The sequence below is a fragment of the Ovis canadensis genome, chromosome 17 (genome assembly GCF_042477335.2).
Source record: "Ovis canadensis isolate MfBH-ARS-UI-01 breed Bighorn chromosome 17, ARS-UI_OviCan_v2, whole genome shotgun sequence".
Taxonomy (NCBI): Eukaryota; Metazoa; Chordata; class Mammalia; order Artiodactyla; family Bovidae; genus Ovis; species Ovis canadensis.
Window position 1 is genome coordinate 54,436,813 of NC_091261.1, and position 101,209 is coordinate 54,538,021.

Genomic DNA, 101,209 nt, shown 5'->3' on the forward strand with positions numbered 1-101,209 from the left:
ACAGAAAGAGAATGAAAGATCAGGAAAGCTGAGACTGAGAAGAAATTGTTATGAAAAAGATAATTTTTTAATGGAGAAATAATTTTTCTAGGCATATTCCATATAAATCAACCAACAAATTCAATATCTAAAATAATGTTTCCAAGATTGGGAATAAAATAAATAGGAGTACTTTTTTACGCAAAGCTTAGAACTTAAGTAGAAAAAAATTAATAAAGATATGCAAAGAGGAAACAAAGAATGACATGCTATAAAGACCATAAGAATAATTTACATGGTTCAGATTACAAATCCTATCGCAGTTCATAAATATGGTGAGATCAAAATTCACTGGGATAGACAAGAATGACTTTGGAGGCATTGCAATATGACTTGAGCATTGAAAATGTGACACAGTGCTTCCTCATGCTGTGACTGTCCCAGGCTGAATTCATGTATCAGGGGAGTCAGTAATTCCAGAAATAGAGGACTTAAGAAATTTTATTTTTGCCTTCCTTACATCCATTCCCTTTCTTCTGATAATTTATCTCAATTTCTCTTTAGGAGACAAGGTTTCTCCTGTGCTTGATCTATGTGGTTTCAGTGGAGCTCCAGACAATGAAGTATTGGTTTTATACAATAAGCCAAGGTTATGAAAGCAGTGTCAGGTTTCCTCTGCTACTTCATGAGGAAAGCTTGACTGAAAATGAGGCCAACCGGAAAGAATGGAGAAAGGGAGAAAGTAGTGTAATGGTGATTGAAGTTTTGAGTCAAGTCATTCCTGAAGCCTACTGCCTGTTCCTTTCAGTTATTATAGAAAAGCTATACATTTATTTTATAATTTACACATTTATACATTATACAATACATGTTATATATATATTTATGATATCTTCCCAGGTGATGAGGGGGAAAGTACATTTATATACATTACACATACATTTATATATTATATATATACATTTATATATGAGAGCTAATACATTTTCTCTATTAGTTTAAGCTAATCTGAGCTATATTTCTGGCATTTGCATCCAAACGAATCTTAAATAAAAATTTAAATGCATTAATTAAGCATGGTTTTTCTGTTCTCACAGAGACAGCAGTGAGTGGTGGCTTGAACCAGAATCTTAGTTCCCTGCCCAAGAAATGAACCTGGGGTAGCTGGGGTGAAAACCAGGAATTCTAACCACCAGAGACTAGAAGCTAGATTTGAAGCTTCTCTGGCTCTTGTCCCTGTTAAAAACAAGTGTTTCAGGGAGACAAAAACTTGAAAACAGGCACAAAGTTTGTTATTAGGGACACAGCATAATATGTGAGAGAGCACACAGAGAAGCATTTTATTTATTTAAGACAAAAACAGGGCAGAAATATGCACCCAGAGAAGAGGGTGGGCATCCTCCTTAACAAGGAGTGTGCCAGACAGGTGATCGCTTATCCAAGGGTAGTTCTGGGTCTTTGTTTTTCTCTGGCCAATTATCTCACTTCCTTCTCCCCATCTGACCTGGACCAGGGCTTTCCCCAATATACATGTGCATCTTTTAGCCTACTATGGGATAGCACCCCCTTCCTTTTTGACCCCAGAGGAGCCTTTCTGCGCAAGCGCGGTCAGGGCAGGTCTCCTTGATCTCAAAAGTGATAGACGTGGTCGTCTTATCTATTTACTTCAGCAGAGTTCGGCTCCTACCTTAAACGGTTTCCTTTTTAGTGTCAAGGAAAACAAAACTCCAATTTACTCAGCTTGACAAATTCCAGCTGCTCAGCCCTGTAGCCCATCTACCTTCTACTTCATTTCCAGCATCAATTCCCATGCCAATTAAAACAAACAAACGACAGCAAAAGCCTAAGCTAAATCGCTGGAAAATACAGAAACAATTAGGTATGCATGTATTCATTGTTGTAGCTTTACTTCCTTTTTGCATGCAGTTGCCCCAATCACTATCCCTAATCTTCTATGAACAGAATGGTTATCTCTGTGTTGTAGTCTATCATACCTTACACACTCTAATGTCCTCCTTAGTTTCCTCTTTGCTATACACTGTCATTAATTATTCTTACAGCTGTCTATTTCTGTCACACACTTTCCCAAGACTTCCTGCCATTTCATTATAAACCAATATCAATCCTAGACCCTCTTCCCTAAAAACAGTTCTGCACTGTTTTAAGGCAGTAGCAGTTTTAGATCATAACAAAAGTTTCAGAATTATGAATAAGGGGAATTAATTCAATTCCCCTTAGAATTAGACTAAGGTCTAATATGGTAAGATCTCAAAAGACAGTAGTATTAGGGATTATTCATTTAAATTTACTTAAATGACATGACAATTCAAATGGGAGAACAGCCTAAGAAAGATCTTAAGTGCTGTTTCCTTCCATCAGAGAACAGGGCATAGAGCATGTTAGGGATTTGTTAAGAATACAATTTGCTTGGGAATTTTATGAGATCATAATAGCAACTGATCATATAAGCATCTGAATGCAGCGTTCCAAAGAATAGCAAGAAGAGATAAGAAAGCCTTCTTCAGCAATCAATGCAAAAAAAAAAGAGGAAAAGAACAGAATGGGGAAGACTAGAGATCTCTTCAAGAAAATTAGAGATACCAAGGGAACATTTCATGCAAAGATGGGCTCGATAAAGGACAGGAATGGTATGGACCTAACAGAAGCAGAAGATATTAAGAAGAGGTGGCAAGAATATACAGAAGAACTTTACAAAAAAGATCTTCAGGACCCGGATAATCACGATGGTGTGATCACTCATCTAGAGCCAGACATCCTGGAATGTGAAGTTAAGGTGGGCCTTAGAAAGCATCACTACAAACAAAGCTAGTGGAGGTGATGGAATTCCAGTTGAGCTATTTTAAATCCTGAAAGATGATGCTGTGAAAGTGCTGCACTCAATATGCCAGCAAATTTGGAAAATTCAGCAGTGGCCACAAGACTGGAAAAGGTCAAAGAAAGGGAATGCCAAAGAATGCTCAAACGCCTGGCGTGCTGCGACTCATGGGGTCGCAAAAAGTCGGACACGACTGAGCGACTGAACTGAAGTGAATAGCGACTGAGCAGTTCTGGGTTCAGATAGAAAGGGAAGATTAAATTGGAGGTAAGTGGAATAAAAGAAAGAGCTCAGGATTTGGATTTCTAGTGATGTAGACTTTTACAGTACGTTGCATTTTCACTTCAACTCAGTTCAAAGTATTTTCTAATTTTCCTGTGATTTTTTGAGTTAGCAATTACTTGAAACTGTTTTTTAATTTCCAAAAACTTGGGGACTTCCTACATTTTTCTAGGGTTTATTTCTAATTTAGTTCTACCATTGTCAGAAAATATACTTTTTATGGGTGCAGTCCTTTCAAATGTATTGAGATTTATTTTGTGGTCCAACATAGGACCTATCTTGGAGAATGCCCCATGTGCATGTAAAATTTATATATATTTAATATCTTTAGTTACAGTGTTCTATATATGTCAGTTACTTTGACTGGATTCACAGGATTATTTCACTTTTTTTCTGTCCTTGCTAATTTTGGATAATTTTGTTTCTCTTTAGTACTTCCTCTGCTTTGCCTTTTTTAGGTTTACCTTGTTTGGGTTTTTTTAAATATTTATTTATTTAGGCTGCTCTGGGTTTTCACTGTTGTGTGGGGCTTTCTCTTGTTGTGGTTCACAGGTTTCTCATTACAGTAGCTTCTCTTGTTGCAGAGCACGGGCTGTAGGTGCCTGGGCTTCAGTAGTTTCCCCAAATGGTGGCAGTCTAGTTCTGGCGCCTGGGCTTAGTTGCCCCGAGGCATGTGGGATCTTCCTGAAACCAGGGATCTAACCCATCTCCCCTGCATTGCAAGGCAGTCTTAACTACTGGACCACTAGGGAAGCCCTAGGCTTACTTTGTTCTTTAGCTTTTTAAGAATTCAATTCTTACTGTTTTGTTTTCACTGTTATAACTACTATAATTACTTATGCTATGCTATGCTTAGTCGCTCAGTCGTGTCCAGCTCTTTGCTATCCTATGGACCATAATCTACCAGACTTCTCTGGCCATGGGATTCTCTAGGCAAGAACACTGGAGTGGATTGCCATTTCCTACTCCATATAATTACTTAAGATTATGAAATTTCCTGTCATCATTGCTCTTAGTTTCTCCCACAAATTAATGCATAGTGTTGTCTACAGTTTTGTATTTCCCTATTTCACTTGCTGTCAGTTGAAGATAAGACTTTTTTAAAACAATTTTTTTCCAGACAGAAAGACCTTTTTAAATTATGATTTTAATTTATAGTTAAATATTGCCTACCATATCAGTAAACAAAGGATGTTGCAGCCTTCAAGCCATCACATTACAGCCACCTGTGAGCCTGGAGGAGGTCTCAGGATGAGAAAACACAGAATACTGGCCCCAGATAGCTGAGGTGCATATTAAAGGAATGGTTTCAGTGAGCTCAGACTCTTGTATCTTCCCATAGATAGGAAAGCAGTAAATCCCTTAACTTGAGCTATCTAGTTTTCTTTAATCAATAATCTTTTGATGTTCCAACGACTAGATCTTTGTTGCAAAAACTCCTACCTATCCTGACTTCCCCCTTGCCTCTTCAGAGCAGTCCCCTCTCAGAGTTATCTGAGCTGCTGTGTCCCAGGCTTAAGTCCTCAGTTTTGTCCACAGAATAAAACAGAACACTCAACTTTCAGGTTGTGCATTTTTTTCCAGTTGACTATTGCTTGCTCTGTCTTGGACAACCGCACGTTTGTGTGTACTGATGTCCTTCTACTTCTCATCTACTATACTTTCTCCTCTATAAAGTTGGTAACTATTATCTCGTGCACTGATATTTAGTACAGCTTTATACCTGTGCACTGCGCCTCATAGTCTCACACGGTGTTGTTCTCTGCTGTGACTTCCTCTACGAACTCTACCTGGTTTGGCCTCAAGACCCAACACCGGCCACTGCCCAGACGTTGGCTCTTCTCTGAGCAGCGGAGGAAATGACCGATACCGACTTTCTTAGAGCCCGCCCGCCTTTCCCATGAGGCCTCGCCCGTCTATCGAGGCCCTCTTCCTCCACAGAGGATTCTGGGAGATGTAGTTTTCTGCCTGCCGCTGTTCGTCACGTGACGTACTTCCGCCTGCGCCGCCCTGCGGCGTAAAGGAGTACGCGCCTAACAGGCTGTATCCCGCAGGGTTTCTGTGCTCAGGGGCGGGGCGGGGGCGTTCTGTTTCAGAGACTGAGGAGCTAGCTGAGACGAGAAGTTACCCTGGCCCAGAACATCCTGTGCAAACCAGGATCTTGACCAACTGAACCCCCACGGTCGATCCCGGCGTAGAGGCAGCCAGCCCGGCCTCGGTCCCTCCCGCATCAGGGCTGCGGAGCGGTACAAACTCGTTGTCCAAGTTCCCTCTGCCCGGGCCAGGAGGCCGCTTCCCTAAGAGGGACTCAGCCCCGGAGGGGCAGGTGCCTGGTGCTCGCGGACCCCCTCTTGGTGGGCAGGGTGGGACCAGCAGGGATATCCTCAGAGTTCGGTTCTCTCCTCCGCACCCTGCACGAAACAGCCTGGGATGGCCACCAGGTTCCCGACAGCTTCGTGTTCGGTAAGTAGGGACTTTCTCACTTAAGAAAGCTGACTCGGCCGTGAGGGCGGACCTCTTTATCCCTTCACGGTCACACCAGGGCCTGAACTCACCTATTCCCCGCCATCCCCCTGAGTCTCCAGAAACGTTCCTTGTCTTCTGGCACTTGGTGTCCGGTGCCCTGTCCGTGGGCAGTTACTCTGCTTTGTTGTCTACAGCGGACCCTGAATTCCGAGGGCAGTGAGGGCCCTTGTGAAGGAAATGATCCTCTATCGTTTCAGGTTTTCCACAAACAAGTATAGAGTTGTTTTCGCGTCCAGATTTTCAGGGCATCAGCAGGGAAATTATCTCCTTTTTGTTCACTAGCTTGTTCAGATGCTTGTATACTGAGCACCCTCGTGAGCTGGATCCAGAGATTGATGCTGGCAGTGCAAAGAAATCACGTACGTTTCTTGTTTTAGAGGAGCTGTGGTCTGGCGCACAGAGTCGTTGGGCAGGATGGCGGGGAAGGAGTTTAAGGATTCAAAGCGGGAAGGAGCAGTGTTGTGAGAGGAGAGAGCCAGTGGACCCTCGGGACCGTGCAGGTGGTTCGAGAACTGAACCAGAGGGAGACTTAACAGCGAATGCTGAACTCCTGAGCTGTTGGTACACCGGTGATGTGTCCGGTCTTGAGAACACTGTTGGAAGAAGTATCCAGGGACAGAGTGTATGTAGCTTTTTTTTTTTTTTCTTTCCTTCTTTTAAGATTTACTTATCTTTTCCTGTGGCTGGGGGAGGTGGTGGCGGGGGTAGGTCTTCCTTGCTGCTCCGGCTTTCTCTAGTTGCAGAGTCTGGGCTTCTCATTGCGGTGACTTCTCTTGTGCACAGGCTCTGGGGCAAGCGGGCTTTAGTAGTTGCAACATGAGGGCTTAGTAGTTATGGTCCCTGGTCTCTAGAGCAGGAGCTCACTAGTTGAGGTGCAAGGGATTACTTGCTCCGAGGCATGTGGGATCTTCCTGGACCAGGGGTCAAACCCATGTCCACTACAGTGGCAGGTGGGTTCTTTACCACTAGACCTCAGAGTGTAGCTTTGTAGGTATTAAATATGTGGTGCCTACAGTTGAGTCTGTAATTCAGGTGGGAGTTTTCCACTAACATACCAATAAAGACACCTATGTTAGTGCCTTTAACTATAGGAATTATAGTTATAGGAGTAGAGCCCCCAAAAGGACCAAATAGAGGCCTCAGGACAATGACAAGGGCTGCATTAAAGAGGGGCTGGGGTGCAGGAGAGGTGAGAGAACATTTGGAGAGTGGTTTTTCCCCTACAAACTTGAGAAAAGAGAACTTCTTAGAAGCTTGAAAGTATTTCATAAAGCCAAAAGGTGCTTCTTGGATTTCAGAATTTATAGGTCTAAAGCACTTTTTTCCAGAGCAAACAGAATGCTGGGTGTGCTACAGATATTCACCTCCTAAGAGGTAAAGGGATTGCATTAGGCTGAGGACAGCAGGATGTAAAGAAGAGACTAGTAATAGTATAGATGTTGTTCAGTCACTCAGTCATGTCTGGCTCTTTGCAGCTCCATGAATTACAGCACACCAAGCTTCTCTGTCCTTCACTATCTCCCAGAGTTTGCTCAAATTCATGTCCATGGAGTCCGTGATGCCATCCAACCATCTCATCCTCTGTCACCCCCTTCTCCTACCCTCAGTCTTTCCCAGAATCAGGGTCTTTTCCAGTGAGTCGGCTTTTCACATCAGGTGGCCAAAGTATTGGAGCTTCAGCTTCCGCATCAGTCTTTCCAGTGAATGTGCAGGGTTGATTTCCTTTAGGAGTGTAGCTGGCACTAATGGTAAAGAACTTGAGTGCCAGTGCAAGAAACAAAAGAGGTGCAGGTTCGATCCCTGGGTCTGGAAGATCCCCTGGAAAAGGAAATGGCAACCCTCTCCCGTATTCTTGGCTTGGAAAATCCATGACAGGAGCCTGGTGGGCCAGAGTCCACGGGGTCAAAATGAGTCAGACATGACTGAAGCGACGTAGCACGTGGACAGCAGGATGTAAAGAAGCAATTAGTAATAGTATAGTAATAGTATTTTTTTTAGGGTTTTGGTGTCAAGGGGAAAGGATTTCATTAAGGTGGCCTGAGGGATACAATTAACCTCAAAAATCAATGAACTTTTTGTCTTTAAACAATAATTATACAGAAAGTACAATGAGAGAATGTATTTCCGATAGCAATTAAGAAATATAAAATAAATGAACATTATAAGTGTACTGCTGCTGCTGCTGCTGCTAAGTCACTTCAGTCATGTCTGACTCTGTGCGACCCCATAGACAGCAGCCCACCAGACTCCACCGTCCTTGGGATTCTCCAGGCAAGAACACTGGAGTGGGTTGCCATTTCCTTCTCCAATGCATGAAAGTGAAAAGTGAAAGTGAAGTCGCTCGGTCGTGTCCGACTCCTAGCGACCCCATGGACTGCTGCCTACCAGGCTCCTCCGTCCATGGGATTTGCCAGGCAAGAGTACTGGAGCGGGTTGCCATTGCCTTCTCGGTTATAAGTGTACAGGACCTATTAATAAAGAAGACTTTACAACTTTTGAATAACACTAATAGACACCACTCTTGGCCTAGGCACTTTGTGTGTGTGACGTCATTAAAGTCTCAGGGCCCTGTGAGACAAGTATGTCCCCAATGTACAGCTGAGGAAACTGGGGAGGCGGCCCACAGTTCCAAACTAGTAAGGGAAACAAGGAGACGAGGATGGCAGAGCTAAGATTCAGACCCAAGCAGAATGTCTTCAGAGTCTGTGCTCTTATTGCCCTTAGGACCTAAGAGACTTTGACAAATGTAAACTGTATTTCCTTATTTTTGAGTGCATGTTTGCTAACAAACATTAATTGACTATTATGCCAGGTAATTTTCTAGGGTGTGTGAACAAGATTAACAGGGCCCATAACCCCATGGAGGGTGTGGGAGATGGTAAAACATATCACAGGAACATCATGAGCAAAACTGTGGGTGTTTGTGCACATGAGAGTGGCTGGGGGGCTACTTGTCTTGGGGCAGCATTTAAGCAGAATCTGAATGACAACTTGATGATCATGGGCAGATGAAGGCACAGAACATGACACATTCCAGGCTTTGGAGGCAGCTAATTTGGTGGCCTTGCCATGGAACCAGCAGATGCATTGTGAAGTGGAAAGAAGGCATATGGCCAAATAGGGAGCATGTGAGAGCAGGGCTAGCTTGTGAAGGGCCCTTTAAGTATGCGAACGATCATCTGGAGAGCCCAAGGAGTTTATTGTATTTTATGTTTTATTTTTAAATTATTTCAAAACTAGAGAAGTAGCAAAAATAGAATAAAATAACCTCCTCTATTTGTATTAAAAAAAAAAAAAAAACCATCCTTCACCCAGATTGCCCCATTGTTATTTTGCCAAGTTAGCTCTGTTATTCTTTCTTTACTTGTGTATGTGTGTGTGTATGTGAATTGGTATAAAAAGAACCACAGAGACTGAAGTTCAATGTTACTTTCTACCAGAGCCTGTTTCCCCTTTGCTTTGTTGTGCAGATGGGGAGTGACTGATCATTCCATCTAAACAGGCAGCAAGCTGGTTTGGGACTGGATTGCTGCTTTAGTTAAACTTGGATCACCTTGTTTTCAAGGGGTGTGCTGATCGCAGGCTCCTTGCTTTGTGTCCTTGGTGCCTTGAAACCATGGGAGAATCAGTCTGCCTTTCCTGCCCAGTTCCTGCACTGACCACACTCAGCAAACACTCGGTGGGAAGAGCCTGCTGTCCAGGGTGAGCACCGAAGGCTCTACTGGTTTCTCTTTCTCTTGGTGTCATCCTCTGTCTCAGCTGAGCCCACCTTGCCTGTTCTCAGGCTGGACAAATGCCCTCAGCGAAGTAAACAGCCAAAGCACTCTTAGCTTATCTGGGAAGAGCTCTCCCCTCTTTGGAATTTGGCTCATTTAGTTCTCCTTCATTCCATGGGTCTCGATGTTCATGGATTGTGATTTACCATTAATTTTCCAGTTGTAGCAGCTGTAGTCCAAATGTATGATTTTATTTGTCGTGAATGAGTATTAGAAAATACCATTAGATGAAATAAAATGTAATATCTTTGCATTTTGATAACACATTGAAATTATAAATTAATTTGTTGAGAATATATTTATACTATATTGAATCTATATATCATAAATGTTACTCAATTACTCAGGTCCTTCGGTTTCTTTTTTAAAAAAATATGAATATATTTGAAATGTAGTTGATACATGATATTATGGTATTTTCAGATTTACTACATAGTGATTTGACATTTGCATACATTATGAAATGATCTCTACCCCAAGTCTAGTAATCTGACCCCATACAATATTATTAACCATATTCCTTATGCTGAATCCCCGTGGCTAATTTGTTCCATAACTAGAGATTTGTACCTCTTAATCCCCTTCACCCGTTTCACCATCCTTCCACCTCTGGTGACCAGCTTTTTGGTATCTGTATTTATGTGTCTATTTTTGTTCTGTTTATTTGTTCATTTAATCTTTTAGATTCCACATGTAAAGTCATATGGTATTTGTATTTCTGTCTGATTTATTTCACTTAGCATAATACCCTCTAGTTCTATCCATGTTGTTACAGATGGCAAGATTGTGAGTTTTCTTTTAATGGATGAGTAATATTCTAGTGTGTGTGTGTGTGTGTGTGTGTGTGTGTGTGTTGTATGTTTATCCATTCATCTGTCAGTAGACACATTGCTTCCTGTATCTGGGCTATTGTGTTTTCTTTTTTTATTTTTTAATTGAAGGATAATTGCTTTACGGAATTTTGTTTTTTGCTGTCAAACCTCAACATGAGTCAAACCCCTCCCTCTTGAACCGCCCTCCCATTTCCCTCCCCATCCCACTGTTCTAGGTTGATACAGAGCCACTGTTTGAGTTTCCTGAGACATATAGCAAATTCCTGTTGGCTATCTATTTTATATATGGTGATGTAAGTTTCCATGTTACTCTCTCCATACACACCCTCTCCTTCCCTTTCCCCATGTCCATAAGTCTGTTTTCTATGTATGTTTCTCCATTGCTGCCCTGCAAATAAACTCTTCAGTACCATCTTTCTAGATTCCATATTAGTATATGATATTTATCTTTCTCTTTCTGACTTACTTCACTCTGTATAATAGGCTGTACATTCCTCCACCTCATTAGAACTAATTCAAATGCATTCCTTTTTATGGCCAAGTAATATTCCATTGTGTATTTGTACCACAACTTCATCCATTCATCTTTCGATGGACATCTAAGTTGCTTCCATGTTCTAGCTATTATAAATAGTGCTGCAATGAACAATGGGATACAAGTATCCTTTTTAATTTTGGTTTCCTCAGGGTATATGCCTAGGAGTGGGATTGCTGGGTCATATGGTGGTTTTATTCCTAGTTTTCTGAGAAATCTCCATACCATCTTCCATAATGGCTGTATCAATTTACATTACCACCAACAGTGCAGAAGGGTTCCCTTTACCCCACACCCTCTCCAGCATTTGTTGTTTGTAGACTTTTTAACGAGGGCCATTCTGACCAGAGTGAGGTGATATCTCATTGTAGTTTTGATTTGCATTTCTCTGATAATGAGTGATGTTGAGCATCTTTTCATGTGTTTGTTAAGCATCTGTATATCTTTTTTGGAGAAATGTCTGTTTTCCCTACTTTTTGACTGAGTTTGTTTTTCTGGCATTGAGTTGTATGAGCTGCTTATGTATTTTGGAAATTAATCCTTTGTCAGTTGTTTCATTTGTTATTATTGTCTCTCATTCTGAGGGTTGCCTTTTCACCTTGCTTAGAGTTTCCTTTGCTGTGCAAAAGCTTTTAAGTTTAATCAGGTCCCACTTGTTTACTTTTGTTTTTATTTCCATTACTCTAAGAGGCAGGTCATAGAAGATCTTGCCTTGATTTATGTCATCAAGTGTTCTGCCTATGTTTTCCTCTAAGAGTTTTATATTTTCTGGTCTTACATTTAGGTCTTTAATCCATTTTTGAGTTTATCTTTGTGTATGGTGTTAGGAAGTATTCTAATTTCATTTTTTTACATGTAGCTGTCCAGTTTTCCCAGCACCATTTATTGAAGAGGCTGTCTTTGCCCCATTGTATATTCTTGCCTCCTTTGTCAAATATAAGGTACCCATAGGTGCATGGGTTTATTTCTGGGCTTTCTATCTTGTTCCATTGGTCTGTATTTCTGTTTTTGTGCCAGTACCATACTGTCTTAATGACTGTACCTTTGTAGTATAATGTGGAGTCAGGAAGCTTGATTCCTCCACCTCCATTCTTCTTTCTCAAGACTGCTTTGACTATTCAGGGTCTTTTGTATTTCCATATGAATTGTGACATTTTTATTCTAGTTCTGTGAAAAATACCGTTGTTGATTTGAGAGAAACCTCATTGAATCTGTAGGTTGCATTTGGTAGTATGGTCATTTTCACAATATTGATTCTTCCTACCCAGAATATATCTCCATCTGTTTTCTGTTCATGTCATCTTTGATTTCTTTCATTAGTGTCTTATAATTTTCTGTGTACGGTTCTTTTGTCTCCTTAGGTAAGTTTATTCTTAGATATTTAATTCTTTTTGTTGCAATGGTGAATGGGATTGAGTCCTTAATTTCTCTTTCTGATTTTTCATTGTTAGTATATAGGAATGCAAGTGATTTCTGTGTGTTGATTTTGTATCCTGCAACTTTGCTAAGTTCACTGATTAGCTCTAATAATTTTCTGATAGTCTCTTTCAGGTTTTCTATGTACAGTATCATGTCATCTGCAAACAGTGAAAGCTTTACTTCTTTTCCAATCTGGATTCCTTTTTTTTCTTTTTCTTCTTTGACTGCTGTAGCTAGGACTTCCAAAACTATGTTAAATAATAGCAGTGAAAGTGGACACCCCTGTCTTGCTCCTGATCTTAGGGTGAATGCTTTCAGTTTTTCACCATTGAAAATAATGGTTGCTGTGAGCTTATCATATTTGGACTTTACTATGTTGAGGTAGGTTCTTTCTATGCCCATTTTTTGAAGAGTTTTAATCATCAATGGGTGCTGAATTTTGTCAAAGGCTTTTTTTTACATCTATTGAGATTATTGTATGGTTTTTATCCTTCAGTTTGTTAATATGGTGTATCACATTGATTGGTTTGCATGTATTGAAGAATCCTTGCATCCCTGGAATAAACCCAGCTTGATCATGGTGTGTGAGCTTTTTAATGTGTTGTTGGATTCTGTTTGCCAAAATTTTGTTGAGGATTTTTCATCTGTGTTCATCAGTGATATTGGCCTGTAGTTTTCTTTTTTTGTGTTGTCTTTGGTTTTGGTATCAGGGTGATGGCCTTGTTGAATGAGTTTGGAAGTGTTCCTTCCTCTGCAATTTTTTCCAAGAGTTTTAGAAGGATTGGCATTAGCTCTACTCTAAATGTTTAATAGAATTCTCCTGTGAAGCCATCTGGTCCTGGGCTTTTGTTTTTGGGGAGGTTTTTTATTACAGTTTCAATTTCAGTGCTTGTAATTGAGTTGTTCATAATTTCTGTTTCTTCCTGGTTCAGTCTTGGAAGATTGGACATTTCTAAGAATCTGTCCATTTCTTCCAGGTTATCCATTTTATTGCCATATAGTTGTTCATAATAGTCTCTTATAATCCTTTGTATTTTTCCATTGTCTATTTTAACCTCTCCTTTTTCATTTCTAATTTTGTTGATTTGATTCTTCTCTCTTTTTTTCTTGATGAGTCTGGCTAAGGGTTTGTCAATTTTGTTTATCTTCTCAAAGAACCAGCTTTTAGTTATATTAATCTTTACTATTGTTTCTTTCATTTCTTTTTCGTTTATTTCTGCTTGGATCTTAATGATTTCTTTCCTTCTACTAATTTTGGTGGGTTTTTTGTTCTTTTTTCAGTTGTTTTAGATATAAAGTTAGCTTGTCTATTCGATGTTTTTCTTGTTTCTTAAGGTCAGATTGTATTGCTATAAACTTCCTTCTTAGAACTGCTTTTGCTGCATCCCGTAGGTTTTGAGTTGTCACGTTTTCATTGTCATTTGTTTCTAGGAATTTTTTTATTTGCTCTTTGATTTCTTCAGTAACCTGTTCATTACTTAGAAACATATTGTTTAATCTCCATGTGCCTGTGTTTTTTACAGTTTTTTCCTTGTAATGGATATCTAGTCTCATAGCGTTGTGGCCAGAAAAGATGCTTGATATGATTTCAATTTTCTTAAATTTACTGAGGTTTGATTTGTGACCCAAGATGTGGTCTATCCTGGAGAATGTTCCATGTGCATTTGAAAAGAAGGTGTATTCTTCTGCATTTGGATAGAACATCCTGAAGATAATGAGATCCATCTCATCTAATGTATCATTTTAAGACTTGTGTTTCCTTATTGATTTTCTGTTTTGATGATCTGTCCATTGGTGTGAGTGGGGTGGTAAAGTCTCCTACTATTATTGTGTTACTGTCAATTTCTCCTTTTATGTCTGTTAGTGTTTGTCTTATGTATTGAGGTGCTCCTATGTTGGGTGCAAACATATTTACAATTGTTATGTCTTCCTCTTGGATTGATCCCTTGATTATTATATAGTGACCTTCCTTATCTCTTGCAATCTTCTTCATTTTAAGGTCTACTTTGTCTGATATGAGGATTGCTACTCCAACTTTATTTTGCTTCCCATTTGCATGGAATATATTTTTCCATCCTCTCACTTTAAGTCTATATGTGTTTTGAGGTCTGAAGTGGGTTTCTTGTAGGCAGCATATATATATATATATATGTTTCGTTTTTGTATCCATTCAGCCAGTTTGTGTCTTTTGGTTGGAGCATTTAATCCATTCATGTTTAAAGTAATTACTGATGTATATGTTCCTACTGCCATTTTCTAATTGTTTGGGGTTGATTTTGTAGATCTTTTTTCTTCTGTTGTATTTCTTGACTGTATAAGTCCATTCTATTAACTTTTGCTTGTCTGAAAAGCTTTTGATTTCTCCATCAATTTTGAATGAGATACTGCCAGGTAGAGTAATCTTGGTTGTAAATATTTCCCTTTCAGTACTTTAAATATATCCTGCCATTCCCTTCTGGCCTTCAGAGTTTCTGCTGATATGTCAGCTGTTAAATGTATGGGGTTTCCTTTCTATGTTACTTGTTGCTTTTCCCTTGCTGCTTTTAATATTCTTTTTGTGTGTTTAATCTGTGTTAGTTTGATTAGTATGTGTCTTGGCTTGTTTCTCTTTGGGTTTATTCTGTATGGGACTCTTTTCACCTCTTGAATTTGATTGACTATTTCCTTTTCCATTTTGGAGAAATTTTCAACTATAAATTTTTCAGAAAATTTCTCACACACTTTCTTTTTCTCTTCTTCTGGGAGCCCTATAATTCGAATGTTGGTGTGTTTGATATTGTCCCAGAGATCTCTGAGAATATCTTCATCTCTTTTCATTCTTTTTACTTTATTCTGCTCTTCAGAAGTTATTTCCACCATTTTATCTTCCAGCTCACTGATTCATTCTTCTGCTTCAGATATTCTGCTATTGATTCCTTCTACAGTGTTTTTAATTTCAGTAATTGTGTTGTTTTTTCTCTATGTTTATTCTTGCATTCTTCTAGGTCTTTGTTAATTGTTTCTTAAATTTTCTCAATTCTGTTTTCAAGGGTTTTGATAATCTTTACTATCATTATTCCAAATTCTTTTTCAGGTAGTTTTCTTATTTCCTCTTCATTTATTTGGACTTCCATGTTTCTAGTTTGTTCCCTTATTTGTGTAGTGTTTCTCTGCCTTTTCATTGTTTTTTGTTTTTAACTTATTGTGTTTGAGGTCTCATTTTTCCAGGCTTCAGGGTTGGATTCTTTCTTCCTTTTGGTTTCTTCCCTCCTAAGGTTGTTCCAGTGGTTTGTGTAAGCTTTGCGTAGAGTGAGATTTGTGCAGAAGACGAGTGAGGTGGTACTCCTGTCTGCTGATGATTGGGTTTGTATTTTTGTCTTGTTTGTTCAGATGAGGCATCCTGCACGGGGTGCTTCTGGTGTTTGGGTGATGCCAGGTCTTATATTCAAGTGGTTTCCTTTGTGTGAGTCCTCACTATTTGATACTCCCTAGAGTTAGGAGTTCTCTGGTAGTCTAGGATCTTGGAGTCAGTGCTCCCACTTCAATGGCTTAGGGTTTGATCTCTGACCAAGAATGAAGATTCCACAGGTGGTTTGTTATGGCATTAAGTGAGATTAAAACAAATACCCAAAAACAAGAAACCAAAGATGAACCCCAGACAAATGGCAGTTACAAAATCAGGCAAATAATAATTAAAATAATGGAATATAAAACGCACCTATACACCCATAAGCACAATCAAAACAGTCCAACAAAACTAAAGTACAGTAGATTGACCTAGTGAACAAAGGAAACCAAAAATGATATCTACCAGTTAAGAACAAAACTAACTAAACCACAAACTGGAAAATGAAACTAACGCAAGGTGCAAGTGGGATATAAAGCAATGAAACCAAAACTAACAAATATGAAAAGAGGAAAGAAAAGAAAGAATAGATATGTAAAGTTAAACAGAGGTAGATAAAGAAGATTTATATACATTAAAGATTAGTTGCAAGAGGAAAAGAACAACAGGGAAAGCAAACAGTGAGTAAATGTAGAAAAAAATAATAATAGGCTTAATCTTTTTTAATTAAAACTAAAAAAAAGAGAGAAAAAAGAAAGAATAAAAGGAAAACTCCACAGAACTGCAAAAGGCTAGCATAGAGGTAGAGTTTTATAACAAGAATAAAAAATGTGATTGAAAAAAAAATCTCAAAAGCTTAATTAGATTTCATAGTGCTAATAAAATTGGCAGCTACAACAGAGGGAAAAGAGAAAGAAAAAATCCAAAAGGAACTACCAAACAAGTAAGAATATAAGAATAGTAAATATTTTTCTTGAGTCAGTGTTGTCAGCATTCTTTCCCTTCCTGGGAGTCACAGTCCACCTCGCCCCACTAGGGTGCCTTCCAACACTGCGCTGGTTTCTGGACCTGATGTGGGGGGCAGCTCAGACTCTAATCTGGTCCTACTCCTCTGTGTTATTGTCTCCAATGTCCACAACTATCAGAACTAGTGTGTTTTCTTTTGTGGGAGCTCTCAATGTCCTTTTATATATTCCATAGATACAGAGTCTGCCTAGCTGATCATGTGGATTTGATCTGCAGCTGGTACAGCTGGTGGGAAGGTTTTGGTTCCTCTTCCTTAGCCACACTGCTCCTGGGTTTCAATTGTGGTTTTATTTCCACCTCTGCATGGGGGTTGTCCACTGGGCTTTGCTCCTGAGTCTGCCCTGGAGGACTTGGGTCTGCCCCAGTGAGGGCCAGGTGTGGAAGTAGTGCAGCTGCTTGAGTCACAGGGGTTCTGTAAGCATCAGGTACTCAGGGGGGTTGGCAGCTAGGGCAGAGGGAAATAATAGTGCTGTAGAAAGGGACTGCAACCAGTATTGGCCAATACATTCCATTATTCTTGCCTGGAGAACCTCACTGACAGAGAAGCCTGGCAGGCCACAGTCCACAGGGTCGTAAATAGTTGGACATGGCCGAAGCAACCTCACGTGCATAGACGCAAGACTTCTTTGCCTGTGGCAGCTCTGCCCCAGTGAGGGTTGAATGTAAAGGTGGTGCAGCTGCTTGGGTAGTGGGTACCCTGGTGGTGCCAAGTGTGCAGGGACACGGACTGCCTCAGCCACAGGAGTTATTGGCCCTATCAGAGTCTTTTTCAAGACCTTGATAGCTGGTGATCAGAAGGCCTTTTAGCTAGTCTCTCACCATAGCTCCACCTGTTCAGGCATTTACAGGGCTCCCTTGCCTGGGGTCCTTCTCTGTTGTTGGGCACATCAGGCACATAGATGGGTCCCCCTGGCTGGGGTCCTACTCTGTAGTTTGGCACATCAGTCACTTAAAGGAGCACCCTGGGTGGGGTCCTACTCTGTAGTTCAGTGTGTCAGGCGCTTGATGGGTTCAGCTGCCAATGCTATCATGTAGGGAGAGAGAGGCTATGGTGATGGCTCCACCCCCTACACATGATTCAGCAGTATCGCCTTGCTTCCATGGCTGCCTGGCTTTCCTCCACAGGCATTTCCCACCACAATTTCCTCCCTCACATCCCCTCAGTCCACCTCTCTGCAGTCAACAGCAGCCCTCGCCCTTGGATTGCTCCACAATCCTATGCACCAGCTCCCAGCCACTGTGCCTTCACCTGTGTCCCTGTCCAGGGTACATATGGCTGTGGCAAGGACTGTCTGATTCTCATTCCATTGAAGCTGCCACAGATCAGCTATTTCACTCTTCAGCCTTAAATGTTTCTCCTCTGACCCAGACAGTTGCCCCAATGTGGAGATCGGACCCCTGCTTCAGTTCCCCGACCCTCTGAGGGCAGGTCCAGTCCTAATAATACACCTGTTTCTCCCCCTAGTTCCTTCATCCTACGAAGTTTTGTGTGGTTCTCTCTATTCTTTTCCAGTGGTCAGGTACTGTCTGCTCTCAGCTGGTGTTCTGCAAGCACTTCTGTGTCTGACAGTGTATTCCTGATGTATCTGTGGAAAGAGATGTACTCCACATCTACCTACTTCTCCACCATCTTGTTCCCTATTGTGTTTTCTTTTCCTCTACATTTATGTATTTTATCACATGTATTTTTGGTTATGTTTTTCTCTATTTTAAGTTTTATTCCTGAATACTTTATGTCAATTTGTGTTGTGGTTTTTCTTATTACATTTTCAAGTTGGTTGCTGTTGATGTATCAAATAGCCATTGCATGTTGATTTTGTTAAAAAATTGCTGCCCTGTTGATATGTCTTATTGATTTTCATGTTATGCCAGCTGTTTCTCTTAGGTTTTTTAGTCAGAAAATCAGATGTTTTTAGACAATGAGAGTAGTTTTTCCTCCTTGCTTAGTGTTTATTGCTGGTATTTTGTTTTGTCCCCACTGTACCAGGTCTTCTTGGACAGCACTGACTAGTAGAGTTGATATGAAAATTTCAACTTGTTTCTGAAGAACAATTTCAAATTGTCCCTGATTTTAGAGGGAACACTTCTAATGTTTCACACGAAGTATGATATTTTTTATAGGCTTAGGGAAATTACTTTTACCTGTAACGAATTGAATTCTGATTTTTGAAGGTGTTAAATTTAATCATAGTACTTTGTTTCTCTATTGAGATTATTGTTCTCCGTTAATGTACTAATGTTACTTATTTCTATGTTACAGTTTTGTTTTTTTTTTAAAGTTTGGAGTGTCCTTTAATTTTTTGGAATAATTTCTTTCATAGACTATTGTTTATGCACGTATAGGATTCATTTTAATGTTTTTATCTAAATATTTGTTAGTATTTTTATCTAGGTTTTTAAAAAAATATTCATTTTACTTGACTGCACTGGCGCTCAGACAGTGTCATGTGTGGGAACTGTTCTCTGAAGCCCTGCACCACGGGGATCTAGTTTCCTGAACAGGAGTTGAACCAAGGCCCCCTGCATTGGGAGTGCAATCTTAACTACTAGATCACCAGGGAAGTCCCCGTTAGGTTTTGGGGGTTTATTTTAGGATTTATTTATTCATTTATTTTTGGCTATGCTAGGTCTTCATTGCCACTCTTGGGCTTTCTCTAGTTGTTGTAATTGGGGGCTATTTTCTAGTTGCAGTGCTTGGGCTTCTCCCTGAGGTGGCTTCTCTTGTTGCAGAGCACAGGCTCTAGAGTGTGGGTTTGGTAGTTGTGGCTCATGGGCTTAGTTGCTCTATGGCATGTCAGTCTTCCCAGACCAGGGATTGAACTTGGGTCTACTGCATTGGCAGGCAGAGTCTTAACCACTGGACGCCTAAGGAAGCCCTAGGTATTTTTAACAAATGAAATTGTGCACGTTGGGCTGTCTTGCCTTCTCTGTGAGATTATACAAATTTGTATAATGAGTTTACCATCATTTCCTGGCTCTACATCTAATGGGAGAAATTTTCTGTTTCTTGGATATTGATAAAACTTACTTTTATAGATAGTGTGGGGCTATTTACTTTATGGAGAGGGTATACTTCTGATTACTATTTCAGTGTATGTTATGATCATGGACTAATCAGTGTGGTCTTCCTAATTCTTTCTGGGAAATTTTTGGCTACTTTCATTTTCCTAGGAAAGTTTCTGTCTCTTCTAAGTTTTTGTATTTATTGGAACAAATTTATAAATACAGTCAATTCTGCTGTCATGTTTGCTTTAAAAATGTAAATTTGTTTCAATATGTTAGGGAATGCTGTGAGCTTTCTGATTTCAGGCAAGCCTCTTTTCACCATTTTATAATAAACTACAGTGCTTCTTACACAAAATCAGGTCTTTTATAAGGTACAGTGCCATATTCGTGGTGGTATTTATTTCTTAACCATTAAACATGTATAAAACTCTACTATTTTTATTAAGATTTTTTATTGACTTTTTTTCATATGTGGTGATAAAGGTGTTACACCCCAGCCCTGTTCTTCCCATAAGCCTGAGACTTTTCATAGTGGTGATTTTTTTTTTTTTTTGTAAATACATATCACATTATAGCAGAACTGCCTTTGTATAGTGATCGCTTACAAATTTTAAAATCGCTTCTATATCCTAGAGTAATACACACAGTCTTGGTCATAATAGTTTTCTTTTCCTTACTTCTTGATTATGCTTGTCCAATTAAAAAATTTTAGTAGTTCTTTTGTATTTTATTTTTGTTCTTCTCAAGCTTAAAATAGTAAAAGGCTTAAAATAGAGCTCCTGGTTGACTGCTTCCCCCACCCCTGTCCCAGCCCCAGCATAGACGTTTGTTTCCCTCTACAAGACTAAAACCTTCTTGAGGCCAGAATGGGTTTCACTCATCCTGAAATCTTCAGAACCCAAAAGGTTATGTGGTACATGGAGGCTCAATTATTAGTAGTATTTTTAATTCCCTCTCAAAAGAAGTGGTGGCCTGGGCATAGGAGGCAGACTGTGGAGGATAGTCTCCTTTCCTGGGTCCTCTACATCTTTCTCATGTCTCCAACTGTAATTGCAGCCTATTGAGTAATGTGTGTGTTGTTACAGGGGTTGTTGTCATTCACCGATATATCTATGGAGTTCAGCTGGGAAGAGTGGCAGCTGCTTGATTCTGTGCAGAAACACCTGTACCGGGATGTGACTCTGGAAAACTATAGTAACCTGGTGTCTGTAGGTAAGTACAGCTTCATGAGCCTGTACAAGCCCAGATCATGAGTCATAAGTCACCATTGCCTTTTCTTTTGTTAATCTACCCTGAAGCCTCTGGAGGTCACATGTTCTTAGCCCCTACTGAACCCTCAGCTCCTCACTGTCATCTTCCCCAAGTGCAAACAAGCTGCTTTCTTTCCTCCCTCCTGACCTCTTAGTTCTCAGCAGTCTGACTACATTCTCTGTGACTTTCCCTTAACAGGGTATCATGGTACCAAACCTGATTTAATCTTCAAGTTGGAGCAAGGAGAAGAGCCATGGATCATAAACTTGGAAGTTTCCCATCAGAGCTGTCCAGGTGGGTGAGCAGATACCATGAAGATGGGAGATGGGGAGTAAACTGTGCTGGCATTCAGGCAGTGTCATGTGTGGGAACTGTTCTCTAACCCCTTGTACCACTGGAGCAGCTCGGGATGAGCCCAAGAGTCCTCAGGTGAGGGCTGTCACTTTCCTCCCATGACTCCAAGAGGCTGGTGAGCTGTTCTCTGCACACTGCTCAAAGGTTGCTTTCTAGGTTAGTTTCCTTCCCTCGAGCACATTCCTAACTGTGGTCATAGGCCTTATTTTCCCTTTTGCCTCTGCAGTTAATTCCCTCAACTTTACCTGCAGTCTTTTCCTTCTCTCCTCTTGACCATCTTAGGAGGTTTCATTGCTTCCTTCACTCTTCTCACACTAGTCATTTGGAAATCACAACTCTTACCTTCTTGGGAACTTTTCTTTCTCTTTTTTTGCCACACCTCATGGCTTGCAGGATCTTAGTTCCTCGACCAGGGATAGAACCCATACCCCCTGCAGTGGAAACATGGAGTCTTAAGCACCAGACACTGGGGAAGTCCCTTGGGCACTTTTCTGAAAAGAATTCTGAAACCTAGCCTTAAGTGGTTTTTATCACCTTATGTTTATTTCCCTGACTCCTCTTTCTCTTCCCTTTCAAGTTGTCCAAGTTTGGACTTCTCCTCTGTATTGTAACTCTGGAAGGACTTACCATCTTGAAAACTGAAACTTTTTCCTCCCAGTGTTGTAACAGCAGAGCTGCCAATCCCCTCCTCTCTTCTTCCTGCAATCTGGTTCCAGCTTTATATACTTCAGGACAGAGCTCTTGATCTCCCACTCTGCATTCTCAGTGGCAGAAATTGGAAGGCACTTCTGAAATTGCTTTTCCTCTTCAGTTTTCCCACCATTTTCTTCTTTGGGGAAGAAAATGTTTAGCAAGCAGTCCTGAGGAAACAGGACAGCTTCTGAAGTCCCCAGTACAGCAGTTATGTCCTAGGGTGACTAGGCTTGTGTCTGATGGGTGCTGTCAAGACCTTGCCCTGCTGTTGCTGCTTTCCTTTAACCTTACCTTTCTGTCACTCTCATCATCACAGTGTTCAGGCTTCACAGATGGACTTTCCCATTCTCTCTACATCTCTTGTCCAGTCTTAAATGTGACCTTCTCCAGGGCTCTTTTGGCATCCCTTTTAATTTGCACATGTGCCCTAGAAGACCTCATCCTTCATGTCATTCAATACCTTGTATGTGCTGTTGATGCCTGCTTTTTACTGAGCACTGAACTTAGGTGTAACTGCCTACCTGCTTCTCTGTCTGAATATTTAATGAAGATCTCCAGTATAATAAGATCCAAAACAAAGTCCTCTGTCTTTCTCCAAACATGTCTCTCTCCCAGTGATTTCAGTCTCAAAGAGCAGTACCTCCTGCTTGTCAAGTCTCATATCTAGGAGTTTCTCTTGCTTCTGTCTAAAATGTTTTTGCCTTAATTTTCTTATGGCTCAATCCCTGTTTTAATATCTCGTTGTACCATCCTAAACGTTATACCTAGTTATTACGTGCCCTGTTAATTCACCATTTTAGTAAACTTCTGAAATGATAAAATTGGCATAAATAGTTGGCAATTACTTTATTAGTAAGTGCAGGCTAAATTTTTTTAACTTGTATTTAAAAAACAATTCTCATCACTGCTAATCAGCTACCCATTTCTGTAGAGGGATTTATTGTGGTTTATTTCACTTACCTTTGCCCCCACACTTGGTTATATGGTGTGTGTGTGCACTTGGCCATTATTTCTTTTCAACCAGTGTCAGAGGCCTGGACCAGAAGAAAAAAACTCATTAAATAGCAGTTCTAAAGCACTTTAATTCTATATCAGGTTTATTTATGATTTTTAAATTACAGTGTTTTTTTTTTTTTTTTCTTAGACGGTTGGGAAGAATGGCACCAGAAAAATCATGATGAATTTGAAAGTGTTCAGAGAAGCCATGCTTGTAATGCATTTGGAAAACTTCATCTGAGCAAAACCCACATTTCTTCAAGACAAAGACTCCTTAAATATAAAACACATGGAAAAAGTTTGACACAAAACTTAGCTTCAGCCACAAGCTGTCTAAGAAAGAATACTGATCAATTTCATGGGTATAAAGAATCATGTTTTATTAAGCATCAAAGAACTCATAGTATAGAAAAAAACTGTGTATGTAATGAATGTGGGAAAGCTTTTCGTTGTAAATCACAGCTCATTGTACATCTCAGAATTCATACAGGAGAGAGACCATATGAGTGCACTAAATGTGAAAGAGCCTTTAGTGCCAAGTCAAACCTCAATGCTCATCAGAGAGTCCACACAGGAGAAAAGCCCTACTCCTGTATCGACTGTGGGAAAGTCTTCTCTTTCAGGTCACAACTCATTGTCCACCAGGAAATTCACACAGGAGGGAAACCTTATGGTTGCAGTGAATGTGGGAAAGCCTACAGCTGGAAATCACAACTGATATTACACCAGAGAAGCCATACAGGAGTGAAACCATATGAATGCAGTGAATGTGGGAAAGCCTTTAGTTTGAAGTCACCATTCGTTGTGCACCAGAGAACTCATACGGGAGTGAAACCCCATAAATGCAGTGAATGTGGGAAAGCCTTTAGGAGTAAGTCATACCTCCTTGTTCACATTAGGATGCACACAGGAGAAAAACCCTATCAATGCAGTGACTGTGGCAAAGCCTTCAATATGAAGACACAACTTGTTGTGCATCAGGGAATTCATACAGGAAATAATCCTTACCAATGCAGTGAATGTGGGAAAGCCTTTGGCAGGAAGGAACAGCTCACTGCACATCTGAGAGCTCATGCAGGAGAGAAACCTTACGGATGCAGTGAGTGTGGGAAGGCTTTCAGCAGCAAATCATACCTCGTTATACACAGGCGAACACACACAGGAGAGAGACCCTATGAATGTAGTTTCTGTGAGAGAGCCTTTTGTGGGAAGTCACAGCTAATTATACATCAAAGAACTCACTCAACAGAGAAGCCCTATGAATGCAGCGAATGTGAAAAAGCCTATCCCCGGAAGGCATCACTTCAGATACACCAGAAAACTCATTCAGGAGAAAAACCATTTAAATGCAGTGAGTGTGGGAAAGCATTTACTCAGAAGTCATCTCTCAGTGAACACCAAAGAGTTCATACAGGAGAGAAACCATGGAAATGCTCTGAGTGTGGGAAATCCTTCTGTTGGAATTCAGGGCTTCGTATACATCGAAAAACTCACAAGTGAGAAATCAGAATAGATTTGGATATACTCACAGAAGTTGATCCTCAAGAGAATACAGATGATGATAGAAGCAGGATATATAAGCAGGAATACCTAAAAATACATTCTAATAAAATTAGTCGTGGGGGAGGGACCAATCATATTTGGAATGAACATGCAAAAGCTTTCAGAAATAAGTCATGCAAATCTTTATACACAGGAGAATGATTGAAGGAGTAAAGAGCAGTAATGGTATCATATACAGTAGCATAATTATGAAGATTTAATTTGGGGAATGCATATTAAGTCCATATGAATTTAATAAATCAGGAAAGCACTTTTCCATAGAAGATGTGTTACAAGGGGAGTCATGTTCCAGATTTGATGCTGTTTTGGAGTGAAGAAAATCCTTCTTGGTGGAGGATGAAGTAGTTTTGTTTTGTTTTTTAGTATGTAACTAATAGGAAAATAGCAAAGAACATATTCTGAAGGTTCAGGGGCATGGAGTGTGACTTTCCTGAGTAATACTACATAGCATTTTTTAAAATTTTGGTATTTTATTTTTAAATGTAACTTGTTATATTTGATAATTTGTGGAATAACGTTCTCCAATATTCTTTATATTAAATGCTAAGTATCAGTATTGTCTCTTTATTTCTTAGCAATATAACTAAAATAATGTGAATTTTAATAAATGAAAGGATTTTATCTTAATCCAAATGATTTTACTTATTCAACAAGTGGGCCTGTCCATTATTACAGGGCTGCTTTCCAAGAGCACTCATGGTAGTGAAGATTGATTATATTTAGCAATTCAGTGTCTGCTTCCTATTGATTGATAAGACTAGCTTAGAATTCTCTGGAGAAATACTCCTCCTATGTTGTGCACATCCTTGTGGTGTATCTCTCAGGGTGTCCTTCCCACCAGCCATAGGTGAGCATTCTGCCACGGTTGAGTCATGGTAACCTCTTCCAGAAGTTTGATTCTCTAATTCAGTCTCACATGAACCAGAAGGGAAATATCAGAATTCATTCTTGTCCCACAGTTTTACTAAGACCATCAATTAGTTCCTGCTATTTCAATTTCTCAGGATAACTTTGGATATTCTGAACCTAGTTTTCTGGTGTTCTGTGTGCTTCCTCATATTTGCAATAAAAACATTATTTTCTGCTAATGTTAAGAAGAATGAGTTCTATTTCTTGTAACTGAAAGGCTTTAATTGGTAAATAGTTTCACTGGAATAAACTGTTAGTAAACTGTTAGAGAAAAGTGGGGTGTGTGGTTTAGGTTTATTCCTAAGACAAGAATAAAATCTTTCAGATTCCTACTTATATTCCAAAGTGGATATTTTTAGCTCATAGTAGGAAATAGTGTTGTTGCTTATGTACACCAAGAACCTTGTGGACTCTGTTGGTAAGATTCTGGCAACACTCAGGAGCTATTGTCCTAGAAAACTTTTAAATTTATGTGGATATCTAGGACATCAGATGAAATGGCTAATTCTGGTTCCATCAGCTCTTAAACATAAGGCCAGACTTGATGGCCTGAATCTCATCTCAAGGCAGAGTGTTGTCAGCAGCTCTCTGATATTGTGGTAATAATTGCTTACTCAAGAGTTGTAGGGTTGAGATGATGGAAATCAAAGACACAGTTGCTGAAATACAGAGTCATCTACCTTAAGTGTGCACCAATCCCTTATGTAAAAATGTTAGAAAAAGTGTCTCTTGATAATTAATCATTTGAGTAGAGGATTCTGTGAAGAATCTGAGGACTCAACCTAGCAAACTCATGATACACTTTGTATGCTTGTCACTCGGGGATGCAGCCTAGAAGTTTGCAAACTGCAGTCCACGGGCCAAATACAGATGGTTGATACTTTTATGGATGGCAAGCTAAGAAGCTTTTACATTTTTAAATGGTTTAAAATTTTTCCAAACTATGAAATGACAAAATTATTTAATTAAAATTTCAGTGTCCATCAATCGAGTTTCATTGGAACACAGCCAGCCATAATCTGGCTGTAGATTGCTTATACACTACAGTGGTAGAGTTGAGTGGTTGTGGCAGATACAGTATTGCCCCCAAAACCTGCTAACTCCTAATGTAGAGGCCCTTCCTTCCCTGAAAAAGTGGACCATTCCTTGGAGGAGGAAGCTTATTCTTTCAGTACCCCATGTTTCAGTTACCAGCTGTGTCCAAATGTACTCTTTTTATAAGGACACTGATCATATTGACTTAGATCTCATTGTATAGATCTAATTTTAATTTAATTATCTCTGTAGAGGCCCTGTCTCTAATCCACATTCTGAGATACTGGGTTTAGGAATTCAATGTATTTTTGACAGGATGCAATTCAATCCATAGCAGTCGGCCCTCCTGCCCCTCAACCCCACCAAATTCATGTCTTTCTCACATGCAAAGTACATTCACCCCTGCCCAACATTTCCTCCCCACCCAAATGTTAATCCACTCCAGCGTCAACTCTAAATCCAGTATCTTATCCAAATCAGATATGGGTGAGATTTGGGATATGATTCATCCTGGGGCAATATTCCTCTCCATTTGTGAACCTATGAAACCAAAAGAGTTATTTGCTACCAAAATACAATAATCAGATAGGCATGGGATAGACATTTCCATTTCAAAAGGAAGAAATTGTCAGGGTAAGGGGTGTTATGATCCCAGAGAAGCCCCAAAACTAGCAGGGTAAATTCCATTAGATGTTAAGGTTTGAGAATAATCGCCTGTGGCTAAATGCTCTGTTCTCTAAGCCCAGTAGGATGGTGGCCCTGCATCTTCAATTCTGAATAGTGGGGCAGCTCTCTGGAATTGAAAAGGAGGCTTCACCCTCAGTCTGTGTCCACAGCTAGATAGCTCTGTCAACCTGTTTCCTGCCTATAGAATCTCAGAAGTTTCACAAAGTTCCTTCATTTTAATTTTTCTCTGTTCTCTTGAGTCCAAGTTGGTAGCATTTCTGCCGAAATGATTGATTGGATTCATAAGCCACATACCCATAATCCCTTGAGCAAACAGTGTCTGGCCACATGCTTGGTGTTCTCTCCAGAGTTTGCTTTCTTGCTTTTTGCAATATGAGTAAGCTGAGAGTCTTCCAAACCTTTGCAGTCTAGTTCCTTTATGCTTAACAATGCAGTCTCAGTTTATCTCTGTCCTCCCATGTTTTACCATCACCATCAAGGAAAAGTTAAGTCATGCCTTCAACACCTAGCTTAGAAATCTCTGCAGCTAAATATCCCAATTCATCACTCACAAGTTCTGTCCTCTGGTAAACACTGAGACACATGTCAGTCAAGTTATCTGCCACTTTTCTCCAATTTCCAATAACATGTCCTTCATTTTTATCTGATATCTCACCAGTAGTACCTTAACATTCTCGTATTTCTACCAATAACTCCCTCAAAGCAATCTGGGCTTTTTCTATCAAGTACCTCAAAACTCTTCCATCAGTTGCCAATTCCAAAGCCGCTTCCAAAATTTTACGTATTTGTAAAGCAACACCCTATTTTCCAGCCAAAATCTTTATACATTTGCTAGTCTGCTGTAACAAGGTACTGCAAAACAAGTGGTTTAAGCAACAAAAATTTATTTTTCATATATTTCATAGTTCTTGGGGCCAGAAATCTGAAGTCAAGGTGCCAACAGAGTTGGCAGATTCTGAGGGAAGAATCTGCTCCAGGCCTCTCTTTGACTTCTGGATATTGATCTTCTCCGTTTGTCTCTCCACATCACTTTCTTCTATGTATGTCTAATTTGTGTTCAAATTTTTTCTTTTTATAAGGATACCAATCATATTAGAGAAGGAAATGACAACCCACTCCAGTTCCTGCCTGGAAAATTCCATGAACAGAGGAGCCTGGTGAGCTACAGCCCACGGGGTTACAAAGAGCTGGACACAATTAAACACACACATACATGCACCAGTTTTATTGGTTTAGGGCCCACCCTAATGACCATTTGAACTTGATTATCCCTATAAAGACCCTGTCTCTAAGGTCACATTCTGAGGTGGGGGGTGAAGACTCCAACATATCTCTTGTGGTGAAAACAACTGACCCCATAACACTTGACAAGGAAACAGGCAGCTTGAACAACACTCTAAACCAACTGGACCTAACAGACATGTGAACCACTCTGCTCCACTGCAGCAGAATGCATACTCTCCAAGTACTGTGAAACATTGTGCAGCACAGATCACACATTAGGCCACAGAACAAGCCCCAAAGGACATCACAAACAGCTCTAAGGCTTTGGTCAAAACTGGGACCAAATAATAACAGGTTACAATTCAAAAGAATAAAATAAAAATTCATATATCTGTACTGATATATAATTGTATGTGTATAAACAACTAGGACAGAGAAGGCAATGGCACCCCACTCCAGTACTCTTGCCTGGAAAATCCCATGGATGGAGGAGCCTGGTGGGCTGCAGTCCATGGGGTCGCTACAAGTCAGACACAACTGAACAACTTCACTTTCACTTTTCACTTTCATGCATTGGAGAAGGAAATGGCAACCCACTCCAGTGTTCTTGCCAGGAGAATCCCAGGGACGGGGGAGCCTGGTGGGCTGCCCTTTATGGGGTCGCACAGAGTTGGACACAACTGAAGCAACTTAGCAGTAGCAGCAGCAGCAAACAACTAGGGAAGAAGGGAAAACTTTTTTTAAAAGTTGACTATCAATAAATACAAAAGGAAATGACAGATTAGAAACTCACAGCTTGGTAGCCAGCACAGTGATTCTTTAAGGCAACAGTCATCCATGAATGCTAAAACTAGGTGACAGTTTCATTAGTTTCAGAACATCTTTCCACAAAATGCTTACTGCTTATAGTTGGAAAACAAGAAATCTGGCATTTACCACCTTAATTATACAAAGCTAATATTGCAGCTATTGGTACAATCAAACATCAGGGAACTGGTTGCTCTGATTCTCAGAGGAGGGCAAAACATCATTTATACAGTATTCCAGCCCAAAATGCATAACTGAATCGAAATTATGAGGCAGTATCTACCAAACACCAAGTCTGGGCCATTGACCATGACAATGACATGCAGTTTTTAAAATATTGAGGATGTAAAAGACAGAGACTGAAAGGCTGCTCCAGTTTAAACACTTAAAGGGACAGGGTGCTGCACACTGAACCCACATTGTTTCTTGGACATTTTCTGGGCAATTGATGGAATCTGGATAAGTTTTGTATGCTAAATAATAGTACTGTGCTTGCATTAATTTCCTCAATTTTATAATTTAACTGTCATTAGATAATAGAACGACCTTGTTGGAGAAACTCACTGAAGCTTTGGGGAGTGTAGAGGACTCACACCTGCAACTCATGCTCATACCTTTCAAGAAAAATATGTTCTTTTATAGAGAAAGCAGATGTGGTCAAATGTAAGTGTTGTATAAATATAGATAAAAGGTATTTAGGAATTCTTCACAATTTTTTAAATTCTGTGTTTTCGTAGTATTTATTCAACTTTTTAATAGCATGAAATTATTTGTAAATGATACAGTTAGGAAGAGGAAAATGAATTTAGCAAGGTCTTTGGATGTCACATCAGATTATCCACGTCAATTCTATTAATACTTCTACACACCACAAAATTTTCACAAAATAGGATTTAATACACTGAATTCATTTTCAAAAGTATCAAAATACAAAATAAGTTTTGTAGTGTTGGAACTGCGCTGTATCTTAACTGTAGTCATTAATACATAAACATTTCCTTCAGGGGATTTTCCCAACTCAGAGATCAAACCTGCCTCTCCTGCATCTTGCAGGTGGGTTCTTTTATCACTCATGCCACCTGTGAAACCCTGCATAAACACACAGGTGATAAAATAGAACTTAACACACACACAAATGAGTGTTAAGTAAAACGGGAAAACAGTTAAATCTTGTGGATTGTATCACTGTCAACACTCTGGCTGTGATATTATACTATAGTTTTGCAAAATGTTAACATTGGGGTAAACTTAGCCTCCTAGGCCTTCCCCAAGTTCCAAAGAACAAATTTAGTCAGAGAAGTAAGAAAATGCAGAATGAAAGGAAAACAGTCAAGCAAGACAAAATAATAATAGTTTAGCTGCTAAAGTCAAAGACCTTTAGTTCCTCCCCAGGGGCTTCCCTTGTAGCTCAGACAGTAAAGAATCTGCCTGCAATGCTGGAGACCCAGGTTCGATCCCTGGGTCAGGAAGATACCTTGGAGGAGGAAATGGCAAGACACTCCAGTACTCTTGCCTAGAGAATTCCATGGACAGAGGAGCCCAGCAGGCTACAGCCCATGGGGTCACCAAGAGTCAGAAACGACTGAGCGACTACACTTTCTTTCTTTCTTTCAGGGGCTGTAGATAATGTTCTGAGCTATATCCTTTGAAATGTTTTGCAGATACTGAAACCTGCAGCAGATGGAAAAATTTTAAGTATATGCTGAACACCAGCATGTAGGCCCCAGAGAGATTGGAACCAGAAGATTGATGACGTTGACCCCTGATTACCTCACCACCAACCAATCAGAAGAATGTCCACAGGCTGATCACACACGTTGTAATCCCTCTCCTTCACCCTATCTTTTAAAACTTTCCCTGAAAGCCATCAAGCAATAGCCAACCATGCACCTTGCTTGGTCCCACATTGGGCACCTGCGGTAAACACTGCACTTACCTTCACCACAACCTACTGTCAGTAGCTTGGTGTTGCTGGGTGGGGGCAAGTGGACCCAAGTTTGGTTCAATAACATAATGACCTCTAATGGTAGAGCTGAGAGTTTTCTTGGGACAGTGTTACTGTGCTACCTGCCTTATTCTCATGCTACTTCTCTGGTGGCTCAGACAGCAAAGAATGCTGGGTTCGATCCCTGGGTCAGGAAGATCCCCTGGAGAAGGGAATGGCTACCTGATCCAGTATTCTTGCCTGAAGAATTCCACAGAAGAGCTTGGCAGGCTACAGTCCATGGGGTCACAAAGAGTCAGACACAACTGAACGACTAAATACTTTCACTTTTCATAATAATATGAGAGAGGAGAGAGGAACTGAACAACGAACCACTCCATGAGGAATTATCAGTGGCTTAGTACAGTCTTTTATTCCAAGAAAGCATTCTCAAAGCAAGAAAGGTCCTCAGGGACCGAAAGATCCTTAGGGAAGATTTCAGGAAAATCTCAGAGGGTACCTCATGTACCCCTTCAGAGGGGAAAAAAAGGATCTTACAAGAAAGCCTCTGTGAAACTTCTCATAAAAAAACAAACCTTCCATGACAAAGAAAGGGATAATGAAGCCTTATCCCTAAGACAAAGTCTTATCCCTAAAAAAATATTTTGATATATGCATGCCTGCTCAGTCACTCAGTCATATCTGACTCTTTCGTGACCCAGTGGACTGTAGCCCACAAGTTTCCTCTGGAATTTCCCAGGCAAGAATACTGAAATGGGTTGTAATTTCCTTGTCCAGGGGAATCTTCTCAACCCAGGCATCCAACCTGTGTCTCCTGCATTGGCAGGTGGATTCTTTTCCAGTGAGCCACCTGGGAAGCCCTACAATTAGCCATACTTATGTAATTTTGTCCTGTATTTTTCTTTCTACTCAAACAAGTTCCAATTTCACCATTTTTCTTTATTAGACTCTCGTTTTATCCCTTTAGTTAGCATGCCTCCAACTGCAAGTAATGAAAATCCCATGGACAGAAGAATCTGGTGGGCTACAGTCCATGGGGTAGCAAAGAGTCAGACATGACTTAGAGACTAAACAACAATGACTAATTGTAGGGTTCCCAGCAAGAAGAGGAACAAGTGAAAGCTAATTGTAAACAGAAAGATAGTATAAATATATACATATGCACCACAAAGTTTTAAAAAACAGCCATACTGGGGCTTCCCTGGTGACTCAGTGGTAAAAAATCAGCCTGCCAATGCAGGAGACACATGTTTGATCCCTGGTCTGGGAAGCTTTCACATGCTGTGGAGGAACTAAGCCCTAGTGACACAACTATTGAGCCTGTGTCCTAGAGCCCAGGAGCCACATTTAATGAAGCCCCCAGACCCTAGAGCCCATGCTCTGCAGCAAGAGAAGCCACGGCAATGAGAAACATGTGCACCGCAACTAGAGAGTAGTCCCCATTCACCACAACTAGAGAAAAGCCCACACAACAACGAAGACCCAGCAGAGCCAAAACAATAACTAACTAAATAAAAGTTTTAAAATGAAAATTAAATAAAAACTCCCATATTACCTTGAACTGAAAAAGACAAAAGCTGGACAAAATAAAAAAGAGATCTCTGGGCTCTCAATCACTTTTGGACAGGAAGGAGGCTGAAAAAGATACTCAATGGCAAACATGGATCACATTTTATGAATAAGGAAGGATGACTCAGCAGAATCAAGATCTAAGGTGCTGCTAAGAGGTATGGAGAACTGTACGTGAGCAGTGAACTGGTAACATATACCTAGCATGATTTGGAATTTCTATGGATCAGTGGCTGCTCTGTCGCCAGCAACTGCTGTAGGAGGACTCCTGTTGTCCCCAGTTTGGAACAGTAGTGTCCAACTATTGCATTACATGTGTGTAAGATGAAGATAACAGGTAGTTTGATTGAGAGAAATAGCACGTAAGAGCTATATCCAAGGGGGAAGTCCTGAAGAGCCTCACCCCAAGCAGGGCCTGATTTCTAGCATGAGATTGATCAATCTGATGCCACAATGTAATGAGACATTTGGGGTCTTGGAACAGAAGATAGTGATAGTTTGCAGATATTAAGTGTCAAACCCAGAGGACTATGGTAATTGTGTATTCCTAAGATGACTACAAGAGCACCTCTTACACGGCACCCTCTTTCAGTGTGAAAATGTGATTTTGTCACATTTTCCATGGGGAGGAGAGGTCTGTGTCCCTGCCTCTTGAATCCAGATGGGCTAGTGAATTGTTCATAGACAGCAGATTGCAGCAGAAATGAAGCTGTGAGACTTCCAAGCCCAGGTCATAAAAGGAGATGCAGTTCCCACCTTGTTCACAGAAGCTCTTCCTGATGAAGAATTTCAGCTGCCAGGTAAGCAGTCCAACTGCCCTGAGGCTGCTGTGCTATGAAGAGGTGCAAACAGCTCACACAAAGAGATGAACTAAAGAGGCCTGAGACTACTGGAAGAGTGAGAGATGCCTACACCACCCCAAGTGTTACAGCACCTGCTGTTCTAGCTCCAGCTATCGACTGATTGCAATCACATGAAAGATCCCAAGACAAAAATTGCCTAGCTGAGGTTATCTTGAATTTCTGACCCAGGAAAGTGTGAGATATAATAAGCCACTAAATTGTGACGTGATCTATTATGCAGAAGAGTAACTGGACCAGTTTGAATCAGACATGGTAAAACTGATGCCAGTTTGGGAAAGGAGCATGACAAGGCTGTATATTGTCACCATGCTTGTTTAACTTAGAGGCAGAGCACTCACTGGAGAAGGAAATGGCAACCCAAACCAGTATTCTTGCCTGGAAAATCCCATGGACAGAGGAGTCTGGTAGGCTATAGTTCATGAGGTCACAAAGAGTTGGACACAACTGAGCAACTGAGCACACACACATGCAGAGTACATCATGCAAAATGCTGGGCTGAATGAATCACAAGCTGGAATCAAGATTGCTGGAAGAAATGTAGACAGCCTCAGATGTGCAGATGATACCACTCTAATGGCAGAGAGTGAAGAGAAACTTAAGAGCCTCTTGGTAAAAAAGGTGGCTTGAAACTCAACATTCAAAAAACTAAGATCATGGCATCCAGTCCCATCACTTCATAGCAAATAGATGGAGAAAAAGTGGAAGCAGTGACAGATTTTATTTTCTTGGGCTGCAAAATCAGTGTGGATGGTGACAGGTGCCATGAAATTAAAAGATGTTTGCTCCTTGGAAGGAAAGATATGAGAAACCTAGACAGCATATTGAAAAGCAAATACATCACTTTCCTGACAAAGGTTCATTAGTCAAAGCTATGGTTTTCCCAGTCGTCATGTACAAATGTGAGAGTTGGACCATAAAGAAGGCTGAACACTGAAGAATTGATGCTTTCTAACTGTGGCACTAGAGAAGGCGCCTGAGAGTCCCTTGAGCTTCAATAAGATCAAACCAGTCAATCCTAAAGGAAATCAACCCTGAATATTCATTGGAAGGACTGATGCTGAGTCTGAAGCTCCAATACTTTGGCCACCTGATGTGAAGAGCCAATTCACTTGGGAAAAAAGCTCTAATGATGGGAAAGATTTAAGAGGGTGGCAGAGGATGACATGTTTGCATGGCATCACTGACTCAATGGACATGAATTTGAGCAAGCTGCAGGAGATACTGGAGGACAGAGGAGCCTGGTATGCTGCAATCCATGGGGTCACAAAGAGTTGGACATAATGACTGAACAACTGGACCAACACACAAAAGGACAATATTGTTCAACTTTATAACTAAATAACATTCAAGATAATTTAATATTGAAGTTTATTAATGTATTCATCATATTAATGCAGCAATAGGTTGTTATAAAAATACATATTTGTTTACCTATATAGCTAAAGAAAAATATTCAATATATTCCAGCCATTCTTCAGGATCAAGTCCTTAACAAATTCAAAATGGAAAGTAACTTCCTTTTAAGGTGATAAAGGATATCTGCAACCTTCTACTGAAATTATACTGAATTCATTTATTAGTTCGAATAGTTTTCTCTTCAGAACAGCATGGTAGGGGGTACTTCTCTGGCTGTCCAGTGATTAAGACTCTGTTGCTCCCAATGCAAGGGGCACAGGTAAGATCCCACATGCCGCATAGTATAGCCAAAATAGAAAAAACAGCATGGGGGAGTGGGAGGATAGAAATAGGTGATGGTAATTAAGAGGTACAAACTTTAAGTTACAAGATAAATCAGTTATGGGTATGAAATATACAGTGTGTAGTATATTATTAATAATTATGTAATATCCCATATGGCAGCAGTAGCCAAAATTTCTGGCATCAGGAACTGGTTTCATGGAAGAACAATTTTTCCTGACAGGGCTGTGGGGGTGGGGAATGACTTTGAGATGATTCAAGTGTACATTTATTGTATTAATGATAATCTGTGTTTGCAACTGCTTCCCAGCACTAACATCACTGCCTCAGCTTCACTTCAAATCATCTTTTGCAAGTGAAGTTCATAGTAGGGTTCGAGCTCCTATGAGAATCTAACGCTGCCATTGATTTGATAGGAGATGGAGCTAAGGCAGTAATTCAAACAATGGGGAGCAGCTGTAACTACAGATGAAGTTTTGCTCATTTGCTGACGCTCACCACCTGCTGTGTAGCCCAGTTCCTAATAGACCGCAAGCTGACACTGGTTTGTGATCCACGGGATGGGGACCCCTCTTGTAAGGTAACAACAGACAGCAACTATACCTAACATGGTGATCATTTTGAAACGTATAAAAATATTGAATTGAGATAGGCTGGCACCTGGGAGGATTTGCAAATGGACAAACATCTCCTTGAACAATGGAAAACAAAGAAACTATAAAGGACTAAAAAATAACTGTACGCATGTGCAACTGGGAAAAATTATGAATAATAAGACATATAAAGGCCAAAAATAACTGCTAGTTCTGATGTGCAGTGAGCAAAAGAAGGATACTGTGCATGATCCCTGAACAAAGTGGGTGGGTAGACCACCCTAAGCCACCCCTTTGGCCCAACCCACTGATCCACCCCTACCTTCACCCCATTTAAGGGACCAGCTTACCCTATCTCAGAAAGCAAGCAAGGGCACTTGTTTCTTGTTCTGCAGTGTGAGTCCCGATAAAGCCTCCTCTGAATTCCTTATCTGGCCACTTACCAATTTCTATCCATTAAAGAGTCCAAGGACCCAAGTTGGTAACATTATGTTGTGTAACAGGAAGTAACTTGCAATTATAAGACAAACAAGTACTAGGAATGTGTTGAGGTCCTTTAATGGACCGGAACGTTGTGGTCCGGAGTCTACCATAAGAAAGTAAGAGAGAGAGAGAAAGAGGCTGATATTCCTTGGTTTACGCAGAAAGCCAATAAAGCCTTTGACACAAGGCTTGCACCGCTACACGTAGGCACCAGGCGCCCTCTCGAGGAGGTGAAGGCACAGTGCACCTTCACCAGAGTGTCTTAGAAGCCGGGGCAAGAAACTGAGCTCAGTGAGTTTCTGTGCTCCAGAGAATTAGCCTGAGAGAGAGAAAGAAAGAAAGACACAGGGACCCAAGCTCTGATGGAGCAAAGGTGTTTATTTCAACATAGTGTGGGTATTTATACTGTCTTCAGTTCAGTTCAGTCACTCAGTCGTGTCCGACTCTTTGCAACCCCATGAATCACACAGCACACCAGGCCTCCTTGTCCATCACCAACTCCTGGAGTTCACTCAGACTCACGTCCATCAAGTCAGTGATGCCATCCAGCCATCTCATCCTCTGTCATCCCCTTCTCCTCTTGCCCCCAATCCCTCCCAGCATCAAAGTCTTTTCCAATGAGTCAACTCTTTGAATGAGGTGGCCAAAGGACTGGAGTTTCAGCTTTAGCATCATTCCTTCCAAAGAAATCCCAGGGCTGATCTCCTTCAGAATGGACTGGTTGGATCTCCTTGCAGTCCAAGGAACTCTCAAGAGTCTTCTCCAACACCCCAGTTCAAAAGCATCAATGCTTCGGCGCTCAGCCTTCTTCACAGTCCAACTCTCACATCCATACATGACCACAGGAAAAACCATAGCCTTGACTAGATGGACCTTAGTCAGCAAAGTAATGTCTCTGCTTTTGAATATGCTATCTAGGTCGTAACTTTTCTTCCAAGGAGTAAGCGTCTTTTAATTTCATGGCTGCAGTCACCATCTGCAGTGATTTTGGAGCCCCCCAAAATAAAGTCTGACACTGTTTCCACTGTTTCCCCATCTATTTCCCATGAAGTGATAAGGTAACTATTTTCAGCAAAAATAAAAATCAGAAATCCAAACTTACAAATTATCATAAGGCAATCCATATCAAAGACAGAGGGTTGTAAATAATCACTTTTACCATATGGTTCATAAAAAGGAAGAGGGTCATAAATAGTTACTTATCACCGTATGGAAAAACTAACGAAGGAAATGCATGCATTCTTCATTCCCTGGGAGTAGTTTGCTACTCCACTTAATTCCTGAATATTCAAGAATTAATAAGGGAAGGAGGATTCATGACAGATCCAAAACAGCATATAGGAAGCTTCCTGTTAAATGCTTCCTGACGGGGATGTAACGTACAACATAATAAATATAATCAACACTGCTGTATGTTATATATAAAAGTTTTTAAGAGAGTAAATCTAAGAATTCTCATCACAATAAAAAATATTTTGTTTCTTTAAATTTGTATCTATATGAGGTGATGATCACTAAACTTGTCATAATCATTCTATGATGTATTTAAATCAAATCATTATGCTATACATCCTAACTGTGTATTGTGAAGAAGTGAAAGTATTAGTTGCTCAGTTGTGTCTGACTCTTTGTGATCCCATGGACTATAGCCCACCAGGCTCCTCTGTCCATGGAATTCTCCGGACAAGATTACTGAAGTGGGTTGCCATTCTCATCTCCAGGAGACCATTCCGACCCAGAGATGGGTTCAAAACCTCATCTCCTGCATTGCAGGCAGATTCTTTACCCTCTGAGCCACCAGGAAAGCCCAAATGTATATTGTGCTGTATGTCAATTATATATCAATACAACTGGAGAAAAAAAGGAGACTAAGACAAGGATATGCACAGATGGAGGACTATGTGAGGACATGGGAAGAAGACAGCCACCTGCAAGCCAAGCAGAGACCTTAGAAGAAACCAAAGCTACAAAATCATGATATCCTGTCTCCAGAATTGTGACAGAATAAATTTCTGATGTTTATCCCAAAATATCTGTGATATTTTGTTATGGCAGCTCTAGCAGCCAAACTGGAGATGAGGAAATTGGCTTCCCATGTGGAAACAAAATGAAACTGGAACAGTATCTCATACTCTGTGCACACATACAACTCCAGACAGAATACAAGTTAAATATGAAAGCAAAACACTGAAACTATTAAAAGATAATACATGGAAATCCTTTATGATATCAGAATGGAGAAAGATTTCTTAACAAAACACATAAGTAAACCACAAATGAAACGATAAAGGAAAAGCTAGATAAATTTTATGTCAAAAATAAAGCCTATGGGATCAACAATTTATAAACAAAGTAAAGCATATATTGACAGAAAAAATTAAAACATATATTGCATATTGAGGATTAGTAAACAATATACATTCAGCTCCATGAACAGATAACACAATTGAAAAATGGCAAAGATAATTGACAACTTATGGAATAAAAGCCCCAAGTGGTGTAAAAATGTGTATACTTCAGCAGTGATTGTTGACGCATATCCTTGTAAAATAGGGAAGAACAAATCTGACTCCATATTTGATCTGTTTCTTTTACTTTAATCTTTGTATTCTATTGCTTTTGCTACAATAGTGTTGCCTATAGTCTAAAATTTACGGGAAAACCCGTTCTCAAGTCTCTGACCTTTAAAGGTATAACACTTTTCTATTCACACAGAGATAAGAAGTTGCAGAAGAATAACATTTCTCTTATTGGAGGTTTAAATGAACATTTGACCAGACCTACATGAACAGCTCTGAGAACAAAGGATTCCAACACTAAGAAGTATGCAAAAACCAACCACTCCCCTTCTCCTTTCATTATAAAAGAAGCCTGAATTCTAACTCAGGTCAGATGGTTCTTATAAAATTCAATATTCAAAAAACTAAGATCATGGAATCTGGTACCATCACTTCATGGCAAATAGAAGGGGGAAAAGTAGAACCAGTAACAGACTTTATTTTCTTGGACTCCAAATTCACTGTGATGGTGACTGCAGCCATGAAATTAAAAGATACTTGCTCCTTTGAAGGAACACTATGACAAACCTAGACAGCATATTAAAAAGCAAAGACATCACTTTGCTGACAAAGGTCTGTTAGTCAAAGCTAGGGTTTTCCCAGTAGTCATGTAAAGATGTGAGAGTTGGGCCATGACTCTTTGGTTGAACACTGGAGAACTGATGCTTTCAACTTGTGCTGCTGGAGAAGACTCTTGAGAGTCCCTTGAACTGCAAGGAGATCAAACCAGTCAATCCTAAAGGAAATGAACCCTGAATATTCATTGGAAGGACTGATGCTGAATCTGAAGCTCCAATAATTTGGTTACCTGATAAGAAGAGCTGACTCACTGGAAAAACAAAAACAAAACTGATGCTGGGAAAGATTGAAGGCAAAAGGAGAAGAGGACGGCACAGAATGAGATGGTTAGATAGCATCACCAACTCAATGGACATGAGTTTGAGCAAATCCCGGGAGATAGTGAAGGACAGGGAAGCCTGGTGTGCTTTACAGTCCATGGGGGTCACAGAGTCAGACATTATTTAGCCACTGAACAACAACAACAAGATGGTTCTTTGGGACACTAGTTCACCATCTTCTCTGTCTGCTGACCTTCCAAATAAAGTCACTATTCATTGCCCCAGCAACTCACCTCTGGATTTATTGCCCTGTCATGCAGCTGCCAGCATGAACTTGGACTCACTTGTGTTCTGCATTTTAAGTATGTTTAGTTTTTCCGTGAATAAAATAATTAAATTATAGTGATTTAATTATTTTTCCAGGAAAGGGGTGCTTTGTTTTGGCCATGCCACTCAGGCTTGTGGGATCTTGGTTAGTTCCCCCACCAGGTATCAAACCCGAGCTCCCTGCAGTGGAAGCAAGGAGTTCTAATCACTGGAGCACCTGGAAATTATCAGTATTAGCCTGGTTAAAAAAAATCTGAATCCTGAGTATGGATCCCTTGTTTCTAACTCCTAATGATATTCCACCTTTAAGCAGCATAGTGGTTTAATAGTTGAAATGGATATTTTTTCAATCAGGCTAAATTAGGAAACAACTTTTTAAATTTATATTTTAAAACCTATAATGTATTCTTTCAGTTAAACATTTTTTTCATCTCATCGAGGTAATATCAGTTTTTCCCTTTAACTTATTTACTTATGTTAATATATACCCTGATTACCCTTATAGTTTTAGAATAGAATCCACTTGGTTTCTAGTCTATGAAAATATTTCTATTTCTACAAAATATTATCAAAATATCCTACAAAAAATTATCTGTTGATAACTTCCCAGTATTTTTGCATGGGCAGCAATAATCAAGTTCTGTCTGTGCTTCCTTTTAAATCATAGTTTGTCCATTTTGGTACCTTTATGCTATTAAATAAATAGAAACTTTTCCTTCTTCTAATTCCTCTAAAACAATTTAAATATAAGAGTTTTCTGATCACTGGATGTTTGAAAGAATTCATTGGAAACACAATGATGGATACTTTTCGGCAAAGATTCCGTGATACTGTCTTCATTTTTATTCACGTCCAGGTTTTCTCGTTTCTCGGATCAAATCTGACACATCTGCTCCTTGAGAACCATAAAGAATTTAGAATTTATTAATACAGAGTGGATTCTCAATCCCTTAAGGGTCGGTGGCTCTGCACTTTCTTCATCCTACCTTTCACTCTCTTTTAAAAAAAATATAGTGACTTAATTATAACCTACCCCACTGCACTTGAGTTATAGATTAACTGCGGTTTTTTTGTACTTTACTATCTGTTTTCCATAAATGTGTTAGAATTATTTTTCTGTTTTCTCCAAGACCGACCCGCGTTCCAACGACGCCTGACGCTGCGTGTCCCAGGGCCTCCTGGGAAGTGTAGTTCGGCAGGGCCTTTCCCGGGCGCACGCGCAACCCTGTGCAGCCGGCTTGGCCCCTCTCTTTGTCTTTCGCTACCACGCGAGAGGCCACTGTGCGAGTGTCCGCGTGCTCGTGCGCGCTGTTCCCCGGCTAGGCTCCAGGCCGTCGGGAATCCCGCGGATCTGCCCGGGTCGCGCAAAGCCCGGGGGCGGGGCGGTCACTTGGGTCCCGGTACCCGTCCGGCGCGTCCGTGGTCCGAGGCGTTTTTTGCAGGTTCCGGGGCTGGATCCCTGTGGAGCGGGCGGCGGGGGCTGAGAGGGCTCGCGGGGGCCGGGTTGGGGGTCGTGCCAGGGCTGCAAGTGGGCATCCGCATTTCGGCCTGGGTCTCAGTGGCTGGGTTGCGGTGGGCACCGGTGGGTTCTAGCGGTGGGGGGAGGCCCTTCCTCCGCTGCGGCCAGTGCTCAGAGCGCCTTGACGTTTCCTTCCAGACCGGCTCGTACAGGTGGTGTCTCCCACGCGCGTGCCCGGCCACGCGCGACCTTAGGGACACACGGCCAGTCGTAGGGGCACCCTGGGAGTGTACGCGGGGCGACCCGATTATTCGCCTCCATCCCGGCTCCACCCAGCTTGCCTCTGCTTTTATCAGTAGGATTTTTTCCGAGGCGTCTCTACTAACAAAAAAGCCAAACAACTTTGACAGTTGCTAATGAGCTGAGGACAGCGTTGGCCTCAAGCCTTGTTTCTGACTTTGACCCACAACTGCCACTTGAATCAGTCAACTCACAATTTCTGAGTCTCAGGCTTTTCATCTGAAACCGAGGGAGTGGCAAGAAATGACCTTTTCTTCCCTAGCTTGGAAGCTTTTTGCAGTCATTAAAACACATTATTTTATTGGTTACTTATCGATTCATTACTGTTTGTTTCAGCCACATGGTGCTGGACTGAAACTACTTTGCTTGCCTGTTTTCTTGGGTTAAGGATTTTAAAATATGTTCACTGTCGTCAGTTTAGAGTGTATTGATAAACAGGTTCAAATGAAAATCATTCATGATCCAATCAACAGGAAATAGTCACTGCTACGCTAACATTTTGTACATCTTTTAGTCAATAAATGTGTGTATATTGTTAACAACCTAATTTGTTCCCTTTAAGAAAAAAAAAAAACAAATTGGAAATATGCTACATATCCTGCTTAAAGCCCTTACAATCTATCACAAATATGTTAAGTTGAAATATTTTGTCCCAAGTGGGGAGTTTGACCTTTCTGGGGGAGTTCTTTCAACTTGCCCCTGAGATCTTTTCTTTCTCTTCTTTTTCTCCTTAGTCTGCCTTGCTGCCATCGTCTCTGGACAGGGGACTGTATCGTGCGTGTACTGGGAACATAAACAGGGACTCCCAAGACATTTGCCCATCCCTCTTTCTACAGCTGTTGTGGGTCTTTGGTCACAGGCCCTGGGGTAGACTGCCTGGAACCAGTGGCCCCAATCTACCATTCGTGCATATATCATCTGTTTGGGGCACATGAACTTTTGTGCAGTATTACTTCTGTAATGAATGCTGAATGCATCAAAAAAGACAGCATGGTGTATAGAACATCTGGCACATAGTTGTTTAGTTGCTACATTGTGTCTGACCCTTTTGGGACCACATGGACTGCAGGTGGGCAAGGCTTCTCTGTCCTCAAGATTTCCTAGGCAAGATTACTGGAGTGGGTTGCCATTTCCTTCTCTAGGGGATCTTCCCAACACAGGGATCCCACCTGTGTCTCCTGCATTGGCAGGCAAGTTCTTCACCACTGAGCCACCAGGGAAGCCTGGCACATGATAGGTGTGAGTAAATGTCACTTTTCAGTGTTCTTTTTCCCTTGTAATTCCACAGGACTTGATGCTGAGTGGGAACTGTGGGATGATGATGAAGGTGCCCCTTCTTCCTGCAGGTGAACGTGCGCATGTCATGGGGAGAACTGCAGTCCTATGCAGGAAACTGCTGAGGTAAAGTCAAACCCATGAAGTTAAAAGGGGTCAAATTTTATAGCAGAGGGGTAGGCTTCCATTTGCTAAAGGAACACATGGAAGTCAAGAGGAAGAGCACTCAGGGAGAGCTCTCTTAAGAGCCAACCTGCAAAAACATTTGTTTAAATTAAATGAAAATAAGGTCGAATCTATTGTGCTGAGCAATTAATATCAAGTTTTTAAAAACTACCACACTGATGGCTTATCACACTTTTTCCACCTCAGATTCTTATACCTCATTTCAGCACTTCTCTCTACTCTTGATAAATTTTTGCTGAAACCCAACTAAACTTTGCCAAGTAGTTTCTGACAAAGGAAATTTAAAGATCACATTGTGAATTTGGCTGTCTGCTTAATTTTTATTCCATGAAATAAAGTGAAAGTGTAACACAAAGGAAATGACCTATTTTTTTTACTAGAGGTGTATCTTCCTTGTCTGGGGTATGTGTGTATGTTTGTATTATGATTGACTTTTCTTGAACCACACAGAGGTTATTACATTTTTTAATGGTTAAATCTATTGGCTTTTAAGTAAAATTTTTTTACTTTTGCCTTTGTAGCATGTATAGGGACATTTTCTCCCAAATTACACCATCATGGTTTTCATTATTTTAAGTTCTGATTCCTCTGATAGTTGACCCTTGAAAAATAGGGGTATGAAATGCATGGGTCCACTTATATGCAGTGTTTTTGTGTTTTTTTTTTTTTCAATAAATACCACAGTACTGTATGATCAGAGGTTGGTTGAATCTGCAGATATGAACCTTGGATATAGAGGGCTGACTATAAAATTAATTATGTGAGAATTTTTGAATGCATGGGTGGTACGGTGGATTAGTGTCCCTAACCCTCAAATTGTTCAAGGGTCAACTGTAGTTTGTTGTAATATATGAGATAGACATCTGGCTTTTTTTCCTTTCAAGTGTTAATCACTTCTCCTATTCATTAAGTAATCAGGTTTTACTGTGGGTGTGAAGTGCCACATTTATTGCATGAGAGATTTACATATTTGGGCTGTTATGCTTTATTTAGCTGTAAATCTTTTCTGGAGACAGTATGAAATACTTTTTTAAAATATAATTGTACAATATATGTTAATATTACATGGACCTATTTACACTCATTATCTTGTGTTTCCCAAAATGTCCAAAGCTGTTCCTGTACCTTTTTTTCTCCCAGGTGAACTTTAGAATTGCTTGTTAAAAAAAATTCTTTTGAGATTGTGATTGGAATTGACTAAAAATATAAATCATTCAGGGCTGAATTATGAAGTCTTTCTGTCCTAGAAAGACCAATTTGTGTGTGAGGAAGTCTATTTTTATAGTCCCCATTGGTGGGTTTAGTTTGCTTTAGCCTATGAACTGTATACATTTCTTGTCACGTATATTCTATGTTTTATGTATTTTTTTCTGATATGCATAGATTTTTTTTCTACATTTTTATTTGTTTAAATAAGAAGGCTGTTGATATTACAGTACTATGTCTGTTGATCTGGAAAGATGGTTTGCATAGTGGGAAGAAAGCAAAAACAGTTTTTAAATGTGACCTTATATTTTTGTTAAAAATATCCAGACTGTTTATACCACCTCTTAAGAGTGGTTATGTTTGGTCACAAGAAAGAAATTTTTCTTATTTAGTTTATATACATTTATAAGTTTTGTCATCATATTTTACTTCTGTAATAATAATTATGTCTCTTTTTGTCTTATGTGTGCCCGTTCCAGTTCTAAAATGAATATATTTTCACAATTTAGGGTATATAAAGGAATCATTTCTTGTGTAACTGGAAAGAACTTCAATATATATTTCTGAGTTGATACCAAGGGCTGAATCACAGGAAGACATGAAAGGGAAGAGGTTGGTGTTTGAAGTGCTGCTTTAGTGTGACATAGGGATGAGCAGGCTGTTCTTCATTTGTGCTTCTGTGGAACTAAGGTGACAGAATGTGTACATGGAAATAAGAGCTAATTCTGGGATGTATGGTGAGTGTGTGAACATATGTGTACATGAATACACACAAATAACTTTTTGATTTTGGAAGTAAATATCTTGAATGTAGGGCTTCCCATGGTTCAGTCATAAAAGAATCCACCTGCCAATTGAGGAGATGCAGGTTTGACCCCTGGGTCAGGAAGATCCCTGGAGAAGGAAATGGCAACCTACTCTAGTACTCTCGCCTGGGAAATCCAACGGACAGAGGAGCCTGGAGGGCTGTAGTCCATGGAGTTTGAAAAAGAGTCAGACACAACTAAGCAACTAAACGACAACAACCCTGAACATAGCAAAAGAGAGAAATAGCATTCATTTCTGATACTTAATAGTTGTGCAGTCATTGCCACACTCTGAGTTTCATTTTTTGTTCTATAAAATGGAGATTTTAATGCTTTTTTGTCAAATGCCTTTTGGGTTGTCTGTGAGGGTTGTTATAAAGTGCTTAGTATTTTGTCTTATATATTGAAAGCACTCAGATGTGAGAGCTATTGTTATTGCCAGGAACTAGTCACTTTCCCTTTAATATCTCATTTATTCCTCAGAATCCCCATGGCATTACATAGTGACTAAAGAGTAATTCTCCAGAAATATATACTCTCTATGCATCAAACAACATAACTTTAAGCATATAATCCAAACATCAACAGAAGTACAAGGAAAAACTGACCAATCTGTAATATTAGGAGAATTTAACATACTTCTTTTAGAAATTGATATGATTGGCAGACATAAATTAGGAATGTTATAGATTTTAAACCTTAGTTTCCTATTTGTTCTTACCCAAAGTCACAAAGCCAGGAAAAGGAAAAAGTTGATTAAAACTCAGATCTGTTTTAATACAAATCACATAAGCTTTCCAAAAGTCTATCTGTCTAACACAGAGCTGCCTTGTCCTTCCCAGCACCTGTTTCTCAATGTCCTCAGTGGACATTAACTGGATTTTAGGATTACTTCTGCTGAGTAATCTTTATCTGTGTGCAGAGACATAGACTTCTGCCATTCTTTTGTATCACATTCTATTTCTGTCCCTGGTAGTCCTGTGTCAGTTACAGAAAACACACTCTGGCATTAGATGATTATAAATTCCTATTTCCTAGCAAGAAAGGAAGGTATTTTAGGTGCACTATGAATATACCAATTGAAGTGCATTGGTCCCCAGGTTCACAGATCCTGGTTCCCCACAAATAAGCCTGCTCGTGTGAGACAAGAAAGACATTCCCAGCAGAGAAATTCATTCCTGGTGTTAGAGACCTCACTCCAGAGCTTCAGGGTAGAAGCAGAGGCCACAGGACTGAACAAACCTCAGACTTGCTGATCATCTCACAACAGGCTGCAGAAATGACCATGTTACAGGTGAGTTTGTGTTTATTCCTCATTATTTTTCCAGGGGATTAGAAGAGGTATGTAAGACTTGAGTGAAAAAGGAAACACAAGTGACAACTTGTGACAAGTGACAATGATCACTGCTTGTATTACATTGTTAAGAAGTCAGGGGAAGATACCCTCCGAATGGAAGACCCAAACTGGGACAAAATCAAAGCAGTGATGCAATAACTATAGGACCTTGAGAAGTTCTTAAAGTTTTGATTTTTGTAAGCCTTAGTGTCCAACATAATTATTCAATGAGCTATAAACTTCTCAAATTCTCAACAAGTGTAATAAATATATGAATTGTATTATCCAAAGGAAAAAGCAAAGTTCTTCATGGAAAGTAAGTATTTATTGGTCATTCCTTGGGGAAGCCTTTAAATAAATGATATAGTGGTAATGTCCTCAGGGGAAACATTGTAATAAATACAAGAGTATTGTAGCCATTTTTCATGGTTTTCCACGGAATGTGACCCAAAGGTAGTATGCCAAAGCCAAACTTAATCACTGTAATTATTTATTTATTTGCCTCTTAAGTTGTGAAGCAGAATTCATATGGAGAAAAATTCATAAAATGTTAAAGTGCAGCTTAATGTGTTATCAAATGAATACCCATGAAACCACCACTTCATTTCAAGAAATTGAACATCCCCTCCCAATCACAGCTTCTTCCTGACAGAGGGAATCATGACTTTAGCTTCTGTAACCATTTCCTTGCTTGTCTGTTTAGTTTTACTGCTAAGCGTTTATTCACAAACACTGCAATTGGTTTTGTCTGCTGTTTTCGTGCTCATTTGTGTTTTGCTTCTTTCACTGTCACTTTCATTTGTTTCTGAGATTCATTGCTTTTGCAACCTCTTCAATGAAGGCAGCTGCTTCTTTTTTAAGAAATATACATTCCGTTTCCTCAGTTTATTTTTTTCAAAGCTTTAAAAAAAAAGTTTATTTACTTGGCTGTGTCGGGTTTTAGTTGTGGCACGCAGGTTCTTCCTGCATCTTTTCAGGATCTTTCATTGCAGTGCACAGACTTTCTGGTTGTGACACATGGGCTCAGTAGTTGCAGTGTATGGCCTTAGTTACTCCACAGCATGTCGAGTCTTAGTTCTCAAACCAGGACTCAAACCTTGTCCCCTGCATTGCAAAGCAGATTCTTAATCACTGGACCATCAGAGAAGTCCCTGAAGGCAGCTCTTTAATATCATCAAATCCAGCCATTATCAAGTTTCCATTAGTCTCATAAATTCATAAGTTGTCATTTGTTTGCCTCAGACTCAAGTGAAGTTCATACAGTGCAGTTGATCTGTCTCTTAATTTTGGTACTGCGTATTTTTTTCTATCCAAATCATTTGTTGAAGAGGCCAGGCCATTGATCTGTAGTTTCTCACTATCTGAAGGCTCTGAATAAGAGATGTGGTGGGTAATGCATCCCCATGGTGTTACTGGTGTGTTGTCACTTGTGTTTCCTGTAAATTGGTAGATTCAGAGATGTGCTGTCCAATACTGAAGCCACTGGCCACATACGACTGAACTTAAGTTAATTCAGTTAAATCCCTTTGTCACGGTTGTTCCCTCTCAAGTGCTTAGTAGCCACAGATTGGACAGCCACGAACTGGGTAGAACAGGTAAAGAATGTTTCCATCATCATAGCAAGTTCCACACTGAGGTTTGATCAGGTTCAAGTGTGACTTCTTGGCAAGAATGCTTCAGAAGTTGTTGTGGTACTTCTTTCAGGAGGTGCACGATGCCCACAGGTCCCTCTTTGTCTTGCTATGGCTTTAAATGATCACTGCTTGTATGGATCATTTCATTAGGAGCTGCAGAATGATAACATCCTCCTTGTAACATTTTTTCTTATTTACTAACTAGAATGCTGTTCTCTAGTACCACAAAATACATCAAGGCTCAGTTTGTACATCTGCCCTACAATTGGTAGCTTAAAATTTAGTCATCGTAAAATTTTGTTATAATTTTAAAAGTATGGCCAAAACATGGAAATATACTAGATTTCTGCATATTGGCTTGGTATTCAGGAACTTCATAAGCCCATTTAAACTAACTAATAATTTTTCTTTAGATTTGGTTAGATTTCCATGTTTATAAAAATACCAGCAATACTTTTTTTTAATAAAAAGAAATTCCACTGACTTCCTAGTTTGCTAAGACTTTCTATAACAAATAAATGTTGATTATTTTTCAATTTTTGGTGTGTTGTCTCATCTGTTTGTTCTTTTTCATACTTTTATATTCTCCCTTATGAAATCTAGTCCTTCTTTTTGAAAAACATAAATGTGCTTTTTTAAAGCTGTTAGATTTTTCTGTTATCTGTAGCTCTTGTGATGTACATTCTTCCGCTTACAGATATGTTTTATCTGTATCTACTGAGGTGATAATATGTTTTTCCTTAATCTATTAATAGAGTAAATATCAATGATTTTTTTAAAAGTATTAAATCAACCTTGAATTTTGGGGATAAACTCCAGCTTATTTTTGATATATTTTCTTCTTCATATTTTATTCAGTATAGTAGCTTGGTGATATTGCTTAGGATTTTTACATCAGTGTTCATGTGTAACTTGGCCTTTGCTTTTCCCTTCTTGCGGTATCCCTATTGAGTTTTGTTATCAAGATCATGCAAGTGTCAAAAAGTTTATCAAAAGTTGCTTCCACGTTATATAAGAGTTTAATAAAATTGAAATTATTTCAGCATTAAATGTTTATAAAATTAACTGGTAAAGCCATTTTTTGTGAGATTTAAACTCAGGAGACCAGTTTTCCACATGGCCAATGCATGATTTTTAAAATCATTAATGAGTAAATGATCCATTTAAGAAGCAAGATAAAACAATAGATTTTAATGTGACGGTGTGAGAAGTTCACATCTTTAATGTAGAATGAAGATTCTACATTGCAGCTCATTTTTGTGAGACCAGTTGATTAGTTTTGATGTGATATCAAAGAATTTCCACAATGAACTAATTCTAATTGTTGTAGGGTCTTTTGGATTTTCTTTATGCAATCATGACATCTATGACAGTTTTACATGTTGTTTTCAATATTTATACTTGTTCCTCGCATTGTATTGTTCTGACCTCCTGCAGTACTTTGTGGACTAGAGGTGGCATTAGGAACACCCTTGTCTCATTAGGAACACCCAGGCCTGCACTGTACATTACATAGCACATCACAGACACTCACCTCTGACACCAGCCACCTGGAGTTAGCACAGACTCTGCAGGGTGAGAGCATCATCCCCAACAAGAGTGCCTTCACTTTAGTTGATAGCTGTAAGTTCGAGAGTCCTCAAGCCACACACAACACTTCTGTCCAACTGGCTGCAAATTTGTGGGGGTTCCTATGACCCCCTCAGGTTCAATGGAACAGTTCACAAAACTTAGGAAAGTGCTATACCTAAAACTAGTTTTATTACAAAGGACACAAGTTAGGACCAGCCAAATGAAGAGACACAGAGTGAGGTCTGGCAGTGTCCCAAACACAGAGCTGCTGTGCCCTCTCCCCGTGGAATCAGGATACATCATCCTCCTGGCGTGTGTCTGCTTACCAGCCAGAAAGCTAACCTGAGGCAGAAATATCCAGAGTTTTTATTGGGTGTCCACTATGTAGGTGTGATTGATTAAATCCCTGGCCATTTGATGGAACTCAGCCTCCAGTCCTGTCTGCTCCGTGGAGATTGGACTGATAGCATCTCTCTGAAAGCCGCAGCCCTCCAATCCAATGGTTGGTTCTTCCAGCATGGCCAGTGCTCACCTGGAGACTCCAGCAGCCCACCATGAGTTACTTTGTTCCATATACTCAGGAGGGACCCACCACTAATAGCACAGAAACCTGCCATCCCCAAAAACGGCACAAAAACCAGTTATATAACCTATAGCCATTAGCTTCACATACTGTTTAATTAAAATTAAGTAAAATAGAAAAGTCAGATTCTAGTCACCTTTGACATATTCAGTAGACACTGGTGACTGCCAGTGACTATATTGGATGATATAGATATGAGCATTTCAGTCGTCACAAGAAATTCTATTGGACAGTGCTATTCTAGTCCTTAGAGACCAAACACTCAGTGTTGTACCATTAAGTATGAACCTAGATAGCGTATTGAAAAGCAGAGACATTACTTTGCCAACAAAGGTCCGTCTAGTCAAGCCTATGGTTTTTCCTGTGGTCATGTATGGATGTGAGAATTGGACTGTGAAGAAAGCTGAGTGCCAAAGAATTGATGCTTTTGAACTGTGGTGTTGGAGAAGACTCTTGAGAGTCCCTTGGACTGCAAGGAGATCCAACTAGTCCATTCTGAAGGAGATCAGCCCTGGGATTTCTTTGGAGGGAATGATGCTGAAGCTGAAACTCCAGTACTTTGGCCACCTCATGTGAAGAGTTGACTCATTGGAAAAGTCTCTAATGGGGGCAGGAGGAGAAGGGGACGACAGAGGATGAGATGGCTAGATGGCATCACTGACTCGATGGACGTGAGTCTGAGTGAATTCCGGGAGTTGGTGATGGACAAGGAGGCCTGGCGTGCTGCGATCATGGGGTCGCAAAAAGTCAGACACGACTGAGCGACTGAACTAAACTGAACTGATGATGCTAGCTGTACATATTTTATAGATTATGATTATCAGATTAAATTTCCTTCTATTTCTAGTTTGTTGATAGTATTTTACAATGAACAGATTTTCACAATATGCCTTTTCTGCATTTTGAAATGACAATGGCTTTTCTCCTTTATTCTGTTAATATAGTAGTGATTTCAGAATCAGTATCTTACATAACTGAAAGAAACTTCATTTGGTCAGGCCGCATTATACTTTTTATGCATGTGTGTGTGTTAATTGCTCAGTCGCGTCCAACTCTTTGCAACCCCATGGACGGTAGCCCTCCAGGCTCCTCTGTCCATGGGATTCTTCAGGCAAGAATGCTGAAGTGGATAGCCATTCCCTTCTCCAGGAGGTCTTCCCAACCCAAGAATCAGACCCAGGTCTCTTGCGTTGCAGGCAGATTTTTTACCGTCTGAGCCACCAGGGAAGCCCCTTTTCTGCATGGCTAAATTCAATTTGCTAACACTTTGTTAGGAATTTTGATTCTCTAAGAGCTTGTAATGTTCTTTTGTTGTGTCCATGTCTCATTTGGGATTAGAGGTCTGCTGGCCTTACAAAATGAATTGAGAAGTTTGTACTGTTTATTCTCTGAAAGAATTTATATGAGATCATTTTATTTATTCCTTGAATGTTGGGAAGGATTCACCTCTGAAGCCAGCTAAAACTTGTGGTTTTTTTGAAGGAAGGTTTTTAATTGTGAGGGTCAATTCCTGTAATAGTTAAAGGACTAATTCAGACCTTCTTTCTTCTGTCACTTTTGAGTACATTGTCTTTCAAGAAATATATCTATTTTATCTAAGTTGCCATGTATGTTGGCATAAATTAATATTATCTTTTTAACACCATTATTGAACTATGTCAGTAGGATCCACTGACATCACTGACAAGTGTATAATTCAGTAATTTTTTTAGCAACTTTATATTATATAACCATCATCACAATCCAGTATTAGAAGGGTTCTATCATCCCAAGAGAATCTTTGTGACATTTGCAGTCGGTTTCTCCTCCCATCCCCAGCCTGAAGCAACCACTAATTTGCCTGCTGTCTATACAGGTTTTCCCTTTGGAAATATCATATAAATTGATTTTTATAAAAGCATAATCTTTTGTTTCTAGCTTCTTTCAATTAGCATAGTATTTTTGAGGTCCATCTATGTTTTAGTATATGTCAGAAACACATTCTTATTGTTGAATAGTATTCCATTGTATTGAATATATCATTTTTTATTTATCCATTCACCACTTGATGGACACTTGGAATATTTATACTTTTTGGTATATTTGTTATATAAATAAATTTTTATAAGTAGTACTAATATGAACAATCACTTATAAGTATTTTATTAAAGTATAGGTGATTTTACAATGTTGTGTTACTTTCAGGTTATAGCGTTTATATGTATATGCATATATATATATATTCTTTTTCAGATTCTTTTTCATTATAGGGTATTATAGATACTGAATATAGCTCCCTGTGCAGGTCCTTATTGGTTATCAATGGGATTTTATATATAGTAGTGTGTATATGTTAATCCCAAACTTCTAGTTTATCCCTTCACATTTCCCTCCTTACCCTTTTAGTAGCCATAAGTTTGTTTTCTATATTTGTGAGTTTGTTTCTGTTTAATAAATAAGTTCATTTATATTACTTTTTTAGATTCCACTTATAAGTGATATATAATATTCGTCCTTCTCTATCTGACTTACTTCTCAGCATGATAATCTCTAGGTCCATCCATGTTGCTGCAAATGGCATGATTTCATTCTTTTTTATGACTGGTATTCCACTGTGTATATATACCATATCTTTATCCATTTTTTCGTGGACACTGAGATCACTTCTATGTCTTGGCTATTGTAAATAGTGCTGCTGTGAACTTAAGAGGCACATGTATCTTTGCAAGTAAGAGTTTTAATCTTTTCTGGATATATGCCCAGGAGTGAGATTGCCAAGTCTGTGGTAACTCTATAATTAGTTTCTTAAGGAGCCTCCATACTGTTTTCCAGAGTGACTACACAAATTTACATTCCAACCAACAGTGTAGGAGGGTTCCATTTGATCCATGCCCTCTCCAGCATTTATTATTTTTAGACTTTTTGATGATGGCCATTCTGTCTGCTGTGAGGTGATACCTTATTGTAGTTTTGATTTGCACTTTTTTAATAATTAGTGATGATGCACATCTTTTCATGTGCTTTTGGACCATCTATATGTCTTCTTTGGAAAAATGTCTACTAATGTCTTCTGCCCCATTTTTTGATTGAATTGTTTGTTTTTTTGATATTGAGCTTTATGAGCTGTTTGTATATTTTGGAAACTAAGACCTTGTCAGTCACATCATTTGCAAATATTTTCTTCCATTCTGTAGGTTGTCTTTAAATGTTGTTTCTGGTTTCCTTTGCTGTGCAAAAGATTTTATGTTTAATTAGATCCAATTTGTTCATTTTTGCTTTATTTCCATTACTCTAGGAGACAGATCCAAAAAATTATTTTTGAGATTTATATCAAAAAGTATTCTCCCTGTGTTTTCCTCAAGGAGTTTTATAGTATCCAGTCTCACATTTAGATCTTTAATCCATTTTGAGTGTATTTTCATATGTGGTGTTAGAGAAGGTTCTACTTTCATTCATTTACGTGTAACTGCCCAGTTTTCTTAGCACTGCATATTGATAAGATTATCTTTTCTTTGTTGTATGTTTTCCCCTACTTTGTTGTAGATTAATTGACCCTAGTGTGTGGGTATGTTTCTAGGCTTTCTATCTAGTTTCATTGATGTATATGTCTGCTTTTGTGCCAGTACCATAATGTTTTGATTACTGTACCTTTGTAGTATAGTCTGAAGTCAGAGGGTGTGATTCATCCAGCTCTATTAAAGATTCTTTACTGATTATTTGGGATCTTCTATGTTTCTATACATATTTTAATACTATTTGTTTATTAATAGTTCTGTGAAAAAAATGCCCTAATTTCATAGGGGTTACATTGAATCTGTAGATTGTCTTGAGTATTATGGTCATTTTAACAATATTGATTCTTCCAATGCAAGAATATAGTGTATCTTTCCATCTATTTGTATCACCTTTTTTTTTCATCAGCATTTTGTAGTTTTCAGAGCACAGGTCTTTTGCCTCCTTAGATCAGTTTATTTCTAGATATTTTATTCTTTTTGATGCAGTGGTAAATGGGATTGTTTCCTTAATTTCTCTTTCTGATATTTCATTATTCAGTTCAGTTCAGTTCAGTCGCTCAGTTGTGTCCGACTCTTTGCAACCCCATGAATCGCAGCACGCCAGGCCTCCCTGTCCATCACCATCTCCCGGAGTTCACTCAGACTCAGGTCCATCGAGTCCGTGATGCCATCCAGCCATCTCATCCTCAGTCGTCCCTTCTTCTCTTGCCCCCAATCCCTCCCAGCATCAGAGTCTTTTCCAATGAGTCAACTCCTCGCATGAGGTGGTCAAAGTACTGGAGCTTCAGCTTTAGCATCATTCCTTCCAAAGAAATCCCAGGGTTGATCTCCTTCAGAATGGACTGGTTGGATCTCCTTGCAGTCCAAGGGACCCTCAAGAGTCTTCTCCAGCACCACAGTTCAAAAGCAACAATTCTTCGGCGCTCAGCCTTCTTCACAGTCCAACTCTCACATCCATACATGACCACTGGAAAAACCATAGCCTTGACTAGACGGACCTTTGTTGGCAAAGTAATGTCTCTGCTTTTGAATATACTATCTAGGTTGGTCATAACTTTTCTTCCAAGGGGTAAGCGTCTTTTAATTTCATGGCTGCAGTCACCATCTGCAGTGATTTTGGAGCCCCAAAAAATAAAGTCTGACACTGTTTCCACTGTTTCTGCATCTATTTCCCATGAAGTGATGGGACCAGATGCCATGATCTTCGTTTTCTGAATGTTGAGCTTTAAGCCAAGGTTTTCACTCTCCTCTTTCACTTTCATCAAGAGGCTTTTTAGCTTCTCTTCACTTTCTGCCATAAGGGTGGTGTCATCTGCATATCTGAGGTTATTGATATTTCTCCCAACAATCTTGATTCCAGCTTGTGTTTCTTCCAGTCCAGCATTTCTCATGATGTACTCTGCATAGAAGTTAAATAAGCAGGGTGACAATATACAGCCTTGACGAACTCCTTTTCCTATTTGGAACCAGTCTGTTGTTCCATGTCCAGTTCTAACTGTTGCTTCCTGACCTGCATACAGATTTCTCAAGAAGCAGGTTAGGTGGTCTGGTATTCCCATCTCTTTCAGAATTTTCCACAGTTTATTGTGATCCACACAGTCAAAGGCTCTGGCATAGTCAATAAAGCAGAAATAGATGTTTTTCTGGAACTCTCTTGCTTTTTCCATGATCCAGCGGATGTTAGCAATTTGATCTCTGGTTCCTCTGCCTTTTCTAAAACCAGCTTGAACCTCAGGGAGTTCACGGTTCACGTATTGCTGAAGCCTGGCTTGGAGAATTTTGAGCATTACTTCACTAGCATGTGAGATGAGTGCAATTGTGTGGTAGTTTGAGCATACTTTGGCATTGCCTTTGTTTGGCATTGGAATGAAAACTGACCTTTTCCAGTCCTGTGGCCACTGCTGAGTTTTCCCAATTTGCTGGCATATTGAGTGCAGCACTTTCACAGCATCATCTTTCAGGATTTGAAACAGCTCAACTGGAATTCCATCACCTCCACTAGCTTTGTTTGTAGTGATGCTTTCTAAGGCCCACTTGACTTCACATTCCAAAATGTCTGGCTCTAGATTAGTGATCACATCATCATGATTATCTAGGTCATGAAGATCTTTTTTGTACAGTTCTTCTGTGTATTCTTGCATATATAGAAATGCAATGGATTTTGGTGTATTTATTTTGTATCCTGAAACTCTACCAAATTTATTGATGAGTTCTAGTAGTTTTCTGGTGGCATCTTTAGGACTCTCTGTGTATAGTATCAGGGACTTCCCCAGTGGCTCCGCAGTGAAGAATCTGCCTGCACTGCAGGAGACTTGGCAGTAGACAAGGGTTTAGTCCCTGGGTTGGGAAGATACCCTGGAGAAGGAAATGGCAACCCACTCCAGTATTCTTGGCTGGGAAATCCCAGGGGGTCCCAGACAGAGGAGCTTAGTGGGCTATAGTCCATGGGGTTGCAAGTGAGTCAGATATGACTGAGCAACTAAACAACAATGTATAGTATTATATCTTCTGAAAACTGATAATTTTACTTCTTCTTTTCAGATTTGGACTCCTTTTATTTCTTTTTCTTCTCTGATTGCCATGGCTAGGACTTCCAAAACTGTTGAATAAAAGTGGCAAGAGTGGGCATCTTTGTCTTGTTCCTGATCTTAGAAGGGATACTTTCAGCTTTTCACCATGGAATATGATGGTAGCTGTGTGTTTGTCATATATGGCCTTTATTGTGTTGAGGTATGTTTTCCCTATGCTTACTTTTTGGAGTTTTTATCATAAATGGGTGTTAAATTTTGTCAAAAGCCTTTTTTGCATCTATTGAGATGATTATATGGTTTTTATTCTATTGTTTGTTAATGTGGTATATCATGTTGCTTGATTTGCAGATACTGAAAAATCCTTCTCTCCCTGAGTTAAACTCCTTTTGATCATGGTGTATGATCCATCCTTTTACTATATTGTTGGATTCACATTGCTAGTATTTTTATGAGGATTTTTGCATCTATGTTTATCAGTGATATCAGCCTGTAATTCTCTTTATTTGTGTGTGATACCTTTGTCTGGTTTAGGTATCAGGGTGATGATGGCCTCATAGAATGAGTTTGGAAGTGTTCATCTGCAAGTTTTGGAATAGTTTCATAAGGATAAGTATTAACTCTTTAAATGTTTGGTAGAATTCACCTGTGAAGTCATCTGCTTCTGGACTTTTATTGTTGGTAGTTTTTAAATTACTAATTCAATCTCATTACTGGTAATTGATCTGTTCATATCTTCTATTTCTTTCTGGTTCAGTCTTAAGAGATTATACTTTGCTAAGAATTTTTCCATTTCTTCCAGTTCAGTTCAGTCACTCAGTCGTGTCTGACTCTTTGCATCCCCATGGACTGCGGCACGCCAGGTTTCCCTGTCCATCACCAATTCCTGCAACTTGCTCAAACTCAAGTCCATCAAGTTGGTAATGCCATCCAACCATCACATCCTCTGTTGTCCCCTTTTCCACCTGCCTTCAATCTTTCCAGCATCAGGCTCTTTTCTAATGTCAGTTCTTTGCATCAGGTGGCCAAAGTACTGAGCTTCAGCTTCAACATCAGTCCTTCCAATGAATATTCGGGACTGACTTCCTTTAGGATTGACTGGCTTGATTTCCTTGCAGTCCAAGGGACACTCATGAGTCTTCTCCAACATCACAGTTCAAAAGCATCAATTCTTTGGTGCTCAGCTTTCTTTATAGTCCAACTCTCACATATATAGATGATTACTGGAAAAACCGTAGCTTTGACTAGATGGACCTTTGTTGGAAAAGTAATGTCTCTGCTTTTTAATGTGCTGTCTAGCTTGGTCATTGCTTTTCTTGAAAAGATGCTTTTCAAGGAACAAGCATCTTTTAATTTCATGGCTGCAGTCACTATCTGCAGTGATTTTGGAGACCCCCAAAATAAAGTCTGTCACTCTTTCCATTGTTTCCCCATCTATTTGCCATGAAGTGATGAGACAAGATGCCATGATCCTGGTTTTCTGAATGTTGAGTTTTAAGCCAACTTGTTCACTCTCCTCGTTCACTTTTATCAAGAGGCTGTTTAGTTCCTGTCAACTTTCTGCCATAAGGATGGTATCATCTGCATACCTGAGGTTATTGATATTTCTCCTGGCAATCTTGATTCCAGCTTGTGCTTCATCCAGCCCAGCATTTCACATGATGTGCTCTGCATATAAGTTAAATAAGCGGAGTGACAATATACAGCCTTGACATACTCCTTTCCCAATTTGGAACCAGTCTGTTGTTCCATGTCCGGTTCTAACTGTTGGTTCTTGACCTGCATACAGATTTCTCAGGATGCAGATAAGGTGGTCTGGTATTCCCATCTCTTGAAGAATTTTGCACAGTTTGTTGTGATCTACACAGTCAAAGGCTTTGGCATAGTCAGTAAAGCAAAAGTAGATGTTTTTCTGGAACTCTCTTGTTTTTTCCATGATCCAGCGGATGTTGGCAATTTGATCTCTGGCTCCTCTGCCTTTTCTAAATCCAGCTTGAACATTTTGAATTTTACAGTTCACGTACTGTTGAAGCCTGGCTTGGAGAATTTTGACCATTACTTTGCTAGCGTGTGAGATGAGTGCAATTGTGCAGTAGTTTGGGCATTCTTTGGCATTGCTCTTTTTGGGGATTGGAATGAAAACTGACCTTTTCCAGTCCTGTGGCCACTGCTGAGTTTTCCAAATTTGCTGGCATATTGAGTGTAGCACTTTCACAGCATCATCTTTCAGGATTTGAAATACATCAACTGGAATTCCATCACCTCCCCTAGCTTTGTTTGTAGAGATGCTTCCTAAGGACCACTTGACTTCACATTTCAGGATGTCTGGCTCTTTGTGAGTGATCACACCATCATGTTTATCTGGGTCAGGAAGATGTTTTTTATATGGTTCTTCTGTATGTTCTTGCCACCTCTTCTTAATATCTTCTGTTTCTATTAGGTCCATACCATTTCTGTCCTTTATTGAGCCCATCTTTGCATGAAATGTTCCCTTGGTATCTCTAATTTTCTTGAAAAGATCTCCAGTCTTTCCCATTCCATCGTTTTCCTCTATTTCTTTGCACTGATCACTGAGGAAGGCTTTCTTATCTCTCCTTGCTATTCTTTAGAACTCTGCATTCAGATGGGTATATCTTTTCTTTTCTCCTTTGCCTTTCACTTCTCTTCTTTTCTCAGCTATTTGTAAGGCTTTCTCAGACAACCATTTTGCCTTTTTTATGTCTTTTTCTTGCATTTCTTCCAAGTTGACCATTTTATTGGTATATAGTTACTTGTAGTGGTCTCTTATGAGCCTTTCTATTTCTGTAGTGTTGGTTGTAACTTCATTTCTGAGTTTATTGATTTGGGCCCTCTCCCTTTTTTCCTGATGAGTCTGGCTAAAGGTTTGTCAGTTTTGTCTCTTCAAAAAACCAATTTTTAGTTTCATTGATCTTTTCCTTTTTTGTTTTTTCTTCCCTTATCCCTATTTCAGGTATTTCTCTTCTGATCTGTATGATTTCTTTCTACTAACTTTGGATTTTGTTTTTCTTTCTTTAGTTGCTTCACATGTAAGGTTGGCTTGTTTATTTGAGGTTTTTCTTGTTTTCTGAAGTAAGCTTGTATCACTATAAACTTCTCTCTTAGAACTGTTTTTGCTGCATCCCGTAGGTTTGGGGTCATCATGTTTTTATTTTCATTTGTCTCTAGGTTTTTTTTCCTCCTTGATTTGTTCAGTGGTCCATTGAATCACTGGCATATTACAGCTTCCATGTGCTTGTGTTTTTTGCAGTTTTTTTTTTCCTTGCAGTTGATTTCTAACCTCAACCACGTTGTGGTTGCAAAAGATGCTTGATATGATTTCAGTTTTCTTAAAATTATGCAGGCTTGTTTTGCAGTGATCTGGAGAATGTTCCATATGCTTTTGAAAAGATTGTATATTCTGCTGGTCTTGAGTGTAATGTTCTCTATGTTTATATTAACCAGTTTAGTCTAATACGTTTTTTAAGGCCAGTGTTTCCTTACTGATTCTTTAGTCTACATGATCTGTCCATTGATGTAAGTGAAGTGTTAAAGTCCCCTATTTTATGTGTTTGTGTGTGGGTGTAATATATAAAACCAGTGGCCCAGCGGTAAAGAATCCACATGCAATGCAGGAGACACAGGAGATGGCAAGTTCAAACCCTAGATCAGGAAGATCCTCTGGAGAACGAAATGGCAACCCACTCCAGTATTCTTGTCTAAAGAATCCAGTGAACAGAGGAGCATGGTGGGCTACAGTCCATAGGGTTGCAAAGAGTTGGATATGACTGAAGTGACTGAACACAGCAGCACAGCACATTATTGTGTTACTGTCAGTTTCTCCCTTTATGTCTGTTAACATTTGCATTATACATTGAGGTGCTATGTTAGGTGCATATGTATTTATAATTATTATATCTTCTTCTTGGATTGATCCCTTAATCATTATATAGTGTCCTCTTTTGTCTTGTAACAGAGAAGTTCTGGATTTGTTTCTGTAGGTCTCCTTTTTCCTGTCTTTTGTTCTCTTCTCTTGTGATTAGATGACTCTCTTTAATGTTAGGCTTGTATCCCTTTTTCTTTTCTAGTATGTATATCTATTATTACAGATGTTTTGATTTGTGGTTACCATGAGGTCTTTGTATAGCAATCTGTATATATAAGTGATTACTTTAAGTTGCTCATCTTTTAATTTCAAATGCATTTTTAAAAGCCTGCATTTATATTCTCCTCCCCTCACAATTACTGTTGTTACCATATTTTACATCTATTTTATGATCCCTTAACTGCTTATTGATAAATGATTTTACCAGCTTTGTCTTTTAACCTTCTCACCAGCTTTGTGTGTGGATTACCAGGTTTACTGTGTGTTTGCCTTTACTGGTGGACTTTCTTGTTTCTTAATTTTCTTTTTCACCTTGAGACATTCCTTTGTCATTTGTTGTAAAGCTGGTTTGGTGGTGCTGAATTCTTTTAGGTTTTCTTTAGTCTGTAAAGTGTTTGATTTCTGTCAAATCTGAACAAGATTGCTTGGTAGGCAGAGTATTCTTGATTGTAGGTTTTTCCCTTTCATCACTCTCAAAGTGTGTGATGTGCTGTTTACAGTCAGGTTTCTTATTTTCTGGTGGTATTGTGAATTTTTGAAAGAGTATGTTTGTGCTTTCTTGTCATCTCAGGAGACTTTGGGACAGAAATCCATCTTGATTTAAAATCCAGATACCACGACTTCCCTAGTGGTCCATTGGTTAAGAATCTGCCTGCTAATGTAGGAGACGGGGGTTCGATCCCCGGTCTGGGAAGATTCCTCATGCCACGGGGTAACTGAGCCCATGCACCACAACTACAGAGCCTACACTCCAGAGCCTGTGAGCTGCAACTACTTAAGCCTGCTTGCTCTAGAGTCTGCATGCGACAACTACCAAAAGCCCATGTGCCCTAGAGCCTGTGCTTTGCAACAGGAGAAGCCACCACACTGAGCCGCCTGTGCACTGTAGCAAGAGAAAGGCCACACACAGCAACAAAGATCTAGAGCAGTCAAAAATAAAAATAAATAAATAAAATTAATTTTTTTAATATCTGAATATCTTTCTGCAATGTAAATTAGGTTATATCACTTCCATCCTGTAAAATCTCTAATGGCTAATTGTCAGCAGTGAGAAGGTGTGGTAACCACATCTGCCTTGCTCCTACTGTGGCCTGCAGTCCAGTCACTACAGGTACCCTGGGACCTTGTCTGACTGAACTGTTTATACTGTGTTACCCTAGCAGTTTGGGTCCCCATTTTGGACCTGATGTCACTCAGAATGCTTTTGCATCCCCTTTTCTATGGAAACCACTACTAATTTCCTAAAACTTTATTTCATGTATCACATCTTCAGTAGAGACTGATATGACCATAGATGGAGTGCTGGGCTCCCTCTCTGACCCATGTCATGCCCTCACTGGACTTTCTGCCTTAACTCTTAAAGCAACTTGCTTTATTTATAAGTGTACACATTTGTATATGTCTACAACCTAAGAAGTTTTTGAGGATATTGTTTTATTATCTTTCTTTTGTTGCTGCCTCTTCTGGTGCCAAATTTGACATTCAGTGAAAACTTTGTTAGTGGTTTGGAAAATTTAAACTCATGTATTTCAGTTCTCATGTAAATGAGAGGATGAAAGAATGCATAATTGCCTTTTATCCCACAAAATAGAGTGCAAAAGTTGGGACCCAATAGACATTCTGTAACTTACCATGATAAAAATGATGTGTTTAAGCTCTGATACTTGTTTCCTATATCACCTAGTGATTTCTGCTTCTGATTCACTAGGACTGTGCTCTTACAGGGGTCATTCTCATTTGAAGATTTATCTGTGGACTTCACCCAGAAGGAATGGCAGCTACTGGACCCCCATCAGAAGGACTTATACAAGGATGTCATGTTGGAGAATTATAGCAGTCTCGTGTCCCTAGGTAAGAAAAGCTACCCAGGACTTCCCTGACAGTCCAGCAGTTAGAACTCTGTACTTCTACTTCAGGGGGGCCTGGGTTCAATCCCTGGTCAGGGAACTATGATCCTGAGAGCTTTGTAGCATGGACAAAAAAAGAAAAACTTCCCAGAAGATCTCATATTGTGTCTAGTACCTTGCTTGTTCTTTTTTAGTTTCTGAGAGTTCTGGGACTTGCAAATTTTTTAATGATTTTGGACCTAAATTTTAGAAATCAAAGTTCTTGGACTATGACAGTCCCAGGAAAAGTATTTGAACCTCACCTTCCAATAATGAAGTCTTAATTTCATTGTGCCACCTCTGAAGTTAATAGCAATAGTGGTAGTGAGGCTCCTGAGGCTTTACCAACAAAGGTCCATATTGTCAAAGCTATGGTTTTTCTAGTTGTCATATATGGATGTGAGTGAGAGTAGGACCATAAAGAAGGCTGAGTGTTGAAGAATTGATGCTTTTGAACTGTGGTATTGGAGAAGACTCTTGAGAGTCACTTGAACTGCAAGAGGATCAAACTAGTCAATCCTAAAGGAAATCAGTCCTGAATATTCACTGGAAGGACTGATGCTGAAACTGAAGCTCCAATACTTTGGCCACCTAATATGAAGAGCAAACTCATTAGAAAAGACCCTGATGCTGGGAAAGATTGAATATGGTTGGATGGCATCACTGATTCAGTGGACATGAGTTTGAGCAAGCTCTGAGAGATGGCAAAGGACAGGGAAGCCTGGCATACTGCAGTCCATGGGGTCGCAAATAGTCGGACACGACTGAGTGACTGAACAGCAACAAAGCTCCTGAGGCATGTAATTTACCAAATTTCACATATTGTTCTTATATTGACTCAATTGTAAGAGTAATCCTGTGTGGCAGGTGTGCTGCACTATTTTTTTTTTTCTTCTAGTGAGGAAATTGAAACAAAGAAAAGAGTTAAGTATTTTTCCCAAGGCCTGACAGCTAGGAAATGAAAGAGCCTGGATTTGAACCAGGGCAGACCAACTACAGAGCCTCTGAAAGGTTTATGGTTTTGGACTTGAGTTATAGAAGTCAAAGATTCTTAGACCATATTATCCACTGGGGAGACTGTTACCATTCCTCTGAGGATTGTTTACTTTGTTGGTATTCATGTGGGTGGCTTCACTGGGTCAGCTAATTCCAAACCTTGCTTCTTCTTCAGAGGCCTCAAAGGCCATGCAGTAGGGGCCAAGGTTTTTGTGATTTTCCCTGAACAGGTTATGAAGTTATGAAACCTGGTGTCATCCTTAAGTTGGAGCAAGGGGAAGAGCCATGGACAGGAGATGGAGAAATTCCAAGTTCAGACTCGTTAGGTGAGTATATGAAGACCAGACAGAGGAGAGAAGGTGGAAGTCATTCTCAGCTGGTGGTGCTTGGCATCCTTGAAATGTGCCTTAGAGGGCTCTTTTCAAAATCTCAAACCTTTAATGGTGATTCAGAACAGTTAACATGAGCTACTGAATTGAATCACATTACATGTGGCTTCTTTGCTCATAGCTTGAAGTACATGTGGCTTCTTTGCTCGTAGCTTGAAGTGAAATGTTTCCAGCTGGTTTGGCCCATGATGTTATTCCCATTCTTTCACATCTGGGACTTTGACTTCTTGTTAGGTATTCTGTCCCCTGATGTGGTTAATCTCCTTCTGTCCTCCCTTCTCTCTGTGGTCAAAGACACCTGCGCTTGACCATCAGGGCTTTATTTTTCCCACTTTGGGTGTCTCTGATGTGAAACCCTCTCTGTTCAGCCTTATTATATCAGAAAGTGGATTATTATTCCTCCCAAACTGTTGGTCCACTTCTCCCCTTAGTTGGTCAAGTTCTGTTGTGCTTTTTCTGTAGCCTAGACATGGAGTATATGGAATTACCTCTTTTCTACCTTTTTTTTTTTTTTAACTAAGTTTTTTACCTTTGGAAAACATCTTTTGAAAGACTTCTCTATTCCCACTTTAAACTAATCCTAGTCTGAACTTCCCAAATTACTAGCTAGTGTAGATCCCAGTTCTCATCTTCTTTTGTGAGTTACGTGGCACCACCAAGCATCCAGCACTGCTCTGAAGAGCTGGGCCCTCCTCCTCGTTTCCTGTTGTGTGACACTGACTTAATTCAAGGTCCCTCAAAAGCAGACCCTGAGATACTTAGTGGGACTGTGATCTCTACAGTGTTAGTGGGAGAAGAGGAAGTGAGATGGGGTGAGAGAGGAATGCATGAACAGTGTGCTTCTGGGAACCCTCTGAGGAACCAGAAAGCTAGCACCACCCTCTGTCTCCTGTTTCTCAGTGACTGAGTATTGCCCCAGGGAATATTAAGGCTCCAGAGTATCTGGCATCCCTGCACATGGCCCAAGAATGCACTTGCAGCCCATCTCTCCATCTCTTGGTGGAGAGATGTGGGCATGCTGGTTGTGTCCCACAATTGACCTGAGCTGCAGTGTCCTCTGAGTGTGGCTGAGGGGGGGCAGGTGACACTGAGGACCTGTGGAGTGAGCCCATGTAGCCTGTTCAGCGATTACTCCCTTTGCCCCAAGTTGGTGGTCAGTTTCATTTAAACTTAATCTACTGTCTGCTTTCTGTTCTTGTTTACAGTGTTTAAAGTGTTTTTCAATACCTAGAGGTTAGATATTGCAGTCATACTAGGAAACTAAACATTAAAAGGCCTTAATTCCATCAAATAGCATTTCTAGGTTTTTATTCAATAAACACATCTATGAAAGGACTTATAGGACTTTTTTTTTTTTCTTCATAGATCAAGTCTTTCAAGTAAACGGTCACATGACTTGGCACAAGGATAACAAGAAGTTTAAAAATATGAAACAAGATCATGAATGTGATGCACTTGGAAAAAAGTTTAATCTGAGCACGAACTTTATTCCTTTAAGGAAATCAAACAAAGAAGGTGACATAGATGGATTAATTTTAAAACATCATTTAGATTTTCTTATTCCAAAAGCAAACTATGGAAGAATGGAACCAGCTGACTTAAACATATTTGATAAATTATTTCTCCATACCAAGACTGAGGAAACTGATACTTGGTTAAAATACTATGCATGTGATAAAATTAGCTATAAGAAGTCACAGATCATCATATATCACAGAAGTCGTTCAGGGGAGAAGCTCTATGAATGCAGTGAATGTAGGAAACGCTTCAATAAGAAATCAAGTCTCATTAAACATCAGAGCAGACATATAAGAGAAATAGCCTATGGCTGTGGTAAATGTGGCAAAACTTTTCCCCAGAAGTCACAGTTTATTACACATCATAGAACTCATACAGGAGAGAAACCTTACAATTGTAGCCAGTGTGGGAAAGCCTTCTCCCAAAAGTCACAGCTGACATCCCATCAGAGGACACATACAGGAGAGAAACCATATGAATGTGGTGAGTGTGGGAAAGCCTTCTCCCGGAAGTCACATCTCATATCACATTGGAGGACACACACAGGAGAGAAACCCTATGGATGCACTGAATGTGGGAGGGCTTTTAGTGAAAAGTCAAATCTCATCAATCATCAAAGGATTCATACAGGAGAGAAACCTTTTGAATGTAGAGAATGTGGGAAAGCCTTCAGCAGGAAGTCACAGCTTGTCACACATCACAGGACCCACACAGGAACAAAACCCTATGGATGTAGCGATTGTAGAAAAGCCTTCTTTGAGAAATCAGAGCTAATTAGACATCAAACAATTCATACTGGAGAGAAACCCTATGAGTGCAGTGAATGTGGGAAAGCCTTCAGAGAGAGGTCTAGTCTTATTAACCATCAGAGAACCCATACAGGAGAGAAGCCTCATGGATGCATCCAGTGTGGGAAAGCCTTTTCCCAGAAATCTCACCTCTTATCACATCAGATGACACACACAGGAGAGAAACCGTTTGTATGCACTAAGTGTGGGAAGGCTTTCAGTAGGAAATCCCAGCTTGTCAGACATCAGAGAACTCATACAGGTGAAAAACCCTACGAGTGCAGTGAATGTGGGAAAGCTTTCAGTGAAAAATTAAGCCTCACTAATCACCAGAGAATTCATACAGGAGAAAAACCGTATGTGTGCAGTGAGTGTGGAAAAGCCTTTTGTCAGAAGTCACATCTTATATCACATCAGAGGACACACACAGGAGAGAAACCCTATGAATGCAGTGAATGTGGGAAAGCCTTTGGTGAAAAGTCAAGCCTTGCAACACATCAGAGAACCCATACAGGAGAAAAACCTTATGCATGCAGGGACTGTGAAAAAGCCTTCTCCCAGAAGTCACAGCTCAATACTCACCAGAGAATTCACACAGGAGAGAAACCATATGGATGCAGTCTTTGTCAAAAAGCTTTCTTTGAAAAATCAGAACTAATTAGACATCAGAGAACTCATACAGGAGAAAAGCCTTATGAATGCAGTGAATGTAGGAAAGCCTTCAGGGAGAGGTCAAGTCTCATAAATCATCAGAGGACACATACAGGAGAGAAACCCTTTGAATGCAGCGACTGTGGCAAAGCCTTCTCTCGGAAGTCACACCTCATACCACATCAGAGGACACACACAGGAGAGAGACCCTACAGTTGCAGTGAATGTAGAAAGGCCTTCTCTCAGAAGTCACAGCTTGTTAATCATCAGAGAATCCATACAGGAGAGAAACCTTTTCAATGCAGTGAATGTGGGAAAGCCTTCTCCCAAAAGTCACAGCTCATTAATCATCGGAGAACTCATACAGTAAAGAAATCCTAAGAATGGTATTAATGTTAGTCTTTGCAGAGATCTTACCTCATCAGTTATGGTAAATCTTTCAGATAATAGTTATATCACATTATATGTCTGAATACACTTTTAAGTTAGGAACTCTAAATAGGTTATGTCGGGGAAGCTTTCAGCAGACTGATGTGTTTCTTATATTAGAATCCATAGAGGGAGAATGACCCTATGAATTGCAGTGGATTTCAAAAACATTTCAAACCGTTGTCAAACCTTTTACAGTAGAAAATTAACAGTACAGAAGAATACTGTGACTATCAGAAAGCTTTCCAGAGATCAAATTTCATTAGCCATTGGAAAAATTACCACTGAAAATGAACCCTATTCCAGTGAGTTAAGGAAAACTTCATGAATACAGCAAGTGAGGTGATATTTTCATCAAGAAATAACAGCTCATTGTACATAAGAAGATGCCCTCAGGAATGAATTCTTTGAAAATACTAAATATGGGACAATCTTCTGCAAGTAACCCCACCATATTGTATCCTGTGGTTTAGAGACATTAGAAATACATGCCCCTAGATATAATGCTATAATGGAAAGCCATGCACTCTTTATAGACATGGGTACCAAAAATAACTGGTTCTAAATTATATTAAGGCTCAAGTATGAAGTTTCTAAAAATGTGAATAAATTGAGTCTTTGGAATATAAAATTTCTCCATGGTATATAATAATGGCTTATTTTCCTGTGTCACAGGCTGTGTTTTGTATTTTGGAATTACATATGGTAATGTAATTGGGAGCATGAGATGTACATGCCTTGTAGTGCCTCTGATGTCTATGAAGACATACCATGTGCCACTGGTTTTTCTATTTTAATAATACTATAAAAATGGTAACTCATAGCACATGTCTTACTGCTCAATAAGTAGCATGTAATATCAACACATTTCCTTATGATTTCTCAGTTTATAAGAGGCTCTATTGTTGTCACTGACCTTTCTCTTTAGTAGCAAAAGCCAACATTATATAAAGTCTTTTGGATCCTAGACTCTGAGAAACAGTTTATATATAACCTGGTTAATAAGTATTCTAGTGTAGAACTGCAGAATGGCACGAGTGAATTGTGAGGAGTGGGCACTGTGGCTCTGCACTCCTGCTCAGTGGCATTAACTTGGAGCAGAATGCCCTCCTTGTGTAACAAGGTGCCTCCATGCATCCAGTGTGTGTATCTTAAGTGCTATGTCACCCAAGTACAACTTGTATTTTAATTTACTGTGATGAATTGTCATGAATATTGTGTGCTGCTATTATGTTTTGGTGTTTCGTAAAATATCCTGTAAAAATTAGATGAAGAAACTAGTACTTGAGAGTCACTATGCAGAGAATATAAAATATAGAGGATTACGTGGTGAGAACCATATTTTTTGTGTATCCCAGGAAGCCTATTTTGCCTTCCTGCAGATTTCTGTGATTACCAGACAGGTATCAGAAAACAAGTTTTTATTATTTCATCATTGGAAATATTAGTGTTTCACTTGCCTTTCAACTGTCATATCATGCACAAGAGAAATTTCCTATGTGTGCTTACCATTTTATAAGGGTGGTTCCTTCTGAAAATGCATGGCCCATGCCTAGGTTTATTTAGACTTTTGTAGCAATCTCTCTATAATGTTGTTTGACAAAATCAACTATGTTTTTTGTATGATGGTGAAATTCAGAAAAGTCTAGTCTAGTTTCCATACTTGGAAAAATCAGGCCTTCTGTCATGCACAAGTCGTTTTAACAGTGTGGTGTTTGGTACCTTTGATTCTAGCAGTATTTTTTTCTTTACGTACAATTTTACATCATTGTTGGAAAATTGGAATATTAAATAAATGAGGGTAAATTCATGAACTGTTGTACCAGAATTTCAACAAAGTCCTATTTCCCAAATTTTTATTCATACATAAATTTATGGACTTCCTACTTTTCTCCCTAATACCTCAAGGTCATTTTACCAGGTTGGTGAAACAGACCTTTGTAAAAGAACAAGTAGTTACAGTGTGGTGTTTTACTTTGTGGGTTGTTGTTGTTGTTTTCCATTTTTTCTTTTCCATCTATCCTGGGTCTCTTTCCTCAGCCCAGTGATTGGCTTGTTGGGTCTTGGATTGGGCCCAGGAGTCTATTGTCTAAAAACTTCCTAGTTTTGCTCACTCCTGTTCTAGATTATTTTTGAACTATTAAGCAGTTAATCTTAGAACTTCCTTTTTGAGATGATGAAACTTCACTGGCCTTTTGATTGAATCCCAGGGCAAATGTGTTTCCTAAGGGTCTGATGTCTGTCATCCTGTGCCAGGGCTGATGCTGGCAGCAGGGGTTTTGTTTATCAAAATACCTGATGTTCCACCTCCCAAGTGTGTGGTGTAGAACTCACTTGGCATTCTGTCTTCTGAAGGGTCACAAGAGGCCTCTGATTCTGAAATTAGAGATTCTTAGTGTTACATTTTTAAGACACCTTGGTAAACCACAAAAATATATTTTCCCTCACTGATTCCTACTACAAATGCTGCATCAAGAAAGCCAATTTTAAAGTTAGGCTGGATTTACTTATGGTTTTGTGAAGCTCAATAAATGAGATTTAGATGGAATACTTGAGGAGGAGCATCTCCTTCCCTTTCCTCTTTCACCTCCCAGGTTCCTCCATTGGTGTGGAAGCAATCCTGCAGAGCATACTTTCTATTATATTCCTTACATTAAATACTGGATCTTCTGGAGGTCCTATCTATGAATTCTGAGACCTATATCAGGATTGCCTTGTGTTCAGCTTTTCTTTGTGGGCTTTGATATTTTCAGACACCATTATCTGTATGGATATATATGTTCCTGACATTTTTATTTCATGTGACTTTTTGATCACATGTAGAACCCTGAGATGAAATGAACCCAAAGAATATCAGACATATCTACCAACATCTGCATTACATAGCAAAGTATACATCCATAGACATTTGGACTCTACACTCGAGATCTCAGTCATTTGGTCATTTACTCCAGTATGTGCCCAGATTGTCAATTTCATTGAGTTTGTTAGCCTACAAACATGATACCAACAAGTTTTTAGATGCTGAGCACCTAGTGCTGGCCTGCATGCCAATTAACTAATTCAGCTATGACTCAGCAGCTGTATGCATATTTTTTGCCCTTTTCGTCCTTTCAGTTCATTTTTTGCGCTTATATACATACTATTTATTTTAAGATGCAATTCTGATTATACACTCTTCTATTGAAATACCATGTGGCTAATTATAGACTTGGCTTCCCAGGTGGCTCAGCAGTAAAGAATCCGCCTGCCAATGTAGGAGACACAGGAGACATGGCTTTGGTCCCTGGATCAGGAAGATCCACCTGGAGAAGGAATGGCAACCCACTCCAGTATTCTTACCTGGAAAATCCCATGGACAGAGGAGCCTGGTGGGCTACAGTCCATGAGGTTGCAAAGAGCTGGACATGACTGAGCACATGTGCGTGCACACACACACATACAATTGTGGACTGAAGCTGTAATGTCCTCGTGGTATATGAGTACTTTTATACAAAACCATACCTGTTCATAATTTCTGAATACTTTATCTTTCCTCTTACAGTCTTGGTTTTGTTTTGTTTTTGTGTCCTTAACCTACTTGAGAGTTCTACAATCTCTACAATCTGTCTTTATGCTTTTGTGTGTGTGTGCTTTTTTGTCAATCTACTGCCACTGAAATGCCCTTGTTCCTTGTTAATACCTATTCAACCTATATGAACCTGTACATGTATTTCACTGGTGATAAAAATCGTTGGATGTTTTCTCTTTCCCATTAGGAAGCTTCTGGAAAGCTAGGACTCTCTTATTTGTCTATATAATGTTAACAACTGAAGCTTTGGTACATAAATGTGAGTGGTGTCAGTGGCTGTGTTTTCTACCACATAAAGAGGCATAGCTGCAATGAGAGAAGTGTGAAGCCACCACGGAAGCCAAGTCATGAGCATCCTGGCTGGGTTCCAGGATCTGGTTCTTGTCTTGAAGTGTGGGTTTATCTCTGCCATTTTCTTGCCTTGATTATTGGATTTTCTGTGAGATATCCCAAATATCCTTATAATAAATCCCCATGTTTGTTTCAGCTGGTTCAAGTTGTGTTCATTATTACAACCCAAGTGCTGCTCCTCACTGACAGCAAGGTCAGACTATATCATAAGTTGCGGCCTCTGGAAGCAGATATTGAGGTGAAGTTTGGGGTGCAAGATGTTTATTGAGAATCAACATGAAGTAACGGGAGAAGAGAAGGGAATGGATTGGTCAAAGGAAAAGTCAAAACTGCACTGTAGGTTGTGGAGACATTGGCCAGACCAGCAGAGGCTCTGAAGAGAATCACTCATAAAAGTATCTCATATTTGGCATGACATTCAGGCCCTTACAACCCTGAGCTGTCAGTCAGTAGAGGCAGGCTGCCCTGAGGAGAGAGTGATCTCAGATGAAGCAGCCCTTTTCCCCTGAGACCAACTCTGGACAAGTTGACAAGTGGAGGGAGTCCCTGCCTCTGGGCAGCAGGTTGTTCTGGAAGAGGGATCTGGGTGGTTCAGCTCCACAACTGCACAGAGCATCCCTTCCAAGGTTGGGTTTGTCTAGAGAGAGACTAAGAAGAGGGAAATCAGGAAGAACTACAGCCCTCCTGTTGCAACTGTTTGCTCTCACCTGTTACGCATTCCAGATTCTCACAGCTGCCACCATTGCTAACGTCAGTGAGAGCAAGATCCTCATTCCTAAGGGCCCTGGTCACCATGCCCTTCTCACACCCAAGCTGCTGTGTTTCTCCAGTTACCATCACAAGTGGGCAAGGAAACGCCAAGGAGGATCTCGGTGGGTTACCTGCATCAACTCAGATTCTCTGCCCCATGTATGATGGCAGCCCATTCTCCTCATGATGTATCAGACAACCTGCATAGACAACAGCTCCTCTTTCCTGCTGGTCCCAGGTTATAAGGAGCACAATCCTCAAGTCGTGTCTGTCTTTATTAATTAAGTGGGAAACGCTCTGTCCCTGGTGAAATGTATGTCTCCTGTGCAGAGACCTCTTAACTCTGCAGCCTGGAGTGGAGTGTCCAGGAAGCACAACGGCCCCTGGAGGGTCTTTGGTAGTGGTGGTTGGTGAGGCCTACCCTCACTGCTGGGTTCTTCCACTTTGAGAACACAGCACTGCCTTTGTCCATTTCGTAGACTGCACTCTGAAGGGAAGCACTCTGTCCTGTCAGAATATTTCTTCTGAGCTGGGGCTTCAACTGTGCTTTCACAAGGCTGTTCCAAAGCTCTCTTGCAGAAGCAGCTACTGGTACATGCAGTGGGTCCTTTTGTGCTGGACATAGTCTTGCACATCCTTTAATGCAAAGTGGGTCCTCTGGACTGATGCAGTGTATATGGGATAGCATACTGGCTGACCAGACATTTTGTAAGCCTTTGGATAGTGGTGCCGGCTGAGGCCCTGGGGGCAGGAAAGAAAACACATGCCTGGAATATTAGATTTTCCTGTGAGGACAAACATTGGCCTTTTGAGGGCCAAAATAGTCAAATGCTAGTTGGTCTCTCCTAGTAATGGTGCTATACTGGGGACTCAGTCTTCATCTCTTATTTTAGACACTCAGTAGTGGCCAAATCAGCCCTGGTGGAAGAGACTGCTGTTGGACAGGATTGACATTCTCGGCCATTAGAGTAACCCCTGCATTGGAACCCTGGTCTTTGGTTAAGGGCCACCATGGTGAGGAGGCCAGATGGATGGCTCTGAAACTTACTCCCCAGGTAAGATAGTAAATGAAAAAGATATATATATATATATATATATATATATATATATATATATATATATATATATATTGCATTCCAGGTAAGGGGCTTAGCAGGGAGGGTGGCAGAGATTAGTGTGTTCTTAAAGACTGGCAAGGAGAAGGCAATGGCACCCCACTCCAGTACTCTTGCCTGGAAAATCCCATGGACAGAGGAGCCTGTTAGGCTGCAGTCCATGGGATCACGAAGAGTCAGACATGACTGAACGACTTCACTTTCACTTTTCGCTTTCATGCATTGGAGAAGGAAATGGCAACCCACTCCAGTGTTCTTGCCTGGAGAATCCCAGGGACGGGGGAGCCTGGTGGGCTGCCATCTATGGGGTCGCACAGAGTCAGACACGACTGAAGCGACTTAGCAGCAGCAGCAAAGACTGGCAAGGTGACTATTCCTATCATAATCTGCAGGGGGCGCTCCGCAGAAAGAGAGAGGCAGTGGAACTTCCCTCAGCAAAGCCAAGGGGTCCCGAGGAGAGGTGAGCCTGCTGTCCGCCAACCCAGCCCCTCATCAAGCGGCGAGTGAGAGACAATCAGACGCGACAGGGGTTCCGTCTAAGCAGTTCCGCTTTATTGCCACAAACTCTTGGTTTATATAGGCAAGCAAGGGGGTTTTGTGAGGGACTTTCTATAGTTGCACCAATCACATTAAAGGTCAAGTCGTCATGTGCCATAGTTGCACCAATCATGTTAAAGATCAAATCGTCATGTGCCTTCATTATAACAGGAGTCTATGGTGATCACGCGCTGTCCACGTGCACGGAAATCAAGAGAGCCAATCAAAAACTGTAACATAGACCACGCCCCTATCTCTTCCGCCAGGCGCCATCTTAGTTTCTGACCGCAAAGCTAGCCCATCTTTAAGGTTTCCCATTTAGGGCCCCACATCTCCCCCTTTTTTATTTTATTTAAGCCCTCGAGACATTTATATTGATGTTCTGTAGAGCAAGGCGTAAAGCTGTAGGCGGCCAACCTCCAGCCTCACCAGCCCCTCTTGCAGCTGTGCCTGTCTTAGGTTGCCCTCCTCTGAGGGTCTTACCCATCATTGGCTATCCAGCCACCTCTTGGGGGCTAGGCGGAATCTCTCTAGATGGGCATCTAGAACTCTTTATCTGTCTCGGTTAACCTCTTGAAGGGCTAAATTAATCCAGGGGTTTTGTGGGTGCCTAATGTGGGGCTCCTTTTCCATGACCTGGGCAAGCATAACTATTTTTTGTTGTAAGCGCCTATTGCGGGCTGTGAGATTTTTTACCTTAAACATTACAACAAGCGGAATAACAAAAACAAGCGAATGACAAAAACAAGCAAATAGAAGGCATTTTTAAACCAGGTAAATGGACTTTGTACAGTCCCATAGATTCGTTGCTCCCTTTTTCACCTGTTAGAGTCTCTTTTAACACTGGAAAAGCAGTCAGACAAAAGCTGGGGTATTTCACATCGCAGTCTGTGCGCGCCAAGACACTCAACGTCTCGATCACCCTGGCGTGGAGATCAAGCTGCTGTTGGAGTCCCATTATGGCGGATCTCAGGTGTTCGAGCTGGTTTGAAATCCTTGAGCAGAGGCAGTGGATATGTTTACAACCTCGATGGTCTGAGCTTGTTGAACTCGATGGATGCTGACACTGTTTTACCCTCATGGTTGATGGCCTTGTGTGTTGTTAAACCCAGGCTTCAAAGATTCTAAAAACTGTTGCACAGCCATGGCAATGATGAAGGTCAGCAAGGAAAGGATAGGAGCAGTGTCCACCAGGGTCACCGCATCAATGATCTGAAAGGGAAGAAAAGGTCGCCTCAAGAACTTTTTGTTCTTGGGCTCAATATGTGAGTGTCTCTTTAATCTGTGTCAGATTTTGATTTGACCTCTCTCTTGTGGTGTAAATTTTAAGATTCCTTGCTGGCACCCATATAGGGCTGGGGCCCCTTGGATGTGGTCCCCCCAGAGGCCATCATAGCGGAGAGGGCCTTGGTCATCGCCTCGGTAAGGGCTTCAGTTTGAGCCTGAAGGGCAGTTGAAATAGAGCGGGTCTGATGGCTCTGTATCCCCATGTCTTTGGTGGCTATAATCCATCGCTCCATAGAGCAGTCTTTCTGCCCTGCGCAAGCCAACTTATGGTCTGAGTTCATCCCTTCCCAGACTAATAGCCTAACAAATTGATCTCTCAGAGGCCCTGGAGGGAATTTTCTCTGTATACTCTTTTCCACCCGATCTATGAAGGTGGAGAGGTCTTCGTTATTTTTTTGAGTGATGCCCAATATAGGGGGCTCACTGGGACCCTCTGCATGCTTTTTCCAGGCAGCCAGGCCTATGGACCGTACCTGATCTGTATAAGGAGCAGGAATGGTGGCCTGTTAAGGTCCCGTACTCCATTGATCTGCCGTCCCTGACAACATCCCGAAAGTCACCGGGATAACAGGGTTGGCAGCTTGATTTCTTTCTGCCTGAGCATGACACTCTTCCTTAAGAAAGGCACACCATTTGATATAGGTGTTACTGGGGAGCACTGCCTTACATAGCATCTTCCAGTCTTGGGTCGTACACGGTTGATGAGCCAGGCCCTGGAGAATAGTTTCTGCCCACAGGGAGTTCGGGCCATCCTCTGCCACTGCCTTTTTGAGCTCTTTTAAATCATTGGCCTCCCAGGGGGTACCAGGCTGCCGACCTATTCCCCTCCAGGTTAACATTTACAGGAAAGGCTTGAGTGGGGCCGGTAAAGGGCATCGAGGATCTCCAAGGGTCCCCGGGATAGGTTCTCCTTTCCCAAGGTGACCTCATTGTCTTTCCCCCCCAAGGTGCTCCCAAAACTTCCTCAAATCGGAGAGTCAGGGAGGGGCACAGGTCTCTCCCCTGGGCTCCCAGTCTCAGGGCATCAGAGGGGTCTCTATTCTCTTTCACCCCTTTAACATCCCCAAAAGGCTGCCATGGCCCACTATTCACTCTAGAGTCTTTATTCCCTACAGTCTCTTTTGCTATATTTTGGTCCGACATGAGTCATTCCTCGTCAAACTTTTCCCATTGTTTTTCTGATTTTGAATTGTGGGTACCCGTATCAGTGACATGCTCCTCGCTCCGTGAAAAGCAGAGCTTGAGGGCCAAAATGGTCAGACAGAACCCTAAGGGGGGGCCCTCACCGTGTTGAACCTCTCACTGCCTAGCAAGGGTTTGTACTCGATCCCAAGTGTCCCAAGAGAACAGATTGGCCGAAGCAACCCAGGGGGCTAACCGTACAATGGTCCCCCAGACCTAAATGGCCTGAGCATCAGAAATCTCAAGTCCCCTGCTTATGAGCATATATCTCAGTGCCCTGAGTGCGGGCTCATCAGATTTCCCAATGTTATTTCCCATGCTGCTGAGAGAGCATAGAAAGAAAAGTCACCGAGGACAACCACCAAAAATCCTACCGGGAGTGGTGGCGGCCAGAAAGCTGGGCTTGTGGTATGCTTTTGAAACTTTTTATGTGCCTGCATTGTTGCACGGAAGTTTTCTTGCTGGGGGCGGGCACCCTAGAGGTTTCTTGCCCGGTCCGTGACCCCCTTATCCTGTCACGGGAGTCTTCAAGTGGCAGGCGCCCTAATGGCCTTTCAGTGCCTGACCCGTGCCCACAGGGAAGATTCTAGGCCACGTCCTCAGTTAACAATGATTAAAGGGGAGTTTCACCCGGTCGGGCTATAGTTACTGAGGCTCACTTGTTGCGGAGCCTTCAAAGTCCGCCAGAGAGTGGCCCTAGCCAGGACTTAACAATTGCCTCCACAACCGTTCTCCTGTTCACTGAAACTCCCGAAAAAGGAGTCAAAACAGATCAGAAAAGAAGAGGAGAATGAAAAGTCAGGAGAGTTTTTTGCCACTTCCCTCAAAACAGAGGGGGGCCCACCTTGAAATCCGGATTACCTCGGGCGATTCTCCTCTAAAGGGGAGCGCCATGCTGCGACCAGCCTAGAGTCCTTCGTCGCTCCTTCTTTCAGAGCCGCACGGTGTCACCACCTCCGTCCATCTGCTTCGCGCCCCACGTTGGACGCCAGTTTCTGCGGGGGGCGCTCCGCAGAAAGAGAGAGGCAGTGGAACTTCCCTCAGCAAAGCCAAGGGGTCCCGAGGAGAGGTGAGCCTGCTGTCTGCCAACCCAGCCCCTCGTCAAGCGGCGAGTGAGAGACAATCAGACGCGACAGGGGTTCCGTCTAAGCAGTTCCGCTTTATTGCCACAAACTCTTGGCTTATATAGGCAAGCAAGGGGGTTTTGTGAGGGACTTTCTATAGTTGCACCAATCATGTTAAAGGTCAAATTGTCATGTGCCATAGTTGCACCAATCACGTTAAAGATCAAATCATCATGCGCCTTCTTTATAACAGGAGTCTATGGTGATCACGCGCTGTCCACGTGCACGGAAATCAAGAGAGCCAATCAAAAACTGTAACATAGACCACGCCCCTATGTCTTCCACCAGGCGCCATCTTAGTTTCCAACTGCAAAGCTAGCCCATCTTTAAGGTTTCCCATTTAGGGCCCCACAATAACCCTGTTTAATTAGGTAGCATAGATGGTGTAGAAGCCCAAGGTAGCCTAGAGAATGACTATAGACTGGACACAAGCTCAGTCAAGTAGTGATCCAATTTGCACACATGGGATTGTTTCTAAAGCAGATTTTCATGCCCTAAGATACATAATATGCAGCCTTTGATTTCACAACTTCATTCTTTGTATCCTTCTCAGGAAAAAGGAAATATTTTCATTACCACGGAGCAGACAGCACTACACATTCAGTTTTACTCCTGGATTGTTGTAATATAGCTTGAAGAGATCCAGACTATCTGAACATGCACAGAACATCAGCATGCTCCACCACAGCAGTGAAATCAGGCCAGTCAAACAAGTTGTGGAGGAAGTGGCCAGTAGCTTGGAGAACCGATGCACCACATCCATTCCAGAAGCTAGGCGACACCCTGAGAAGGATTAGCAACTCACACCCCACTCCAGTACTCTTGCCTGGAAAATCCCATGGATGGAGGAGCCTGGTGCTGCAGTCCATGGGGTCGCAGTGAGTCGGACACAACTGAGCAACTTTGATTTCACTTTTCACTTTCATCACTGGAGAAGGAAATGGCAACCCACTCCAGTATTCTTGCCTGGAGAATTCCAGGGATGGGGGAGCCTGGTGGGCTGCCATCTATGGGGTCGCACAGAGTCGGACACAACTGAAGTGACTTAGCAGCAGTAGCAGCGCAGAAGATACCATAGGACTCACATTTCTGCACACTGATTTATAGATTTTTGTTAAATTTAAAAACAATAATTTCACTTGTTTTATTTTTGGCTGTGATGGGTATTCAGTGCTGCATGGTCTTTCTCTAGTTGTGGCAATCAGGGGCTACTCTAGTTACGGTGCACAGGCTTCTTACTGAGGTGGCCTCTCTCGTGGTAAATGGGATCAAGGCATGTGGCCTTCAGTAGCCTCGGCTAATAGGCTCAGAGTTACTCTTAAGCACGGGCTTAGTAGTTGTAGCGTATGGGCTTAGTTGCTCCACAGCATATGGGATCAGGGATCGAACCTGTATCTCCTTCATTGGCAGGCAGATTCTTTACCACTGAGCCACAAGGGAAGCCCCTGCTTCATAGATTATCCAGGGCTGCTTTTTTAGTAATTTATGTGATGTGTTGACATCAAGTTATAGGTTCTTACTAACTGGAATCTTCTCTGTGCTTACGTTGAATTTTTCATTAATAATATCAATAAATTCTGTTTTCTTATTCCATTTTGGTAGAAGTGTGTCTATTAGCTTTTACAGTGAGCAAGATTTTGATTTTGTTGATCTGTTGGTACCTTTGTTTCTGTTTAGTTAATTAGCTTAAAGCTGAACTGGGCAGAGGCCAATATTAAGATATCAGAAATGCCCTGGCATAATATAAATACTGAAGGAAATACGGTTGTTGATGTAGATTTATCATGAGTAATTTACTCACCAATTCCCCCAATTTTGACCTCCAAGAGGGACTAGAAGACACTTCTGCCAGGACCCTGAGAAAATGCTGGGTGATGGGATCCCCAGCATCCTAGAAAAATATGAGTTCTTGAGGTCAGGTCATGGTCAGGTCACGGTTAGGTCACAGTGAGCCTATAAACCTCTAACAAAACAAATGTCAGGGCCTCCTTGGTGGTCTAGTGGTTAAGAATCTCCCTTTCGGAGTCTCGGGGCGGCGGCAGCGGCGGGAGCTGTGGGATCGGTAGGAGGGCTGCTGGGCACGCTCACTGGGCTTCCTCCGCCTGCAGGTCGGGAAAGGGCGTTTCAGCTGCTGCTGGAGAGCCTGTTTCCAAGGAAGGCGAGGAAACCCGTCCGGAACCGAAAATGCCGAAACCGATCAATGTCCGAGTGACCACCATGGATGCGGAGCTGGAATTCGCCATCCAGCCAAACACCACAGGAAAGCAGCTTTTTGATCAGGTGGTTAAGACCATCGGCCTTAGGGAAGTGTGGTACTTTGGCCTCCAGTATGTGGATAACAAAGGATTTCCTACGTGGTTGAAACTTGATAAAAAGGTGTCTGCCCAGGAGGTCAGGAAGGAGAGCCCGCTGCAGTTCAAGTTCCGGGCCAAGTTCTACCCCGAGGACGTGGCTGAGGAGCTCATCCAGGACATCACGCAGAAGCTCTTCTTCCTGCAAGTGAAGGAGGGCATCCTCAGCGACGAGATCTACTGCCCGCCTGAGACCGCCGTGCTCCTGGGCTCCTACGCCGTGCAGGCCAAGTTCGGCGACTACAACAAGGAGCTGCACAAGGCCGGGTACCTTGGCTCCGAGCGGCTCATCCCCCAGAGAGTCATGGACCAGCACAAGCTCACCAGGGACCAGTGGGAGGACCGCATCCAGGTGTGGCACGCCGAGCACCGCGGGATGCTCGAAAACAGCGCCATGCTGGAATACCTGAAGATCGCCCAGGACCTGGAAATGTACGGGATCAACTATTTTGAGATAAAAAAATAAGAAAGGAACAGACCTTTGGCTCGGCGTTGATGCCCTTGGACTAAATATCTATGAGAAAGACGATAAGTTGACCCCGAAGATCGGCTTCCCCTGGAGCGAGATCAGGAACATCTCTTTCAATGACAAGAAGTTTGTCATCAAGCCCATCGACAAGAAGGCTCCCGACTTCGTGTTCTATGCCCCCCGCCTGCGGATCAACAAGCGGATCCTGCAGCTCTGCATGGGGAACCATGAGCTGTACATGCGCCGCTGGAAGCCTGACACCATTGAGGTGCAGCAGATGAAGGCCCAGGCCCGGGAGGAGAAGCACCAGAAGCAGCTGGAGCGGCAGCAGTTGGAAACCGAGAAAAAGAGGAGAGAAACCGTGGAGAGAGAAAAAGAGCAGATGATGCGTGAGAAGGAGGAGCTGATGCTCAGGCTTCAGGACTACGAGGAAAAAACCAGGAAGGCTGAGAAAGAGCTCTCTGACCAGATCCAGAGAGCGCTGAAGCTGGAGGAGGAGAGGAAGCGGGCCCAGGAGGAGGCGGGGCGCCTGGAGGCTGACCGCCTGGCCGCGCTGCGCGCCAAGGAGGAGCTGGAGAGGCAGGCAGCGGACCAGATCAAGAGCCAGGAGCAATTGGCCACGGAGCTCGCCGAGTACACTGCCAAGATCGCCCTCCTGGAGGAGGCGCGGCGGCGCAAGGAGAACGAGGTGGAGGAGTGGCAGCTCCGGCCAAGGAAGCCCAGGATGACCTGGTGAAGACCCGGGAGGAGCTGCACCTGGTGATGACCGCGCCGCCGCCACCGCCGGTGTACGAGCCGGTGAACTACCACGTGCATGAGGGCCCGCAGGAGGAGGGCACGGAGCTGAGCGCCGAGCTGTCCAGCGAGGGCATCCTGGACGACCGCAACGAGGAGAAGCGCATCACCGAGGCCGAGAAGAACGAGCGGGTGCAGCGGCAGCTGATGACTCTGACCAATGAGCTGTCCCAGGCCAGAGACGAGAACAAGCGTACCCACAACGACATCATCCACAACAAGAACATGAGGCAAGGCCGGAACAAGTACAAGACGCTGCGGCAGATCCGGCAAGGCAACACCAAGCAGCGCATCGACGAGTTCGAGGCCATGTGAGGAGCCGATCCTCGGCTCTGCGCGGCGGCCGGCCCACACCGCCCTGCGCCGCCCCCAGCCCTCCGGCCGCCACTCTCTCCCTGCTCCGGGTGCTTCACCAAGAGAGCAGTTGCTTCAGTGGGAATGTTCTGGGGCTGGGACTGGAGGCAGTTTCCCTGGTTTATTTCCCCCAATTGTATCATAGTGCCAAACAGGCCTGATTTCTTGTTTTCATTTTTATTGAATCACTTCCGGTGTTTTTTTTTTGGTGGTTTTTTTGTTTTTTTGTTTTTTTTTTTTTTTGCTTGAAGCAGGACGAAATCAATTAAGGAAAGATGCCTGTAAAGTTTGAAATAACTAACTCCTCCATGCTGGCATGTGTGATACGAGATTCAGTATAATTAAAACCACATCGTGGCTTAAAAAAAAAAAAAAGAATCTCCCTTTCAATGCAGGGGACACCAGTTCAATCCCTTGTCAGGGAAGATTCCACAAGCTTTGGGGCAACTAAGCCTGAGCACCACAATTACTGAGCTTGTGCTTTAGAGCCTGTGAGCTGCAACTCCTGAGCCTATGTATCATAGAGCCTGTGCTCCACAAGAGAGGCCACCGAAACGGAAAGCCCACACACTACCACAAGACAGTAGCCCCTGATTTCTTCAACTAGACAAAGCCCATACGTAGTAACAAAGACGGAGCAGCCAAAAACAAATAAATAAATGTTTTTTTAATGTTATTTTCTGTTAAGAAGAAAGAAAAGAGGAGGCATTTAATTCTGTCTCCATTCCTCCTTGCAGCTTTTAATACTTAGCAAACCCTGTAAGCAAAGCAGCATTATTATCCCTCACTTTATTTGTTTAAGGTCCTGAGCCTTGACTTTCACCCTCTGAAGTCCAGGCCCTGCTTAATAACAGGGGTTTCCTGTATGGACTGGTCACCCTGATTGAGAGTTTTTGTCCAGGACCTAGTCTGAGTCCTTCCACCAGTGCCAACGCCTGGCTGAGGAGGCAGATCTCAGCTGGCAGGGCCCTCAGGGTCAGGTCCCCAGGCTTTGTCCAGCAATCATCACTGAGGGAGCCAGGTGTCCAGGACCCAGTTGGCCCCCAACTTGTCCCTGGGCTCCCCAGTTCACCCATTGTCCCAAGGCCAGAAAGTCTGAAGGGCCCCAGGGAGAAGGCCACCAGCTGTCTCTCACCGAACTCTCTCTGACCCAGGACCCCTGCAAGTCTAACTATTGACCTAGTAGGACTTCTAACTGCTGGGTTAATGGTCCTTCCTTAAGGGCCTTGTGGTAATGATCATGTTCCAGTGGCCACGCACCTACCTCATCCGTTACAACTACAGTGGGCTCAAGGTCATTGTGGTAATCAGAATTGCTTGACCTACAGAAGTCTTTGGAAGTGGTTAATTGATCGTGGGATCTTAAGGATCAAAATAGAGGGACAACTTATGAAGGACTAATCTTTGTAATATCAAAAATATAGTTGGATGTCATTGAGGACAGACCCTGTCATTGGGTCACAAGTACATACAGTAAAATTTAGGAACAGTCAACAGGCCACTTTCTTGTGTGTCAGACTGACTGCTTCTGGGCAGCAGATAAATGTTAATACTAGTGGACTTACTCATGATCATGATTCCATCACTACACTTTTCTGCCTTAAAAGATATTGTTGCATTTGCACAAAATGAGCCTCTCTGTCCTGTTTGCTTTCTCTATCTCTTTTAGGCATCAGTGTGAAACACAAAACTCCACACGCTTTATGTCCATGACCAAAGTACCAAGTTCAACCACATCGCCTTTCTTTCACACTTTCTTGTCCCTGGTGTCCCAGTTTTGTGTCCTATTGGGATTCTAACAACCAGACAAGTGAGTTACTTCTGCCAAGAAACTGATTCATATCTATGTTCCCAGGCATCCCTCCTCCTACAGAAAGCAGATTTCCAAGTATCCTACTCATAGCTTTGACCACTAGGAAGGTCTTCACAAAATGGGGGCTCCATGTATCAGTGGTACCCTTCATATGGTGCTGATGTATCTGTGAACCAGGCCTGAGTTGTCTCCTCCTCAGCCAGTGGTCGTAGGGAGGTCCCCATGAAAGACATAGGGCTCTGGACTCCCCACTTAATCATTTTACTTTATGGACTTTCCAGGGCCCAATTCCAAATAGATCATTTCCACAATATGATGAGATGCAGCAGCAGTCAACGAACCTGATAATCCATCAGAGGATGGCTGTCACTGGTCAAGGACCACATGGTGGTGATGAGATTGGTCTCTATTAGAGTGTGTTGCCACAGAATCTATTTCTCCAGTGATATAGTGAAATAGTTCTCTGCCACAGAAGTCATGGTCTTCCTCCCAAATCTGAGGCTTTTGTAAATCTATTAGAGACTGAAGTCCACTCCACACAGCATCCCATCTCCCTCCTGTCCTAACACAGCAAGAGCTGAAGCATCTTGCAGTTTCATCTGGAGGAAATCTTGCAACCGCGCTGGGCCTGCTGCCAAGCTCTTGATCTGAGCTTCACTCAAAATTGGAAACTGTTCACAGTAGAATTTCTGAGTGTGTTCCAAACTGCCTTCCTAATGTGGAGAGGTCCACTAAGTGTTGTACCTCTTTGTGGTGTCAAGTGTAAATTTAAATAACTTTTCCCTTACTTTACAGGGCTGTCTCAGCATTCCTAGTTCACTAAACTTCTAAAAACATCATTGATATCAGGCTTCTAAATCTTTCTGGGGTTTGCCTTACACCTCTGGGGCATATGTGTGTTACCAGTGCATCTGTACTTGCTACCCCTTAAAAAATAGCGATAGAGCTATCCTCCACAGAGCCCAGGCTCTGGTCAATTGCTGCTTTCTAATGGGGTTAGACCTGCTATTTTAAAAATTGTTCCTTTAAGGGCTTCCCTGGTGGTTCAGTGGTAAAGAATCTGCCTGCCAATGCAGGAGACACAGGTTCGATCCCTGATTCAGGAAGATCCCACATATCATGGAGCAGCTAAGCCCCTGAGCCACAACTATTGAGCCTGTGCTCTAAAGCCCAGGAGCCCCAACTACTGATGGCTGAGAGCCCTAGAGCCTCTACTTTGCAACAAGAGGAACCACTGCAATGAGAAGCACAAGCATTGCAACTAGAGAGTAGCCCCTGCTCACTGTAGCTAGAGAAAAGCCTGCACAGCAATGAAAACCCAGCACAGCCAAACATAAATCGAAATTTTTAAAATTGTTCCTTTAACAAGTTTTAGTCTACCTATCTTCATTCTTTCTTCAGAACCACATTTTAAAAATAAATTTTATTGATAAAATATATCTATTTTAACGTAAAGTTCAAGTTCCAAGCCTTTTTGGGAGGTGGGGAGGCTCCTTGCCACACAGCATGTGGAATCTTAGTTCTCGACCAGGAATCAAACCTGTGCCCCTTGCATGGAGTAGAAGCACGGGATCCTAACCACTGGAACACCAGAGAAGCCCTGAGTTCCATGCATTTTGGTAAATGCCTGAGTCTATATAACCACCACTGCTACCAATATGTACAACTTTCCAGCACTCAAAATGTTTCCTGTGCCTCTTCCCAGTCAGATCTACTCCTACTGCTAACTGCAACCATTGATCTCACATTCAACCCTATGGATTATTTTTATCTTTTCTAGAATTTCACATGAATGGAATTATACAATAGGTAATCCTTTGTGTCAGCTGAATGTTTTTGAAATTTGTGGGCATCAGTAGCCTGTTATTTTATTGCTGAGTAGTTCATTGTATGGTTACACCAGTTAGTCCATCCGTTCACCTGTTGATGGACATTTGGACTGTTTCATGTTTTCAACTCTTAAGAATTAACCAAAGATGCAACATGATACTCAGAATGGCCAGACGTGAAAGACTCCAAGAAAAGTGTTGCAATCGTGTGAGAAAGCAAAACCCTCATACACTGCTGGTGGGGACATAAAACAACATGCAACCACTTTGGAAAACAGTTTGGCAGTTTCTTCAAAAGATTAACATGAACTGACCACAGGATTCAGCAATTCTCCTTTTAGCTATATGCCCAAGGAAAATGAAAATGTCCATAAAAGCTTGTATACCTAGCTCATAAGATCAGTTTAATGAAGGTTTGATTTGTCTCTGCTTCTGTTCTCTGTTGCTGAAACTATGATCTGAGGGTCAAAGAATAAGAAAAAGTCAATAAAAGGAGAAACCTGAGGGGGTGTACCTATACATTCTTATTCTTAAAAATCTGTTCAGGAATTTACCTTCATGTAATAGAGTCTGGGAGCCCATGTGAACATAATACTTCTGATTTGTGCTTATGTAATCACTGGGTCACTTAAATTTAAATTGTATGGCAGAAACCAACAAAACATTGTAAAGCAATTTTCTTCCAACTAAAAAGTAAATATAACAGCAGGATGTTTCATTAAATATATGTTGTTGGGACCTTCAACCAAACATTTTGGACAAAATAATAGCATCGCATTCCTTGCTGTTGTTATCTAGTCACTAGTTCATGTCCAGCCCTTGCATTCCATGGACTGTAGCCCACCAGGCTCCTCTGTCCATGGCATTTCCCAGGCAATAATACTGAAGTGGGCTGCTATTTCCTTCTCCAGGAGATCTTCCTAACCCTGAGATAGAACCCAAGTCTCCCACATTGCAAGTGGATTCTCTACCACTGAGCCACCTGGGAAGCCCCATTGCACCCCTATGTTACACTAAAAAACACCAATTCCAAAAGGGGTAATTTGTAATTGCAATATAAGAAACAACAAAAGTATCATATACAATCATATGGATACTTATAATATTATGGATGAAAAAGATTTTTAAGGCATATTGAGATCAATTATAAAGCATAGATTTCACCTCACAAATTCAATGTTATAAGCTATCTTTAAGAAAATTAGAGATACCAAGGGAACATTTCATGCAAAGATGGGCTCGATAAAGGACAGAAATGGTATGGACCTAACAGAAGCAGAAGGTATTAAGAAGAGGGGGCAAGAATACACAGAAGAACTGTACAAAAAAGATCTTCATGACCCAGATAATCATGATGATGTGATCACTAATCTAGAGCCAGACATTTTGGAATGTGAAGTCAAGTGGACCATAGAAAGCGTCACTAAGAACAAAGCTAGTGGAGGTGATGGAATTCCAGTTGAGCTGTTTCAAATCCTGAAAGATGATGTTGTGAAAGTGCTGCACTCAATATGCCAGCAAATTGGGAAAACTCAGCAGTGGCCACAGGACTGGAAAAGGTCAGTTTTCATTCCAATCCCAAACAAAGGCAATGCCAAAGAATGCTCAAACTACCACACAATTGGACTCATCTCACATGCTAGTAAAGTAATGCTCAAAATTCTCCAAGCCAGGCTTCAGCAATAGGTGAACCGTGAACTCCCTGATGCTCAAGCTGGTTTTAGAAAAGGCAGAGGAACCAGAGATCAAAGTGCCAACATCCACTGGATCATGGAAAAAGCAAGAGAGTTCCAGAAACACATCTATGTCTGCTTTATTGACTATGCCAAAGCCTTTGACTGTGTGGATCACAATAAACTGTGGAAAATTCTTAAAGAGATGGGAATACCAGACCACCTGACCTGCCTCTTGAGAAATCTGTATGCAGGTCAGGAAGCAGCAGTTAGAACTGGACATGGAACAACAGACTGGTTCCAAATAGGAAAAGGAGTACGTCAAGGCTGTATATTGTCACCCTGCTTATTTAACTTCTATGCAGAGTACATCATGAGAAATGCTGGACTGGAAAAAACACAAGCTGGAATCAAGATTGCTGGGAGAAATATCAATAACCTCAGATATGCAGATGACACCACCCTTATGGCAGAAAGTGAAGAGGAACTCAAAAGCCTCTTGATGAAAGTGAAAGAGGAGAGTGAAAAAGTTGGCTTAAAGCTCAACATTCAGAAAACGAAGATCATGGCATCCGGTCCCATCACTTCATGGGAAATAGATGTGGAAACAGTGGAAACAGTATCAGACTTTATTTTTTGGGGCTCCAAAATTACTGCAGATGGTGACTGCAGCCATGAAATTAAAAGATGCTTACTCCTTGGAAGAAAAGTTATGACCAACCTAGATAGCATATTCAAAAGCAGAGACATTACTTTGCTGACTAAGGTCCATCTAGTCAAGGCTATGGTTTTTCCTGTGGTCATGTATGGCTGTGAGAGTTGGACTGTGGAGAAGGCTGAGCACCGAAGAATTGATGCTTTTATGATGTTGGAGAAGACTCTTGAGGGTCCCTTGGACTGCAAGGAGATCCAACCAGTCCATTCTGAGGGAGATCAACCCTGGGATTTCTTTGGAAGGAATGATGCTAAAGCTGAAACTCCAGTCCTTTGGCCACCTCATGCGAGGAGTTGACTCATTGGAAAAGACTCTGATGCTGGGAGGGATTGGGGGCAGGAGGAGAAGGCGATGACCGAGAATGAGATGGCTTGATGGCATCACGGACTCGATGGACGTGAGTCTGAGTGAACTCCGGGAGCTGGTGATGGACAGGGAGGCCTGGCGTGCTGCGATTCATGGGGTCGCAAAGATCGTACACAACTGAGCGACTGAACTGAACTGAACTGACTAAATGAGACCCAAGCCTGTCTCACACAATGACCTCAGTCCTGAGAGCTGCATGCAGTTCTACTTGCCTCTGGCAGAAGCTGATAAGGAACAGAGGATTTATGAGAAACAGCATGTAGGAATCCTCCAGTTAAACATTCCCTGACAACTGTTGTTTTTTCTTTTGAGGCTCTAACCCTCTTCTTGTTACCAGTTCCATTATAAGCATAGAACTTATTCTAGCTGGTCTTTTTCGTTAGGCCTTCTGGTGACAAATTCTTCATTTTCCTTCACCTGAAGGTCTTCATTATCTAGAGGTCTTTATTTCCCCTTCATTTCTAAAGAGAATTTTTGCTAGATGCAGAATTAGGAGTTTACAGTTTGGGGTTTTTGTTTTGTTTTGTTTTTTCAGCACTTGAAAATTACTGTGCCATCTCCTTCTGGTCTCTGTGGTTTCAGATGAGAAATCCATGCTCTTTAATTGTTCCCCTACAAGGAATACACTTTTTTCTCTCTTCAAATTGAATAGTCACAACTGAGTTCCTAGTGAATTACTATAGAGAATTAGGCCAGATTATTCTAAAGTTTATCCAGAGATACAAACTAATAAGACTCACCTAGAAAAATCAGGAAAGAGAGTAAGAGGGGACGTGCTCTCCCAAAGAGCTATAGTAATTAAAACAGTATGATATGTATAAGAATAGATGAATAGATCAGTAGGACAAAACAGAGGAAAGAGACATAGATATAAGGGGATTTAGTATTAGAAGAATGTAGGGTATATTTTAAAATTTGGTGTGCAGAAACACTTTCTAAATGGGAAGAATTCAAAGTCAGAAGGGAAAAGACTGATAAATCTGAATGCATAAAGATTTCAAAGTACAGCATGCATGTGTGTACACACACACACACAAAACCCCAAAGGGAAAATACAAATAGTGATTTATGCAAATATGCTGTATCTGAAACATACATATGAAAGTTATAATATCCAACCACCTAAGAACTCCCATGTGTGTGCTCAGTCATGTCTGACTCTTTTTGGACCCATGGACTGTATCCTGCCAGGCTCCCCTGCTATGTAATTTTCCAGGCAAGAATATTGGAGTGGGTTGGCACTTCCTGTTCCAAGAGATCTGCTGGACTCAGGGATTGAGCCTGCATCTTTTGTGTTTCCTGCATTGGCAAGTGGATCCTTTACCACTAGCACTACCTGGGGAACCCCAAGAACAGCTGCAAATCAATAATAAAAATACAGGGATACTAATGGGAAAATAGGCAAAGTACATGAACATGCATTTCAAAGATAAATAAGAACTAGTCAATAAACAGTTGTTTATTCTCACAAAAAAGTAAATTAAAACAAGATATTTTAGCTGATCATATGAGTATTAAGTTCTGATGATATCATTTTGCCACTCATTGAGCCCTCACTCTGTGCCAAGCAATGTGCTATAGTTATGGGTATAACTCATAGTGCTTAGAGTCTAGTGAGGAAGATAATTACTAACGAAATAATCACAAATACACACAAGTAATTACAAGTATAATTGCAAATTATTGTAAATTTTAAAGAGAATACATATAGGATCCAAGGAGAGTTTACAATCAAAGGAACCTTATTGTGAGGAAGAGTTTCTTGGGCTGCAATATGAAGCATAAACTGGAAATGTACTAATTAAGTTATTGTATGAAAGGATAGATAACATTTTCAGAGATAGAGAAAATTAACGTGCTCAAAGGTCCTGCAATGCATGTCATATAGGGAAAGAAGGTTAGCACATTCAGAGGAGGAGCCTAAGAAAAGTCTCCTTGAAAAGACAGGGGTAAGATCATGCAGACAACTGGGGACTATGCTAAGGACTATTGTCTTTAGAGCAAGCAAAAGCCATCATATTAGGTTAAACAGAGGAATATATTTTTTAAATTTTTATTTATTTGGCTGCATTGGGTCTTAGTTGTAGCATGTGGGAACCTTCGTTGCGGCACAGGGACTCTCTGGTTGTGGTGCACAGTCTCAGTAGTTGTGATGCACAGGCTTAGTTGTCCCACAGCATGTGGGATCTTAGTTCCTTGACAAGGGATCAAACTGGCAACCCTTACATTGCAAGGTGGATTTTTAACTACTGAACCAGCAAGAAAGTCCCAAGAGGAATATATTTGGAATTGCTTTTATAAACATCAGGCTGATTTCTATATGAAGAAAAAATTTGGAGGAAATGGATGTGAAGATATAGCAAGGTTGTGGGTGAGAAATAATAGTTTGGACAAGATTGGTAGTTGAGATTAAACACAGACATGTCAATCTCAACATGTTCCCAAACAAACCCATTTCTTCTCTCCTAAATTTGTCTTTTCATGTGTTTATCAGCTTTGTAAAATATGATGATTTACTAAAAGACCTGAGCAAGTTGTATAAGTGGAAGTTGAAATCATAAAAGTGGATAACAGTGGTAGCTGAGGTTTTAAAGAATGAATTTCTAGAAACATTTCACCCAAGTAAGAAACCTACTTCCTCCATCTCCCCAGCCTGCCATGTCCAATTCATTACCAGGTCCTTTAAGTTCTTCCTTTAAATATTTTCTTGACCCTGATTACCTTAGTCCCCAGTTCCTGGTCTCCAGGATACAGAATCATTGCCTTCATTGGTGTTCCTGAACCAAGATATTTTTCTGTTGATACTCAGCATCACACTGTACATGGGATGCAACAGCCTCTTCAGAACTCTTCATTGTCTTCTCATTCACAGAATGCATGTTCCTTCACATGTCCTTGTGAAGGATTAACTTTTCCAGTCTCTTCTCTTTTCATACTATCTCTCCGTTGCCCTCTTTTAAACAGGCCAGTGAATTTCTTGGTTCCTTTTTTCTCTTCCAGTTTTTATACTGGACTGTAACCAAGTAGAACCTTATGGGACCTCCCTGGATAGTCCCGCTTCCATGTTCTTCACCTGCCTCTTGTTTGTAGAAAAAAAATTAGTCTCTTAGGCCTTCCCAAAGTTCCAAAGAACAAATTTAATCAGAAAAGTGAGAAAATGCAGAAAGGAAAACAAACAAGAAAAAACAATGGCTTATCCATTAGACAAAGTCAAGGACTCTTAGGTCCTTCTCAGTGCAAAGTAGGAAGTCAAGAAATACCTGGAGTAACAGGCAAATTTGGCCTGGGAGTACAAAATGAAGCAAGTCAAAGGCTAATAAAGTTTTACCAAAAGAATGCACTGGTCATAGCAAACACCTTCTTCCAACAACATGAGAGAAGACTCTACACATGGACATCACCAGATGGTCAATACCAAAAGCAGATTGATTATATTCTATATCCTTTGCAGCCAAAGATGGAGAAGCTCTATACAGTCAGCAAAAACAAGATCGGGAGCTGACTGTGGCTCAGATCATGAACACCTTACTGCCAAATTCAGACTTACATTGAAGAAAGTAGGGAAAACCATTCAGGTATGACTTATATTGAAGAAAGTAGGGAAGACCATTCAGGTATGACCTAAGTAAAATCCCTTACTATTATACAGTGAAGGTGACAAATAGATTCAAGGGATTAGATCTGATAGAATACCTGAAGAACTACGGATGGAGGTTTGTGACATTGTACAGGAGGCAGTGACCAAGACCATCCCCAAGAAAAATTAATGCAAAAAGACAAAATGGCTATCTGAGGAGGCCTTACAAATAGCTGAGTAAAGAAGAGACGTGAAGGGCAAAGGAGAAAAGGAAAGATGTACCCATTTGAATGCAGAGTTCCAAAGAATAGCAAGGAGAGATAAGAAAACCTACCCAAGTGATCAGTGTAAAGAAACAGAGGAAAACAATGGAATGGGAAAGACTAGAGATCTCTTTAAGAAAATTAGAGATACCAAGGGAACATTTCATGCAAAGATGGTCACAATAAAGGACAGAAACAGTATGGACCTAACAAAAGCAGAAGATATTAAGAAGAGGTGGTAAAAAATACACAAAAAAAGAACTATACTAAAAATGTTTTGATGACCCAGATGACCACGATGGTATGATCACTCACGTAGAGCCAGACATCCTGGAATGCGAAGTCAAGCGGGCCATAGGCAGCATCACTATGAGCAAAGCTAGTGGAGGTGATGGAATTCCAGTGGAGCTATTTCAAATCCTAAAAGATGATGCTGTGAAAGTGTGGCACTCAATATGACAGCAAGTTTGGAAAACTCAGCAGTGACTAGAGGACTGGAAAATGTCAGTTTTCATTCCAATCCTAAAGAAAGGCAATGCCAAATAATGTTCAAACTCCCACACAATTGCACTCATCTCACACACTAGCAAAATTCTCCAAGCCAGGCTTCAACAGTATGTGAACTGTGAACTTCCAGATGTTCAAGCTGGTTTTAGAAACGGCAGAGGAACCAGAGGTCAAATTGCCAACATCTGCTGGATCATTGAAAAAGCAAGAGAGTTCCAGAAAAACATCTACTTTTGCTTTACTGACTACACCAAAGCCTTTGGCTGTGTAAATCACAACTGTGGAAAATTCTTCAAGAGAGGGGAATACCAGACCACCTGACCTGCATCCTGAGAAATCTGTGTGCAGGTCAAGAAGCAACAGTTAGAACTGGACATAGAATAAGAGACTGGTTCCAAATCAGGAAAGGAGTATGTCAAGGCTGTATATTGTCACCCTGCTTATTTAACTTATATGCAGAGTACATCATGCCAGATGCTGGGCTGGATGAAGCACAAGCTTGAATCAAGATTGCTGGGAGAAATATCAATAACCTCAGATATGCAGATGACACCACCCTTCTGACAGAAAGCAAAGAACTAAAGAACCTCTCGATGAAAGTGAAAGAGGAGAGTGAAAAAGTAAGCTTAAAACTCAACATTCAGGAAACTAAGATCATGGCATCTTGTCTCATCACTTCATGGCAAACAGATGGGGAAACAATGGAAAGTGTGACAGACTTTATTTTTTTGGCTCCAAAATCACTGCAGATGGTGACCGCAGCCATGAAATTAAAAGATGCTTGTTCCTTGGAAGGAAAGTTATGACCAACCTAGATAGCATATTCAAAAGCAGAGACATTACTTTGCCAACAAAGGTCCATCTAGTCAAGGCTATGGTTTTTCCAGCGGTCATGTATGTATATGAGAGTTGGACTGTGAAGAAAGCTGAGCACCGAAGAATTGATGCTCTTGAACTGTGGTGTTGGGGAAGACTCCCTTGGACTGCAAGGAGATCAAACCAGTCAATCCTAAAGGAAATCAATCCTGAATATTCATTGGAAGGACTGATGCTGAAGCTGAAACTCCAGTACTTTGGCCACCAGATGCAAAGAACTGACTCATTGGAAAAGATCTTGATGCTGGGAAAGACTGAAGGCAGGAGAAGGGGACGACAGAGGATGAGATGGTTGGATGGCAACACTGATTCGATGGACATGAGTTTGAGTAAGCTCTGGGAATTGGTGATGCACAGAGAAGCCTGGCGTGCTGCAGTCCATAGGGTTGCAAAGCGTCAGACACAACTGAGCAACTGAACTGAACTGAACGAGGGTTATAGATACTGTTCTGAGCCAAGTCCTATGAGCTATTTTGCAGATAGTGAAAGCCTCACCAGGTAGAAGAATTTAACCCTATGCTGCCCACCAGCATGTTAACCCCAAAAGGTTGATGATGTTGACTCCAGATTACCTCACCGTCAAGCAATCAGAAGAATGTTCATGTGCTGATCACGTGCCCCATTTAACCTCTCCCTCATGCTGTCTTTAAAAAATCTTTCCCTAAAATCCTTCAAGAAGCTCAGGCCTTTTAAACACTAGTTGCACTGTACTCGTTGCTTGCCACCTGAAATTAATGCTGTACTTTCCTTCACCACAACCCAGTGTCAATATATTGGCTTTACTGGTCATGGGCCAGCAGACCCAGGTTTGCTTCAGTAACAATTTTGGCACCCACAATGGGGCAGAAGTTCCAAGCGAGCATCTTCCCTATGTCACATCAGTCCCGGGCTGATGGAGGCTCTTGGATCCCAGCTGCCTGAGCACCTTTGTCTCAGGCACAGCCCCAAGTGCCTCCCACAGACCAGGTGTCACTGGCTCCCAGCGCCTTCAATTCTGTGATGAAGGAAACAAGGCTTTGGTTCTGGCCTCTCTGCTAATTGACAGTTGACAATTTGGCAGTTGACAGACTTGATGTAGGAGGGTAAGTCACTTTGGTGCATACAACCAAAAACTCCCTTCCTCTCCACCCTGGGCTTTTCTTTCCCAGAATAAGCCCATTTGTTTTGTACTGGTGTGGTACCCTGCTGGAGTCAGGAATAGTTTTTAGGCTTCTACCCTATTTGTGAACCGGTTCTTTGTTTCTTTGAATGCAAGCATTTGGCTTTGGAGGGGACACTTGTGTTTGGTTCTTGTTGTCTTGGTAGAATGCCCTCTGGAGTACATTTTGGGGAAATGATTTTATTATAGCTATGAACCTATTTTATTATAGCTATGGGGGCTTCCCTCATAGCTCAGCTGGTAAAGAATCTGCCTGCAATGTGGGAGACCTAGGTTCGAACCCTGGGTTGGGAAGATCCCCGGAGAAGGGAAAGGCTACCCACTCCAGTATTCTGGCCTGGAGAATTCCATGTACAGTCCATGGGGTTGCAAAGAGTCGGACATGACTGAGTGACTTTCACTTTAACTATGAACCTATGACTAAGGAAAAAGATGACTCTCTTCAGACTCCAGAGAAAATTGGTTATGATGAAACTATTTTGAAATCCCCAAATTGGTTTTTTGTTTATATATATGAAGTTAGAGAAAGCTGACTTGATAAAATACTTTTTTCAGAATTCTGGCTCTAAAAGAACAAACACACTCCTAGGAGAAAGTTTGAAGTTAACTCTTTCATATACTTGAAATATAAAAACAGCCCACTTTACTTGAGACTTCAGCCTTGGGTTAATTAATAGAACTTCAAACCAAAGGCGTGGGGAGGGGTGCGGGATGGAAAAGTGGCTTTTAAAAATTCAAATAAGTAAATTTATTTTTGGTTTTACATTTGCCAGGTGAATTACCATTACATACGAGGTCATGATTCCTTGTCTTTCTGCTTGCCTGTTGTGTTGTTTAAAAGAGGGGTCCTCGTGTGGAAAAATTTAGGAAAAAACTGTTGGACTTCACCCTTTGGTTTTTGTCCTGCAGGAATGCAATTTTATTCCTTGTGTCTATGTTTGTATTTGTCTTGTGTGTAAGTGTGCTGGCTATGGGAAACTCAAATTTGTTTCCTGAATGCAGCCGCTTGAGGTGCATTCTCCAGAACTGAAATACTTTTAGTTACAAGCCAATGAAATATAAAAAGGTGATTTTCCTTTGTAATACAGCTTGGTCAAAATACTCCCAAGATTCAAAGTGGTCCATTAATGGATCCCTAAATTATGCATCCATGGTGCAATTAGAGCTGTTTTACAATAGAGAGGGGATAAAAGATAAAAATTATAAACTAATTGGGAACTTCCCTGGTGGTCCAGTGCTTAAGAACATACCTTGCAATACAATCCCTGGTGGGGGAATTAAGATCCCACATGCCTAGGGGCAACTAAACCCATGCTCCACAACTACTGAGCCCCACCTGTGCTGTGACTAGCGTCCATGAGCCAATCTGTGCACTGCAATGAAAGATCCTACATGATGCAATAAAGATTTGAGTGCCACAACTAAGACCCAATACAGCCAATAAATATTTTTTTAAATTATAAACAAATATGTTTTGTATTTAAATAACTGACTCATGAATAAGTTTTAAAATAGGCTATGAGGCCTCTGTGTGTCTGGATATAAGTATGTCTCATGATTGTGTCTTTGTCTTTGGAAAATATTCTGAGGTTATTTTGTAAATGAGCTCTATTTACCTGGCTTAAAGAAAAGTAAATGTTTACAAATCAAACATTTTAAAATGCAATAGAGAATAACCCAAATGAATTTCATGTTCACTTGATCTGGGAAATATTCAGTATTAAATTAATAATCTGATATTACAGTTAGTTTGTTGATTAATACAGATATGTCTTTAGAATCATCAAATTCTAGGTACTTTTATTGTACCTAGATTTACTAAAAGTCAATAAATTCATACTATATCTATTACAAATTTGTCAACAAGAAAATTAACTTGGTATGATGATACTATCACAAGTAATACAATAGAAATGGTATAGGAGCTTTCAGGTGAACTCTGTAGAAATAATTATATTTTAGTTTTTCCAGATTCTTACTAAACTTCAAATGTTAGAATTTCACTAAATTAACCTAAATGATAAAAATTCATTGGAGGTCTAGGTCATATTTAATTAGAATAAAATACTACATCATTGATTGCTACAGAAGTCTAAGTTTATGTATTTTTTCCTTTTTGTAAGAGAAAAAACTAAGATGCTTGGGCTTATTAGTCATATATCTTATACCACATTAAAAAGAGAAATTATGCTATGAAAAAATGTACATATTTAGAAGTTATGTAATATTTTCTTAAGTTTTCTAATCAGGAAATACGGGTACACAATTGTTTGCTTCTTGATTTTCACTAGAGATTAAGGTTTTTTAAGAGTTAAAAATTGTAATGTAACTAAAGCTACTAAAATAATAAGGGAAACATTTCAGTGTGTAAAGAAAGCAGGATTTATGTTGTTGGTGGTAGAAGATACGAAGACTGGAAACACATTTGCTGGGCAAACAAGAATAATTTTGTCCTAGAGTTGCTTGTTTATGAAATGGAAAACTAAGGGACAAACTAATATGGATCTAGAAAATGATAAATGGTTTGTGGAAAAGGATCCTTGAGAAAATAATTTTGTACGTTGTCAGCATTGACATTAGATTAAATTCCATTAAATAAATGAATTTTATTATTAACAGTAAGCTGGAATTTGTTTTTCCTCTCTGTGTTAGGAGAGCAAAATTGTCCTGATATATTGAGCTGCCTTTGATAACAGATTGTAAACTTCTTTCTCTAGCTAACTTTCAGTATTCCAAAGGGCCCCTGAGGCATCTCAGAAAAAATTTTAAGTAGGATTATTTGGTAGATTAAATTACAGAAGAAGTGTTATAAAATAAAACATAACATTAAACCTTCTTTATGTTATATCTATTAAAATGTACATTTTAAGTGTTCCAGAAATGATAGGAAATTCCTGGAAATCATATATATCCTGACATAAAATGCTATCTGTCATCAAAATTGAGGCTCACAAAGACCGAACCTGAGAATTAGGGAAATACCCTAATGGATTTTCACATAAAGGCAAACACAGAATCTATAAAGACTGTGGCACATATAGATAAAGTCCATTCTGTTCCTACAAAAAACTAACCCTTCATTGTCAGAATTTGCCATCCTGATGTCCTAGTAGCATGGCAAAAATCTGTTTATAAATCAGAGAAATTAAGATTGTTAACAATAGTTCTGATTTTAAACAACTGGGCTATGGGAAACACAAAGCTGCTTAACTCTTCCTGGCTCCCTGGCAAATCTCATTTTTTATTTGATGGGTTAAAATCTTCCCTTGTTGCAAGGCTGATACTCTCAAAATGAAAAAAGAAATGGTTGTAAAATCCATTTTTCACTTGGGGTATACTTTCTACAGTCTCTAGTGATCAAGGTACCTACTTCAACTGGGCAAATCATATGAGCCTTAACAAAATCTCACACACTTCTTGAGATTACCACTGTCACTATTATCATTGGGCATTAGGTAAAGCACACAAAATTCATGGAAAAAAATGAGCTCAAGCAGAGCAAAAATTAATTACATGGGATTGAATGAACTGATAAATATAATGTTATGCCTTTCTTATGACTTTTCTATTTTTATGATTTTATTTTGTCTGACACTATTGGCTTTTAATCTTTGTCTCTGAGATATAAGGAAACATTTCCCTTTAAGCTGATTATACTTTATAACAACTTGGTAAATTATACCATTCAAATGGAATTGAAATATACATCTTTTATATCTACCTGACCCCTCCAGAAACTAGAATTTCTCAGGTTCCCAGAAGCTTTATCAAATGAATAAGGAAGGTAATCTCTTAACAACTGAAGAATCTCAAAATATTTTGTGGACCTTAAGAGAGAAGAATTCACCCAAATCTACAGGTAGAATCTGTGACAAAGCCTTGCTGTGGCTTTCGTGGCCTTGAGAGGCCTTTTAAAAGTTCAGTCTGAGATTTCTGAAGAAAAGTTACAGCATGGTCAATTTAAAAAAGCCTTTGTGTTTGGTGTATGTGCTTGACTGAGGAGCCAAGGGGACGAAGCTACCATCTAAGCGATTATGACCGAAGGCCTCTAAGTCAGAATCCTGTCCAAGTGAAACAATATGGCAGTGCTGACAGAGCCTCCATTGGCCTCAGATAGCGGTTCTCCTGCTGTCCCCGCTGGCAGGCTGCCACCCATGTCCCTCCGAGCATGGTGCACCCCGCCTTATGTCGGGACCAGGTCTGGTGAGGAGAGCCCTTCGTCCTGGGAAAAGGGGCACATCTGGAAAGGTGACCGCCCCCTTGCCCATCATGCACCACATGTTCGTGAGGAACCTAGTGCTAAACCTTTCCTAGGCGATCTGCTTCTGGGTTGGGGTTTTCCTATGTAGCAGAGCAGCTCCCTTGCTGCAGTCTATTGAAAGTCAGCTCTCAAAACAAGGGTTTGAAAAAAACAAAAATTGATGGCAACAACAAAATGATAAAGGAGAAGAAAAAATAAAGAAAAAAAGACTTTGTGAATAATTAACCAGACATTTTGCAAACAAATTGATCTTAATTTGGCTATATTTGCTAAAAATGAAGGTAATTTAGAAAGAAAAATGTTATATTGTAATAGATACTAAATTCTAGTTTTGTTCATTGAGGTCAATTTTTACTGTTTAAAACTTACTTCCCAAAAAGAACTCTGTTGCTATGCTACATTATTATAAGTCTGAGTTACTAAGAAGATACTCTAAACTTGTTTCTGAAGATCACTGTAATCTATCTTTAGATGAAAATCAGATGCTCCCTGACCTATAAACAGGGGATTATGCATACTAGAAAAAGCATTAATTAAAGGGCTGTCTCCAACCTAGATGAAAGAATACTCTTGCCAGGTATTCTTAAGTACCCCATGCACAAAGAAACTGAAAGGAATTAACTCAAATTCTTTTTTCCCATTTAAGAAGGGCCTCCGCATTGGACTAGTCTACAGAAAGGACTGCTGACTTGCCGACCTCAAACAACATTCATACAAGGATAAGAAGACAACAGCAATGGTAGGCAGCAGACCCAAGAATCCAAATCAGGCCTGTAAGACCAGTCACACTACTTTAATTGAGCTATTTACTCAATGTTTATCTCCCTATCAATGGTTAAAGTTATTATTTTACTTTTAACCACATTGTTGTCCTCCTCCATGTTTAGCATAGGAAAAGGATTTCCTAATGGACTTTTCACAGAGTATAACTACTCATGATGCGTAGCACTATTTAAAGTCTACTGATGAAAGAACATGTACAATGCTTCTGTGACAACTGGGTATGGATGACAAAATGCCTAGCCTATGAAATGTTTCCCTGTTAGCATAACTTTCTGACCTTAGTTACAATATCTGACTAGTTTCCTCCTAATGTGGAAATTACTGGAAAAACCATAGCTTTGACTAGACAGACCTTTGTTGGCAAAGTAATGTCTCTGCTTTTGAATATGCTGTCTAGGTTGGTCACAACTTTTCTTTCAAGGAGCAAGCATCTTTTAATTTCATGGCTGCAGCCATCATCTGCAGTGATTTTGGAGCCCCAAAACACAAAGTCTGTCACTGTTTCCATTGTTTTCTCAATGTAAAACATTGTTTCCCCATTGTTTACCTATAAAGAAAGCTGTCCTCTGAAGAATTGATGCTTTTGAACTGTGGTGTTGGAGAAGACTCTTGAGAGTCCCTTGGACTGCAAGGAGATCCAGCCAGTCCATCCTAAAGGAAATCAGTCCTGAATATTCATTGGAAGGACTAATGCTGAAGCTGAAACTCCAATACTTTGGCCACCTGATTTGAAGAACTGACTCACTGGAAAAGACCCTGACGCTGGGAAAGATTGAAGGGGGGAGGAGAGGGGACAACAGAGGATGAGATGGTTGTATGGCATCACCGACTTGATGGACATGAGTTTGAGTAAGCTCCAGGAGCTGGTGATGGACAGGGAACCACGGGGTCGCAAAGAGTCAGACACAACTGAGCGACTAACACACAACACCAAGGGAGACAATCTGCACCTGGGACAGGCAGCTGACCCACCATGGCATAGAGTGATAGATATGTTGATTATATCAATGCTTCCTATTGAAAGATTTGCAATCAAAAGGGGAAAATGATGGGGAAATTTTTCACATGTTGAGGTATGGGAAAGTGACTCTGGCTTATACATGATTTAATTTGAACTTTAGGCTAAACAAAACAGTCTATTTGTGGCCTAAACATGCACTGTATATCTACTTTAGCCAGTAAGGAAAAATACATTTAAAAATCAGAATGAAGTAACCATGGTTCAGACATCCAAAATGGAGCTGGGTGGCCATTGTGGATGTAGGTTCAGACACAGTCCTATATTACTGAGAACCTGAGTTAGCTAAACTTTATCAGACTTAAGGACATCATCAGCCATTTTATCAAAACAGCTATTTTATCTGTTAGCAGCTGCCAATCAGAACCTCATGGTCTTAATGTCTCCTCACAACTATGAAATCTTTCTCCTACTTTAGAAATCGTAGTGGCAAAAGAGCTCAAGCTATAGCCTGCTAGCAAAAGGCACTAGTTTCTTTAGACAGAAGTGTATTCATTAATAAAATTGCTTTAAATTATATTTTGGCAAAAAACAAAAACACTACAAAACTTATTTTCCCAGTTGCCATATAAAATAGGAGGGCTCTTTTCAGGAATACTACAAGGGTGCATTTTAGTCATTATCCTTAATGTAATTGTCTACTAATTGTCAAATGTTTGTCCAGGTGCTATAACAAAACAAAGAGAGAAGTAATGTATTCATAATACAAAATGTTGATGCTAAGCTTGGGAATTAGACTATTTCCAACTTTGTGTCCAATTTCCCCAAATTGAGGCAGGACTACAGGGCGCTTTAACAGGAAGTAGCCACAATGGCTGTTTCCCATTTGCTCAAAGAGTTGGGGAAAATTAAAAGAGAAATGGAAACTAAAACTGAGCTCCTCTGCCAAGTCTCAAATTAACCTCTCAATCCTAAACTTTATCCCCTCTCTTATTCCACACCTGTTCCCCCTCAAGACTGAGGAGTATCCAAGAAAAGCAGTAAACTGTTAACAGAGCAGGACCCTATAGGGCCTTCCTGGAATAACTCTCCTCAGCACCCCTCATCCTGTCCATGCATTCAGAAATGTAGGAAAACTTTAGCCTCCTAGGCCTTCCTCAAGTTCCAAAGAACAAATTTAATCAGAGAAGTGAGAAAATGCAGAAAGGAAAACAGTAAAGCAAGAAAAAATAATAGTTTAGCCATTAAACAAAGTCAAAGATCTTTAGTTTCTCCTCAAGGGCTATAGATAACATGCTAATAAGCCTCTTCCTTTGAGCTGTTTTGCAGATACCGAAACCCTCACCAGGTTGAAGAGGTTACCTGTAAGGTGCCCGCTAGTACTAGACCCCAGACCAGTTAGAAACAGAAGGTTGGGGATGCTGACTCCCAGTTACCTCACCGCCAGCAAATCAGAATGTCCACAACC

At 40.8% G+C, this 101,209-nt stretch overlaps 1 protein-coding gene and 1 pseudogene across 11 annotated transcripts; both read left to right on the plus strand.

The window, feature by feature from the left end:
• The first annotated feature begins 5,098 nt into the window (after positions 1-5,098).
• LOC138422431 (zinc finger protein 26) lies at positions 5,099-68,885 on the plus strand. Of its 11 annotated transcripts, XM_069557338.1 has the most exons (8): positions 41,125-41,379; positions 42,985-43,097; positions 44,873-44,975; positions 46,270-46,463; positions 56,330-56,518; positions 62,143-62,269; positions 63,531-63,626; positions 65,055-68,885. In XM_069557338.1, exons 5-8 carry the CDS (start codon positions 56,465-56,467, stop codon positions 67,025-67,027), a joined length of 2,250 nt encoding a protein of 749 aa, XP_069413439.1. In that variant the 5' UTR covers positions 41,125-41,379; positions 42,985-43,097; positions 44,873-44,975; positions 46,270-46,463; positions 56,330-56,464; the 3' UTR covers positions 67,028-68,885. The 11 variants fall into 11 exon arrangements, with proteins under 11 accessions (XP_069413445.1, XP_069413446.1, XP_069413447.1 ...); XM_069557340.1 differs by lacking the exon at positions 56,330-56,518 and having other exon boundaries at positions 41,173-41,379; XM_069557342.1 differs by lacking the exon at positions 56,330-56,518 and having other exon boundaries at positions 41,184-41,379; positions 62,127-62,269.
• Positions 68,886-77,013: 8,128 nt separating this feature from the next.
• LOC138422434 (ezrin pseudogene) lies at positions 77,014-81,016 on the plus strand (annotated as a pseudogene).
• The last annotated feature ends 20,193 nt before the right edge of the window (positions 81,017-101,209 follow it).

What these genes read in the sequence shown, in the direction of transcription:
- LOC138422431 (XM_069557347.1), top strand. Translation starts at nt 5,528, where the DNA reads ATGGCCACCAGGTTCCCGACAGCTTCGTGTTCG. An exon ending in TAGTAACCTGGTGTCTGTAG is followed by an intron (nt 20,756 to 20,992) that starts GTAAGTACAGCT and finishes TTCCCTTAACAG; the next exon opens with GGTATCATGGTACCAAACCT. An exon ending in ACCATGGAAATGCTCTGAGT is followed by an intron (nt 24,279 to 65,510) that starts GTGGGAAATCCT and finishes TAAGAGAAATAG; the next exon opens with CCTATGGCTGTGGTAAATGT.